This window comes from Protopterus annectens, chromosome 2.part2 (assembly GCF_019279795.1).
Source record: "Protopterus annectens isolate FY-2018-M chromosome 2.part2, PAN1.0, whole genome shotgun sequence".
NCBI lineage: Eukaryota > Metazoa > Chordata > Ceratodontiformes > Protopteridae > Protopterus > Protopterus annectens.
In genome coordinates this window covers 73,204,768-73,348,946 of record NC_056730.1, presented here as the reverse complement: position 1 = coordinate 73,348,946, position 144,179 = coordinate 73,204,768, and positions in this window count along the sequence as shown.

Sequence of the window (144,179 nt, the reverse complement as noted above, 5' to 3'; positions counted from 1 at the left end):
GCAAGCTAAGAACTTGGTTATATTCAACTGGACGTATAAGAGAATTTAAGTACCTTTTATGCACTTTTTTTTTAAAAAATACAGTATTTAAATTGATTTAAACTGTGTATGAAGGAGTGTTGAAGGAATTTTTAACTGGTTATTCTGCTCTTCAGTAACTTGAACTAAAAGCTAGTGTTGGCTGAATTTTGTTATTTGCTAGTAATTAAAGGTGTGGCGTAGCCACATTCATTGATTTCCTGTCCTTGCATATTTAAACTGGTGCATGTGAAATAATTCCTGCTTTAAAACTTCAGCTTGGCAAGCTAAGAACTTGGTTATATTCAACTGGACGTATAAGAGAATTTAAGTACCTTTTTATGCACTTTTTTTTTAAAAATACAGTATTTAAATTGATTTAAACTGTGTATGAAGGAGTGTTGAAGGAATTTTTAACTGGTTATTCTGCTCTTCAGTAACTTGAACTAAAAGCTAGTGTTGGCTGAATTTTGTTATTTGCTAGTAATTACAGGTGTGGGGGTAGCCACATTCATTGATTTCCTGTCCTTGCATATTTAAACTGGTGCATGTGAAATAATTCCTGCTTTAAAACTTCAGCTTGGCAAGCTAAGAACTTGGTTATATTCAACTGGACGTATAAGAGAATTTAAGTACCTTTTATGCACTTTTTTAAAAATACAGTATTTAAATTGATTTAAACTGTGTATGAAGGAGTGTTGAAGGAATTTTTAACTGGTTATTCTGCTCTTCAGTAACTTGAACTAAAAGCTAGTGTTGGCTGAATTTTGTTATTTGCTAGTAATTACAGGTGTGAGGTAGCCACATTCATTGATTTCCTGTCCTTGCATATTTAAACTGGTGCATGTGAAATAATTCCTGCTTTAAAACTTCAGCTTGGCAAGCTAAGAACTTGGTTATATTCAACTGGACGTATAAGAGAATTTAAGTACCTTTTTATGCACTTTTTTTTTAAAAATACAGTATTTAAATTGATTTAAACTGTGTATGAAGGAGTGTTGAAGGAATTTTTAACTGGTTATTCTGCTCTTCAGTAACTTGAACTAAAAGCTAGTGTTGGCTGAATTTTGTTATTTGCTAGTAATTACAGGTGTGGGGGTAGCCACATTCATTGATTTCCTGTCCTTGCATATTTAAACTGGTGCATGTGAAATAATTCCTGCTTTAAAACTTCAGCTTGGCAAGCTAAGAACTTGGTTATATTCAACTGGACGTATAAGAGAATTTAAGTACCTTTTTATGCACTTTTTTTTTTTTTAATACAGTATTTAAATTGATTTAAACTGTGTATGAAGGAGTGTTGAAGGAATTTTTAACTGGTTATTCTGCTCTTCAGTAACTTGAACTAAAAGCTAGTGTTGGCTGAATTTAGTTATTTGCTAGTAATTACAGGTGTGGGGGTAGCCACATTCATTGATTTCCTGTCCTTGCATATTTAAACTGGTGCATGTGAAATAATTCCTGCTTTAAAACTTCAGCTTGGCAAGCTAAGAACTTGGTTATATTCAACTGGACGTATAAGAGAATTTAAGTACCTTTTTTTTTTTTAAAAATACAGTATTTAAATTGATTTAAACTGTGTATGAAGGAGTGTTGAAGGAATTTTTAACTGGTTATTCTGCTCTTCAGTAACTTGAACTAAAAGCTAGTGTTGGCTGAATTTTGTTATTTGCTAGTAATTACAGGTGTGGGGGTAGCCACATTCATTGATTTCCTGTCCTTGCATATTTAAACTGGTGCATGTGAAATAATTCCTGCTTTAAAACTTCAGCTTGGCAAGCTAAGAACTTGGTTATATTCAACTGGACGTATAAGATAATTTAAGTACCTTTTTATGCACTTTTTTTTTAAAATACAGTATTTAAATTGATTTAAACTGTGTATGAAGGAGTGTTGAAGGAATTTTTAACTGGTTATTCTGCTCTTCAGTAACTTGAACTAAAAGCTAGTGTTGGCTGAATTTTGTTATTTGCTAGTAATTACAGGTGTGGGGGTAGCCACATTCATTGATTTCCTGTCCTTGCATATTTAAACTGGTGCATGTGAAATAATTCCTGCTTTAAAACTTCAGCTTGGCAAGCTAAGAACTTGGTTATATTCAACTGGACGTATAAGAGAATTTAAGTACCTTTTTATGCACTTTTTTTTTAAAAATACAGTATTTAAATTGATTTAAACTGTGTATGAAGGAGTGTTGAAGGAATTTTTAACTGGTTATTCTGCTCTTCAGTAACTTGAACTAAAAGCTAGTGTTGGCTGAATTTTGTTATTTGCTAGTAATTACAGGTGTGGGGTAGCCACATTCATTGATTTCCTGTCCTTGCATATTTAAACTGGTGCATGTGAAATAATTCCTGCTTTAAAACTTCAGCTTGGCAAGCTAATAACTTGGTTATATTCAACTGGACGTATAAGAGAATTTAAGTACCTTTTTATGCACCATTTTTTTTAAAATACAGTATTTAAATTGATTTAAACTGTGTATGAAGGAGTGTTGAAGGAATTTTTAACTGGTTATTCTGCTCTTCAGTAACTTGAACTAAAAGCTAGTGTTGGCTGAATTTTGTTATTTGCTAGTAATTACAGGTGTGGGGGTAGCCACATTCATTGATTTCCTGTCCTTGCATATTTAAACTGGTGCATGTGAAATAATTCCTGCTTTAAAACTTCAGCTTGGCAAGCTAAGAACTTGGTTATATTCAACTGGACGTATAAGAGAATTTAAGTACCTTTTTATGCACTTTTTTTTAAAAATACAGTATTTAAATTGATTTAAACTGTGTATGAAGGAGTGTTGAAGGAATTTTTAACTGGTTATTCTGCTCTTCAGTAACTTGAACTAAAAGCTAGTGTTGGCTGAATTTTGTTATTTGCTAGTAATTACAGGTGTGGGGTAGCCACATTCATTGATTTCCTGTCCTTGCATATTTAAACTGGTGCATGTGAAATAATTCCTGCTTTAAAACTTCAGCTTGGCAAGCTAAGAACTTGGTTATATTCAACTGGACGTATAAGAGAATTTAAGTACCTTTTATGCACTTTTTTTAAAAATACAGTATTTAAATTGATTTAAACTGTGTATGAAGGAGTGTTGAAGGAATTTTTAACTGGTTATTCTGCTCTTCAGTAACTTGAACTAAAAGCTAGTGTTGGCTGAATTTTGTTATTTGCTAGTAATTACAGGTGTGGGGGTAGCCACATTCATTGATTTCCTGTCCTTGCATATTTAAACTGGTGCATGTGAAATAATTCCTGCTTTAAAACTTCAGCTTGGCAAGCTAAGAACTTGGTTATATTCAACTGGACGTATAAGAGAATTTAAGTACCTTTTTATGCACTTTTTTTTAAAAAATACAGTATTTAAATTGATTTAAACTGTGTATGAAGGAGTGTTGAAGGAATTTTTAACTGGTTATTCTGCTCTTCAGTAACTTGAACTAAAAGCTAGTGTTGGCTGAATTTTGTTATTTGCTAGTAATTACAGGTGTGGGGTAGCCACATTCATTGATTTCCTGTCCTTGCATATTTAAACTGGTGCATGTGAAATAATTCCTGCTTTAAAACTTCAGCTTGGCAAGCTAAGAACTTGGTTATATTCAACTGGACGTATAAGAGAATTTAAGTACCTTTTATGCACTTTTTTTTTAAAAATACAGTATTTAAATTGATTTAAACTGTGTATGAAGGAGTGTTGAAGGAATTTTTAACTGGTTATTCTGCTCTTCAGTAACTTGAACTAAAAGCTAGTGTTGGCTGAATTTTGTTATTTGCTAGTAATTACAGGTGTGGGGGTAGCCACATTCATTGATTTCCTGTCCTTGCATATTTAAACTGGTGCATGTGAAATAATTCCTGCTTTAAAACTTCAGCTTGGCAAGCTAAGAACTTGGTTATATTCAACTGGACGTATAAGAGAATTTAAGTACCTTTTTTGCACTTTTTTTTTAAAAATACAGTATTTAAATTGATTTAAACTGTGTATGAAGGAGTGTTGAAGGAATTTTTAACTGGTTATTCTGCTCTTCAGTAACTTGAACTAAAAGCTAGTGTTGGCTGAATTTTGTTATTTGCTAGTAATTACAGGTGTGGGGGTAGCCACATTCATTGATTTCCTGTCCTTGCATATTTAAACTGGTGCATGTGAAATAATTCCTGCTTTAAAACTTCAGCTTGGCAAGCTAAGAACTTGGTTATATTCAACTGGACGTATAAGAGAATTTAAGTACCTTTTATGCACTTTTTTAAAAAATACAGTATTTAAATTGATTTAAACTGTGTATGAAGGAGTGTTGAAGGAATTTTTAACTGGTTATTCTGCTCTTCAGTAACTTGAACTAAAAGCTAGTGTTGGCTGAATTTTGTTATTTGCTAGTAATTACAGGTGTGGGGTAGCCACATTCATTGATTTCCTGTCCTTGCATATTTAAACTGGTGCATGTGAAATAATTCCTGCTTTAAAACTTCAGCTTGGCAAGCTAAGAACTTGGTTATATTCAACTGGACGTATAAGAGAATTTAAGTACCTTTTTATGCACTTTTTTTTAAAAAATACAGTATTTAAATTGATTTAAACTGTGTATGAAGGAGTGTTGAAGGAATTTTTAACTGGTTATTCTGCTCTTCAGTAACTTGAACTAAAAGCTAGTGTTGGCTGAATTTTGTTATTTGCTAGTAATTACAGGTGTGGGGGTAGCCACATTCATTGATTTCCTGTCCTTGCATATTTAAACTGGTGCATGTGAAATAATTCCGGCTTTAAAACTTCAGCTTGGCAAGCTAAGAACTTGGTTATATTCAACTGGACGTATAAGAGAATTTAAGTACCTTTTTATGCACTTTTTTTTTTAAAATACAGTATTTAAATTGATTTAAACTGTGTATGAAGGAGTGTTGAAGGAATTTTAACTGGTTATTCTGCTCTTCAGTAACTTGAACTAAAAGCTAGTGTTGGCTGAATTTTGTTATTTGCTAGTAATTACAGGTGTGGGGGTAGCCACATTCATTGATTTCCTGTCCTTGCATATTTAAACTGGTGCATGTGAAATAATTCCTGCTTTAAAACTTCAGCTTGGCAAGCTAAGAACTTGGTTATATTCAACTGGACGTATAAGAGAATTTAAGTACCTTTTATGCACTTTTTTTTTAAAAATACAGTATTTAAATTGATTTAAACTGTGTATGAAGGAGTGTTGAAGGAATTTTAACTGGTTATTCTGCTCTTCAGTAACTTGAACTAAAAGCTAGTGTTGGCTGAATTTTGTTATTTGCTAGTAATTACAGGTGTGGGGGTAGCCACATTCATTGATTTCCTGTCCTTGCATATTTAAACTGGTGCATGTGAAATAATTCCTGCTTTAAAACTTCAGCTTGGCAAGCTAAGAACTTGGTTATATTCAAATGGACGTATAAGAGAATTGAAGTACCTTTTTATGCACTTTTTTTTTTAAAAATACAGTATTTAAATTGATTTAAACTGTGTATGAAGGAGTGTTGAAGGAATTTTTAACTGGTTATTCTGCTCTTCAGTAACTTGAACTAAAAGCTAGTGTTGGCTGAATTTTGTTATTTGCTAGTAATTACAGGTGTGGGGGTAGCCACATTCATTGATTTCCTGTCCTTGCATATTTAAACTGGTGCATGTGAAATAATTCCTGCTTTAAAACTTCAGCTTGGCAAGCTAAGAACTTGGTTATATTCAACTGGACGTATAAGAGAATTTAAGTACCTTTTTATGCACTTTTTTTTTAAAAATACAGTATTTAAATTGATTTAAACTGTGTATGAAGGAGTGTTGAAGGAATTTTTAACTGGTTATTCTGCTCTTCAGTAACTTGAACTAAAAGCTAGTGTTGGCTGAATTTTGTTATTTGCTAGTAATTACAGGTGTGGGGGTAGCCACATTCATTGATTTCCTGTCCTTGCATATTTAAACTGGTGCATGTGAAATAATTCCTGCTTTAAAACTTCAGCTTGGCAAGCTAAGAACTTGGTTATATTCAACTGGACGTATAAGAGAAGTACCTTTTTATGCACTTTTTTTTTTAAAAAAAATACAGTATTTAAATTGATTTAAACTGTGTATGAAGGAGTGTTGAAGGAATTTTTAACTGGTTATTCTGCTCTTCAGTAACTTGAACTAAAAGCTAGTGTTGGCTGAATTTTGTTATTTGCTAGTAATTACAGGTGTGGGGGTAGCCACATTCATTGATTTCCTGTCCTTGCATATTTAAACTGGTGCATGTGAAATAATTCCTGCTTTAAAACTTCAGCTTGGCAAGCTAAGAACTTGGTTATATTCAACTGGACGTATAAGAGAATTTAAGTACCTTTTTATGCACTTTTTTTTTTTAAAAATACAGTATTTAAATTGATTTAAACTGTGTATGAAGGAGTGTTGAAGGAATTTTTAACTGGTTATTCTGCTCTTCAGTTATTCCCACCCACCCTGTTTTTGTTTTGGTGTTAATCTTAGTGGCATTGAAACTGCCCGCCCCTCAGCCTGCCTCTGGGCCCATCTCATTTGCTCACTCAACTGAGTGCAGTGAGATCATATTCTGATTTCAGGCACTCCTACTGTGTACAAAGAGAGCATCTGGGAAATAGAAAAAAAAAATTAAGCTTATTTCCTGCCTTTCTTGTTAAGTGGTACAGACTATTTGTAGGCTTCTGAGCCCGCATGCCCTTCTGTGTTTGAGGGAAGCCTTCTAGCTTGTTTTTTTTTCTTGTAACTAGCCAGTTTTCTAGTTTCAGCACTCAAATCTGTTTCTTTGATCTCAGCACTTGTTCAGAAAAAAAAAAAAAAAAAATTTCATCTGCTTTTACTGTACTTGTGTTTTACCTACTTCTTTTTACTTTTGCATCATCTTAAAATACTCAATTGTATTTATTACTGCTTGGTGTAACTCATTCTAAGCCTTTTGGTTTAAACACTTGGGCTTGGACCAGTTAGTTGTTTTGCACTGAGAGGTTTGTGGTCTGCACTGTTGTGGCAGAACAGGTGGCTTACATCCTTCTAGGTTGAGAACTGCTGATTGAGGGCTCAGTGTCTGTTATTCTAAAAGTGTATTAATTCTGGTTTAAGCACTTGGGCTTTCAAGCCAGTTATTTTACATTAAGAGGGTTCGTGGTCTGCACTCTTGTGGGAGGAGAGGCTGGACTCTGCCCTTCTGAGCTGGGAATTTCTGGTTAAAGGCTTATAGTGCATGCATATCTGAACTGTTTCTTACTGAAGTTGGTGCCTTGTTTGCTGTGGCATAGACTGGATTCGGGCCTGCTGGATCTAGCTTTGTTTGTGTAACTTGAGCACTAATCCAGACATTCTCTAAAGTATTCAATGGTATTTATTACTGCTTGGTTGTAACTTGATTAAAGTGTAGCTATCATTCAAGTCTTTTGGATTAAGCACTTGGGCTTCAGACCAGTTGTTTTACATTAGGAAGGTTTGTGGCAAGCACTGTGGTGGCAGGACAGGTAGCTTTCATCCTTCTAAGTTGGGAACTGCTGATTGAGAGCCCAGTGTCCAAGTGTATTAGTTCTGGTTTAGGCACTTGGGCTTCAGGCCAGTTATTTTACATTAAGAAGGTTCGTGGTCTGCACTCTTGTGGGAGAAGAGGCTGGACTCTGCCCTTCTGAGCTGGGAATTTTCTGGTTAAAGGTTTATAGTGCCTGAATATTTGAACTGTATCTTACTGAAATTGGTTCACCTTGTTTGCTCTAGCATAGACTAGATCCAGGCCTACTGAATCTAGCTTTGTTTATATACTTGTTGTTTGTTTGCTTGTTATTTCCCTGGAAGCTAATTCACCTAATCATAACTTCTCAGCGCTTCTGTGGATCACTAGTGATATCTGCATTGCTTACTGTACTTATTTCCTTGTTTCACTTGAAAGAAAGTTACTGTTTGTCGTTTTGCATTTAGTTACTTGTATCACATTGCACTCAAGTTACCTGGCACTTGCTCACTAAAGCAATTATATAAGTCAGCACTAAAATTAAAAGCACTACACCCTCACTCCCCACTGGCCCTTGTTTTCAATTAAGGATTTCCCAATATTATTCTAGCATGTCCAAAGGTCAGTTGTCAATCTCCTCTCCGGTCCAGCTTGTGAATCTGGGAATCTTGAGGCAATGTTATAACTGTCTCATGTACACAGACAACCCTCTCCTCCTCCCACATAACACAAATACTTGTGAGAGATGCAGCTATTTAGCCAAACTGGAGGCTGAGCTCTCTCAACTCAGGACTGGCAAGACCAGACAGGAGGAGAAGGCAACTACACACACCACAAAACCAGCCTCACATAATGCTACCACTCCACTGAATCTAACACATAAACACACAAAGACATACTCGGGCTCTGAGTAAAAATTTACCCTAAACAGCAGAGGCCTCCAAAGCAGACACCCAAACAACTGCTACCTCAAGACACCCCACAAGCAACACATAAACCACAAAGCAGTGTGCAAAGCAGTCACAGCCCTTAAGGCCAAATACAACACCAAACATACTTGTCATAGGTGACTCCATAGTCAGACACACTGGCGTCCCACTCACCAGGCTGAACAAGGAGAGGGTCACAGTAAGCTGCCTATCGGGCGCTAGAATCCACATAACACAAGCACTCGGGTCACTCCACAGCAAGTACAAATATGAAACAGTGATTGTCCATGCTGGTGTGAGCGACCTGAGACGTACCTCCCTGGACTGCATGAAAAGAGACATAGAGGAGCTCTCTGATTATGTAGCCCAGGCAGGTATGACCCTAACCCTGAGCAGTATCCTTCCTTCACCAAGAATGATGCCACAATATAGAGACAAGATGATCAGCTTTAACAATTGGCTTAATGTCTGGTGTCATTCAAAGGGATCCAGTGTCTGTCTGCCTGGGATGACATGCTTGACAAGCCACGCTGCATGAGGGGACGGCTTGCACCTGTCACCCTGGGATTCGGATATTGGCTAAGGCTCTTGCCACCCCATAGTGCCTTTTTAGGCAAGGCTCAAATTCTAAACCTACCACCCTAGAAAACAAAATGGGAAGAAATTGAGGTAATGCTGCTCAATGCCAGAAGTCTAAATCTCAAAATGCACTTTTCGAGGCCCTTCTCAGTATGGAGAACATCGATGTCTGTGCTGTAACTGAAACCTGGTTCAAGGCTCCTGAGAGCACCCGGCACTATTAGGTTTTACCTCATATCATGCGTTCTGGCCCCAAAACCGGAACACTCCACAAAAGGAGGGTGTATCCATATTCATAAAGGATACTCACACCTCCAGGTTGGTGGCAACGCATGAAGCTTGGAAACCATCCAGGTGCAACTAACAATAGGCAAAACTGCTCTACAAATTGTAGCATGCTACAGGCCACCCTCTCAAACTCAGGAACCCACACAGCCTTCCTGAAGACACTGGAGGGTATAAATGTATCTCAAACACCATCATATTGGGTGACTTCAACTACCCGAATATAGACTGGGAACATTACTCAAGCCCTAACTTTCTAGCCCAACGGTTCCTGGAGTTCATAAATTCAAATGCCATGGAACAGCTAGTCACTGTTCCCACGAGAGGAGAAAATATACTAGATCTCATTGTCACAAACATGGGGACAAAATGCTCCACACGGAAGTATATCCCTCATTGGTGAGATCTGATCATAAACTAATCTCACTGGAAATCCACATCCGCCCCCACCCCAAACAAAAGACCATAGTGAAGAACTTCTCTAAAGCAAACTTCACACTACTCAAGACTGGTGTGGTATCCTTCAAGGCCCCTGAGTCAGAGGAAACCACAACCCAAGCCATGGAAGCCCTTACAAATGCCTTCTATGAACACCTCCAGGACTGCATGGATCAGGCAATCCCAAATAAAACCAAGACTCTTTCCACAAAGGGCAAGCGTCCAGTCTGGTGGACCCCAGCCATTAACAAACTTTACAATAAGAGGAGAAAGCTATTACATGATAGAACAAAATCCATAAAAGGGAAGTCACCCTGATCATTATTAGTAAAAAAATACGAGCACTCATAAAATCAACTAAGGCCAATTTTGAGAGAAAAATTGCCATGGATTCAAAGGACAATCATAAGGCCTTTTTCAGCTATGTTAGGAACCTGGGTGGAAACTCACAGATATGCTCAGAATTAGTCCAAAATGATACAAAATCACTGAACCCACAGACATTGCCAACATACTGGCAGACAGGTTCAGTGCAAACTTCACCCCTCTCCCCTAAAGGAGAGATAACTATCCCAGCCCAGTGTAGCCTCCCGGACATCTCAAATCGCGGGTGAAAGCTGCTCTCTCTAAAGCTAAAAACACAGCATCAATGGGACGGATGGTGTCCCCGGCTGTGTGCTACGAGCTGTGAGGAATTAAACCCGCACATAAGGCAGCTGTTTAATCTCAGCCTTACCACAGGATCGTGCCCAAGGAGTGGCGTCGGCAACTGTGGTCCCACTCCACAAAGGTGGTGCCTCACGGACCCTGGTAATTACCGCCCCATAAGCTTAACAAGTCTAGTCTGCAAAGCTATGGAGAGGATCATAATAGAGCTCATAAACAAAGATATAGGGACTTGCAGACATTGGACCCGACCCAGTTTGGCTTTGTCAAGGGAAGATCATGCCTTTTGAACTTGGTCAACTTCTTGAAATAGTCACCAAGGCCATTGATGAGGGAAAGGCAGTCCATACAGCCTACCTTGACCTTGCAAGGCTTTCGACACAATACCCCACTCGGGTATTGTAGAAAAACTTACCAGCTTAAATGTAAACCCATATGTCACAAGATGGGTTGCAAACTGGCTTAAGGACAGAACCCACAGGGTTAGAGTTGCTGGCGCTGTGTCAGACTCCAAGCCGGTCACAAGTGGTGTCCCACAGGGCTCGGTCCTTGGCCCCTATTGTTTGGCATCTACTTCTCAGAAGTACAGGCCAACATGGGAGGACTTTGGCTGACAAAGTTTGCAGATGACTGCAAACTGGGCGCCATAGTGGAAAGTGCATCGGACACGGATATCCTTCAGAAGGGACTCACGGAAACAGATAGCTGGTGCCAGAGCCATGGCCTGAAGTTAACGCCAAAAATGTATAGTCATACCCTTCGGGAAAAACAAGGTAACCCCAAGCTACCATATAGGTGGCAATCCACTAAGCACAGAAGAGGTTATCAGGGACCTGGGGACCCAGGTTGACAGTGGCCTTTCTTTTGACACTCACATTGCTAAAGTGGTTAGAAAGACCTTCTACATTGCCCACCTGATCATGAAGGATTCACATCCAGATCTAGTGAGGTCATTGTTCCCTGTACTCTTCACTTATCAGACCAATGATCAGTACAATGCCCCATTAGGGATGTATCTCACCCGACATCTGCAGCAATTGGAGAGACCCCAAAGTTCCTCACCAAAAGGATAAAGGGACTCCAAAATCTGTCATATGCTGCCAGATTGAAGAAACTCCAGCTCTATTCAGTCGCATACCGTCTGCTCAGAGGTGACATGTGCCTGACATACAAGGCCATGTCCAACCCGAATTAATGGACATGCTCCACCTCAAAAATCCAAATCCACCAAAACCACTAGAGCAAGCGACTTAAACCTTAGCACGGATATAAATAGGACGTGCTGGAGGGATAGATTTATCACTCAGAGACTCCCTATGCTGTGGAATAAAATCCCGGTCCATGTGAGGCAGAGCACCTCGCTGACTCTGTTCAAGAGAAATCTAGACCTGTGGATGGGAGATCGTAGGTTTACCCCGGGAATCATCTCTGGGTCACTGCTGGACAGAGGCACAACAAACTAATGGGCACAGTATTTTTTCATATAAGGGGTGGCGTAAGCCACAATAATTTGGGCTAGGCTTATAAATGCCTTAGGGCAGATAGCCTAGTATAAACCTATGAACCTATGAACCTATGGCCTACAGATGAGGCTGGTCAGGCTTACGGGTCTGTAATTCCCCAGGTGTCTTGTCAGGCAATCTTTGTGGAGGGGAGTAACTGTTGCTGTTCTCCATTTCACAGGAACAAAGCCTGTAGTTGGTTAAGATTGAAAAGGGTACTTAATGGTGATGCTAGTTCATGTTTTAGCTTGTTTAGAAGATGGCCTGGGATGTCGTCTGGTCTCATAGAGGCTGTGTTTTTTGCCTTGGACAAAGCTTTGAGGACCTGCTCTTCAGATATGTAAGGTGGGGGGGGTTGGAGGAAGGTTTGTGATAAGTTAGGAGGGGATAAGGGAGTGAAATTTTAGTCAAACCTATCCATTAGCAGGTTTGCTATCTCTGTTGGGTCAGTGTGTGTGTGATACCGTTGGTCACTAGTTCTGCACATGCTTGGGTCCTACCCTTTAGGCTACGTACGTAGCTGTGAAAGGCCTTATGATTATCCTTGGCTGTGCTTGCTAAGTTTCTCTCAAAGTAGCCTTTAGAGGATTTGACATGTTGTCTTATTTGTCCATTGAGGCAGAAGAGGATGCTTTCCATTGTTGGGTTCTTGCCTTTGTTTACTTGGAAAGCAACCTTTTTTTGTTTATTGTAAAGCTTTTTGATGCTGGATGTCCACCATGGCAGCTTGTTTTTACTTGGAGCTTTAGCTTTGATTCTTTTAGGTGCAGCCAAGTTTATACTCTTATACAAGTGATTGTACAGGACTTTAGTGTAAGTTTCAGCGTAGCTGCTACTTCCAAATTGGGGTGGAGCTTGGAATGCATTTATACCTTCATCTAGGAGGCATAGATTACCTTGGTGAAGTTTTTTAGTCTGATTTCACCCTTTGTGAGTTCTGGTGTTAGTGCCAGCTTGAAGGTGACTATTTTGTGGTTAGATTTAACTAATGAGTGTCCGACAGTTCCTGCAGTACATCTGTTTGACATGTTAGTAAGGACCAGATCTAGAATATTTGTTCCTCTTGTTGGGGCAAGAACAATTTGTTCCAGGGCATTTGAATTAACAAAGTCAAGGAACTTTTGCCCTAGTGAGATGGTGCTAGTGTAGGTTTCCCAGTTGATGGTGGGATAATTGAAATCCTCCATAACCAGAGAACTCGGTAAAATTTGGATTGTCTCCAGTTTGGTCAAATATGCTTCATGGGCGTTGTGACCCATGGAGGGGGATCTATAACTGGCTATGACTTGAATAGGGGTCTTACCCACTGTAACCTGGGCTTAGAGTAACTCCATGGAGTTGTCCAGTCTAGCTAGATGTGTGGTGTATTTATCTCTAATATAGATAGAAACACAGCCTCCTTTGGTTTTCACACGTTCATTTTGCAGTACAAGGTGTGGAAGACATTGTAGCCTTGCAAGGCCGGTATACTCTCTGAGGCCTTGAACCAGGTTTCTGTAACTGCACAGACATCTACATCTTCTAGTGATATAACTCTTTGGTAGTTGTTTGTTTTTTAATCTGCACTTGGGAGCTGGTTTTACTGTGTTTTTATATTAAGAAAGTCCAGGACCATCCATTTTGTGGCAGAGGGTCTTTACCTGGTCTCTCTGAGTTTGGAACCACTCCAGTGAGCTCAAAGTGTGTTTGTTTATTGACTAGAGGGCATATGAATCGGTTTTTAAGCTTTTTTGTCTACTATAAATCAGGCACATTTACAAGGCTCTGTGTCTACTTACTGAGAACTCTGCAATGCTTTTCAAGGATTTTAAGTGCATCCAGTGCCATCTAAGCTAGGATAGGAATATTTTCTTTATTTACTGCATTTGTACTTGCTTTATAAAGTAATCACTATTTTCTGAGCATTTTAAAAGCGTTGATTTATTTTTGTGGCAAAATGGCAATTTCTCTGTTGGCTTTTCTCATTCTGTTTGCCTCAAAATCACCTTACAGAATGACTTAGACAGGGACATAGGTGTTTGTTGTTTAATCTGCACTTGTGAGTTGCTTTTGCTATGCTTTTACATCAAGAAATTTCAGGATCATCCATCTTGTGGCAGAAGGTGTTTACCTGGCCTCTCTGAGTTGGGAATCACTTCAAGGAGATCAGAGTGTGGTTGTTTATTGTTAAAACCCAATCCTTAATCCTATTACAGGGCTGGACAACAAGGATATGCAATTTTCAAATGCCTCTGTAGCTACCTTAGTAGATTTTGATATCCTAAGGCAATGCAGAAATTGTCTCATGTTTTCAGACAACCAGTTAATTATTAAAGAAAATAACATGGTGTGCGAGAGATGTAAATATAAAACTTCCTTGTAGGTAAAAATCTCACATTCAAAAGAGGTTGTCAGGAAAACCCACACTACATCCTTCATACAAACCACTTACCACACACACAGATTATCTTATGCTGAGGCACTTAAAAAACCTTTCCAAATCTCAAAGACCTCCAAAGTCATCTAACTCCAACACTTCTCCTCAGCAATCACTAAAATACACACCAAACATCTCACATAAGCCTGTACCCAATGGTCTTCCAACAGCAAAGCCCATAAGGCAAGTATATGCTTTACCTAATACTCTTGTCACTGGGGACTCCATTGTGTGACACACAGATGCTCCTCTCACAAGGTTAGTCAAGGAGAAGGTAACCGTTAGTTTCCTATCTGGAGCCAGGATCCACAATGTCACACATGCACTCAAGTCACTGCACCCTAGGTGACGTATGATTCTATGGTAATCCATGTGGGTGTTAATGACTTCAGATGTACCTCAGTGGACTATATGAAAACAGACATAATGGATGTCACAGAGAGGGAGGTATGAGCCTTGCATTGAGCAGCATTTTACCTTTACCAATGATAATGCCACAGTAAGAACATAAATGCTTGATTTTAATAATCCCTTAGTTTCTGGTGCCACTCCAGAGGGATTCAATATCTGTCAGCATGGGAGGACATTGTTATGGTCAAAAGACCATGTTGCTTTGCCAAGGATGGCTGCACCTGTCCCTCCTAGACTTTTAGATATTGGATTAAAGATTTTATCCACCCCCTAGAACATTTTTAAGGCTATGCCAAAATGACAAAGCTACCAACATATTGAAAAAGTCTCCAAGTAACCTTAAGGTGTTTCTGCTCAATGCTAGCACCCTCATCAAAACAACTCCACAACCTTCAAGCCCTCCTCTCTCTGGATAATATATACATCTGCGCTGTGACCAAGAATTAGTTTAAATCCATAGAAATTACTCTGTCAGTGTAAGGCTACATAGCCTTCTACACAATTTGACAAATAACAGCACAGACTGATGCTAAAGTTAGAGGTTTCTTGATCTACCTTAGCAACAAACATACCTTCAGGTTGGTTAAACAGGATGATGCCATGGAGCTCATCCACATTCAAGTCACCATAAATAAGGTCCCTCACCATATCATGGCTAGCTACAGTGCCCCTAGAGTCTCACTACCCTTATTTAAACCTATTTGAGGTGCTCACCATCCAACCAAGCAGCCTATACATGGCTGACTTTAACTACCAATTTATAGACTGGGAAAATTTCACTGTCGCAATCTCACAGGCACAATGCTTCCTGGACTTTTAACACTAACACCCTGGAACAGACAGTGCATGCTCCAGTCAAAGGATCAAACATACTGGATCTAGTATTCACCAACATGCAAGTATGCTGTTGCCCTCCTATCCTGTTACATCCTCACTAGGGAGGTCAGATCACAAAGCTGCCTCCTTTGAAGTAAAAATCAACCTGGAAAACCTAGCTAAACCAGTAGCAGTTAGGAATTATTTTAAGAAAAACTACATCCTGTTAAGTCACAGTTTGTCAAAATTCAAGTCTTCCTCTAACTCTGAGACCACAGCTACCTATGGAGAATTATTCACAGGCTCCCTATACAAATATGTGAATGGCTGCATAGAGGCTGCCCTACCTACCAGAAGTAAACCCAAAACAAAGACTAAAAACAAACCCTGCTGGTGGAATCCTCACCTAAACAGGCTATATAATAAAAGAAGAAGACCCATGGCCAAAATCAGAAAGAGCAGATTCCCTAAAGACAAATACTCTCTTATACAACTAAGCAAGAAACTAAGAGGTTTAAGTCCAACAATGCCAAGTAACGCCACCTCAGTGGGTCCAGACAACATCCCCGATTGCCTACTGAACAGTCAAAAACCCGACCTATGAGGACTACTTGAGGTACTCTTCATCTACAGCATTGAAATGGGTTATGTTCCAAGTGAATGGAGAACCACAACAGTCATTCCCCTACACAAGGGTGGACCATCAACTGACCCAGGGAACTACAGGCCCATCAGTCTAATCCTACCCTTTAGGCTATGTACGTAGCTGTAAAAGGCCCTATGATTATCCTTGGCTGTGCTTGCTAAGTTTCTCTCAAAGTAGCCCTTAGAGGATTTGACATGTTGTCTTATTTGTCCATTGAGGCAGAAGAGGATGCTTTCCATTGTTGGGTTCTTGCCTTTGTTTACTTGGAAAGCAACCTTTTTTTGTTTATTGTAAAGCTTTTTGATGCTGGATGTCCACCATGGCAGCTTGTTTTTACTTGGAGCTTTAGCTTTGATTCTTTTAGGTGCAGCCAAGTTTATACTCTTATACAAGTGATTGTACAGGACTTTAGTGTAAGTTTCAGCGTAGTTGCTACTTCCAAATTGGGGTAGAGCTTGGAATGCATTTATACCTTCATCTAGGAGGCATAGATTACCTTGGTGAAGTTTTTTAGTCTGATTTCACCCTTTGTGAGTTCTGGTGTTAGTGCCAGCTCGAAGGTGACTATTTTGTGGTTAGATTTAACTAATGAGTGTCCGACAGTTGCTGCAGTACATCTGTTTGACATGTTAGTAAGGACCAGATCTAGAATATTTGTTCCTCTTGTTGGGGCAAGAACAATTTGTTCCAGGGCATTTGAATTAACAAAGTCAAGGAACTTTTGCCCTAGTGAGATGGTGCTAGTGTAGGTTTCCCAGTTGATGGTGGGATAATTGAAATCCTCCATAACCAGAGAACTCGGTAAAATTTGGATTGTCTCCAGTTTGGTCAAATATGCTTCATGGGCGTTGTGACCCATGGAGGGGGATCTATAACTGGCTATGACTTGAATAGGGGTCTTACCCACTGTAACCTGGGCTTAGAGTAACTCCATGGAGTTGTCCAGTCTAGCTAGATGTGAGGTGTATTTATCTCTAATATAGATAGAAACACAGCCTCCTTTGGTTTTCACACGTTCATTTTGCAGTACAAGGTGTGGAAGACATTGTAGCCTTGCAAGGCCGGTATACTCTCTGAGGCCTTGAACCAGGTTTCTGTAACTGCACAGACATCTACATCTTCTAGTGATATAACTCTTTGGTAGTTGTTTGTTTTTAATCTGCACTTGGGAGCTGGTTTTACTGTGTTTTTATATTAAGAAAGTCCAGGACCATCCATTTTGTGGCAGAGGGTCTTTACCTGGTCTCTCTGAGTTTGGAACCACTCCAGTGAGCTCAAAGTGTGTTTGTTTATTGACTAGAGGGCATATGAATCGGTTTTCAAGCTTTTTTGTCTACTATAAATCAGGCACATTTACAAGGCTCTGTGTCTACTTACTGAGAACTCTGCAATGCTTTTCAAGGATTTTAAGTGCATCCAGTGCCATCTAAGCTAGGATAGGAATATTTTCTTTATTTACTGCATTTGTACTTGCTTTATAAAGTAATCACTATTTTCTGAGCATTTTAAAAGCGTTGATTTATTTTTGTGGCAAAATGGCAATTTCTCTGTTGGCTTTTCTCATTCTGTTTGCCTCAAAATCACCTTACAGAATGACGACTTAGACAGGGACATAGGTGTTTGTTGTTTAATCTGCACTTGTGAGTTGCTTTTGCTATGCTTTTACATCAAGAAATTTCAGGATCATCCATCTTGTGGCAGAAGGTGTTTACCTGGCCTCTCTGAGTTGGGAATCACTTCAAGGAGATCAGAGTGTGGTTGTTTATTGTTAAAACCCAATCCTTAATCCTATTACAGGGCTGGACAACAAGGATATGCAATTTTCAAATGCCTCTGTAGCTACCTTAGTAGATTTTGATATCCTAAGGCAATGCAGAAATTGTCTCATGTTTTCAGACAACCAGTTAATTATTAAAGAAAATAACATGGTGTGCGAGAGATGTAAATATAAAACTTCCTTGTAGGTAAAAATCTCACATTCAAAAGAGGTTGTCAGGAAAACCCACACTACATCCTTCATACAAACCACTTACCACACACACAGATTGTCTTATGCTGAGGCACTTAAAAAACCTTTCCAAATCTCAAAGACCTCCAAAGTCATCTAACTCCAACACTTCTCCTCAGCAATCACTAAAATACACACCAAACATCTCACATAAGCCTGTACCCAATGGTCTTCCAACAGCAAAGCCCATAAGGCAAGTATATGCTTTACCTAATACTCTTGTCACTGGGGACTCCATTGTGTGACACACAGATGCTCCTCTCACAAGGTTAGTCAAGGAGAAGGTAACCGTTAGTTTCCTATCTGGAGCCAGGATCCACAATGTCACACATGCACTCAAGTCACTGCACCCTAGGTGACGTATGATTCTATGGTAATCCATGTTGGTGTTAATGACTTCAGATGTACCTCAGTGGACTATATGAAAACAGACATAATGGATGTCACAGAGAGGGAGGTATGAGCCTTGCATTGAGCAGCATTTTACCTTTACCAATGATAATGCCACAGTAAGAACATAAATGCTTGATTTTAATAATCCCTTAGTTTCTGGTGCCACTCCAGAGGGATTCAATATCTGTCAGCATGGGAGGACATTGTTATGGTCAAAAGACCATGTTGCTTTGCCAAGGATGGCTGCACCTGTCCCTCCTAGACTTTTAGATATTGGATTAAGATTTTATCCACCCCCTAGAACATTTTTAAGGCTATGCCAAAATGACAAAGCTACCAACATATTGAAAAAGTCTCCAAGTAACCTTAAGGTGTTTCTGCTCAATGCTAGCACCCTCATCAAAACAACTCCACAACCTTCAAGCCCTCCTCTCTCTGGATAATATATACATCTGCGCTGTGACCAAGAATTAGTTTAAATCCATAGAAATTACTCTGTCAGTGTAAGGCTACATAGCCTTCTACACAATTTGGCAAATAACAGCACAGACTGATGCTAAAGTTAGAGGTTTCTTGATCTACCTTAGCAACAAACATACCTTCAGGTTGGTTAAACAGGATGATGCCATGGAGCTCATCCACATTCAAGTCACCATAAATAAGGTCCCTCACCATATCATGGCTAGCTACAGTGCCCCTAGAGTCTCACTACCCTTATTTAAACCTATTTGAGGTGCTCACCATCCAACCAAGCAGCCTATACATGGCTGACTTTAACTACCAATTTATAGACTGGGAAAATTTCACTGTCGCAATCTCACAGGCACAATGCTTCCTGGACTTTTAACACTAACACCCTGGAACAGACAGTGCATGCTCCAGTCAAAGGATCAAACATACTGGATCTAGTATTCACCAACATGCAAGTATGCTGTTGCCCTCCTATCCTGTTACATCCTCACTAGGGAGGTCAGATCACAAAGCTGCCTCCTTTGAAGTAAAAATCAACCTGGAAAACCTAGCTAAACCAGTAGCAGTTAGGAATTATTTTAAGAAAAACTACATCCTGTTAAGTCACAGTTTGTCAAAATTCAAGTCTTCCTCTAACTCTGAGACCACAGAGCTACCTATGGAGAATTATTCACAGGCTCCCTATACAAATATGTGAATGGCTGCATAGAGGCTGCCCTACCTACCAGAAGTAAACCCAAAACAAAGACTAAAAACAAACCCTGCTGGTGGAATCCTCACCTAAACAGGCTATATAATAAAAGAAGAAGACCCATGGCCAAAATCAGAAAGAGCAGATTCCCTAAAGACAAATACTCTCTTATACAACTAAGCAAGAAACTAAGAGGTTTAAGTCCAACAATGCCATGCCACCTCAGTGGGTCCAGACAACATCCCCGATTGCCTACTGAACAGTCAAAAACCCGACCTATGAGGACTACTTGAGGTACTCTTCATCTACAGCATTGAAATGGGTTATGTTCCAAGTGAATGGAGAACCACAACAGTCATTCCCCTACACAAGGGTGGACCATCAACTGACCCAGGGAACTACAGGCCCATCAGTCTAACAAGCTTAATATACAACAGATAGGACTCAAAGTCAGGATCATTGAGACCACCTCAACCAAAAGACTAGCCACCAGCAAAGTACCCCAGGGCTTTGTGTTGGGCACCCTCCTGTTTGGCATCTACTTCTCAGAAGTCAAGACAAATGTTCAATGCCTCTGGCTCACCAAGTCCACAGATGACTGTAAATTGGGAGCTATTATAAATTCCCCCTAAAGTACCACCATCTTTCAAGAGGTTTTAACACAGTAACAAATGACAGGTGACAAAGCCATGGCCTAAAATTCAATGCCAAAAATGCATTATAATGCCCTTTGGAAACTGTCAACTCAAGTTAATTATTCCATTGATAGAACAGATCTACTACTTTACAACAAAATTTCACTTAACTGAAAATGAAAAGTAGAACCCCACTTCAGCGAAAGTGCACTTCAACAAAAGTGCACTTTCACTGAAGTCTAGGTGCCCGATCGCCTCAAAAATAAAAAAAAAACAACAAAAGCATGTTTTTGCAGGGGGCAAGCCCCCCTGCACCCCCCCACATCCCCCTACTTAAATATACCAACTCTGAGATCGCACTACAGCGAGGAAAAGGGAATATTCCCATTCCGCGCTGTATTGTGATCTCTGTAGTCAGTTTTCGAAGTTTCAGTACTTCAAATAAGTGGGTTCGTACAAGTGAAGTTCAAAGTATTGAAACTTCGACCAAACACGGTAGGCCTGATAGAACACCCCTAAGAGTCGACCTAGTAGAGAGGGATCTGGGAACATATATATAGACAGCAATCTGGCCTTTGACCAACATGTAGCTAAGATAGTAAGAAAATCATTCTACGTTGCTCAGCTTATAGGTAAGAGTATGGCATCTAGGTACAAGTTATAGTACCATTCTAAAAAGCAACAAATAGTATGAGAATTGCAAAACAAAAGCTCAAAAACAAGTAGAAACAATTCAAAACATAAAAATCAAAAGTCAGACCTTACGAACATCAGCATAAATTATTTATTCAAACTTTAACAAGCAAAGCTTTTGGGTAAAACACCCTTTCTCAGTGTATACATCATAATTAAATCGCATCAGCCTTAAATACATCAAAGTCACATGATAAACTATGTCCATATTTAAAGATGTACTCTCTTTTTATAAACACTAATAAAACAATTAAAAACTAACTATTAACTAATTATTAATGCAACATAAAATGAACAAAAAGTACAGGAATATAAATATATGGTACAACTAGGTACGCATCTATAAAGTCATTTGTTTCTTTTCTAACAGTGGTTTAATACTAACAGTAGTTTAATACTAACTGCTGAGTTCAATCCAGGTTCTTTATCAGTATTCAAGCCAATAATCCAGTTTAATTCCGCAACTACTGTTTCTAAACCCACCCACCCCCCCCAAATCAGACCTAATATTTTGTATAAAGCTGAATTTGAAAGGATGTTGCACTCCCATATCTGCTATATGCTTAGCCAATGAATGTCAGCACTTTTTTCCTGATGTCACATAGGTGCTCTGAAATTCTGTCTTTTAGTCTCCTATTACTTTTACCTACATAGAATCCAGGGTACACGTCACAAACTGCATGATAAAAATTTTTCCATAATACATGTTGCAAATGAGTCAAACAAATATTCTTTCCCAGTAGCTAGATGAATTAATTTAGTCTGTTGTAATATATGTTTACAAAAAGAAAAAATCTACAGCTAGTGGGGTTTGGCATTATTGGCCTGAAATTGTCCATTGAAATGACTTAAAAAGAAATAAGTCATGGGCATTCAGAATCGCCATATAGCTGAAACACCCGATGCTCATAAGGGTCATTTGCATATATCCCATGTGCCTCTGATACAAGAGGTTTGAGAGGTCACTCAGTGGAAGTTCTAGCTTGTCTGGAGTTTTCATTTAGTTTTTACTGAATATTTACAAAAAGAAGAATTATAACAAGGAAAGGTACCCTTTCTCACAACCATGTGACCATCTCTTCTAGATCTCAAGTCTTTTATAACTAAGATGTTGCTTCAAACTTTTAATTTTTCTATAGGTCAATTCAGGTTTGTCTCCTACGTACTCCTTTAATTCTGGAACAACAGTTAAAATTGGCCAGTCTTGTTTAATAATACTAATAATGCTTTTCATTGCAAGGTCATAGATGGTGAAATAATGTATATTATTTTTTTCTTTTTCTATTTTATGCTTGTTATTAATATATAGACCATTACTATCTTGCTGTTCTATTAATTCATTATAGTATTATCAAGAAAAATCCGGTCTCGCTTGGCCATTTCTTTCTTTAATCACATTATCATACACTTCTGTCAAAAGATCTTTTTCATAATTTCTTTGCTTGAATTCCTTAATAATTTGCTTAATACTCATTTTATAATTCTCTTCATCTGTGATTAACCTACTGGCCCTTAGAAACTGACTTTTCACTATCCCTTTATAAACATGCTTGGGATGCATGCTTTATCTATGCAAGTATCTGTTTGCCTGTACATTTTTCTGTAGATAAAGGTAGATATATCATTCCCCTTTCTACTGACAGTAATATCTAGAAAATTCATTTCTTGTCTAGAATAAGCTGGTTTAAACTTTAAGAAAGTTGTACTACTATCCCGAAGAGACACTAAAACCATTTCTGAGTTATGTTAAAGGTATTAATATGGACACAAATGATTTTTTACAGTAGCAAAGATGAGGAAAACAGCAACAGTAATACGAAGTACGGCACCAAGTCGCATATAACGTAAACAAATAAACTTTTTAATAGTAGGTAAGTGCTTTCACCACTAACTGTGGCTTCATCAGACCATATACAAGTATAAAATCATTTTAAAACCATTTATAAGCACTCATTACTTAACTCATTAATTTCAAATTGTCTCTCAGCAAATCATTATACGGCAGACATGCCCCCATGCTTGTTAATGACATTCTTAATACATTACATTATTCAGTGTGCAAACACATTGCTGTATACTACTAAAACCTTTGAAATTTTAAAACTAAAACATTTACATGATCTGATGAAGCTCAAATGAATGAGTGAAAGCGCTTATCTGACCTGCAGTGGAATTAAAGTTGGATTTTAACCTGAAGATTTTGCCTTTTCATTTATACTTGTGACTCTGCATCAGCCTAGTTGCTCTTTTTGGTTTCATTAACATTATTCAAGTTTATCTGGAGCACTGGGCGTTTATCCTGTTTGTCAGCGAGTGGTTTGTTCCTGTTTTATTAAAATCATTATACGGCAGACATGCCCCCATGCTTGTTAATGACATTCTTAATACATTACATTATTCAGTGTGCAAACACATTGCTGTATACTACTAAAACCTTTGAAATTTTAAAACTAAAACATTTAAATGCCAACCAATACAGATGACATTACAATCTTTGTCTTGTATCATTTAAATCAATTCTAAATAATAATTTAAAACACACAAACAGGTCACACTCACTATGAGTAACAATTTCAATTCACAAATATATGCATATTGCCTTGTTTACATTTTTATGTACTACTCTGCATTAAATAAGGCATTACACACCATCGTAATTTAAGCAAAAAACATTACTTTGAATGTAGCATTATAAAATTAAATATATTCAAATATGTATGGCACGCCAACCATATCTTACTTTTACCAGTGGCGGATTTAGACATGGGCGCAGGGGCCCCTTTTAAAACTATTTTTTTTTTTTAAATAAAAAAAAAAATCAGGTGGGTGCATTTTTTCCACACAATCCCGTGATGTCATCCTGTTACGAAATGTGTCTAACGCACAATGGAAATGCGATTGGAGGTTGCAGTCAGATGATTTGTTTTTATAACGATTCTCCTCCAACTGCATTTCTGTTGTAATTTAGGTGCGTTGATGAGCTGTGTCGTAAACCGATGAGGGTGTCTCATTTCCATGACTTTCAAGTATACCAAAACTTTGAATTTGCTCTGCTAAGGTAATAATTTTATTTTTATTGATGCATTCGGTGGTACACTTACTATTGCAGCTTAACGCTTTGAGCATTCAAATAAATTATCCCATTCTCAGCTGTTACTGGCTATTTGGGGGTTGGGGCAGAATCTTCATCATCATATCTCTTTTCAAGGATGCCCGCCCTGGAATGGGCTGTCCGAGAGATTAAATTTCTTTTAATTACAGTAAAGAAGACATTGTTTTTTGCATTGCGTTCTAACCATCCTGGTGGTCCCGGTCGAGTCTGTACTGTACTAAAGTCTCTCTTTCTGCTTCCAGTCTGCAGCACTTATCATAGTGTGGCAAACCAGCCCAACCTCCAAGCTACCTCTTGATCTGTAGCAGCAGCTCCCAGCCGAATACCAGCAAAGGAGGATGCCAAGACATAGGATGGAAAAAAAACACATAATGCTGCTAGCACTCCCCCCCCCCTAAGCCGCCTCCTCCTCACAAAACACCAGCCAGAAAGCTATCCGACCATTTACTGACTGCCTGTGCTTACCAAGGGGCAGTAGCAGTAACAATCTACTGATGCTCTCTGTCCCTGTCCTGTCAACAGACCCCAACACACCTTTAGTTCGGTCACTGTGTTAGATTTCATACTCCATGCAAGCATGTAGCCTGTCCATCCACCCGTGCTATTTAAAATTGCTTCTTCTTGGAGAAATGTGTTTACATGGATGATTACATTATGAAGTAAGTGTACATAAGGAATATGCTTAGCTGCAAAGCCATTGTGAAGTATGCAAGGGAAGTTAGTATGCTTAGCTGCATATATGTTATGGAGTGTGTGTGTGTGTGTGTGTGTGTGTGTGTGTGTGTGTGTGTGTGTGTGTGTAGGTGTGTTTGTGTGTGTGTGTGTGTGTGTAAGTAGTAGGTAGGTCTGTGTGTGCTGTGTGTGTGTAGGTGTGTTTGTGTGTGTGTGTGTGTGTGTGTGTGTGTGTGTGTGTGTGTGTGTGTGTGTAAGTGGTAGGTGTGTGTGTGTGTGTGTGTGTGTGTGTGTGTGTGTGTGTGTGTGTGTGTGTGTGTGTGTGTGTGTGTGTGTAAGTAGTGTGTGTGTGTGTGTGTGTGTGTGTGTGTGTGTGTGTGTGTGTGTGTGTGTGTGTGTGTGTGTGTAGGTGTGTGTGTGTGTGTGTGTGTAGGTGTGTGTGTGTGTGTGTGTGTGTGTATGTGTGTGTGTGTGTGTGTGTGTGTGTGTGTGTGTGTGTGTGTGTGTGTGTGTGTGTGTGTGTGTATAGGTGTGTGTGTGTGTGTGTGTAGGTGTGTGTGTGTGTGTGTGTAGGTGTGTGTGTGTGTGTGTGTGTGTGTGAGTAGGTGTGTGTGTGTGTGTGTGTGTGTGTGTGTGTGTGTGTGTGTGTGTGTGTGTGTGTGTGTGTGTGTAGGTGTGTGTAGGTGTGTGTGTGTGGTGTGTGTGTTAGGGTGCGAGTGTAAGTGTGGATATTGACGGTCTGTGTGGATAGGGTGTGTTAAGTGAGTTAGGTTAGTGCGATAGGGGTGGGTTAAGTGAGTTAGGGTTAGGGAAGCGATAGGGTGTGGTTAAGTGAGTTAGGGTTAGGTGGGTTAAGTGTGTGTAGGATTAGGTAAGGTTTAGTGTGTGTGTGTAGGTGTGTGTGTTGTGTGTGTGGTTTGTGGAATGGGATGTGTTTTGTTTTAATTGTTGTTATTGTGGTGTGTGCAGTGTATGGGGTTTCGTGTTTGTGTGTCGGTTATTTCGTTGTGTATGTGAGGTTTGTGTTAATGGACTGTCGATGATGTGGTGTCGGTGATGTCGTTGTCGGTGTTGTGTGGTTTCGACTATGTCAGGTAGAACCGTGTGTGTGTGTAGGTGTGTTTGTGTGTGTGTGTGTGTGTAAGAAGTAGGTAGGTGTGTGTGTGTAGGTGTGTGTGTGTGTGTGTGTGTGTGTGTGTGTGTGTGTGTGTGTGTGTGTGTGTAGGTGTGTGTGTGTGTGTGTGTGTGTTTGTGTGTGTGTAGGTGTGTGTGTGTGTGTGTGTGTGTGTAAGAAGTAGGTGTGTGTGTGTGTGTGTGTGTGTGTGTGTGTGTGTGTGTGTGTGTGTGTGTGTGTGTGTGTGTGTGTGTGTGTGTGTGTGTGTGTAAGACGTAGGTGTGTGTGTGTGTGTGTGTGTGTGTGTGTGTGTGTGTGTGTGTAAGAAGTAGGTAGGTCTGTGTGTGTGTAAGAAGTAGGTAGGTGTGTGTGTGTGTGTGTGTGTGTGTGTGTGTTTTCTGTGTGTAAGAAGTAGGTAGGCCTGTGTATAAGCAGTAGGAGTGTGTAAGGGGGGGGTCATACCTTGCAATTCAGATTCTTCCAGTTTTTCATAAAATTATGTTTTTTCTGGCAAATCATTGAGGACTGAAGTCAGAAAATGATGGCAGACATTTGAGTTTTAGATTTCATAGCCTCATAAAATGCATACTAATGCAAACCTTGTTGTTCTATCCACTTTCTAAGGAGGTGGGGGTTGTATGTGTGTGCCATACATTTCAACGCTAAAGACTTTCACATAATGTCAAGATTTTTGCCTTATATTTTAGGTCTGTTCCTCAAAAAATCTGTTTTTGACAAATCACTGGAATGAGGTGAGGATTAAAGTTACTAAATAAATGTATTTGAGTTTCAAACTTCATATCCTTTAGGAAATGCATTCTAACCCAAACTCTGTTATTCTAGCAACTTTCTAAATGTGTCCCTAGTTTTGGGTCTTTGTCCCCATTATAACCGGGTTTGTCCATATTTCTTGTGCTAAGATATTTGAGAGTCATTTTGTCTGTGTGTGTGTGTGTGTGTGTGTGTGTGTGTGTGTGTGTGTGTGTGTGTGTGTGTGTGTGTGTGTGTGTAAGACGGAGGTAGTATATCTCTCAGGTTTTTGCAGAATGTCCAGATTTTCTCCCATATTCCTCCTAAAAAGGATTGAAGTTGATACATAACAGCCATTTGAGTTTTAGATATCATATCCTTTAGAAAATGCTACTAACACAAATCCTGTTGTTCTAGCAATTTTCTAAGTTCACGAGAGCAATATTTCTAAATCTGTTCCTATTTAGTTTAGGCTTTGTCCAGATTTCTTGCACTAAGAGGTTGAGGTGTGTGTGTGTGTGTGTGTGTGTGTGTGTGTGTGTGTGTGTGTGTGTGTGTGTGTGTGTGTGTGTGTGTGTGTGTGTGTGTGTGCGTGAAATGCCCTAGTTAGAGTTAGCAGGTGGAATTTATTTTCAAGTGCATTTTCAAGGAATTGTGAGCTTCAAGGGAAGAGAAGTTTACTGCCGCTCATGGTAAGTCTGCTTAAAATATGCAGTTTTGTTTAGAAAATTGTATCACTATTGTAGTATAGATTTCTAAAGCAGTGTTAGCACAGCAGGTAGCAAACTTGCATCTGGTATTGAGGGCTGTAGATTTGAATTTTAAGTGGGTGGGGTGCTGCAGTCCTGAGGATGTCCTCCTTTGGATGAGATGCCTTGCGTACTCGCATCTAAGCTTCTGTGCACATGATGTCATTCACTAAATATATGTATCCAAAATTCATTATGCACTTTAAATAGAAAAGGGGGTATATACATATCAATTTGTAGACTTAATAACATTCATCTATTAAATAGATGAATGAACAGAGATGTTATACATTACAGATTCATCCTTAAAATATGATAAACTTATCAAAGGTGCTAACTCATAATGCCACTATATCTAAATATTGCACCTAGTATATATATATATATATATATATATATATATATATATATATATATATATATATGCTAATACCAAAAGACCAGCAAAATGTCAAATATTAAATCTAGTTAACCACTTAACTAAACACAAAATATCAATACTGAACACACCAAGCTGTATAAAAATATAATAGTAAAACTGGACAGCATAGCAGTATACTAAATAGGGAACTCACATGAATACTAATAAAAAATATATATTATATTAAATATAATATATATAATTATAACCCAATTTTCCTAGAGCTAATGAGACAGCATAGACTAAAAAATATATATAAAGATGTAGAGCTAGAGAAATACCTCTAGTTAGTAGCCACACAAGGGTAAATAAAAAGAGACATAAGGACCTTTATATATATTTCCCATGGTATATTTAAATTTGAATGCCTCCATGTGTGTTGGATTTTGGATGCATATATTTAGTGAATGACGTCATGGGACATGCACACAGAAGCTTAGATGCGAGTACGCAAGGTTTTTTGTAAATAAAAACATGATATAGCTGGCGTATCATATATATTTGTATGCATTAAATCTTTTGGGATTGTGTTCAAGGGAATGCCTTTTAGTTGAACTATGATGGTATGCACTGCTTTGGAATGATGCGGAGAGGCACATATAAATGTAAAACATAAAAAAAGTAAAAAAAGAAAGGTAACATGCATATATTTTATGCACGGAGGCTTAAATATGAGTACACAGAGTTTCTGTAAGTAAACAGTGGCTTATCAGGGAATTTGCAAAGGGGGGGTAGTTGACTGGGTGAAGGCAGGACAATAGGTTTGGTGGTTGTGAAAAGATTACCTTAAGAAGCTCTGACATCATGTGTGGAAACACATCAATGAAAGATACAGCTGTTACTCAAACAGATAAAACATTATCTTGCAGAAAAAATGCAACATTGAGAAAAAATAGTATACACACTCATTCAAAAGAATTCCCTTTATAAACTTAACACAAAATAGTTTTGTGAAGTGTATTTTCCCCTATTCTAACCAGGGTAACCCCACATGGAGCATATTTACTGTATTCCCAGCTAGATCAATTATTCAAAGCAAATGGTAAGGCTTTGGCTCTCAAAAGTAGAAAACTGACAGTTTAGAAATAATGCTTTTTTTTTTCAAAAGAGGTACCAGAAAAATTATAACAAGAAGAATTACTTCATGTCCAAGGCATAGAACAGGCAGGGGAGTCCGCAGATTTTTTTGCAGGGGGTGCAAACCTAGAGCCCTCCCCATGCAGCCCCCCCACACACACACACAGCCATTCCAGTGTCCCATTACTTGGCTATTTCTCCACACTTGCCATAAACACTGTTCAACACTCTCAGTGTGCATACTGTTTTATGTTTTACTTCTACAATGACCGGATATTTGGATTTAGTTTACAGCTTTTATTTCAAATTTTATAGCACAAATACTGATAGACATTTGCTAAGCAAAGCAATAGTCTTACAATGAAAACAGGCTTCGCATTAAAGATTCTGCACCTTTGAAACATAATTCACTGAAACAGCATTGAAATCCACAAGAAAATGCATCTGTACAGTGGCATGTTAAGTTTACCTTTGGACTGTTTTGAAACCATAGGCCCATTGCACACATTTTAGGGGCATGCAAATTTCTTTCATTTACCTTCCTGATTTTATTAATTATAATATATAATTGAATTATATCACTTGAATAATACAGCACCACTTGTTAAATTGTGTTTTAAATTTATAGTTTTGAACATGTTTCCAGTAAGCACTGAAACAAAACATACAAACCAATAATGACAAACTGCCCAATTCAGAACATTTCAACCATAAAAGGCCACTCAAACTTCTGTCATTACAATCCACCAATATCGGTCAATAAACACAATCTCTGCAGGAGTACAAGTCATCTGAATAACTCCACATTAAAGATATCTGAAACTAATGAAGAGGTTGTTGCTAGAAAACAACTGTACATTTCAGTGTTTCATCTACAAATTTAGTGCCTGCTGCCCTCAAAGAATAAACTGCCTATGTTACATTAAAAAAATGGTAAGCTTGGTATATTGCAATAGAGAATGGGTGGCAAGCTGAAAACAGGTATCTAAAACTAGACATCTCATCCAAAGGAGGACATCCTCAGGACTGCAGCACCCCACCCACTTAAAATTCAAATCTACAGCCATCAATACCAAGATGCAAGTTTGCTACCTGCTGTGCTACTAACACTGCTTTAGAAATCTATACTACAATAGTGATACAATTTGCTAAACAAAACTGCATATTTTATGCAGACTTACCATGAGCGGCAGTAAACTTCTCTTCCCTTGAAGCTCACAATTCCTTGAAAATGCACTTGAAAATAAATTCCACCACCATATGGGGTTGGGAGGGTGGCCTAATGGTTAAGGTGTTTGCCTCACAAACACAAGGTGCAGGGTTTGAGTCTCACAAGGGATAATTGGCTAGGCTTAAAATGGCTTGCAAGGGAAGTTAGCTTAGTACTAACCTATGAACCTATGCTAACTCTAACTAGGGCATTTCATGTATATATACACACACACACACACACACACACACACACACACACACACACACACACACACACACCTCAACCTCTTAGTGCAAGAAATCTGGACAAAGCCTAAACTAAATAGGAACAGATTTAGAAATATTGCTCTCGTGAACTTAGAAAATTGCATACATTAAATTTATGTCTGTGTATATCATTTTGAAAGCCTATACATTGTAAATAGGTTTTAAATAGGCTATACATATATAGTATGACGTGTCACTGTATTTATATATAAAGCAAAATATACATATTATTACTCATCCTAGGAATATAAAACACACATAGGCATTCAAATTTAAATATACCTTGGGAAATATATATAAAGGTCCTTATGTCCCTTTTTATTTACCCTTGTGTGGCTGCTAACTAGAGGTATTTCTCTAGCTCTACATCTTTATATATAGTTTTCAGTCTACGCTAAGTCTCATTAGCTCTAGGAAAATTGGGTTATAATTATATATATTATATTTACTATAATATATATTTTTTATTAGTATTCATGTGAGTTCCCTATTTAGTATACTGCTATGCTGTCCAGTTTTACTATTATGTTTTTATACAGCTTTGTGTGTTTAGTATTGATATTTTGTGTTTAGTTAAGTGGTTAGCTAGATTTAATAATTGACATTTTGCTGGTCTTTTGGTATTAGCATATATATACTAGGTGCAATATTTAGATATAGTGGCATTATGACTGAGAACCTTTGATGAGTTTATCCTATTTTAAGGATGAATCTGTAATGTATAACATCTCTATTCATTCATCTATTTAATAGATGAATGTTATTAAGTCTATAAATTGATATTTATATACCCCCTTTTCTATTTAAAGCGCATAATGAATTCTGGATACATATATTTAGTGAATGACGTCATGGGACATGCACACAGAAGCTTAGATGCGAGTACGCAAGGTTTTTTGTTAATAAAAACATGATATAGCTGGCGTATCATATACATTTGTATGCATTAAATCTTTTGGGATTGTGTTCAAGGGAATGCCTTTTAGTTGAACTATGATGGTATGCACAGCTTTGGGTTGATGCAGAGAGGCACATATAAATGTAAAACATAAAAAAAGAAAGGTAACATGCATATATTTTATGCACGGAGACTTAGATGTGAGTACGCAAAGTTTTTGTAAGTAAAAGGCGTGCCATACATATTTGAACGTACTTAATTTTATGATGCTACATTCAAAGGAATGCTTTTTGGTTAAATTATGATGGTGTGTAATGCTTTATTTAATGCAGAGTAGTATATAAAACGTAAACAAGGCAATATGCATATATTTGCGAATTTAAAATTGTTACTCACAGTGAGTGTGAGCTGTTTGTGTGTTTTAAATTATTATTTAGAATTGAATCCAAAAAACACGCTCACGTGTTATTCCACTTCCCACAAAACGTATTGTTGCTAAGAAGAAAAAAAGAGAATGTGTGGGAAGCAATGTGCAGAGTAAGTTTTATATCCCAAGTAGTTCACTATAAAGTTCCAAATACAATACGAATCAGGTTCAGATGTCTCCTCAATGTAAACAGCCTATGCAGGCAATTGCTGACACCCAAAACCAGCAGGTGTGTTCCTCTTCCTAGTAGTTCAGCCACAAACTCTTGTTAGTGCCACTCCACAAAACTATAGCTTGTCATGCACTTTAGTTGTTATTGGCCTGAAGAAGACCACAAGTTGAAAGCGCTTGCCATTTTTATTTAATAAATATTTATAACCTCCACTTAACGCTTGTATTTACTTGATTGTGCATGACAAGCAATTGCCTGCATAGGCTGTTTGCATTGAGGAGACATCTGAACCTGATTCGTATTGTATTTGGAACTTTATAGTGAACTACTTGGGATATAAAACTTACTCTGCACATTGCTTCCCACACATTCTCTTTTTTATTATTTAGAATTGATTTAAATGATAAGACAAAGATTGTAATGTCATCTGTATTGGTTGGCATTTAAATGTTTTAGTTTTAAAATTTCAAAGGTTTTAGTAGTATACAGCACTGTTTTTGCACACTGAATAATGTAATGTATTAAGAATGCCATTAGCAAGCATGGGGGCATGTCTGCCTTATAATGATTTGCTGAGAGACAATTTGAAATTAATGAGTTAAGTAATGAGTGCTTATAAATGGTTTTAAAATGATTTTATACTTGTATATGGTCTGATGAAGCCACAGTTAGTGGTGAAAGAGCTTACCTACTATTAAAAAGTTTATTTGTTTACGTTATATGCGACTTGGTGCCGTACTTCGTATTACTGTTGCTGTTTTCCTCATCTTTGCTTTTATTCGTTTGGGACAACAGTGTACATTTACTAACTGGCTGTTTGTTGGTTTCCTGATTTTTTACAATACTTATATACCAAAAAGATTTTTTACAAGACTTATACCAATTGTATGTGATGAATAAGGGTGAAATGGACTATTTTTTGTGACTCTTGATATTAACTCTTTATTCACTGTCATTCCAAATTCCTATGGAATAGAATTAATAAGAAGTCATCTGTGTAAGAATAGCAATTTTTCAACAAGGAAGACAAAAACTTTGTGTCTTTTGCTAGAAACTGTCTTGGACAGTAATCTTTTTCTACTCAATGAGCAGTTATACCATCAAACAGCAGGAGTAGCAATGGGCACTCCAATTGCTAATAGATATACAAATATAGTATTAAGTCAATGGGAGGATAAATTTATTTATAATCAGTCTATCATATATGCAAAGAATATTTTATTTTATAAAAGCTTTGTTGATGATATTTTTTGATATGGAAAGGTGATGAGTCAAGTTTGAATGAATTTCTGGTTAAATTAGATATTAATACAACTTTCTTAAAGTTTAAACCAGAATGTTCTCAACAAGAAATAATTTTTCTAGATATTACTGTCATTAGAAAGGGGGATGGGTATATCTATCTTTATCTATAGAAAAAAGTACAAGCAAGCAGATACTTGCATAGAAAAAGCATGCATCCCAGGCATGTTTATAAAGGGATGTATCCTAGGCATGTTTATAAAGGGATAGTGAAAAGTCAATTTCTAAGGGCCAGAAGGTTAACCACAGATGACGAGAATTTTAAAGTGGGTATTGAGCAAATGATTAAGGAATTTGAGCAAAGAAACTGTGAAAAAGACCTTTTGGCAGAAGTGTATGATGATGATGTGATTAAAGAAAGAAATGGCCAAGCGAGACCGTATTTTTCTTGATAATACTATAATGAATAGTAATTCCATAGAACAGCAAGATGGTAATGATTTATATATTAAAAATGGCCAGAATAATAAGCATAAAAAAGAAAAAGAAAAAGTAAGATATGTTATTTCACCTACTATGACCTTACAATGAAAGGTGTTACTAGTATTACTAAACAAAACTAGCCAATTTTAACTACTGTTCCGGAATTCCAGAACTAAAGGCATATATAGGAGAGAGACCTGAATTTGCCTATAGAAAACGTTAAGATTTGAAGCAACATCTTTTCTTATAAAAACTTGAGATCTAGAAAAGATGCTGTTGTGAGAAAGGGCATCTTTCCTTGTTATAATTGTTATTTTTTTTTGTAAACATATATTGCAGCAGACTAAATTCATTGATCCATTTACTAGGAAAGAAGTTTTGTTTGACTCCTTTGCAACATGTATTATGGAAAATATAGTTTATCAGGCAGTTTGTGATGTGTGGCCTGAATTATATGTAGGTAAAAGTAATAGGAGACTAAAAGAGTTTCAGAGCACCGATGTGACATCAGGGAAAAAAAAGTGCTGACTAATCCATTGGCTAAGCATATAGCAGATATGGGAATGCAAAATTCTTTCAAATTCAGAGTTATACAAAATATTAGGTCTGATTTGAGGGGGTAGATCTTGGTTTAGAAACAGAAGTTGTGGAATTAAACTGGATTATTGGCTTGAATGTTGAAAAAAAGAAACAAATTTATAGATGTGTACCTGGCTGTACCATATATTTATAGTCCTGTAGATTTTGTTCATTTTTATGTTGTAGTAATAGTTAAATGTTTTTATTAGACTTTATAAAAAGACAGTACATCTTTAAATAGAGATGTATTTTATCATGTGACTGATGTTATTTAATATTGATGTATGCCATGACAAAGGGTATTTTTATCTGAAAGCTCTGCTTGTTAAAGTTTGAATAAATAATTTATGCCGTTGTTCATAAGCTCCGACTTTTTTTAAATAGTACCACTGTACTCAGCCCTTATCAGACCTATCTTTAAATACAATGATCCCTATGGCATGTATCTAATCAAACATTTGCAACAGTAGGCGTGTGTCTGTATTTGTGTATGTATGTACGGCAGCTTTGCAAGGGATGGTCTGCACCTCTGTCCTTGTAGCTGTTGTAAGTTGGCCAGGACATTTTCCTTATTCATACTGCCTTTTTAGGCAAGGTCAATCTCTTCAAATTGCCTACGTAGCCAATCAAAACAAAAACTATGCCATTTCTCAATGCTAGAAACCTAAATAAGAAGTTGCAAACCTTACAGATATTCCTAACAGTTGAAAATAGATTCATAGTTAGTGAAACATGTTTTCAGAACAGAGGTATCACCCTAACAGTACAGGGCTTCAGTGAATATTACTCTTTTAGATGTTTATGCAGAAAATAGTGATATTATTGGAAAAGGCATGTCTATATTCATAAGAAGCCATCTCTGCTAATTACTTTTAAGACAATTTAATGACCTTGAACTTCTCCATATCTTTTCACATTAAATAAAACTCTGTAGCATATCATAGCCAACTACCATAATACTCCATGTCTCCTGCAGCCCATAAGGTATATCTAATAAGCTGGCATCTCTCCCTATCAAGCCTAACACTATTCCCTTGGGAGACTTCAACAATCCCTTCATTAACTGTGAAACCTACACCACCTCAAATTAATATACACAACGATTCCTGGACTTCATTAATGTTAGCTCCATTAACCAACTGGTTAAATTCCCAAATAGGTGTTCAAAAATATTGGACCTTGTTCTCACCAATATTGCCACCCTATGCTCAACATCTACAGTTACCACATCACTGGTCAAATCTCACCACCGATTAGTAACGCCCACTATGATGATAAAACCTGACTTGCCACAAAGTCTTCCTTCTTTAGAGACTACATATGGCAAACCTAATCCAGCTAACTTATGGCCTGAAGAAATGTAAGCACCATCTTCATCTCAATGACTCCATCTTGCATGCTTACATTTGCAGATAATCTTTATGCCAACCTGAAAACATCCATCAAGGTATCTGTCCCCACAAGACATAAATACAATGCCAAATTGAAGACTAAGCACCTATGGCAGAACAAACAAATAAACAAAAATAAAAATATAATAAGAGTAAGCCCATAAATGCAAGCTTAATATCCCATCATCTGGAGATGAACTCAAAAAGATCAACAAAGCATGCAGAAACAATACCAAATCCTCCAAAGGCAAGTACAAACTGAGAATTACTACCTCTAATAAGGGCAACCAGAAAGCCTTCTTCAGCTATGAAAGAAACCTTTGAGGTAATTCCCAACAACACTCAGAGCTAATGCATAAAAACAACACTTAATCATCCCCTGAGGATATAGACAACATGAGTGGACACATTTAGCTCTAACTTTAATCTCTCATCTCTCCTTAACTTTTCCCAACTTATTAGCACACCCGCACCCAATTCACACCGAGCAAGTCCTGATTGTGCCTTCCAAGGTCAAAAGCACTTGCTTCATGAGTCCTAAAAACATACCAGGCTACCTTCTTCTCAGCACCAGACACTGTGTTGAAGTCCTGCTACTAAGCCTGACCAACCCAGCCTTTCCAAAAGAGTAGCTAACAGTGGTGTCCCCTAGGAATTCATCCTAGGACCACTTCTCTTTGGTATTTACTTCTCTAATGTCAAGGCTGATATCAAAAAAGGCTGTGAATGATCAGTTTTGCAGATGACTGCAAACTTGGAGCTGCCAACTCCCTATCTGACTTCCAAATTTTCCAGGAGGAAGTATTAGCACCAATAAGTGGTACCTGGATCATAGCCTAAAACCAAATGCTGAGAAATGCAGCTTTGTGTTCTTAGGCAAAACTGGCCATCCATGCACCTACCACATAGGTCACATCCCTACCACATAGGTCACATCCCTACCACATAGGTCACATCCCTTTGAAAGTTGAGTCAGCCATTAGGGAACTGGGCACTTTCACTGACAATAAACTATCATTTGATCACCATGTACTCACTGTTGTTAGGACATCCTTTTATCTTGAGACTACTCACCAGGATTATTTCGTCCAGATCTAAGGACGTTATTGTCCCTCTCTACTCTTCCCCTCATTGGGCCTATAAGAGAATATAATGGCCCCTTTGGTATGTACTTGTCTAAGCGTATGACCCAGCTTGAGAGACTGCAGCGTTTCCTCACTAAGCTAATTAATGGTGTGTTCTCCTTGAACTACCAGGACCACCTAAGAGCACTGTCTCTTCTGTTTCCTACAGACTCTTGAGAGGTGAATTCTGTCTAGACTACAGAACCTCAAAGGATCCAGTCCTATGCAACCACCTGCACATCCACAAAATGAATAACACCCCAAATACGCATTCAAAAGGTGTTAATGTTCACCGAAACATAAACAGAACTTGAAATATATATATATATATATATATATATATATATATATATATATATATATGTAGAGAGAGAGAGATACGTGCACACATATATATATATATATATATATATTTAAAATATCTCAGAGAATCCCTCTTTTTTTGGAATTGACTTTCTTTGTATATAATTTAAAGTAGCTATGTGACCCTCTTTAAGCATAACCTGGACAAATGGATGGGTAGTCATCAATACACCTTGGGTCTGTCTGTCTGTCAAGCCCTCATTGAAAGGGGACTAAACTAGGTATAAATTAGTCCATGTACAAGCAAGCTGGGATATTGTGGCTAGGCTAGACCTATGAAGCCTAACACTGACACCAAGTGTAACCATAATCCTAAAACCTGAAGGTGCCTTTAGTGTCTTTCTGTTTTTTCAAGTGCACTTTATCATACTAGAGACATGAACCGAAGGCTTTAAACTGTCAAATCTTTCAATCGGACTGCTAGGGTAGAGTGTCTCCATAGTCACTGCAAGTAACCATTGCTGATGAATTCAATAATACATGGAAGAGGTACAAGATTATCATTAAATACTTGTGGGGAAGGCGTAAGCAGTTTAATAAATAGAACCTGCAGTTTGCCAGTAAGTAATGAGCATAGTAGATGGGCTTCATGGCACTTAGCTTTTCAGAATCTGTGCTTCTGTGTTATGTGCCCCATTTATTGTCCCAAATCTGAGCATTTTAATACATGGAAGGTGCAGAATATTGTAACTGGAGTATCACTTTCCATTTTTTCCAAAATTTCTTCTGGTGCTGAAAAGTATTCCTTTCAAAACACTATACTCTGAAGCAGTAGAAACTTTTAAGATTCTACATAACTGATAATTTTGATTATAAAAATTTATGAAACTAATAAGTCAGGTCAGTATCATATCATAGCAGGCGCAATTCAGCATCACTTACACAGTTACTACTATGTTATCTTACAAAAGTTCTCATGTTAACATAATTTGATTGTGCATTAAATATTATGTAATCATTCTTTCATATCTTTATATTTTTTTCTTTATTTTTATGTCTTACACTTCCTGCACTTAATTTTTTTTCATTTTTTTAATTTTAGGTTCAGTGCCACAGTGTAAAATAACATGCTAGGTCCCGGACTTCATCACTACCAGATGTATCCTTGATGTAGATACTTACCTTTGTCTTCTTCTGTTGCTGTGCTTGTAGTGTATGAGCTTAAATAAATCAAAAGCAACTGGATCTGACTACTGCAAGTTCTTAACTTTATCAGGAAAACATCCAAACAACCCACTAGGACAATATTTCCCAAAATGCATTTAATTATGGATACATCTGCACATAATTTAGAGCAGAAACAACATCTCTGATGCCAACTGGGAGAATTAGTTCCAATTAAATTAATAATTATGAACCTTCCTGCACAAGCTTTCCTCTTGTTTTGCTGTTGTTTTCTGCCTTTATTGTAATAGCATAGGCTAATTAACAACTCATTTGTCAGCAAAAACTTAAGAGGGCATGAATTCACATGTGTTAGACTGCTGTAAATAGTAAAGGGGGGGGTCCTCCAGCATTTAAATGTTTCCATGTTTGTTTAATGTAGATTCTGTTTCCAACATGCTGTTTAATGTCTGTGGAAAATATTATTTACATGATTATTAGTTGCATGTATGTACTTCTGTAACTTTATATTTAATTTTCAGATCCCAGTGATATTATCCTATGAATATATATACAAGTTCCCTTTTCATCTTGGGGTGCCCAAATTACTTAGAGTCAAAGTTCACTGACCAGGGCTGGGAAGAAGTATTTTTTGATACTTTAGAGGTCCTGTTATGTCTTCTAACATTCACCAGGTACTCTTACCTCAGGTTTAGATGCCTTTCATGTGCCAAAGGTGATTTTGTCAGCCTGGGAGAGACCCTGGCTTACTCAAATGGAGGTCAACTCAACATCCAGAAATTAGAAGGGATAGGAGTTTTGATCATTGACTAGTCTCCAAAACTCAACAACAGTGTATCAAACCCTTTTCTTGGAATGTTGGTGTGGCTCGTATCCTATATATATATATATATATATATATATATATATATATATGTAGGGCAAGAATCCAACAAATAATAAAACAGGAGGAAACTCAGATATTGTGGCTCCAAGAAACAAAACTTAAAGTGAGGGGAAGTTAACTAATTCACTTCAGGGTTATTTTATAATGTGTTAAGAAGCCATAAACCTGGGGGAGGTAAGAGGGGGTGTTGTTATGTTTCACAAATCCTTGGATGTTAAAACACATCATGTTACTAGAAGTGGAACTGGTAGATGGATTATTTGGGAAGGGACAGTCAATGAAGAAGAGTGGATCATAGGTAATCTGAGCACACCTAATGAAGATGACACATGTTTTTAGAAGTATCACCTTCCACAGTGGTCAGAGGCTTCTTCCCCATCCAAATTTAGCATACTACCTGGAGATTTTAACATGGTACTCAATAAGGATAAGGAATAGAGTGATAGGAATTGGCATAGACAGCGCCACTATCCTGGATCCATACTTATGAAAGGGTTGATGTGCGGACAGAGCATTCTACTAGCAGGATACTATTCCAGCCTTTTCTAGGAATCTTGCCCAACAGGGCAGTAGGATAGGCATTATTCTTATACAAAAGCACTATTAAGTATAAAGTCCACCTGCTCATAATTCATGAAACAGGATTCTCTGATAATGCCCCATTAATCGTGGTGATACATCCAATGATAGTTTCAGAAAAAATGAATTCTTGGAGATGGGCCCATTCAACTGTAATTCTAGTATAGGTAGAAAGCTTAGAGAAATAGTGTCAAACTAACTAGGAATTCTGAAGACCAGCTATATTTTGAGTAGTATCTGTGCTAGGAGAAACTGTAGTTAGCCTAGTACCAACCTATGAACCTATCGGCCCTAAGGCCTATGCAAGCCTAGCCATAACAATTCCCTGGAAATTTTTTCCCACAATATTTACTTCTCTGGGCCCCTGTCTAGCAGGGCGACTGACATGATGCCCGGGGTGAATTTCCTATCTCCCATCCAATCATCAAGGTTCCTTTTGAAGAGGGCAAATGAGGTGCTCTGCTTGACATGTATGGGCAGTCTATTCCACAGTATGGGGAGTCTCTGGGTTAGGAACTATCCCTCCAGCATGTTTTGTTCATTGAGATGATAAGGTTTAGATCCCTGTAGCGTGTGGCACTGAGGGATTGGGATTTCTTTAAGTGGAGCATGTCCAACAGCTCAGGGTTTGACATGGCCTTGTATGTTAAGCAGAGATCGCCTCTGAGTAGACGATATGCCACAGAGTATAGCTGGAGTTTTTTTAGACGGTCAGCATATGGCATCTGCTTTAGGCCTGTGATTCTTTTAGTGAGGTAATTCTGTGGCCTTTCCAGCTGTTGCAGATGTCTTATGAGGTACATACCAAATGGGGCATTATACTCTATAATGGGTCTAATGAGGGATGAGCACAGTGGGACAATGACCTCCTTTTTTCTGGATGAAAAGACCTTAGTGATGAGGTGTGCCACATAGAATGATTTCCTGACTGTTGTGGTGATGTGGTTATCGAAAGTGAGACAACTGTCCACTTGTATCCCTAAGTCTCTCATCACACTTTCGATGTTTAGTGTCCTGCCACCTATGTGGTAGTTCATGGGTACATGTTTTTTTCCAAAGGGGATGACTATACATTTCTTGGCATTAAGCTTGAGCCCATGGCTCTGGCACCAGGTATCTGTTTCTGTAAGGCCCTTTTGTAGAATATCCCCATCATTTGGGGATTCAATAATGGCTCCCAGTTTGCAGTCATCTGCAAACTTTGTTAGCCAGAGTCCCTTAGTGTTGGCCTGTACTTCAGAGAAGTAGATGCCAAACATGTGTGGTTCCAGGACTGAACCCTGGGTACTCCACTTGTCACTTGTCTGGAGCTGGATTTGGAGATGGCTACTTTTACAGTCTGGGTTCTGTCAGTAAGCCAGTTGGCAACCCATCGAGTGACATAGGGATTTATGCCCAGCTTAGTAAGTTTATCTATGATTCCAGAGTAGGGGATGGTGTCCAAGGCCTTGGCGGGGTCCAAATAGGCTGTGTGGACCTCCTTACCCTCGTCCACAGCTCTGGAGACTGATTCAAAGAAGTCAATCAGATTCAGGAGACAAGATCGGCCCTTCACAAACCCAAACTGGGTGGGGTCCAGTGTCTGGAGGTTGCCAATGTCTTTGTTTGTAAGTTCCATGATAATGTGTTCCATGCCCTTGCAGATCAGGCTTGTCAGACTGATGGGATGGTAATTCCCGGGATCCAAGGTGGATCCTCCCTTGTGGAGCGGGATAACTGTAGCTGTGCGCCACTCAGTGGGCATGAAGCCTGAGGTGAGGCTATGATTAAACATGACACTTAGGTGGGGTGCCAGTTCATTTTGTAGTTCATGTAGTACACAGACTGGGATGTCATCTGGTCCCATGGATGCTGTATTCTTAGCTTTGCAGAGTGCTGTTTATACCTGTGTGGCAGTGATTATCGGAATTTGGCAATCTTTTGGTATTGAGATGGGCCCTTTAGCGGGTGAGAGGGGAGTGAAGTTGGCACTAAATCGATCTGCCAGGATATTGTCAATATCCTTGGGATCAGTATATTTAATGCCATTCTGTTGTAGCTCATTGCAGATCTGAGCATTGCCATTTAGATTCTTGACATAACTATAGAATGCCTTGTGGTTGTCTTTGGAATCTTTGGCAATTTTATTTTCGTATCTAGCTTTGGAGGATTTTATGAGGGATCTCAGCTTCTTACTGAGGCTAGTGAGGGAGTTTTTTGCATCCTGAGATTTTCCTCTTTTCTGCAACAGTTTCTTCCTTCTGTTGTATAGTTTGTTTATAGCAGGGGACCACCAGATTGGCTTCCTTTTTTTGGAGAAGAGCATCTTGGTTCTATTTGGGATGGCACGATTCATGCATGAGTGGATATGCTCGTACAGTGCCTTAGTGTAGGATTCTGCAGTCGAACTTCCAGATCCCGTCTGCGTGGGTGTTGTGAAGTTTGTCACTTCTGACTTCAGCAGCATGAAGTTGGCTTTGGGGAAGGTTTTAAGGAGGTTTCCTTATTGGGGGGTGGGGTGGGATGTGGCTGTCAAGGGTGATTTGCTTATGGTCAGACCTGACCAATGAGGGAGTGACCACTGGTGTGGAGCATCTATCTCCCATGTTGGTAATGACCAGGTCTAGGATATTGGATCGAACAAAATGAAAAAACTGCCAGCACCAGAAAGGACTGATACAAATAGCTTTATTAAGCTGAATACTAGACCGGTTTCAGCACATGGCTTTCGTCAGTAGATAATACACTTTGAAGAAAAAGCCCTACCTTAAATACCTCAACAATAATGACATAATTTCCTGTCATAAGAAATATATATGGTTAATACATAAATACACATATATATATATTTGTACAAAGTTCAAATAGCATGTATATGAGAAAAAATATATATGTATTTTTAAAATAATCAAATAAATTAAACAAATCAGTCATAAACATTTAACCTGAAAAAAAAAACAGTATTTATAATTTATCATTGAGTCCAGGGGAAAACAAACCTCCTAGTTTCACTATCCATTTTCTTTCTTTATTGTTAAGAATTTCTTGCCATCCAGTTTTGAAAGCACGATTACCTGTAATGTTGTCTATGATAGTAAAAGTAAATTTAGCAGTGGGATGATTCAGTGAGTGTCTATATAGGGCATTGGTGATCCTGGCATTCCTGATATCCCCCAGATGTTCAGATATTCTAATTCTGAATTGTCTAGATGTCTGCCCAACATAAAAAGCTTGACAGGTGCATGTTGCAAGATAGACAATCCAGTCTGAGCTACAATTACCAAAACAACCAATATTATATAGATGTCCCGTATTCTTACTAGTGAATGTTTTGGTTTTGAATATGTAGCTACAAAAACTGCAGTGTCCACAGGGGTAAGTTCCAACCAGTTTTTCACCCGTTGGTGTCCTCTGGGATAGAGTGTCATCCCTAGAAGTTGTTTTCTTGTAATGGGAGAAATGTGATGCTAATGTTTTGCCCTTTCTATAAGAGAATGAACATCTGTCCCCCAAATAATCCTCTAAAACAGAGTGAGACTTTAGTACATTCCAATGTTTGTCTATGATGTCCAGAAGGTGCTTGGTATTTCTGCCATAGGTTGTGACAAATCTACAGGTATCATAGTCGGTCTGTCTGTGATGTTCTTTGTATTCCAATAATGTATCCCTGGTATAGTTTTTACTCCATTGCATGGCAGAATGAATAGTATGTCCGGAATAACCTCTAATAAGAAATCTGTTGGCTAAATCATCATGATGTTGTTTCAGATCTTGTTCAGAGGAACATATCCTTTTTATCCGCAAAAACTGGGATTTGGGGATGTTATTAATAGTATGCTTGGGATGTAGACTGTTGGCATGGAGCAAGGTATTATTATTTCTCTTGGGCAACTTATTGTCATGGATCTACAGAAGTTACTTTCTGGCCTATGTGCGGATAAAGATGATATTCAGGTTTTTGGCATTGGTACGAAGTCTGTGGACCTTGCTGTGGGTCCAATATTAGATCCAGTTGATGGTTGCTTCTTCTTGTTCAGTCAGTTGGGCAAGAAAATTAAAACATTGAGGACAAATATTTGGCATTTAAAACTGTTCAGAGCTTACCAAAACCAAAACATATCCCCTAGGGGGCTCAGGTCTAAGATTCAACCATTGGTTGGAACCCCAGATGACATTTTAGTAAAAGATTGGCAGTCAGCGCAGCAACAAGCATCTATGTCATTTGCGAACATATTGGCATCTTTCTATGATAGAATGGTTCAGACCAATATTTCGGAAGTTGAAAAAGTTTGTAATGATTTAAAAGAATTTGAAGACCATACCAACTTCAAAGACAGCCTGAGCAAATTATCTAAGGAACTTTTGACTCTTGAGAATAATCTTAAAGCTAAATAAATTTTCAAGAGACAGGGAGGACTATGATAGAGGAAGACAGTTTGAGTCGCATTAGGGGGTAAGGTTTGCCCAGGGTACCAAGTATCCTACTTATGTTCGTAAAAAGAGACCTAGGTCTATATTAAAAAAGGCTGTTTTCATTAACACAACTTCAGGTGAGGAGTCCTCTACTACAGACACGGAGTCCATTGGTACTGGGGATTCACCAAATTCCAAGAGGGGACATATATCAGATGACCCTTTAGGGGTAGGAAACACAGAGGAGGCAGAAAACACAAGGGTCAAAAGTTTAGAAGATCTATTCTTGTCAGTAGTGAAATAGAATTACACAGTAATAACGTTCTTAACATTTCCAAATATGTTTTAACACCAGATGAATATGCATTGCTTAATAAAGGTCTTGGATTCATCCCTGGCTTCTTTGTTGATGAGAGTTCTTTAGTATCAGATATTATGGCATTTTGTAGAAAAATTAATCTTAACTTGTTTTTCAGACAACAGGATCAATCAGATCCTTCTCAAAGATCTTCTGAATTCTGATTTCATCGGTCAACCTTTAATCCACCTATGGACAAACATGTAGCTATTTTTCAACAGGCAGTCATCAAAGATTTACATTTTCATTTGGGATCAGAGAATACCATCAAACATAACTTATCAAGAGCTGAACAACTAGCCTTAACACACCTTAGAAATAATACTAATATAGTCATTCTTTCTGCTGATAAGGGTGGTGCGGTTGTAGTCATGGATTCCGATTATTATTGGGAGGAGGGAAATAGACAGTTGTCTAACCCTCATCACTACATGAACATGACAACTGACCCAACACCCAATTTCAAAAGGGAAATAGATGACTTTTTACAGGAGGCTGTGGAGGCTGGCATAATTTCCGATAAGATTAAATTACACTTGATGGTTAAAGATCCTGCAAAACAGTATCTATATTTGCTACCCAAAATCCACAAATCTCTCCATCATCCGCCAGGTAGACCCATTGTATCTGGGATTGGATCACTTACTGAACTCCTATCTGCTTTTCTAACTGAAAAACTCAAACCCCTTTTGGCACTCATCAGAGCTAGACTCCAAGACACCACAGAATTTTTGCAAATTGTTTCTGATTCACAATTACAGCCACATTGGCTAATGTGCACTCTAGACGTTAAGTCTCTTTACACCAGTATTCCACACTGGGCTGGATTAGTAGCATTGGATTTTTGGTTAAACAAAGCAAACATTTAGAATTCCACACTGCGCTGGATTAGTAGCATTGGATTTTTGGTTAAACAAAGCAAACATTTATTCCCCTGGATTCAATACATTATTGATTTGTATGGCTGAGTATATCCTCACCAAGAATGTTTTCTATTTCAAACAGGATTGTTATTGGCAAATACAGGGTACGGCAATGGGTGCTTCATTTGTACCTATTTATGCTGACCTGTACATGGGATATGTAGAGGAACATATCATTAATGATGAGTTACACAACATATATATACCTGAAATTGACATCTGGAGAAGGTACTTGGATGACTGTTGGCTGGTTTGGAAAGGTGGTACAGATTATTTACAGGAATTTGTGGAACATCTTAATGGAAATATATGGGGTGTCGAATTTACGGTTGATTACCATCATAATGAAATACACTTTTTGGATGTCTTTTTACAGCGTCTACCTGATAACACCCTCAAAACTTCTGTATTTCGCAAATTTCCAGAAAACAATACCTTGCTCCATGCCAACAGTCTACATCCCAAGCATACTATTAATAACATCCCCAAATCCCAGTTTTTGCGGATAAAAAAGATATGTTCCTCTGAACAAGATCTGAAACAACATCATGATGATTTAGCCAACAGATTTCTTATTAGAGGTTATTCCGGACATACTATTCATTCTGCCATGCAATGGAGTAAAAACTATACCAGGGATACATTATTGGAATACAAAGAACATCACAGACAGACCGACTATGATACCTGTAGATTTGTCACAACCTATGGCAGAAATACCAAGCACCTTCTGGACATCATAGACAACCATTGGAATGTACTAAAGTCTCACTCTGTTTTAGAGGATTATTTGGGGGACAGATGTTCATTCTCTTATAGAAAGGGCAAAACATTAGCATCACATTTCTCCCATTACAAGAAAGCAACTTCTAGGGATGACACTCTATCCCAGAGGACACTAACGGGTGAAAAACTGGTTGGAACTTACCCCTGTGGACACTGCAGTTTTTGTAGCTACATATTCAAAACCAAAACATTCACTAGTAAGAATACGGGACATCTATATAATATTGGTTGTTTTGGTAATTGTAGCTCAGATTGGATTGTCTATCTTGCAACATGCACCTGTCAAGCTTTTTATGTTGGGCAGACATCTAGACAATTCCGAATTAGAATATCTGAACATCTGGGGGATATCAGGAATGCCAGGATCACCAATGCCCTATAAAGACACTCATTGAATCATCCCACTGCTAAATTTACTTTTACTATCATAGACAACATTACAGGTAATCATGCTTTCAAAACTGGATGGCATGAAATTCTTAACAATAAAGAAAGAAAATGGATAGTGAAACTAGGAGGTTTGTTTTCCCCTGGACTCAATGATAAATTATAAATACTGTTTTTTTTTTCAGGTTAAATGTTTATGCCTGATTTGTTTAATTGATTTGATTATTTTAAAAATACATATATATTTTTTCTCATATACATGCTATTTGAACTTTGTACAAATATATATATGTGTGTATTTATGTATTAACCATATATATTTCTTATGACAGGAAATTATGTCATTATTGTTGAGGTATTTAAGGTAGGGCTTTTTCTTCAAAGTGTATTATCTACTGACGAAAGCCATGTGCTGAAACCGGTCTAGTATTCAGCTTAATAAAGCTATTTGTATCAGTCCTTTCTGGTGCTGGCATTTTTTTCATTTTGTTCGGACTAACTTGCTTGCCATGCACCAGCCGTACTTGCTAGCTTTTTTCTCTTTGCCTACTAGGATATTGGATCCCCCGGTGGGACAATGGATTAGTTGATCCAGGGCGTTGGAATTTATGAATTCCAAGAACCGTTGGGAAAAGGAGTTGGTACCCGAGTAGTTTTCCCAATTAATGGCAGGGTAGTTGAAATCATCTAGTATTAAGGTGTTTGGTTGTATCTTAATATTTTCCAGTATGTTTAGGAAGGTGTAGTGAGAATCTTGGGGTATGGTAGGGGGGTCTGTAGCAAGCTACAATTTGGATTGCAGTCTTACCTAGTGTTAGTTGCACCTGGAGAATTTCAAATGCATTGTGTTGGGCAACTAGCCTGGAGGTGTGAATATCCTTGGTGAATATGGACACTCCTCCACCTTTAGTGTTTTGGTCTTGGTTTTGTGGCCGAAAAGCATGGTAAGAATTGTAGCCTGGTATTGCAGGGGTGCTCTCTGGAGCCTTGAACCAGGTCTCAGTCACTGCACAGATATCGATGTTCTCCATTTTCAGGAGTGCCTCGAGAGAGTGCATTTTGAGGTTTAGACTTCTAGCATTGAGTAGCATTACCTTCAGATTTTGCATGCTTGTATCTGTTACAGTGGTGGTTTTATCCTTTGAACCTTGCCTAAAAAAGGCACTATAGGGGTGGCAAGAGCTTTAGCTAGTAACCTGAATACCAGGGGTGACAGGTGCAGACCATCTCTGGCAAAGCATCATGGTTTGTCGATCATGTCTTCCCAGGCAGACAAATATTGGATCCCCTTTGAATGACACCAGAAGCTTAGCCAATTGTTGAAGTCAATCATTTTGTCCTTATACTGTGGTATCATTCTGGGTGAAGGCAGGATGCTACTCAGGGCTAGGGTCATACCTGCCTGGGTCACATGATCCAAGAGCTCTTCCATGTCTCTTTTCATGTAGTCCAGGGAGGTACGTCTCAAGTCATTTACTCCAGCATGGACAATGACAGAGTCGTATTTGTACTTGTGGAGTGACCTGAGTGCATGCTTTATGTGGCGGATCCTGGCACCCGACAGCCAGCTGACTGTAATTTTCTCCTTGTTCACCCTGGTGAGTGGGACATCAGTGTGCCTGACTATAGAGTCACCTATGACTAAAGTGTTGGGTACATTGTCTTGTCTTAGGGGCTGTTGTTGGGTGGCACACTGGTGTTGTGAGCTATGTGTCACTTTGGTTGTGACTGGTGTTTGTTTGCATTTCGGCTTCAGAGGTCCTTGTTGCTTGGGCAGGTTAATGTTAAGGGCCTCCGCATATGTGGGTTTAGTATTGCTATGTGTGGAAGTTGATGGTGTGGGGTTTGAAGGACTATGAGTTGCTAGAGGTGTAATGCAGGTGTTAGCCTTCTCCTCTTGACTGTCTAGCACAGTCTTGACTGGAGAGGGCTGAAAACATAAGGGATGCCTTTCACAGTTTCTATACATCTGTCACTATACAAACCTGCTGAAAGGGACATTGGCCATCAGTGGGACTTACTGGCAACTAAAAAGAACTGAGTAGATAAGGAGGAAAGAGAAAACCTCAGTGAACCTATAACTTGTTATGAGGTCAAAATGGTGACTGGGCAACTTAAAGCCCATAAGGTTTCGGGGATCGATGGTATTCCTGAGGATCTTTACAAACCGGGGAAGCCCACTGGCTGGCCCTGATGAAAGTGTTTAACATTATGGTTCATGTTCCAGATCCCTATCTGGATTTAAATTAAGCTGTTCTAACCTTGATCCCCAAGACTTAGAATGACAGACTTGCAATGAGTAATTTTTAGACCAATTTCCTTGATTATCTTGACCTAAAAATTCTGGCTAAAATCTTGGCCAATAAATTGGACAAAGCGCTGACATGATTAATCCCTCCTGATCAGAATAGCTTTATAAAAGGTAGGGATATTTCTTAAAACTGGTGGGAAGTAGAATCCTTTCTATTTTAGTCAAACAAAAGCATGAATTAGGCATGCATAGTTCTATTTGATATAAAAAAGGCATTTGACATGGTTAGTTGGGAGTTTATGTTTAATGTCTTAGATCAAAAGGGCGTGGGACCTAACTTTTTAGGCTAAGTTAAGGTTGTTTTCAATATCCCCACTTTTTGGGTCTTAGTTAATGGAGGTCAGTCAAAACCAGAAGCAATACCAGACAGGGGTTGCCCCTCTTCCCAGGACTTTTTCTTCTAGTTATGGAGTCACTACATCTAGTTAGATCCACTGTTGACAAATACAGAGTTCAAGGGGGAGCAGACAGCTCATTTTTGCTCTTGGCTGATGACTGCATACTGTTGAGTTCTAATTTGCCTAACATTTTTGAAAAAGTTATAGACTGTTTTCATGCCTTTGGGAGAGTTTTGTGTTTGTCATACACCCTTAAGAAATCTGCAGTGATTAATTGAAGTTGCATCAATTTTGAGATGGACTACAGGAGTATTCCCTGTATTGCATGCTATAGGTATTTGGGCCTAATTGTTAGGATTTCTTTTACTGCAGCTATAAATAAAATGTTAATGAATTAACCTCTTTAATCTCCACTCCTATTCCTAAGATTAGTAACGTTCCAATATTGCTGGAAGATCTTGAGCAGTGCAAACTAATGTCTTCAGCATGTACTTTACTTAGCCAAAACACCCAGAGATATATTTTTTTTACAAAATATTACTAATGATGCAGTACTTGGGAAAGTGGGCAGAAGAGTCTGTCTCTGTCTCAGTGGCCCACACTCTTAAGATATATGATATCTGGGATTTCCCTGCATCTTGCAAGTTATATAGACACCTTTCATCTTAACCAGATTATCAGGGAAAACTCCCAATGAGGTAGGAAACCTATGAGGAAATCTGGGCATCAATCCTAGTCCCATGGGTACAAATACCCCTTTAATTACCAGAACAAATCTACTCTCATAGTGTGGAACATAGTAATGGGGAAAGGGTCTTTCAGACTACATCTGGCACCACCTAGTTATCTAGACATTAGTTATTTAGGGAGTATGCTCCCTCTGGCTGAAAAGGGGAGTCCAAAATTGGTTCTAACTTATGGATGGCCAAGTCACACACAGGTTGAAGAAGCAGTTTAATCTTTTATGTAAAAGTTCTAACCTGCAGGCACGAGGCTGCTTTTGTTTATAATCAGACCAAACATGGAAGTACATATATCTCTCAATAAAATCTGGTAGAATAATGCCTTGGCATAAATGGGGTACTATACTCATGAGCAGATCTAGTACCACCTATAAGTACCTAAGCATCTGATGCGGGATAAGTGGAAATCCTAGGAGAACATCTTTCTGAATGAATGAATGAATGGTTTATGGAGCCAGTCTGCCAGGTAAGTAAATTTAAATGATGGCCCAAGTATCAGAGACAACAAAAGAGAACAGTGTTTAGATTATGGAGGACCAGGCATAACCAAAACAGGCACTGTTGGCAATGTAGGGGAGATGCTGATGTAACACACGTTTTTGGAATGCCATGAGATCCAGCCATATTGGGCTTATCACCTCCAAAGACTGAATGGTATTTCTAAGCTACCAGTGACACTGGGCTGGAGGTTCTGTCCCTTTGAAATCATCCCTTACTCATAATTTAGTATTACCACATTATAGAAATATCCAGGGTATTAGCTGGTGTCACCAAACTTTTTTGAGCTACCCAGTGAAAATCAAAAGCCAGATCTGCAACCTTGTTAGTAGACAATATTTTGCATAAGCATCTAGGATATATTATTTATTTACTTACTTAAAAGGTTTTGGCAGACTAAACAATATACCAGGTCAATGACAGAAGCTGTTAACATCCTTTGATAAATCTAACTGAAACAAGTACTTTGGGACCATTTGATGTTGAATACAATGCACTGACTTTAGATGTTGCATATTTACTGTCTCTCTATATGGATTGTTGAGCTTTGTATATATTGTGCATAGCAGCTTATATAAGTTCTTTAGTCAATGACCTGGAGTTTTTTATAAGACTCAGATGGTTGTACTTCTTTTTTAAGTTGTTTTATTTTAACTGTTTCTTGTTTAGTGTTCTATGTTTGAAAATCATTAAAATTCAGCATAAAAAGTAACTGCCAATAACTCATACTGTAATCTAATGTAATATGCAAATCACTTTTTGTTCATAGGTTCATAGGTTCATACTAGGCTATCTGCCCAAGGGCATTTATAAGCCTAGCCCATAGTTATGTGGCTTTCGTCACCCCTTTAGTTTGAATAAAAACTATGCCTATCATTTTTCTGTGCCTCTGTCAAGCAGTGACACTGAAGTAATCCCTGGGGTATATCTGCGATCTCCCATCCATTGGTCAAGATTCCTCTTGAACAAGGCCAGCAAGGTGCTCTGCCTCACATGTACCGGGATTTTGTTCCACAGCATAGGGAGTCTCTGGGTGATGAATCTGTCCCTCCAGCACGTTCTATTTATAACCGTGTCAAGGTTTAAGTCTCCCGCCCTTGTGGTTCTGAGGGATCTAGATTTTTTGAGGTGAAGCATATTCATCAAATCTGGGTTTGACATGGCCTTATATGTCAGGCACAGGTCACCTCTGAGCAAGCGGTATGAGACTGAATAGAGCTGGAGTTCTTTCAGTCGGGCAGCATAAGACATATTTTTGAGACCCTTTATCCTTTTGGTGAGGAACTTTTGGGGCCTTTCAAGCTGCAGCAGGTGTCTGGTCAGATACATTCCGAACAGGGCATTGTACTCAATCATAGGTCTAATGAGTGATGAGTACAGGGGGACGATGACCTCCCTTGATCTAGATGTGAATCCCTTCATGATCAGGTGGGCGATATAGAAGGTTTTCCTAACTACTTTAGCAACATGAGTGTCAAACGATAGGCTACTGTCAACTTGGGTCCCCAGATCCCTGATGACTTTTTCTGTGCTCAGTGGATTGCCACCTATATGGTAGCTAGGGGTAACCTTGTTTTTCCCGAAGGGTATGACTATGCATTTTTTGGCGTTTAACTTCAGGCCATGGCTCTGGCATCAGTTATCCGTTTCTGTGAGGCCCTTCTGGAGGATATCTGTGTCAGATGTGTTTTCGACTATGGCCCAGTTTGCAGTCATCTGCAAACTTTGTCAGCCATAACCCTCCTGTGTTTGCTTGTACTTCAGAAAAGTAGATGCCGAACAAGAGTGGACCCAGGACTGAGCCCTGTGGGACACCACTTGTGACAGGCTTTGAGTCTGACATGGCTCCAGCAACTCTGACCCTGTGGGTTCTGTCACTTAGCCAGTTTGCAACCCATCTTGTGATGTATGGGTTTACATTCAAGCTGATGAGTTTTTCGATGATACCTGAGTGGGGTATTGTGTCAAGGCCTTTGCCAGGTCGAGGTAGGCTGTATGGACTGCCTTTCCCTCATCAATGGCCTTGGTGACTGTCTCAAAAGTCAACCAAGTTTAAGAGGCAGGATCTGCCTTTGACAAAGCCAAACTGGGTTGGATCCAAAGTCTGCAAGTTCCCTATGTCTTTATTTATGAGTTCCATTATGATCCTCTCCATGGCTTTGCAGATAAGGCTTGTCAAGCTAATGGGCGGTAATTTCCAGGGTCTGTGGAGGCACCGCCTTATGAAGTGGGACCACAGTCGCGTCGCCACTCCTTGGAGTGCGTATCCTGAGGTGAGGCTAAGATTAAACAGCTGTCCTAACTGTGGGTTTAATTCCTCGTTGAGTTCATGAAGCACACAGCCGGGGACACCATCCGTCCCATGGATGCTGTGTTTTTGCCTTAGTGAGGGCAGTTCTCACCTGGGCGTTGGAGATGTTTGGGGGCTACAATCCTCTGGAATAGATATCTCTCCTTTTGGGGAGGGGAGAAGTTTGCACTGAACCTGTCAGCCAGTATGTTAGCAATGTGTGTAGGTTCAGTAATTTTCACATCATTTTGAACTAATTCTGAGCATATCTGGGAGTTTCCTCCTAGGTTTCTAACATAGCTAAAGAAGGCCTTATGATTGTCTTTAGAGTCCTTGGCGATTTTTCTCTCAAAATTTGCCTTGGATGATTTTATGAGAGCTCTTAGTTTTTACTTATAATGATCAAAGGTGTCTTACCTTTCAAGGATTTTGCTCTATCTTGTAGTAGCTTCCTCCTTTTGTTGTAGAGCTTGTTTATGGCTGGGGTCCACCAGACTGGACGCTTGCCTTTGGTACAGAGAGTCTTAGTTTTGTTTGGGATTGCCTGATCCATGCAGTCCTGTAGGTGCTGGTAGAAGGCATTTGTAAGTGATTCAGCGGTTTGAGTAATGTTTACCACTGGCTCAGGGGCCTTAAAGGAGACCACACTAGTTTTTAGAAGTGTGAAATCGGCTTTTGAGAAGTTTTTCACTGTGGTCTTTTTTGTTTCAGGTGGGGCGGGATGAGGACCTCCAGCGAGATTAGTTTATGATCTGATCTCACCAGTGAGGGGTATACTTCGGTGTTGAACATTTTGATCCCATGTTTGTGATGATGAGATCAAGTATGTTTTCTCCTCTTGTGGGGATGGTGACTAGTTGTTCCATGGCATTTGAGTTTATGAACTCCAGGAATCTTTGGGTTAGAGTGTTCGGGCTTGAGTAGTGTTCCCAGTCTATATTAGGGTAGTTGAAGTCACCTAGTATGATGGTGTTTGGAGATACATTTATCCCTCCAATGTTTTCAGGAAGGCCATGTGAGGTTCCTGAGTTTGAGAGGGTGGCCTGTAACATGCTACAAATTGCAGAGCAGTCTTGCCTATGGTTAATTGCACCTGGATGGTCTCCGATGCATCGTGCGTTGCCACCAACCTTGAGGTGTGGGTGTCCTTTATGAATATGGGCACCCCCCCTCCTTTCTTGGTGTTGTCCGGATTTTGGGGCCGGAACGCATGATATGAGGTGAAACCTGTTAGTGCTAGGGTGCTCTCAGGAGCCTTGAACCAGGTTTCTGTCACAGCACAGACATCGATGTTCTCCATATTGAGAAGGGCCTCGAGTGCGTGCATCTTGAGAGTGAAACTTCTGGCATTGAGCAGCATTACCCTTAGTTTTTTTCCTTTTTGGTGTTCTAGGGTGGTAGGTTTAGAATTTGAGCCTTGCCTAAAAAAGGCACTATGGGGTGGCAAGAGCCTTTGCCAATATCCGGAAGCCCAGGGGTGACAGGTGCAAGCCGTCCCTTGTGAAGCAGCGTGGCTTGTCCAGCATGTCATCCCAGGCAGACAGACATTGGATCCCCTTTGAATGACACCAGAATTTAAGCCAATTATTAAAGCTGATCATCTTATCACTGTATTGTGGCATCATTCTAGGTGAAGGTAGGATACTGCTCAAGGTCAGGGTCATACCTGCCTGGGCTACATAATCAGAGAGCTCCTCGATGTCCCTTTTCATGTAGTCCAAGGAGGTACGTCTCAGGTCGTTGACACCAGCGTGGACAATGACTGAGTCGTACTTGTACCTGCTGTTGAAAGACCTGAGTGCTTGCGTTATGTGGCGGATTCTAGCGCCCGACAGGCAGCTTACTGTGACCTTCTCCTTACTCAGTCTGGTGAGCGGGACGTCAGTGTGTCTGACTATGGAATCACCAATGACAAGTGTGTCTGGCATTTTGTTTGGCCTTAAGGGCTGTGACTGTTTGACACTCTGACTGTGTGGTCTATGTGTTGCATGTGTTGGGTCGTGAGGTGGTAGTTGTTTGGGTGTCTGCTTTGGTGGCCTCTGCTGTTTTGGTAAATTTTTGATCAGAGCCTCCGAGTATGTCTTTGTGTGAGTATGTGTATGATTTGAAGTTGTGATGGTACCATGTGTGACTGGGTATGTATTGTGTGTGGTTACCTTCTCCTCCTGTCTGGTCTTGCCAGTCCTTATGTTGAGAGAGCTCAGCCTCCAGTTTGGCCGTATAGTTGCATCTCTCGCATGTATTTGTGTTTTGTGGGAGGAGGAGAGGATTGTCTGTGTACATGAGGCAATTGTAACATTGCCTCAATATTCCCAGGTTCACCAGTTGAGCTGGAGAGGGCACTAGCAACTGATCCCTCGACATACTAGAAGTAGTAGATAAAGAGACTTTCAAAGGACTCGGGAAGTGGGTTTTAGGCTGGTGGGGTACTATCTATAATAAGAGTGCTTTATCAAGGTGCAAGTACTGTAGGAGTAAGTGCTAGGCTTTACAGATAGAGAATAGTCTACTTGGGAATCAAGTAGAGATGAAATTTTCAGTTATAGGATATGCTGGTTAGATCAGCAGTACAGCTCGAGGAAGGTAGTTCTAAGGGAAAATTTGAAGAGTGGAATTTAGATGGCCCGAATAGTTAACCTTGTTTAACCGCCGCTGCTCTTGTGTGCAACAGTGGCAACTCAGCTAAATCAGCTAACGCGTTTAGCGTGTTTTATAGCAGGGGCTGAAGGGAGCTAGGAATTGGCCCAAAACGACCAATGGACTACTAGTTTCTGGCTGAAACTTCACCAAATCGGACAGAAAGGCAGCTCAGTGCCTCCCACTCCCACTGGTAAGCAAAGAAACTTCCCTCCTCCCTAATAAGGCAATGGATCAGTAACAGGAACTATAAACAAAGCCCAGGGATCAGCAACTCTGAAACTGGACTACTCTAGTTCAGTAAGGCGGAAAACAAGAGATTTTTTGTTTTATTACAGAGATAAGGAAAAAACAGACAGTAAATGCTATAAATGCTGTAAATCGGCTAGCACTTTAGTGTGTAGCCTACAGAAACAATTTGCAACAATTAGTAACTTAAAGTGCAATAAACAGTGTAAAATGCAGAAATCACTTAAATTAGCAGTAAAACAGGCGAAATGCAGTTGCTAGCTTAATAACAGTGGGAAAGCCACAAAAATACTTATATCTGGTAGAAAGTCACTCTTTTAGCTCTCTGCTGCTTGGATCACTCTGCAGGCCACCACGATGATCTGTGCTGAGTTGGTACAAGCTGGAAAACGCGTGTTTAGCGTGTTTTATAGCAGGGGGCTGAAAGGAGCTAGGAATTGGCCCAAAACGACCAATGGACTACTAGTTTCTGGCTGAAACTTCACCAATTCGGACAAAAAGGCTGCTCAGTGCTTCCCACTCCCACTGGTAAGCAAAGAAACTTCCCTCCTTCCTAATAAGGCAATGGATCAGTAACAGGAACTAAAAACAAATAGTGGGAAAGCCACAAAAATACTTATATCTGGTAGAAAGTCACTCTTTTAGCTCTCTGCTGCTTGGATCACTCTGCAGGCCACCACGAGGATCTGTGCTGAGTTGGTACAAGCTGGAAAACGCGTGTTTTGCGTGTTTTATAGCAGGGGGCTGAAAGGAGCTAGGAATTGGCCCAAAACGACCAATGGACTACTAGTTTCTGGCTGAAACTTCACCAATTTGGACAAAAAGGCTGCTCAGTGCTTCCCACTCCCACTGGTAAGCAAAGAAACTTCCCTCCTTCCTAATAAGGCAATGGATCAGTAACAGGAACTAAAAACAAAGCCCAGTTAACTTTCTCTTCTTCCAGGTACATGAAAGATGAATTTTGTTGAAACCCTGCCAGGCTAAACTGTGTCCATATAAGGCTTCTTTTTCAGTGCCTAATAATGCTTACATATTTTATGTGCTAGTTTTCTACTGATTTTTATCAAAATACAACGCACAGCAAACAGAGTCTTTGCATGCATATAACAAGATAGTAAAAGTACATATGAAGTTCTCGTGGCCTAAAATGTTTTGCAAGGAAAGATTGTAGTAGGGACTGTGCACTATGAATCTTCACTGGACACAAAGCCACAGGTGTATGTACCAAATGTTTTATTTGACATTATGCTAACTGCCCCAGATGTTTCCTTCACTTCTAACATTTCTTTCAAGTTGACATTTATTTTATTAATAAATAAAGACACTTGTCTGATCAGCTGTTTTCAGTTCTTTGCGAGCTGTTAAAATATTCCATTTATTTTGATAATGTCCAGTAGAGCTCAGTTGTCATCACTGTAAGAGATACTCATAACTGCCCATGTTCTCTGTAGCACTGTCTTGGTTAGTTGTGGATAGTCTATATTTACTCTGATTTGGAATAAAATAGGTGGACCTTTAATTTCTGAGTTCCATCAAAACTTCTTTAATAGGGCCCTTTGGGTAGCTGTTTTATGTCTGATTCTACTTATTCAATCCACTCTCTTACCAAAGTGTACTTCATTAGTGGTGTGTCTGCTAATTCTGACAAAAGGCTTCTTTTGCTATGCTGTTTGTAGTATAGGGTGGATGAAGGCTGATCTAGAATAGCTATGTGTTGCTTGCAGTAGGCCTTCTAAAAGTACACATGGAAAGACTGCTAATAGTGAGATCTTTGAATACTTAAAATCTAAATATCTTATGGCTTAGTTATTGCAGGTGTGAGGTAAAGGCAAAAGTTGCATTTCTAATAAGGTAACTACAAACATCTCCAAGTGTATCATACCACCTGCAGACACAAAGGTATCATCAGTGAAGTAAATAAATTTTCCTATTTTTCCAAAATTCACAGGTGTAAACAGACTGACTTTTCTCCAAGAACTTAGCACTGTATTACAGAAAGTCTGTGTGTGTGTGTGTGTGTGGGGGGCACATTGGTTTCATTGTTACTTCAATACTCTGATAGAATAGTTGATTTAAAAAAGTAGAGAAACTGTACGTTAATACCAGTTCTAAACATGCAGATACAAAAACTTTAGCTGAGTTAAAATATAGGTTCATAGGTAGGTACTAGGCTATCTGCCCGAAGGCATTTATAAGCCTAGCCAGAATGTGTTGGCTTTCGCTGCCCCCTTAGATTAGTTACCTGTGCCTCTGTCCAGCAGAGCCACTGAAGTGATTCCCGGGGTAAACTTTGTTTCCCATCCACTCATCAAGGTTTCTCTTGAAGAGTGTTAACGAGGAGCTCTGCCTAATGTAGATTGAAATCTTGTTCCAAAGCATGGGAAGTCTCTGTGACAGGAATCTATCCCTCCAGCACATCCTACTTATTGTTCTGGTGATGTTTAGATCCCTAGAGCATGTGGCTCAAGGGGATAAGCTTTTCTTTAGGTGGAGCATGTTGACCAGTTCTGGGTTGGACATGGCCTTGTATGTCAGGCAGAGATCACCTCTGAGTAGGCGGTATGCAACCGAGTACAGCTGGAGTTTCTTCAGTCGAGCTGCATAGGGCATCTGTTTGAGGCCAGTGATCCTCTTGGTGAGGTACTTCTGTGGTCTTTCCAGCTGTTGAAGGTGTCTTGTAAGATACATCCCAAATGGGGCATTGTACTCTATGATGGGTCTGATGAGCGATGAGTAGAGGGGCACAATGACCTCTTTTGATCTGGATGCGAACCCTTTTGTGATAAGGTGTGCCACGTAGAAGGATTTTCTAACCACTTTGGCAATGTAATTATCAAAGGAGAGTTTACTATCAACTTGTGTCCCCAGATCCTTTATTACGTCTTCCGTATTTAGGGGACTACCACCTATGTAGTAGTTTGTGGGTACTTTGTTTTTTCCAAAGGGGATGACTATGCACTTTTTGGCATTTAGCTTGAGGCCATGATTTTGACACCAGGAGTCCGTCTCAGTGAGACCCTTTTGGAGGATGTCTGTGTCAGCCGGAGAGTCAATTATAGCCCCTAGTTTGCAGTCATCTGTGAACTTGGTCAGCCATAGTCCTCCTGTGCTTGCCTGTACCTCTGAGAAGTATATGCCGAACAGGAGGGGTCCTAGGACTGAGCCCTGGGGAACGCCACTTGTAACCAGTTTAGAGTCAGACCTAGCTCCCGCAACTCTTACCATGTGGGTTCTGTCCATGAGCCAGTTGGCAACCCATCTTGTGACGTAGGGGTTTATGTTCAGGCTGGTGAGCTTGTCTATAATACCAGAATGAGGAATGGTATCAAAGGCCTTTGTGAGGTCTGGGTAGGCTGTGTGTACCACCTTTCCCTCATCTTTAGACTTAGTAACTGTCTCAAAGAAGTCCACCAGGTTTAGGAGGCATGATCTGCCCTTAACAAAGCCGAACTGGGTAGGGTCCAGTGTTTGGAGGTTCCCAATGTCTCTGTTAATGAGTTCCATGATGATGTGCTCCATAGCCTTGCAGACCAAGCTAGTCAGGCTTATAGGGCGATAGTTCCCGGGGTCTGTTGTGTCTCCACCTTTGTGGAGCAGAATACCCGTTGCTGTGCACCACTCTATGTGTATGCAACCTATGGAGAGGCTGAGTTTGAACAGTGTGTTTAGGTGAGGGGTTAGTTCGTCTTTGAGCTCGTGTAGGAAACAGCCTGGGACACCGTCCAGTCCCATTGATGCTGTGTTTTTGGCTTTGGAGAGGGCTGTTTTAACCTGAGTGTCTGCGATTTCAGGAGCTCTACATTCTTCTGGTAGGCCCTTTTGGGGGTGAAAGGGGGCTGAAGTTTGTGCTGAACCTGTCTGCCAGGATGTTGGCAATATCAGTCGGTTCAGTGTATTTTGCACCATTCTGCACGAACTCTGAGCAGATCTGAGCATTGCCACTTAGATTCTTGACATAGCTAAAGAATGCCTTGTGGTTATCTTTGGAGTCCTTGGCAATTTTTCTTTTGAAACTCGCCTTGGATGATTTTATGAGGGATCGTAGTTTCTTGCTGATACTGATCAGGGATGTCTTCCCTTCTTGGGATTTTACTCTTTTCTGTACTAGTTTCCTCCTTCTATTGTATAGCTTTTTTTATGGCAGGAGTCCACCAGACTGGCTTCCTTTTCTTGGAGGAGTGAGTCTTGGTTTTGCTTGGGATAGCACGATCCATGCATTCTTGTAGGTGCCCGTAGAATGCATTAGTAAAGGATTTTGCAGCTTGGACAATGTTATCCTTTAGCATGGGGGCTTTGAAACTTTCCACCTCGGTCTTAAGTAACGTGAAGTTTGCTTTTGAAAAGTTTTTCATGGTGGTTTCCTTGTCCGGGGGTGGGGGCGGAATGTGGATATCCAAAGTGATTTGTTTATGGTCAGATTTAACCAGTGAGGGGTTGACATCCGGTGTGGAGCACCAGTCGCCCATGTTGGTGATGACCAGGTCCAATATGTTGTCATCTCTGGTGGGAGTGTAGACCAGTTGATCCAGGGCGTTTGAGTTTATAAATTCTAGGAACTGTTGGGCTAGGGAGTTAGTACTTGAGTAGTTCTCCCAATTAATGTTTGGGTAATTGAAATCACCCAATATTAGGGTGTTTGGTAGGACCTTTATATTTCACAGTGTTTCCAGAAATGCAGAATGGGGGTCCTGGGACATGGTGGGTGATCTGTAGAAAGCTACAATTTGAATTGCAGTATTACCTGTTGTTAGTTGCACGTGGATGATCTCTGAAGCATCGTGCTGTGCCACTAACCTGGAGGTGTGGGTATCCTTGATGAATATGGATATGTCCCTGTCTTTTCTACTTTGGTCTGGGTTATGTGGCCGAAATGTATGGTATGAGTTGCAGCCTGGTAGTGCTGGGGTGCTCTCTGGAGCCTTAAACCAGGTTTCTGTTACTGCACATATATCGATTTTCTCCATACTGAGGAGTGCCTCGAGTGTGTGCATTTTGAGGTTTAGACTTCTGGCATTGAGTAGCATTACCCTCAGTTTTTTGTTACTTGTGCTATTTATGGCGGTGGGTTTGTCTTTTGAGCCTTGCCTAAAAAAGGCACTATGGGGGTGGCAAGAGCCTTGGCCAGTATTCGAAAGCCTAAGGATGACAGGTGCAAGCCGTCTCTAGCGAAGCAGCGTGGCTTATCGAGCATGTCATCCCAGGCAGACAGACACTGGATCCCCTTTGAATGACACCAGAAACTTAGCCAATTGTTGAAATTGATAATTGTTTCTTCATACTGTGGTATCATTCTTGGTGAGGGCAGGATGCTACTCAGGGTCAGGGTCATACCGGCCTGGGCTACAAGATCAGAGAGCTCTTCCATGTCTTTTTTCATGTAGTCCATGGAGGTACGGCTCAGGTCATTCACACCAACATGGGCAATGACAGTCGTATTTGTACTTGTTCTGGCATGACCTGAGTGCTTGTGTTATGCGGCGGATCCTGGCAACCGACAGGCAGCTAACAGTAACCTTCTCCTTATTCAGCCTAGTGAGTGGGACGTCAGTGTGCCTGATGCTAGAGTCACCTATTACTAGTATGTTGGGTATGTTATTTTGCCTTAAGGACTGTGATTGCATGGCACACTGGTTTTGAGAACTATGTGTTTCATGATTTGTGTTGGGAGTTGGAGGTTGCTTGGATGTCTGCTTTGGTGGTCTCTGTTGCTTTTGCAGATTTTTATTTAGAGCCTCCGAGTATGTTTTCGTGTATTTATGTGTGTTTTTTGCCGGTGCTGGTTTAATGGGTCTATGTAAGACTGGTGGTGTGAAGCAAATATTTCCCTTCTCCTCTTGACTGTCTGATCCAGCCTTATAGGTTCATACTAGGCTATCTGCCCTAGGGCATTTATAAGCCTAGCCAGAGTGTGCTTGGCTTTCGCCACCCATTTTAAATTAATTTTGCTATGCCCTTTTTCGAGGTTAGTAAACTGTGCCTCTGTCTAACAGTGACACAGAAGTGATACCCGGGGTAAACCTACGATCTCCCATCCACTCATCAAGATTCCTCTTGAAGAGAGTCAATGAGGGACTCTGCCTAACCTGGACTGGGATTTTATTCCAGAGTGAAGGGAGCCTCTGGGTTATGAATCTGTCCCTCCAGCATGTCCTATTTATTTCAGTGCTGAGGTTCGAGTCTCTCAAGCGCGTAGCTCGATGGGATTTGGATTTTCTGAGGTGCAGCATGTCCATTAATTCCGGGTTGGACATGGCTTTATACGTCAGGCACAGATCGCCTCTGAGCAGGTGGTATGCTACTGAGTAGAGCTGGAGTTTCTTTAACTGGGCAGCATATGGCATCTGTTTGAGCCCTTTGATCCTCTTGGTGAGGTACTTTTGGGGTCTTTCCAGTTGCTGCAGGTGTCTGGTAAGGTACATCCCAAAAGGGGCATTGTACTCAATTATGGGCCTGATGAGAGATGAGTAAAGAGGCACGATGACCTCCCCTGATCTAGATGTGAATCCCTTCATAATTAGGTGGGCTATATAAAATGTTTTTCTAAGCACTTTGGCCACGTGGTTGTCAAATGAGAGATTGCTATCAACTTGGGTCCCCAGGTCCCTAATTACTTCTTCTGTACTTAATGGATTACCACCTATGTGGTAATTTGTGGGCACTTTGTTTTTGCCAAAGGGGATGACTATACACTTTTTGGCGTTTAGCTTGAGGCCATGGCTCTAGCACCAGTTGTCTGTTTCTATGAGGCCCTTTCGGAGGCTGCTTGTGCCGGCTGGAGAGTCAATTATGGCACCCAGTTTGCAGTCATCTGCGAACTTGGTCTGCCACAGTCCTTCCATGTTGGCCTGTACCTCTGAGAAATATATACTGAACAAGAGAGGTCCCAGGACTGAGCCTTGTGGGATGCCACTTGTAACTGGTTTGGAGTCTGACATGGCTCCAGCAATTCTAACCATGTGGGTTCTGTCCTTGAGCCAGTTTGCAACCCATCTAGTGACATAGGGGTTTATGTTTAAGCTGGTGAGCTCATCTATAATGCCCGAGTGGGGTATTGTATTGAAGGCTTTTGCGAGGTCCAGGTAGGCTGTGTGGACCACCTTCCCCTCGTCAATGCCCTTGGTGACTGTTTCAAAGAAATCAACCAGGTTTAAGAGGCAGGATCTGCCCTTAACAAAGTCAAACTGGGTAGGATCCAGTGTCTGTAGGTCCCAATATCTTTATTTATGAGGTCCATGATGATCCTTTCCATAGCTTTGCAGACCAAGCTAGTCAGGCTTATGGGGCGATAGTTTCCAGGATCCGTTGAGGCACCACCTTTGTGGAGAGGGACCATTGTTGCTTAATGCCACTCTTTGGGTACATATCCTGTAGTAAGGCTGAGATTGAACAGTAGTTTTATGTTTGGGTTTAGCTCTTCTTGGAGTTCATGTAGGACGCAGCCCGGGACACCATCTGGTCCCATTGATGCTGTGTTTTTTGCTTTGGAGAGGGCAGCACTTACCTGAGCATCTGAGATGTCAGGGGGGCAGCACTCTGCTGGGATAGATATTTGCCCTTTTGGTGGGGGGGAGTTTGCGCTGAACCTGTCAGCTAGGATGTTGGCAATGTCTGTGGGTTTGATGTATTTTTTTTGTCATTTTGGAGTAATTCTGAGCATATCTGAGAATTCCCAACCAGGTTCCTAACATAATTAAAGAAAGCCTTGTGATTATCCTTAGTGTCCTGTGCAATTTTTCTCTCGAAGCTGGCCTTAGACGATTTTATGAGTGCCCGTAGTTTTTTGCTAATACTGATCAGAGATGCCTTCCCTTTTTGGTATTTTGCTCTATCATGTAGTAGCTTCCTCCTTCTATTGTATAGTTTGTTTATGGCTGGGGTCCACCAGACAGGACGTCTGCCTTTGGAGGACTGGGTCTTGGTTTTATTTGGGATTGCATGAGCCATGCATTCCTGAAGGTGTTCATAAAATGCGTTTATAAAGGATTCTGCGGTCTTGGCTGTATTTTCCACAGGCTCAGGGGCTTTGAAGGATTCCACCTTGGTTTTGAGGAGTGTGAAATTTGCTTTAGAGAAGTTTTTCACTGTGGTTTTCTGGGCAGGGGGTGGGGTCGGGATGTAAATATCCAGTGAGATTAGTTTATGGTCTGATCTTACCAGTGAGAGATACACTTCTGGTCTGGAGCATAGAGTCCCCATGTTGGTGATGATCAGGTCCAGTATGTTTTCCTCTCTTGGGGGAGTGGTAACAAGTTGTTCCATAGCATTTGAGTTTATAAATTCTAAGAACCTTTGGGCTAGGGTGTTGGAGCTAGAGTAATGCTCCCAGTCTATGTTTGGGTAGTTGAAGTCACCCAATATAATGGTGTTTGGAGAGACCTTCATATTTTCCAGTGTTCTCAGGAAGGCCGAGTGGGGTTCCTGGGTTTGGGAGGGTGGTCTGTAGCAGGCTATAAACTGGAAGGCAGTTTTACCCACTGTTAGTTGCACATGGGTAGTCTCTGATGCTTCGTGCTGTGCCACCAACCTGGAGGTGTGGGTATCTTTGACGAATATTGATACTCCCCCTCCTTTTGTGGTTCGGTCCATGTTTTGGGACCGAAAAGCATGGTATGAGGTATAACCTGGTAGTGCTGGGGTGCTCTCGGGAGCCTTGAACCAGGTTTCTGTTACTGCACAGATATCAATGTTCTCCATGCTAAGGAGAGTTTCGAGTGCATGCATCTTGAGGTTTAGACTTCTGGCGTTGAGTAGCATTACTCTTGGTTTCTTATCCCTTGTGATACCTATGGAGGTGGGTTTGTCTTTTGAGCCTTGCCTAAAAAAGGCACTATGGGGGAAGCAAGAGCCTTTGCCAATATCCAAAAGCCCAGGGGTGACAGGTGCAAGCCGTCCCTAGTGAAGCATCGTGGCTTGTCGAGCATGTCATCCCAGGCTGACAGGCATTGGATCCCCTTTGAATGACATCAATACTTAAGCCAATTGTTGAAATTGATCATCTTGTCTTCATATTGTGGCATCATTCTTGGTGAGGGTAAGATGGGTTGAGAGATCTTAGCCTCCAGTTTGGCTGTATAATTGCATCTCTCACACGTATTAGTGTTTGGTGGTAGGAGGAGTGGGTTGTCTGTGTACATGAGGCAGTTGTAACATTGCCTCAAAATGCCCAGATTCACCAGTTGGACTGGAGAGTACACCTGAAACTGCCCTTTGGACATGCCTGGATAGGTACAGTAAACTGTTTTTACTGAATGGCTGGTAAGGTTGAATAGAGAGCCTTATCCTTCTGTACAGTATAGGAGGGTCTAGTGCTAGGGTTTATATGTGCTTGCTATGCGTTTTGAGCAAGTGCTGGGCTGAGAAATGAATGGCTTGAGTGCTTAAGTTGAAAGTTTGTCTAGTTCCAAGGGAAAAATTGAAGAGGAGACTTTGTGGAGCCGGGAATAGATATACCCTAGCTAACCGGCGCTGCCTGGCGTGCAAAACCGGGCAAATGCGGTATTTATAGCATGTAAATGAAAGAGATAGAAATGAGCCCAAAACGGACAATAAACTACTAATTTCTGGGCTGAAACCACTACGCCAGGGACAGGCTGCTCAAAGTTCCCCTGTCTCACAGGTGAACAGAGAAACTTCCTTCTATCCAGGTAAGGTATGGGCAAACACAGAGATTGGTAACACACCCCTGAATTCAGCACTTAACCTGAAAACTGGACTATGCTAGCTTAGAAAGGCGGGAAACAAGTATATATATATATATATATATATATATATATATATATATATACATATATTTTTTTTTAGAAAATAAAGCAGATACAATAAAAAAAAATTCTTTAAATGCACAGAAAAGGATGCTTATTGTTATATATCTCAAATCAGAGTTGTAGTCAATGCCACTAGTAATAAAGTAGGAAGAAACACAAATACAGTAAAAGCAGATGAATAGAATGCAATATATATATATATATATATATATATATATATATATATATATATATAAAATAGATATAAAAAAATAGAAAACGAACAACTGATTTAAACAAGTTACCCAATTAACCCGAAAAAAGCTCAAAACTGAGCCCTGCTCCAGCAGTCTTCAATCAGACAAGTTCTAATTGCACACTCCTGCTGCTAGGGTGCAGGGGAACCTTCTCCAAAAAACGATGGCCTGGGTCAGTGCTCAAGTTATACAAACAAAGCTGGATTCAGCAGGCCTGAATCTGGTCTATGCTGCAGCAACAAGGCGCACCATTTTCAGAAAGAAACATTTCAAATAAGCAGGCACAATAAGCCTGCGGCCAGAAATTCCCAGCTCAAAAGGGCAGAATCCAGCCTCCCACAAGAGTGCAGACCACACCTTCTTAATGTAAAACAACTGGCCCAAAGCCCAAGTGCTTAAACCAGAACTAATACACTTTAGAACAGACACTAAGCCTTTAATCAGAAACTCCCAACTCAGAAGGATGTAAGCTTCCTGTCCTGCCACAACAGTGCAACCCACAAACCTTCCTAATGTGAAACAACTGGTCTAAACCCCAAGTGCGTAATCCAAAGGCTTAGAATAACAGTTACAATTTAATTGACTACTAACAAGCAGTAATAAATGCAGCAGAATAAATGCTATTAAGTACTTTTAAGAACAGGCAGCAAGAGCAAAATAAATAATAAAGTAGGAAGAAACACAGTAAGCAGATGAATAAAGTGCAAAAAAATGTTTTTTTCTCTCTCCATATTAGGTGAAATGAGCTAAAGACACTAGACTGGGAGGAGTGTCACAGATCAAATATACAGTAGGGGCGGGCAATTGCAAAGCCACCAAGTATAAAAAGAAAACACCAATAGGGAGGACAGGGTGGGGGGAAAATCAACTCAGAAAAATAACACTTTCAACACAGATCAGAAGCCAGCAAGGGTGTAGCCAGAAATTTACAGTCTGTACTCAAACTTAATGTTGTTGCCCCCACAACCCACCTATCATTTAAAAACTGTAATCAATCCTCAAAATGCTACCCCCCCAATATATAGGAAGAGGACACATTGCTTTCAAACGTTAACCATTTATACCGATAAAAAGTTATTTTACAGGTGCATTCCTTTCCCACAAGGATTCTTTGTATACCTCTATACTGTAAATATTTGTTTATGCAGTTCAAAACATTCTGTACTTTTTGAGTGCTGAAGTTGCCAAGAGATACTCAGAAAAATGTACTCATTTGAGTATACTGAGTACGCCTAGCTACACCCTTGGAAGCCAGCAAATATGATCTAAATCAATCAAGCAAAAGCAATTAGAATACTGTAGAACTTTGGAAAGAAGTGCCAAAAATTATAAGTATCAATTTATACCTTGAGTTGTTTCAGTAGCACTCTCAGTCAGAACTCACTTAGATTCAAGCAATGGATGCAGAGTTATCAAACAGGGAATCTTAATTATACTAGCAAGCCTTGAGACAATCAGATAAAACACACAAGTTATTTGGCCAGTATTTAACAGATCAGGATTAAGGGTGGGGGAAAATAGCACTTTCCACTCAGAAAAATAACACTTTCAACACAGATCAGAAGCCAGCAAATATGATCTAAATCAATCAAGCAAAAGCAACTGGAATACTGTAGAACTTTGGAAAGAAGTGCCAGAAATATACTTATCGATTTATATCTTGAGTTGTTTCAGTAGCACTCTCAGTCAGAACTCAGTTAGATTCAAGCAATGAATGCAGAGGTAACAAACAGGGAATCTTAATTATACTAGCAAGCCTTGAGACATATTATTATTAGTTAAAGCCTTATAAATTAAAAAAAAAATGTTTATGGATGCAAAACACATATCTGTTTAAGTCTTTGGCAATACAAAAACAAAAACAAATCTTTCTCAGTATAAAACAAGTATTTGCCAGTGGTAATCTGGTATTTGTCATTTTTAATCAAAACTTTTCAAAGTATGTCATACCCCTATGAATGTAGAAACTCCTTGCCAAGTTAACCTCATATTTGGGAATGCAAAACAAATTTCAGATGGTACCAGAGAACTTGCTTTTTACTGACAAATCTTTTTCAGTGCAAAATTAGTATTTGACGATGTAACAATTCAGTTTGTATACCAAAATATATTTTAGTGTGAAGCAATCATTTTTCAATGAGAGTTAAGTATTTTCAATGCTCAACAGGTCTCTGTCACCAGTAAAGCAAGACTTTGGGATTCAGAAAAAGTTCTTGCCAGACTAGCCCTTTTCATCATTGGTAGTAGGCTTTAGTAATTCTTAGACAGCCTGACCATAGTGCTTACCTCAAAAAAGTACAAAACCAAAATGGTATGTCTTTCTGACCTACTACAAATGCTAATGAAGCATTTTGAGGGACCACCATATTGTAATTAGACATGATGTTCTCCCTGAAATACCTGTGATAAGTGCCTTACGCAACAACTTAGTAGCATACATCCTTACTGCCAGCATCAGTAATGAACTCTGCCAAAAGCTTGAATTCACCCATTACTTTCAATGGGCGAGATCATGTTAGAGGTTGTGTGCAAGGGCATTTAGCAGACAGGATGTGTGCATGCATGTATGTGTATGCTGATTATGTCAGTGTATGTAGAGGTATGAGTGATGTCAGGTGATTTATGGGTGTATGGGTGGGTGTGTGTTATGAGGAGGAGCCTGTGCTAACATGATGCATTGCAAGGGCAGCTGAAAGGTGTCTGTTAATGCTTGCGATAATCATCAAGCAATTCAGTGACATGCAAATTAGTTGATAATGTGGTTGTTCCTTACTGTGGCTATGTGTCTCTGAATCACTGGTTTCCACAATCATGCTAACAGGCCCATTTTGCAGCAGACTTACCACTCATAGCATGGCCTGATTACAAATCTTGGCCTTTATCAATGTCAAATACATCTTTGTGAATACTAAACATATACTTTCAATGTGAAACAAGTCCTAGTTAATGCTAAACAAAACTTAATATGCCATTAACAAAGACATTTTTACCATTACAAAGACTTGTCTGGTATTGCCAAAGACTTGTTTTTCATAGGCAAATACTTGCTTGTCATGGAGCATGACTAACTTTATATTGGCAAAAACTCATTTTGACATTCATAGGTTCACAGGCTGGTACTAGGCTATTGGCCTAGGGCCTATACAAGCCTAGCCATAACAATTCCCTGGCTATTTCTTCCCACGCTATTTACTTCCCTGGGCCCCTGTCTAGCAGGGTGACTGACGTGATTCCCGAGGTGAATTTCTTTTCTCCTGTTAAATAAAATCAAGAGTTCAATACACAGGAGGTTCAGGTTCAAAAGTTTACTAGTGTACACCAGGAGAAAAAAAACGTACAAATACAGAATTTTGTCTGACATGAAACAGGAAGTATACATTTTTATATAGTCTTTACATTCAAGCTGTGCCCACCTTACTGACGTGGTATGTCACAGGGCATCTACATCACTCTAGCTTACAATGTTCTATTCATTGCTTTATGCTGATGCTGTATATTTTAAAAAAGTTTTCCTCTGGTAACAATACGGCCTTGCTATCCACCTGGTCAGACATAATGTCTTTCTGTAAAGTTACTTCTTCAAGGCTTCAAACTAGTCTGAATACAATAGCAGATTCAGTCTTTTAATACACTTCTTTGTTCCCTGTAACACTTTCCCAACAGCTGCATGCTATCTTAGTAACACATATACAAGGCCAAATCATCCCAGCAGGAAAGAGCAGAAGATTTCATTATTTCACATATTCAATTTCCTGACCCAGCAGATAATCACTTGTGAAAAGCATAAACATTAAAACTTGCTGAGCTGGCAGCTGCCAGGGCCAGAGGTCAGTTTGCTACAAGCCACACTGCAGTTTCAAAACAACTTGCAATTGCACATGAATTCAGCCTTTTTGTTATATCATTAATAGAATAAAATGCATTACATACTACTTTGCTTTTAAACTAGCATTTCACATATATTTAAATGCATATTTTTCTAACATCTCCCATCCAATCGTCAAGGTTCCTTTTGAAGAGGGCCAAAAAGGCGCTCTGCTTGACATGTATGGGCAGTCTATTCCAGAGACTGGGGAGTCTCTGGGCCAAGAACCTATCCCTCCAGCATTTTTTGTTTATTGTGATGACAAGGTTTAGATCCCCGGATCATGTGGCTCTGAGGGATTGGGATTTCTTTAAATGTAGCATGTCCAATAGCTCTGGGTTTGACATGGCCTTGTATATTAAGCAGAGATCACCTCTAAGTAGACGATATGCGACACAGTATAGCTGGAGATTTTTAAGGTGGTCAACGTAGGTCATCTGCTTTAGGCCTGTAATTCTTTTAGTGAGGTATTTCTGTGGCCTTTCCAGTTGTTGCAGATGTTTTGAGAGATACATACCAAATGGGGCATTGTATTCTATAATGGGTCTAATGAGGGATGAGTACAGTGGAACAATGACCTCCTTTTTCCTGGATGAAAAGCCCTTAGTGATGAGATGCCACATAGAAGGATTTCCTAACTGTTGTGGCGATGTGGTTATCGAAGGTGAGACCACTGTCCACCTGTGTGCCTAAGTCTCTTATCACACTTTCGGTGTTTAGTGTACTGCCACCTATGTGGTAATTCATGTGTACATGTTTTTTCCCAAAGGGGATAACTATGCATTTCTTGGCATTGAGCTTGAGCCCATGGCTCTGGCACCAAGCATATGTAAGGCCCTTTTGTAAAGTATCCACATCATTTGGGGATTCAATAATGGCTCCCAGTTTGCAGTCATCTGCGGACTTTGTTTAGCTAGAGTCCCTTAGTGTTGGCCTGTACTTCAGAGAAGTAGATGCCAAACAAGAGCGGTCCCAGGACTGAACCTTGAGGTACTCTACTTGTCACTTGTCTGGAGCTGGATTTGGAGTCGGCTACTTTTACAGTGTGGGTTCTGTCAGTAAGTCAGTTGGCAACCCATCGAGTGATGTCGGGATTAATGCCCAGCTTAGTAAGTCTATCTACGAGTCCAGAGTCGGGGGATGGTGTCAAAGGCCTTAGTGAAATCCAGATAGGCTGTGTGGATCCCCTTACCCTTATCCACAGCTCTGGAGACTGATTCAAAGAAGTCAATCAGGTTCAGGAGACAAGATCGGCACTTCACAAACCCAAATTGGGTGGGGTCCAGTGTTTGGAGGTTGCCAATGTCTTTGTTTATAAGTTCCATGATAATATGCTCCATGGCCTTGCAGATCAGGCTCATCAGACTGATGGGGCGGTAGTTCCCCGGATCCAAGGTGGATCCCCCCTTGCTGAGTGGGATAAGTGTAGCTGTGCGCCACTCAGTGGGCATGAAGCCTGAGGTGAGGCTATGATTAAACATGACACTTAGGTGAGGTGCCATTTAATTTTGTAGTTCATGTAATACACAGCCAGGGATGTCATCTGGTCCCATGGATGCTGTGTTCTTAGATTTGGAGAGTGTGTTTTTTACCTGTGTGGCCATTATTACCGGAATTTGGCAATCTTCCGGTATTGAGATGGGCCGTTTAGGGGGTGAGAGGATGGGGTGAAGTTGGCACTGAATTGATCTGTCAGGATATTGGCAATATCCTTGGGATCAGTATATTTATTGCCATTCTGTTGTAGCTCAGAGCAGATCTGAGCATTGCCATTTAGATTCTTCACACAGTTATAGAATGCCTTGTGGTTCCTTTGGAATCTTTGGCAATTTTATTTTCATAACTAGCTTTGGAGGATTTTATGAGGGATCTCAGCTTCTTACTGAGGCTGGTAAGGGAGTTTTTTGCATCCTGGGATTTTCCTCTTTTCTGCAGCAGTTTCTTCCTTTTGTTGTAAAGTTTGTTTATGGCAGGGGACCACCAGATTGGCTTCTTTTTTTTGGAGGAGAGCATCTTGGTTCTATTTGGGATGGCACGATTCATCCATGAGTGGATGTGCTCGTACAATGCCTTAGTGTGGGATTCAGCAGTCGAACTTTCAGTTCCCGTCTGCATGGGTGTCATGAAGTTTGTCACTTCTGACTTGAGTAGCATGAAGTTGGCTTTGGAGAAGTTTTTTATGGAGGTTTCCTTACTGGGGGTGGGGGTGGGATGTGGATGTTAAGGGTGATTAGCTTATGGTCAGACCTGACCAACGAGGGAGTGACCATAGGTGTGGAGCATTGATTTCCCATGTTGGTAATGACCAGGTCTAGGATATTGGAGCCCCTGGTGGGACTATGGATTAGCTGATCCAGGGCATTGGAATTTATGAATTACAAGAACCGTTGGGCAAAGTTTTTGGTACACGAGTAGTTTTCCTAGTTAATGGCAGGGTAGTTGAAATCACCCAGTATTAGGGTGTTTGGTTGTATCTTAATGTTTTCCAGTATGTTTAGAAAGGTGTAGTGAGAATCTTGGGCCATGGTGGGGTATCTGTAGCAAGCTACAATTTGGATTGCAATCTTACCTAGTGTTAGTTGCACCTCGAGAATTTCTGACGCATTGTATTGGGCAACTAGCCTGGTGGTGTGAATATCCTTGGTGAATATGGACACTCCTCCACCTTTAGTGTTTCGGTCCTGATTTGGTGGCTGAAAAGTATGGTAAGAGTTGTAGCCTGGTATTGGAGGGGTGCTGTCTGGAGCCTTGAACCAGGTGTCAGTTACTGCACAGATATCGATGTTCTCCATTTTTAAGAGTGCTTCGAGAGAGTGCATTTTGAGGTTTAGACTTCTAACATTGAGTGGTATTACTTTCAGAATTTGCATGCTTGTACCTGTTATGGTGGTGGTTTTGTCCTTTGAACTTTGCCTAAAAAAGGTACTATAGGGATAGCAAGAGCCTTAGCCAGTAACTTGAATCCCAGGGGCGACAGGTACAGACCATCTCTGGCAAAGCATTGTTGTCTGTTGATCATGTCGTCCCAGGCAGACAGATACTGGATCCCCTTTGAATGACACCAGAAGCTTAGCTAATTGTTAAAGTCAATCATTTTGGCCTTATATTGTGGTATAATTCTGGGCAAAGGCAGGATGCTACTCAGGGCTAGGGTCATACCTTTCTAGGCCACATGATCCGAGAGCTCTTCCATGTCTCTTTTCATGTAGTCCAGGGAGGTACATCTCAAGTCATTCACTCCAACATGGACAATGACAGAGTCATATTTGTACTTGTTGTGGAGTGACTTGAGTGCATGCATTATGTGGCGGATCCTGGCACCCAACAGGCAGCTCACTGTAATTTTCTCCTTGTTCAGCCTGGTGAGTGGGACATCTGTGCCTGACTTTAGAGTCACCTATGGCTAAAGTGTTAGGTATGTTGTCTTGCCTTAGGGGCTGTTGCTGGGTGGCACACTGGTGGTGTGAGCTATGTGACACTTTGGTTGTGATTGGTGTTTGTTTGCATTTCAGCTTCAGAGGTCCTTGTTGCTTGGGCAGGTTACAGTTAAGGGGCTCCACATATGTGGATTTAATGTTGTTATGTGTGGGTGTTGGTGGTGTGAGTTTTGAAGGGCTATGTGTTGCTTGAGGTGTAGTGCAGGTGTTAACCTTCTCCTCTTGACTGTCTAGCACAATCTTGGGTGGAGAGGTTTGCTTCCAGTTTGGCTATGTAAGTGCATCTCTCACAGGTTGTAGTGTTGGGTGGTAGGAGGAGAGGGTTGTCTGTGTACATGAGGCAGTTGCTGCATTGCCCCAGTATGCCCAGATTCACCAGGTGAACAGGAGAAATCACCGGAAGCTGACCCTTGGGCATGCCTGGTTTGGTGCTTTTTTTGTAAAATACAGGAGCTTTCTTCTCTTGCCTTAGCAAGGTACTTTGCAATTATAGGCTGTTTAGTGCCTATGATTAATTTCTCCTTATTAACAAGGAAAGTTGAGTGCTTATATCAGTTTAAGGCTTCCTAGTGCTTTCCAACAGGTATTAGAGCAATTGCTAGTCACAGGGATGCTTAAAGGTAAGATGAAAAGAAATGGTTTATCTTAAACACTGCAGTGTGCACTAGAAAAGTTAGATGTGAAAGTAGGTAACTTAAGTTTTACCTGTTTAAAAAGTTAAGGTTTAGTGGAGAGTTAATATTTTTAAAACAGCAAGATGGATTGAAAGCGGTGGTCACTTTTGTATTCTGGTACTATGGAATACAGCAGGATGGCCAATAAATTTAAATAGTTGAAGGGTAGTGATTTCACAAAATGATGATTTTGTGCTTACTCACACAAGCCAGTGAAAGCAGAGAGGAAATTAGATATATGGTCAAATTAACATAAGAGGCAGGCAACTAGAAAGACAGTGGTATTTAAGAACACAACAGTAACCGGGTGGGGAAAATATTTCTGCCTGACTCACAAGAGACAGAGCTGTGGTCTCTTTTGAAGTTTTAATATGCAGTTAAAAGCAGAATACAAGTAAAACACAAGGTAAAGAAAACAAATCACAGTATTCAAAATATAAAAAGGCAATAAAGTAATACAAAATACAACAAATAAAAAGCAAACTAACATTTCCTTCACAGCAAAGTGTAACAGAGTCTGGTGAGCTTTTTCTAGTATAGGCTTGTTTTCCCTTGATGGAGACTAATTTTCATTGACAAAGCCTTACTTATCATTTTTTATTGTCAGATACTTGTTTAGCACTAGCAAAAGACTTATGTACTAACAATGACCTATGTAAGATCATTAAGCTGTTAAAACAAAGATGTTTATCAGAGAATAAAAAAATACACATTTTTTGAACTAAATATGCTTGTTATTCTTCCTGAAGGAGGGTTGCTGCAAGACTTCCCATGGAGATTACTTCTTTGTACTGTCTAGTTTTAGGAGTTGACATCTACTTGTGTTATAAAACTACCTATGCAAACAGATCCATGCAAAAATCATAAGCCTTCTAGATTTTGTTGCATACTTGGGAACCATCCAGATATCCTTCCATTGTTCCCTTGTATATAGCATTTACATTCCCATTTTCCAGTCTTTTCTCAGTTCTTCTGACTGAGTCTTACAGTGATCATTCATTATATTTTATTTATCCCAGGAAATTGTTATGGCTAGGCTTGTATAGCCTAGTACCAACCTATGTTCTACTAGTTATCCCTTTTTAATTGCAGCATCTGTTTTAGATGCAACTATAAAGTCAAAAAGAGATTGTCATTCACTTAACATTCACCAGTCCTTTTCTCTTTCTCTATACTCTGCTATCAGTCCTTGGTAGGGAAGACAGTTCAAACTTCTGGGTGGCCTCATCCTACATAATAAATTTTACCTACGTAGTTGTTTGCTTCCATTACCTTGGCTCCTTTGTTAATTTCCAGTTCCCTCGTGCCTATTTTCTAAACCTCTACTTGCTGTAATTCCTATTGGTAAAATTTCCTTTCTCTATTCTCTTCTTGGCTTAGTTCTCAAAATACTTTGTTACTTTATAAATATAAAATTCTGGGTGGTTGCTGTTTTTCTTCTTAAGGGCTTGCATCCAAAATCCTGTTCTCCTTATTTTGTGAACTCCCCTAGTTCCAACATGATTTCTTTCCACTTTGATTTGTAGTTGTCTGGTTGTGTTGTATAATAGATTTTTAACTGTGTAGCTGTAAAATATTCTTTTAAATCTGGTCTCCCTAAACCACCTTCTTTGATGGGGAGAAACAACTTATCCTATTTAACTACTGCCTTCTTTCCCTCCCAAATAAATTCCTTCAGTTCTTTATTAATTGTTGTCCAGAGTTTCTACTATGGTTTATAAAAATATACATGACCTATATATAGTATTAAAGGGACTAGAAACATTTTTACTGCATGTTCTTATTCTTATTATCCATAGTCAAGAGAGTCCAACTTTTCAACTTTTATATTATCTTTTGTTTAGTCTCTGCCAACTTATCCTTAGCTGCCATAATATAATCCTTATTTGTAATCCAAACACCTAAATAATTCATCTTATGTTTCCACAGATATGGGTATTGTTAAATCAATTCATGTGAGGGAATATAGCTTTCCATAACAGCCTTTGTTTTACTTCCATTGATTTTTATATCTTGAAAAAACAAAACTTGGAACTGTCTCAAAATGTTTCACAGCTCTGAAATATCCTTTCTGGATTTATCAATTACAGAATAATATAATTTGCAAATAAGGCTAGTTTTCTTGAATGCAATACCAGTTTTATTTTCTTTGCCAGTAGCTATAACTGTGGTTTAAAACTGAAATTGATATATATAAAGTTGGATTTAAAGGATTTTTACTCTCTGTGGGTAATACAACAACCATAGCTTTCGTTGAAGATGTTGGTGCTGCCCCTCCTTTTAGAATATTGTTAACATAACCTTCCAGATATTTATCACTTTCTTCCCCACTAACATCCAAACTTCCACAGGAATGCCATCTGCTCCAAGTGACTTCACTGGTGATTGATTATACATCACCATTTTTATCTCATCTCCTCCCGCATTAGTTATTAATTATTGAGCCTCTTCCTCCTCTAACATTACCATATTTAAGACGTCCATAAATATTTTTGCTTGTGCTTTTCTAGGTTTCCCTCATTCCTTTGCACTGCACATATTTTCTTAGAATTTCTGAAATATCTCATGATTCCAAAATGGTGGACAGCCTGTAAGCACACTGACAGTGCAACTCCTGCATTCCTATACTATAATCTGACTTCAAACCAGCGCATCACTTGGGAAAAGTATACCAAACATCAATGGATTAAAGCAGAAATATGAGTACTTGTTTCATCTTTATTTTTCAAAAATTCTCTCATTCTGAAGGAAAAATAATTACTTGTTGGAAACAGAGCCCTGAACTGCATGGTATGGATTCTTCAAGACCAACAGGCCTAATAAGGGGAACGTAAGAAGAAAAACAACCTTCATAACAAGACTTATCATTTAAAATTCTGCACTACTACTAGGAATCTAACTATACAAGACTAATGGAGAATCAGTCAGATCGGATGGAAACTGTAATCACAAAAACCAAACTGTCTGCAATTACTACTCCTGAGAAAGAAACCACTTCTAAAAGGCAAAAAATTAACAAGCAAAAACAAGAAGCTGGTAAAATGTGTCAAAGATTAAAACAGGAACAACCTTTAACACTGGAGGATCTAAAACTGCCTTACAACCTTTACAAACAGAAGTGCAGGGTTTCTCTCATAAGCTAACTACATTTGGCTCTACTCTGGACCAAATTGTGCTTAGGCTAGAACAAAATGAAGCTAACGTTATGGACAATGAGCTAAAAATAAATGAACTGCAACAAAAAGCACAAACCAATGACACCATAATTAAAGAATTACAGCAAAAAATACTAGACTTGGAAGCTAGAAGCCGGAGAAATAATTTTATCATAAGAGGTATTCCAGAGAGCTTTGATAATCCACAACTTATTCAAATAATAAAAAAAATACTAAGCTCTCTTCTGACTAATAAAGATCTCCTGGATGACATAGTGATTGAAAGAGCCCACAGAGCTATAAAGAGTACACAAACAAGTGATCTTCCAAGACAAATCTACATCAGACTTCTTAATTCAGCACATGTTCAACAGATACTGTCAGCTTATAAAGTTAAAAAGAATGTTACATGGAGAGCACATAAAATTACGATTACTCAAGATCTTCCTTTAGAAATTAAAATTGACAGAAACTCAGTAAATACTGTACTTACCTCATTGAAAATAAGATTTGTTTCCAAATGAAATATCCTGTGACTTTAAAATTTTATTACAAAGAAAAAAAAACAACCCTGGAAACACCTGACCAGACAAAATCCACCTATGTCTCTTCAAAGTAAATCCTGCCTGAAACGACTCTTTTCATATCTTTTGATTTAAAAACAACATTTGGAAGGCTAAACAAGTGCTACAGCTCCAAAGAACTACAGGACAGAAGAATATACCACTTTTATGGGAAACTTCAAGCAAATGGATGTGGAATGTGTTCTAAATAACTCTGCTTAGATCTCCTGGATCTATACTATAATCTGACTTCAAGGTGCCTGTAAAAAAAATGTTTTTGTTACACTGTAATACTTAAGGTATTGTCTTTTAATAACTGCCTTCTACATTTAAAAGCTGGAAAGATACCTAACACTGACTGCATAGAGAAATTACTTTAAAGTACATTTACAGCTTACAAAAAAGGAGTGTTAAACTACATTTAAATAATGGGATATAACCTTTGATATAATAGTTTAAGTAGTGTAAATACTAGACATTAGTAGTTTCAGTTAAAATGTATAATCATTATTCTACTGGCATAATCATTGAGTTGCTTTTAAGTGTGTCTATGAGCAAGGTACAAAACATTTCTCTTTTTTTCTCTGTTTGTTCAGTAGATGGCACTGGTTAATTATTAATATATGAGTTCACAATGATGTGCTTATATGGCTTTTACCAGTGCAGTGTTAAATGAAGTTTCCAATACATTTTAAAGAACCACAGTTAGTTGCTGTTAGCAAGAATAAGGCAAATGTTATTGATTTTTAAAGTGCTGCCTTCTTTAAATGCTTAAAATGTATAATCATTATTCTACTGGCATAATCATTGAGTTACTTTTAAATGTGTCTATGAGCAAGGTACAAAAACATTTTTCTCTTTTTTTCCCCCTGTTTGTCCAGTAGATGGCACTGATTAATCAATAATATATGAGTTCACAGTGATGTGCTTGTATGGCTTTTGCCAGTGCAGTGTTAAAGTTTCCAATACATTTTTAAAGAACCACAGTTAGTTGCTGTTAGCAAGAATAATGCAAATGTTGTTGAATTTTAAAGTGCTGCCTTCTTTAAATATTCATATATTGTACTTGTTTTTTGAAAATATTGTTTTGTAAACTCTTTAATAACTCTTGAAATGTTAAGAATTGTAATATGTTGCTGTTACTACAAAACATTTTATAAAAGCTACTTTTCTCTTTCTCTCTATATAATATCTAAGGGTACAATTAACATAATATTTTAAGAAGTCTGAAAATGAATATGCAGTACATAAATAACAAAAGGAGTGGGATGGGCACAGTCTATTAGCTGATGACTGTTTGCATTTGGAACAGTATGGGTATTATTGACATCCCTCTGATAAATATTTACTCCTTGTTGCTAAAATAATAGTCTCTAAGTTTCTTAACTCATGCACATTTACTAATACAGAGGGATGGGTGGTTAGGCACCTATTTAGAGCTTAGGAGTATAGACGTCACACCATTTATTCTTAAGATAAATACACTAACAGGTAACGTTTATAACTGCATTTTTGAGTATCAACTAATGAGAAACTTCAACAATATTAATAAAAAATGATAACCATAGACTCTTGGAATGTTAAAGGGATGGTAGATAAAAAGAAAAGAAATTTAATCATGCACCTCACATACCAGACTAAGGCTGATATAACTTTCTTGCAAGAAACTCACTTAGATGACCAACTTTGGGTTAGAGAAAGGAAAAGAAAATGGGTTAAAGCAATAGTTGCTGCAAATTATAGTTCTTTGTCCAGGGGAGTGGCCATTATAGTAAATAAATCCTTCCAAGGAGAGATTACTTCCTATGAAGCTGACTCAAAGGGAAGATGGGTATTATTTACTACTGAATATCATACTTTGAACAAACCATTACTCTTTCTTAATATATATATATATATAGCCCCTGCTCAAATCAACAGCTCTTCATTTATGAAATCTTTAATATATTAGCCAAATACCCAAATCATCTGTTTATTGTAGGTGGGGACTGGAATGCTTTACTAAATCTAGATAAGGATAGATCGCATAATAAAAAAAGACAGTCACAATCTACTACTACAGCACTTGAAGAATTAAAAAGTACTTTTGAACTAGTTGACCCTTATGTTAAATTTCAATATGATAAAACAATATCAAGATTCACTTTCTTTTCAGCCACTCATAAAACTTGGTCCAGGATAGATGCTTTTCTAATTTCCCTTGCTTTCCTTTCTAACAAATTAAATTATGCTGTATCACCTAGAACTCTTTCAGATCATTCCAAAATTAGACTTTTAATAAACTTTCAAGCCCATAAACAAAATATTTCCTATCTCAATACCTGGACATTAAATCCTAAAATTATACAAAACCAAGAAACAACACAAGAAATTCAGAATGCCCTAGCCCAACTCCAAAATGATTTTATATCCATTTAAATTCCATATGACATACAATGGGCGGCTACCAAGGCGGTCATCAGGGGTATTATTCAAAAATCTGCATGGCTCAAAAAAATATAACAATCTTAAGAATGAACTAGAGTATCAAATAAACACTGCTGAACTAGAACTTCAGGAAAAAAATTCTAAAGAACTTGAGGAAAAAATAATTAATTGGCAAAAACAATTACACAAACACTGTTTAGAAAATATCTCCTTCTTAGAATTAAGGCCAATATATCAATATTCAGAATGGGTTCAAACACCATCAAAATTCCTAGCTAGACTAATTAAAATAAAAAGTGGACCTCCTAGGATCAAAGAAATAAAATATGAAGGACAGGTGAAATATAAAGACCAAGATATAGTGGACACTTTTGAAGATATTTATAAGAAATTATAAATATCTTATAAATATTTATAAGAAATTATACAATATACCCTTATCACCATCTGCAGACAGATTTGAGGATTTTATACATAATGTACACTTTCCACAAATTACAGAAGATCAAAGGAAACTCTTAAAATCACCGTTACAATTAAAAGAGATAAAAGCTGCAATAAACAAACTAAAACTAAGTAAATCCCCTGGGCCTGATGGATACACATCTGATTTTTATAAATTATTCATGGAACCTATCTCCAAAGTTTTATTAAAAGTTTTCAACTATATAATGCAATATGGTATAACAGACAAATACTTAAATAACTCCAAGACAGTGTTGATTCCTAAACCACATTCTGACCCAACAGAGCCAGCAAATTATAGACCAATAGCCCTCATAAACACTGATCTTAAGATATTAGCCCATGTTATAGCAAATAGACTTAAGAATATACTCCTCTCTATTATTTCCCAACAACAAATGGACTTTATGACAAACAGACGAACAAGTGACAACACCCTCCTCTTTGATACCATTGTAAGACTACTTGATAGTGATAAATGCCCCAGACATGCCCTTACAGTAGATGCAACCAAAGCTTTTGATAGAGTAAACTTACACTTTCTCTTTAATATACTGCCTTTATATGGTTTTCCTCAAGAATTCATTAAAATGATCCAGGTAATGTATCAGAAAGCTTCTACCACTATACAGGTAAACAAACTTATAACTAACCCTATACTCTTATCCAATGGTACAAGAGAAGGATGCCCTCTTTCACCATACCGATTTAATCTTTATCTAGAACCCCTCCTTGTGTTTATTTCACAAAAAAAACTTTCATCATATTCCCAGAATCCACAAAACAAATCTTATATACTCGGCCTTTGCTGATGGCTTAAATATATACTTCCAACTCCCCACTACTAACCTCCCAAAAATATTTAAAGCTATTGATGAGTTGTCGGTAGCTTCAAACTATAACTTAAATTTAAACAAGTCACACATTTTTCCCCTCAATCCTATAGGTCATAAAGAATTGTACTTTCCCATGAGTGAGATCAAAATAAAATATCTAGGAATACTATTTACTTCGGACTTCAAAGATATTATAAACAATAACCTACTAAGTACATGGACTAGTATTCAAAATGATATTGATAGATGGAAGAACATCAGTATGTCTCTACTGTCAAAAGCTAGTGTTGTCAAGATGAATTTTCTACCAAGAATACTCTTTCAATTAAATGCTACTTTTTCAAATATTCCTCAAAACTTCTTCCTTGCCATGGAAAAAGCTATATCAATATTCTTATGGTATCCCAAATCTACCAGAATTAAATATGGAAAACATGTACTCGCCAAAGATAAGGGGGGTTGGGGTTGCCTGATTTTTAAGCTTTACTATAGTATAATTACTGTCTACAGACTAATACAAATAATAAACTATGACTCATATATAAATACTTGGACACCCCAGTGGACCAAAATCTGGTATGAACAGTTGAAATCCCTTGGCTATAATATCAAATCCCTACCATTCTTGAATTTAAACCAGACTAGCATATACATGAAGAATCTACACCCACTAATTAAAAACATGATTCTTATAACATAGAAACTATTTAAATCATTGCAATTAGCTGACGCTTTTGCCCTTATACAACCATTACACCTAAATCCAAATCTACTAATAAATAATAAACCCATAAATCTAACAAACTACCCCCTGATAAAAGACTACACAATATGGGATATATACCAATGGAAAGACTCTAACACGGGGCAAATGAGACTTGAACTCAAACTTCCTAAGAAATATAGTATCATCCTTAACCAACTTCATCATCTTATAAATGCTAAATTCTCACAAATACACACTGACTTACAGAACATACATTTAGTTAAATTAATACTTGAAAATCTTGCGATTAAAGGAAAAACAATTTCTAGGACTTATAAAATTGTAATGAGCGCAAAACATCAGAATTATTTATTATTTTCAAACTATTGGCAAACAAAAAATCAATCACTGACCGAAGAAAATAAGAAACTAGCCATTAAAAATACAATCAAATTCATTCCTTTCAAGAAGCTGGTATATACACAAAGTATGGTGAATAACAATCTATATTATACCTTATCTAAATTAAATAAATTCAATCCTAACTTTTTGCCTATATGTCCCCATTGTCCGGATCAAACAGCTAATATTTTGCATGTCATGTGGAACTACTGAGATACACAATTTATGGTGTTCCTTGAGAGTAAGATTAGAGAAGATGGGATATGAAAAATCAACCCTTACATGGGAGACAGCTATATTGCACATTAACATCAATCAACTTCCAAAAATATTAAAACATGTCTTTATTACGATGTGTGCCCTTATTAAATTCTTTATTGCAAAGAATTCGAATGTCATGTCACCAATTACATGGGAAAATTTTAGCAATCTTGCTATCAAATATATCTCATCTCACAAATTAATTTATTCAAAAACATAAAACAAATGCTATTACCAAAAATATTGAGGTTACTTACTAGATATAATTCTTGAAAAATAAAATTCGCCCACAAATTGACATGAGAAGCTAACCTTTTAATAAGAAATGAATGTAGTATAACCAGTTTTCTTGCATCTTCCCCCTTCTCTTAGTATATGTGTATCCAGATATTTTCCCTAACCATACAATAAATGGTTGAATTTCTATCTTTACTTTCTATATAGACTATCCCCATTCCACTATCCCTTATGAGACCAAATGAACATAAGAATTCCCATACTCTACTTGACGATGTAGTGACTTCTAGTGTATATATTGTGTGTGTGTGTGTGTGTGTGTGTGTGTGTGTGTGTGTGTGTGTGTGTGTGTGTGTGTGTGTGTATAATTTTCTTGAAATTACATTGTTGTCTGTTTTCTTTAGATATGTATTTGTATTGAGTATTTGTGTTTTTGAGTTATTGTATTGTTGTTATTATTTGAAAAAAAAAAGAAAAGTGAAATAAAGAGATTTTGGAAAAAAAAAAGAATTTCTGAAATATCTCTAATACCTCTGTGGGTCTCTGTTTATTTTTCAAGCCATAGGCTCCCTAGGCTTGGCAACACTCCTTTCTGATGTTCATCGTGTTTCACTGTTGCAGTCATTACGCTTGGGTTATCTTGCTGGCAGGCTACCTGCAGTCGGCCAGAATTCCAAAGTCTAGGTCTGGCGTTGGTTGCTGTCGCCTCTTCCCTGACGTCAGCGCGCCAGGGGTATAAAAGATGCAATCGATGCCATTTTCTTCAGTCTTTCTTGCCACGCGGTGCCCGAAGCAAAAGCAGTTCGCAAGTGCTGGTCGGCTGACTCCTGAGATTTTCAAATCCGAATTTCAGAACTGAAGTCTTCATTAAAGCTAAGTACCCCATTGGGGAAACTTTTTTCTTGCTCCAGACCGATGTCAGAAAAAGTTAACAATTGTATTTCTTGTTGGAAGCAAATACCTCATAAGGATTTTCACTCTTACTGTATTCCTTGCCTAGGCCCTGATCACAACGTTGCTATCTGTCGGTTTTGTGCTAGATTTAACCAACGCACTATTAAGCATCGGTTCGATTTTGCATTTCATTACTTTGGCCGAAGATTTAATTATATAATGCCGTCGGAACAGCCGATGATCGGAGTTTACAAAAAACACAAGGACAAGGAAAAGGATAGGCATCCGAGGTCCAAAACCGACGATGAGGCCTCCGTTAGGCCAGTCGCCGGTTCACAGTTAGGTGCTTTCGCAGCCCCTGTCGCCCGCTACCTCAGAGCCACAGGCCACTTCCGACTCCCACGTGGAGCCGACTAGACCTCTGGAAACTCAAGGTATTGGACACTCGGAAATCATTCCCTCAGATGGGTCCGGAGCCGCTGAGCAGGCATCGGCTTCTGAGGGTGTCTTCAGACCTACACAACTATATGTTAAGCCATCTACAGCTTCAAAGACAAAGACTAAAGCAGCTCTAAAGACAAAGAAATAAGTACAGCATTCTCCTACTCAGACTTCCATGCCTAAAAAACAGATGCTTAAAATGGCCGAAGACCTAATTACTTTGATCAGGGGTTCCCATCCCCCTCCTGTTAAGAGGCCTAGGCAAGAGACAGAATATGATTCTTCTGATCAGGTTTCCATTTCCTCTGATTCCTCTTCTGAACAGGATTATTCCATGCTTCCCTATGAGGACTCTGATGCTGAAGAATCCATTCCTTCAGCCTCTCCTCCTAAGGATTATTCTTTTGGGGAAACCCTGTATACCCTGAAGGAGCATTTCCACTGGGAGAGCCAAGCTTATTCTGAATCTAAGAAAAGGCTCAGAGACTTTCTGCTACTTTCTCAGCACAGACCCCTTGCTATTCCACCTGTTCTAGACATTGTAGATGATGTATTTTCAGAGTCCGGCCTGTCCCCTGACTCTTTACCCCCTGCACCTGCTAAGCCAGACAGATACTACAGGGTCCCCGATTCTCATAAATTCATATACAAAACTCCCGCTGCTGACCCAGAAACTATATCTCAGGGTCCCAAAGGGGTCAAAGCTTCCACTGCAAAAAACCCTGTCCCCTCTGATAGGGATTCTAGGGCTCTGGACAGATGGGGGAAAAAGTTTACACTTCTGCTACCTTGGCTGTAAGGGCTTTAAATTGTCAGTTTCATATGCTTAAATATCAGCAATATTTAATGTCACTGCTTAAACAGAAATTGTTGACAAATACTGAATGTTCAGAGAACAAGGAAATGCAGGATTTATTGCATGCAGCTGAACAAGTGGGAAAGCATACTTTGCAATGTGGTTATGATTCACTGGAGGCCTCTTGCAGGGCCACTGTTGCAGGTTCTGTTATTAGAAGGCATGCTTGGTTAAAGGAACAGAATCTACCTGATCATGTTAAAGCAAAATTATTAGATGCTCCTTTACAGCATGATACTTTGTTTGGTACTAAAGCAGAAGAGGTGTTGAAAAAAATGGAGGATAAAGCAAAATCCATGCAGACAGTTAAGGATTTCTTACAGGTACAGCCACCCAGATTTAGCAGGAACTGGCCTTCTAAAAATTGGTCCTTTCCAGTGTCAGACAGACCGCAAAGAGGCAGATACAGGCATCCCAGAGGCAGATCTCAGCCCCAAGGCTCATACAGGCCTAAACAATGGGGTGCTCCTACCTCCAAAAGTGGAGAAGACTAATCACAACCTTACAGGAAACGGTCCCAATGGCTTTCCTCTGCCAGATCCAAGCACTTTTCTTTTGGCAGCCCCCTTAGGGGGAAAACTAGCACTTTTTTCATCAAATTGGCAGATGGTTACCCAAGACAAATGGGTCTTGAACATAGTGTCCCAAGGCTACAGGTTCCATTTTAACACCCTACCAAGGTCAAAAGGTATGGCAGACCTGCCACACAATCAATAGGCAGAGGCACAAAAGCAAATTACAGCCCTCATGGACATGAGGGCCATTCAACAAGTACCACAACAAGAGCAGGGGCAAGGATTTTACTCCAGACTTTTCTTAGTGCCCAGAAAGGACAAAACCTGGAGACAAATACTGGACCTGTCTATACTAAATAGGTTTCTGGAAGTTCCAAAATTCAAGATGTTGACTCTACAGCAGCTACTGCCCATGCTGGGCAAGAAAGCTTGGCTAGTAACTTTGGACCTAAAAGAGGCATACCTGCATGTCCCTATCAGACAATCTTGCAGAAGATACCTCAGATTCATAGCTGGCTCAATGCACTACCAATTCTCTGCACTGCCCTTTGGCTTATCTACTGCGCCCAGGCTCTTCACAAAATGCCTGGCACCAGTAATCGTGTTTTGCAGACAAAGAGGAATTCAAATATATCCCTACTTGGATGACTGCCTTATTCAAGCAGAGAACAAAGACATTCTTCTAAAGCATCTGGCATTTGTAAAAAGATTACTAATTGGCCTAGGGTACACAGTAAATGAAAAGAAATCAAAACTAGTGCCCTCTCAAGAGATAATATTCCTGGGTGCAAACTTAAATACAACTGCCCAGATGACTTATCTCATGCCAGACAAACAAAAACAACTGACTTCTTACTTCAAAAAATTGGCAACAAAAACCCACTTATTTGCAAGGAAATTCCTGCAGGCCTTGGGTTTCAAGGCATCTTGCATTCTACTAATTCCATATGCCAGACTGCATATGAGGAAACTACAATGGTATCTAAAAAGTGTTTGGACTCAGCATTGCCACAGCCTGAAGACAGTAATTGCACTCATTCCCTGCCTGCAACAGGAGTTTTGATGGTGGGCAGTGGCCTGTCACCACAACAAGGGTCTGCCATTCAGTTTACCCACAGCCAGACAGACACTGACAATGGATGCATCAGATTATACCTGGGGGGGCCCATATTGCAGGAAAATGTATTCAGGGCACATGGCCTGCAAGCCAGATGCATCTTCACATCAATCAAAAAGAGATGCTAGCTGTTCAAAATGCCCTGACAGCTTTCAAGGATCTACTTCAACCAGGACAGCTACTGATAAAGACAGACAATACTACGGTCATGTGGTACATAAACAAGCAGGGAGGTACACATTCCTACCCCCTCTGCAGACAAGCAATGACCTTATGGGACACAGCATTGGCTTATCAAGTTCAACTGCAAGCACAATTCCTGCCAGGAAAAATAAATACACTGGCAGACGAACTAAGCAGAAACCTCATGGATCCCTACGAATGGAAACTGGATCCACAAGTCTTCAGCATGATAATAAGGAAATGGGGATGCCCAGACATAGATCTATTTGCCTCCCCTCACAACTGCCAATTGCAGAGATTTTGCACAAGGATTTATCACAAGCAAACATGGAAAGTGGACGCCCTATCCTTCAGCTGGACAAATCTAATAGTATATGCCTTTCCTCCACTGCCTCTCCTTCCCAGGGTACTCCTAAAGGTCAGACAAGAGAAGCCAAAATGATACTGATTGCACCAGACTGGCCATGCCAGCACTGGTACCCAATCCTAAAGAGCTTGTCTCAAGGTCCAGCATGGATATTGCCTCAAACTTCTCACTTGCTGACTCAACAAAACAATCGGGTCCTGCACAGCCAACTCAGGACCTTAAATCTGGCAGCATGGCAGATAATGTAGCCATTCAGAACACTCCTCTTTCAAAAGCTGTTATGGATGTTATCTTGGAGGCCAGGAGGCCCAGTACCAGAAAATCTTATGCAGAAAAATGGAATAGATTCTGTGCTTGGAACCAGGAACAAGGCATTGACCCGTGTGTACCAAATATCCCTCAGATTTTACAATACCTAACTGAGATGCTGAACAAAGGCCTTTCTTTCTCATCAATTAAGATTCATGCCTCTGCTATTTCAGTCCATTACAATACGGAACCACCTATCTTTTCTCATCCTTTAATAAGGCAGTACCTCAGAGGGGCCAAAAACATCAGGCCTCCAAGGAGAGCACTAATTCCGGCATGGGACCTCAATTATGTTTTGGAAAAACTCACACTGCCTCCTTTTGAGCCAGCCTCAACAGCTGATATAAAATTATTATCCTGGACAACAACTCTGCTCCTAGCAATAACCTCTACAAGACAAGTCTCGGAGTTAGAAGCACTCATGGCTGTGGAACCTTTTATTATTTTTCATCCAGACAGGGTTTCTCTGAGGACAACCCCAACATTTATGCCTAAGGTGGTGTCCAGTGTGGCCCTCAACCAAACCATTCACTTGCCTACCTTTTATCCAAACCCACAGAACAAGGGTGAGAAAATTCTGCATTCTTTGGACATACACAGGCAGTTATGCTTCTACTTGGACAGAACTAAAGCTTTCAGAAAGACTGAGCAACTTTTAGTGTCATATGCTGCAGGATCACAAGGAAAGGCTATCTCAAAACAGACTATTTCTAAATGGATAGGCCATTGCATCCATTTCTGCTATTTTCAACATGGCAAATCAGTGCCTAAGGGCATTAGGCCTCATTCTACCAGAGCAGCAGCCACTTCAGCAGCCTTCCTTAGAGGAGTACCAACCAAAGACATCTTAGAGGCTGCAACTTGGAGTTCAGTGCACACTTTCACAAAGCACTACCACTTACCTCTTTACTCTAAATCCAGCTCAGGCTTTGCCACTGCAGTTCTGCAGGGCCTCATAGCCTCTCCTAATCCTATTTAGCCCAGCCACCCATCCTCAGCTTTGGGATTCAACCCAAGAGTAATGACTGCAACAGTGAAACACGATGAACATAGTACAGTTGTGTACCTACCATAAATGTAGATGTTCAAGTGTATTCACTGTTGCAGTCCAGGTTACCCACCCACCATCCCCCTTCTCTTTGCTGGGACTTATCTGCACTTCTCTATCCTATACAGCCTATGTGGTGTATTTGCTTGTAGATGAAGGAAATGTTATTTTTGTGCATGCATACTTATTGGCATATTTTTTCAGCCTACCAATTTGGGGGCACCTGACATCTGGGGCAAAAAAAACTGAAGAAAATGGCGTCGGCTGCATCTTTTTATACCCCTAGCGCACTGACATCAGGGAAGAGGTGACAGCAACCAACGCCGGACCTAGACTTTGGAATTCCGGCCAACTGTGGGTAGCCTGCCAGCAGGATAACCCAAGAGTAATGACTGCAACAGTGAATACACTCGAACATCTACATTTATGGTAGGTACACAACTGTACATTTTCTGTTGCCCGAGTCATTGTTCTAATAGATTTTTTTGTGCTCTGAGGTTATTATCAAAAGCACTTCTTTACCTCATTCAGTCCTGAGTAGCAGGAAGCTAATTAATCTCATTGCTTCCTGAATCCTTCTGAGCCAGGAATCCACCTGCTTATTGTGTGCTTTTCTCTAAAATCATCTACAGAAAACACACTTCATAAGACTTGCATTTATGACAAATGATGCAGGTTACAAAAATGTAAACCATAAAAACTGTTCAGTAGAGAATGGCCTATGTGATAATAGCAAAGGTGTATCTATTGATGTCAATTTTATGAAGCAGATTTTTGAAGGAAAGGAGTATGTTATCTGTCAAAAATTACTAGTGCTATAGTCAAACAAAGATTTATATTTCTATTAGTGTGCAAGATAGATACAGGACACAAGTGGATGAAATGGTCAGCTGTTTGAGAGCTCTCAAAGTATGGGATAGCATACTGCTGTTTTGTGATCTTATAGAATTTATATAAATTTTATATATATATATATATATATATATATATATATATATATATATATATATATATATATATTTATAATATTTCACAACAACAATATTAATATGAAGAACCATGCATGTTAGATGGCAAGTATTAGACTCAACATTGTGTGTCTTAATGTTTTGTTTAAGATGGCGCTATTTGTTTACTTGCAGGTCACACAGAGTTTACAAAATTAATGAGGTTATAGATGTATAACTAATAATCATAATTGCTTTATCAAAGAACTATTTATATCTCAATCTGCCTTCATATTACACATAATTTAATGGCATTTTTGCTAACACAAACTGCTTACATATACCACCCTCAACATGACAGTACCACACTTTTTTGTATTATTAATATAAACATGAAAAATATCTCACATTTTCTGTACGTTTTTGCAAACACTTTTTAATAAATTTCCTCAATCTCTACAATTTCAACCAGACCATTAATTGCCCTACATGTTTCCACAAACACACCAACAGACAGTCTACATTAGACTGTATTCTAACCAACAATCCCAACCTAAATTACATAGCAGGCTGCCTTCCAGACTCTCTCAGTGATCATGCCCCCACTTTTCTTTACAGAAAATGTGTACACACTGTATCTGACATTTCCTACAAATACATTCTTTGCAAAAAACAGTTTTCACCCTCAATTTTTAATCGGATCCTACAACAATTTGACTGGACCCCCTAAAATATCTCCAACTCGACCTAGGAGTACAATTTTTCAACTCTACCTTCCTTGACATACTCACCAACCTTGCCCCAATTAGAAAAGTGCCTACAAAATTCAAGCCTCTGCCTGGTTAACCAAAGAAACCAAGCTCTTGAATAAAGACAGAGCCTGGTCAGACTACTATACCACCAAAAACATATCTAGCCTACTATAAACAGCTAAGGAATCTAGCAAAAAAACAAATCAAAGTAGACAGGCAAAAGTACTTCCTTTCCTGCCAACAGGAACACCAAAAAAACCCCGGTAAATTCTGGGATAACATAAACTATCTTCTAAGTCCAGGCCACTCCCCTACCCCAACCCCAATAACCACTAGCAACACTGAACCCATAGCAACCCAGATCAACTCCCACTTCATAAATTCCATTACCTCCCTTCTAGGCAACCATCCTACTACACCTATGACACTCCCTACTGTCTTCCCTTAATATCCTAACCCCTTTAGTTTCTCTCATTCAAACAACGCTTCATAAAATCTCTCTTAGTCAAACCTAAACCCTGCTTTTTGGCTGCAGACCAGCTTCCAAATGAATTCTTAAAATGTGCAGCCCCATCCATTGCTTACCCCATATCTATCTTAATCAATCGCTCAGTCTCTGAACATTATGTGCCTACTTTCTGGAAAATATCCCATATCATCCCACTCCACAAAGGAGGTCCCTCCAAAGAACTATGCAACTTTCGTCCCATCACCATTCTATCCCTCATAGCCAAAATCCTAGAAAAATACACACACACACAGCTTCTCTACCATCCATTCTCAAATAATCTCTTATCCCATTCACAACACGGCTTCATACCCAAACACAGTAGTTCCACTGCCCTAATCTCTTCTACAAACACCATTAATCAACTACTAAATGAAGGCCATGCAGTCTCCTCTATCTTTCTGAACATGTCTAAAGCTTTCAACACCATTTCCTACCAACTCCTACTCAATAAACTCTCTATCTACAGCATAAACCCACCCTCTCTATCTTGGTTCCTCAGTTATCTTTCAAATAGGCAGCAGGCCACCAAATGGCAAAATACTCGCTCCCCCCTTCTCTCCATTTCTGTTGGCGTGCCCCAAGGATCTATATAGGCCCTCTCCTCTTGATCCTATTCACAAATGATCTCAGTACAGCAACTAAACTAGCCACGACTGTCCAATACGCAGAAGATGCTACCCTTATATGCTCTGCCCCAACATCCCAAGAACTTGAAATAAAAATGCAATCATCCTTCTTAAGCATAGAAAAATACCACTCAGAACATCAACTAATTCTTAACCCAAACAAAACCAAACATATAATCTTCAAAAACAAGCAATCCAAACCTTGTAATGCCCCTCTATCAATTTACTCCTCAAACTGCACCAATATCGTACCCACAATTCATACCATACTCCTAGGGGTCACTATTGATGAGAATCTAACTTTTGAAAAACATGACTCCTTAATGATCAAAAAAATGCACATCAAGCTTGGCACCTTATATAGGGCCAAACCATAGCTATCCCTCAATGCCAGGCTTGCCACCGCCCGTTTGTACCTACTTTCACCCCTCCTGTAGAGTTCCCTCATACTCGCCAACCTTCGCAAATCGAACCTAAATAATGTAGAATCCTGCTATCAGAAAACTGCAAAGTTTGCTTTGAATGCCCCACACATGACTCACCACTGTACTGTACTCTCTCAACTAAAATGGCTTGAAATAAAAAATAAATAAACAAATAAATAAAATAAAAATAAACTCCCTAACCTTTTAGCTCTCAAACAACTATCAATGGTCCACAAAATAATTGACCTTCCCACTAACTGCTCGGACCTCTCCAATCTTATCCAACCAAATCTTAACCTCAGGACCCTGAGATCCTGCAATAAATTTACACTAAAGGTCACCAAATCTAATAACTATCATGGTGGCTGTCTCTATGCCAGTAGAATTACCAGATTATGGAATACTCTTCCTCCTGCAATTACTAAAAACCCACACCATGACGAGTTCAAACAACTACTTATAAACTACCTAACTAACCACTGGCTTTGCTCCTGCCTTAGTGCAGGCTAATCCTGCTATCCATACTCCCTCCACTGCCTACCCATCCTGGTATTTCTCATCATTATTGCTACAAATTCTCCTTGATCCCACTCCAACTAAATATTCCTTTGTATTAATTCCCTCCTTGCTACCTTGCCAACGCTGCAAATCTCAAGTCAAAAAATGCTATTCTGTGTATCAAATTTTTGCCTAAACTGTCTTATGTTAGTGTAAGTATAAACTGTATATTAATGTCTTAAAATTACTGTACAGTGAACAAATGCTGCGTCTTACAATGTATGTATTGTACTGTTGTGGAGCTTTTCTCCCCGGGCTTCTGCTGAAAATGGAGACTTTCCCGGTTAACAAATGTAGTAAATAATTAAATAAATAAATAAATAAAATAACACCTGCTCAGTACATACCATGCTGACCATTTCACTATGCAAGTGTAGGAAATCATATCAGTTTGACAGATGCCACTTTGCTGACTCAGTCTGTATCAGGACTTCAGAAATTAGGGTCTGAAAACACTAATGAGTAGACTCGTTTTAGAAGTATAAGCAAGTCTCCTGTAAAGATGAGTATACTCTTGAAGGATGCATAGAAAAATTGTTTTCTTTATGATTATATTTTTATTGGAAACAATAGTTACAGCAACATTAATAAACTCATGCATACTATTAAAATACTCAAGGATTTTCCCTTTAATACTCAATGATTTCTCCTCTGTTCTAAAAGATTCACCTTCATCTGCAGTACTTTAACCTTTGATAATCCCTTAAAAATTCCTGTTACTTCTTTTCCATATATCTTTCCCTCTCATTTCTATCATATTTTAAATTCCATTTTGATTTTATCCCACCCCCTCAGCTATCTCTTCTGAAGAAATTAATATCTTCCCTAACAATTCTTGATTCATTTCCACTGATCATTCCTTAAATTTCTGACTTTTTAATAGGTGGTAGGAAAGCGCCAATGTTTGATTTTTACTTGATTACCCTGTACCTTTATCATGATTTGAGATAGTTATTGCTCTTGTGAAATGTATGTACAGTCTAACCCAGTAATAATATATAAATTCTGTCTTGGATCCTGCTAGTAATTTCACATCTTCCATCCCAACTATTGGCATATATTTCTTAAATATGGATCTACTTTATGTGCTCGAAAGCTGAAAAACCCAAATCCAAACAGCGCGACACGTAAAGAGTGAACTGCGAATATGCTGAACGAATGAAACTGCGAAAGTGGAAATATCGAATTTGCATAGTTGGCCTGTCGGCGGTATAGCTCCATAAGGTAAGTGTGCGATAGTTACAGACCTTAGGGTTAGGGAGGGGTTAAGGTAAGTGCATAGGTAGGTAGTGTATGTAAGGTTTTGTGTAGGTAATGTATGTAAGGTTTAGTGTAGGGTTTTGTTAAGTGTATGTGTGTGGAATATTTAGTTTGTTTGGGTATAGCTCCGTAGGGGAAGTATGCGGTAGTTACGGACCTTAGGGTTAGGGAGGGGTTAAGGATAGTGCATAGATAGTTGTGTATGTGTGGTTTAGTCTAGGGTTAGCAGTAAGGTTTTGGTGCTTTAATTTAGGGTTAGAAGTAGGGTTTTGGTTAATTTATGTATGTGTTTTTTTTATTGTGTTTGGGTAGGTAGTGTGTTGCGGGTGGTGGGTTCACCGACTATGACGGTTTGAGGTTTTAAATTTCGCGCTTTAGTACGTTCAACATATTCACGGTTTGCTCTTTATGTGTCGTGCTATTTGGATTTGGGTTTTTTTTGTTTCAAGTGCATAAAGTAGACCCTTTAAATGTTTTACCCTCCTCTGTTATATTTTTCCTTCTAGGTCCCCATGAAACATGTTTAGGATTGCATATCAATTTCCAGTCCCCACCCCTGAATAATATTTCCTGCTGTAAGTTAATTACCTCCCCCATAATACTCTTAAGTTCCTTAACAGTAGTTTTATGTGGAATATAAATGCATGCCAATGTGATCTCCTTCCTTGCCAGTAACCTGCATATTACCACAAATCTACCACTGTTGTCTTTCTTCTAATACTCCATTATTCGAGTCCCTCTTGCAATTAATATTATTACATTCTTTTTCTTTGTCCCTGATACTCTACTAAAGAAAAAAACAAGTTATGAAATCCTTTCTTTGCCAAATTCACATGCCCATTTCCAAGTGTGTCTACTGTAACATTGCTATTTGTAATATCTCAATAATTTACATCTTGCGCATACATACAATGTTATCCACATTCCAGGAAATGATTGATAAGGCAATCATTCTGATAAGCTGCTATTATTTTCATATATTCTCTGTCATATTTTTTAAATATATATGTTTCCAGCTTGCCACCTACATGCACACTTTAATGTTTGCAGGTTGATCTTATATGCAATTGCAGATTTTTGTTTTTGTTTGCACCACTTTCACATTTTTTAGACTTTTAATTTCAGTAAGAAGACTCAAGAAACAAGCAAAAAATGTACATTTTCATGTTTAACCTCCTTACCCATTTTAACATAAAGCAAACAGAAACAACTATATTCTCTTTCCAAAAGAGAAAGCACCCCTCTGCATATGGGCAGATACCCCAAATAGACAGCAATACCCACAGGTTTTAACTATTCTAAAAGTAACATTCAAATGCTACAAGACCACTTAACAGTAAGCTTCCAAAAATAAATGTAATACCAGTCATTCAGGTGAGCACTTCTGTTCTTTAATAATGCTTAAAAGAACTTAATCAGACCAACCTAAGCAAGAAGGACACAGTTCATTTAACAGCTGCATACATCACTTGTGTCTAGCTAACCATTCCAAACATCAAATAAATCAATTCATACATTCCTTTAAAGAAACTAACACATAAAATATAACTTCTTCTTTCAGCTGCTCCCATTAGGGGTCGCCACAGCAGATCAACTGTTTCCATTTCTTCCTGTCCTCTGCATCTTGCTCTGTCACACCAACCACCTGCATGTCCTCTCTCACCACATCCATAAACCTTATCTTAAGCCTCCCTCTTTTCCTGTTACCTGGCAGCTTCATCCTTAGCATCTTTTTCCCAATATACTCTGCATCCCTCCTCAGCACATGTCCAAACCAACATAATCTTGCCTGTTTGGCTTTGTCTCCAAACTTTCCAACCTGGGCTGACCCTCTAATATACTTATTCCTAATCCTGTCCATCCACGTCACACCCAGTGCAAATCTTAACATCTACAACTCTGCCACATCAAGCTCTGACTACTGCCTTTTTCTCAATGTCACTGTCTCCAACCCATATAACATAGCTGGTCTCACTACCCTCTTGTAGACCTTTCCTTTCACTCTTACTGGTACTCGTCTGTCACAAATCACTCCTGACACTCTTCTCCACCCACTCCATCCTGCCTGTACTCTCTTCTTCACCTCTCTTCCACACTCACCATTACTCTGAACTGTTGATCCCAAGTACTTAAACTCATCCACTTTCACCACCTCTACTCCCTGCATCCCATTCCTCTATCCTCCCTCTCATTCACACACATATATCCTGTCTTAGTCCTGCTGACCTTCATTCCTCTTCTCTCTAGAGCATATCTCCACCTCTCCAGGGTCTCCTCCACCTGTTCCCTACTCTCACTACATATCACAATGTCATCTGCAAACATCATAGTCCACGGGGACTCCTGTCTGATCTTGTCTGTCAACCTGTCCATCGTCATTGCAAATAAGAAAGGGCTCAGAGCTGATCCTTGATGTAATCCCACCTCCACCTTAAATGCATCCGTCACTCCCACCACAGACCACACCACTGTCACACTACCCTTGTACATATCCTGCACCACTCTTACATACTTCTCTGACACTCCCGACTTCCTCATACAATACCACATCTTCTCTCTAGGCACCCTGTCATATGCTTTCTCTAAATCCACAAAGACACAATGCAACTCCTTCTGACCTTCTCTGTACTTCTCCATCAACACTCTCAGAGCAAACATCACATTTGTAGTGCTCTTTCCTGGCATGAAACCATACTGCTGATCACTAATCATCACCTCCCTTCTTAACCTAGCTTCCACTACTCTTTCCCATAACTTTATGTTGTGACTGATTAGTTTAATCCCTCTGTAGGTACATAAAATATAACAAATTAAAAAAATAAATGTTAACAAACTATGTTAACAATCCAATAATGATAAAAAATAAATTAGACATAAGAAATAAAAATCATACTACTAAAGTCATTTACTCCAGGAGGTTTATTCGCATCAAGAGCAATTTGCCACTACAAAGATCTCTTTCATGATAAATATCAAATAAAGTATCTAAGTCTCTATTACTTTGAATGATCATCCAATTATTTAAAATGGCATTGATACTATTCATATCATAATTAATAGGTAATGCAAAACATTTATTAAAATTACTAACATCAGATATAATATTCAAACCTCTGTACACTGTAACATACTACAAAGATCTCTTTCATGATAAATATCAAATAAAGTATCTAATTCAAAAAATGAAATTTCTTACAAGATGCACATACCAAGGAATGTTTAGCCAAGGTATTATTCATATTTGTATTTATTTATTTATTGCTAACACATGCTCATAAATCCGCAGTGAAAGCACTCGGTCAGTCTTCCCAACATCAAATGCTTGACAGCTATTACAATAAGCTAAACAAACATGTTGTGACTTACAGGAAAACCTGTTTTGGGCAATAATTAATCTGTCAATATGCCTAAGAACAATGCCTTGGCTATTTGATAGATATCTACATTGTTTACAGGACTGACAACTGTAAGTACCATAAGGTTGACATAATCAACAGGTATAATAATAAGAGATCTATTAAGATTGTTTGTTTGTGTCTTTCGGTTTTTCCTGGTTAGGGGTCGCCACAGCGGAACTCTGGTCCGCTAATGATTGGCAGTAGATTTTTACTTGCTGGCTTGCCGGGCCTAACACACAACCTTCAACGAAGGAATGCCCGTTTACGCATATCGCCATACAGAAGATGCTCTAACTGAGAATCGAACGGGCAACGTCTAACTGTGAGGTGACAATGCTACCACAACACCACTATTAAGATAACTATTTAAATTTACTAAGTTTTTATAAGTAAATATAGGAGAACTACCTATAACTGTAACTAGGTCTCTATTACTTTGAATGATCTTCCAATTATTTAAAATGGCCTTGATACTATTCATATAATAATTAATAGGTAATGCAAAATATTTATTAAAATTACTAACATCAGATGTAATATTCACAGTATAACCACAGCGTAGTATAGGCTGAAACGTAACTAATCTTGCTGACAACTTCATCAGCTATTTTAGTTAATTTTCCCACCAGGTATTCTCTGTCAGAAAATAAACATTTTAAAATGTTTATAAACAATGCATCTTCACTATTCAATCACCTAACTCTATCAAACAGCCTCTTTGTGACATTCCACTTCTTCAGGTGCATACTACTGTAATGAAGATACTTATTAACAAATATAGATTTTATAAATAAATTGCTGTGAAATATATTATTAGACACATCCATATTAATCTTAAAATCCAAAAAGGTAACTGTTTTATCACCAATAGTGAATTGTAAAATATTGGTGCTTTTATTAGGGTCATTGAAAAATCATCCCAAGTACTATTCCAAATAAAAATTAGATCATCAATATATCTTCTATAAAATCATTCAAATTGATATAAAGGATGTTTTACCAATAAATCTTGTTCCCACCATGCCATTACAAGATTTGTGAATACAAGTGCCACCCTAGCACCCATAGCTATGTCCCTTTGCTGGTGATAAATCTTGTCTTGGAACATAAAAAATATTAGTAAGTACTAATTCCAATAATAAACAAATAGTTTTCATTTTAGTATTATTAAAGTTAAGTTTGTAAACTTAGTAAAATACAAATGTACAACCACAATACCATTGTCCTACGTAATAGAAGTGTACAGGAACACTGCATCAATAGCAACTAACATAGTTTCTGTACCTTTAAAACTATAATTTTTGAATAAATCTAAACAGATCCAAGAATCTTGCATACAATAAGTTCAACATTGCACAATAAGACTTAAGTCAAGATCTTAAAAAAGCTGCTATATATGTGGTTTTCCTATTATTTGCAGAAACAATGGATCTAAATGGAGGGTTAGCAGTGTCTTTGTGAATCTTTGTGAATCTTTGGCATACCGAATATCACAACAACCCTAGAATGATCATTTTTCAAAAATTCAAAAATAGAAAACTCAGTAATACCTTAATTAAACAAATCTAATACCATTGACTCAGCTTTGGAAAAATGATATAACATTGTATACCTGGGTACTAATCTGTAACAACTAACAACTAACATCAGTCAACATCCTAATAATACATTCATTGTACTTATCAGTCCATTATAACTACAACATTCCCCTTGTCAGCTTTCATAATTCTCAGATGCATATTAATCTTAAAATATTATAATGCATCTATTTCTTATCTAGTTAAATTCTATGTTTTCCTAAGAGGTTTATTACTAAATACTTTTCTAAAATCACTCTCACAAGCATCTTGGAAAACATTCAAGGTGCTATGTAGTGCGGGATTTTAAGTACTTTTTTATGAATAAGATGGAAATTCCCATTATTTAATCTATTCACATCATTTAAAATATGTTGTAAATTCAGTTTTCTGATATGTAATTTAAAATCTGCTGTCAATTGTACCAAATTAGCCTGCCTTGCAGGGATAAAAGAAAATCCCGTATTCAATAAATGATTATGCTAGTACATAAGTCAAAAGAACTCAAATTAAACACAGGACAAATTACTTCCTTCTACGTCATCCTCTGCTTTTTGTTCTGCTCATGCTCCTGCCCCTTGATGAACAGTGAGTCATTTGATTTGTGTAACACATTCATTGATGAAAAGGAACATAGTTGACACATTCTAACTGATCATTTACATCAATACTGCTATTAGTCTGTCCATTTTTGGAACTGCTGGCTATTCTTTGTAATCATCTTGGTAAGGGTGAAAACTCAGAGGTATGAAAAAGAAGTAAGTACATCTTTTTTTACTCAAAAGATTTTTATTTCAGGAAATGATATATAATTTCATAACATTTTATTAGTGACATTCTAAATAATTATATACAATATACATATCAGCCTGACATCATTAATAGTTACAGGTGAAAACAAATAGTACATAAATATAACAGTCTGCTTATCAGAGGATGACTGTTCACTGGTGTACAGTATCAATCAATGACAAAACCTTTTTCCATGGATTGTTAACCAATGATCTTGGAAAAGTCCTTAGTTCCTTAATTTTCATCTCCATCAAAATTGAGCTCTTCAATAAGGTGTAAAAATCTTCCTAAGTTGGTGTTATGTTTGAGTTCCATCTTCTGGGTATACATTTTTTTGAGATTGCAAGTATTATCCATAAGAGACACATATTTGTTTTATTCAGGTGTGGAACTTCATTCGCATTCAAAAGAATCAGTGTTTTAGATAAAATGAAGGAATCATTAAAAAAAGCCTGCAAGAATTATTAACTCCATCCCAATATGTTTTGATTTTAGTACAATCATAAAAATATGATTCCAATCTGCTCTGTGTGTCTGTTCACATCTCCAACATATTCCATTTGTGGAGGAACTGAACTTGGTAACTTTTATCTGGGGTTAAAAAAGCTCGGTGTATATATTTCCAGTTAAAGATTTTCCAATATTGTGTATGGGAAGTGTATTTAATTGATAACAAAATATTTACTTTAATTTCTTCATTCAGTTGTAGTGAACGACCTTTCAAAATATATTTCCAATAAGAAGCTTTAGGTATAGCTTTATAGTATATTAGTTCTTTATAAAGGAAGGATATACTATTTTCTTTATTATGGTCATTATATATAATTTCATATAAATTATTTATGAATTTCAGCATAGCTTTACAAGAAGAACTATTAATTATTCTACATAAATCTTGGGAATACATTAAAATGTTTTGTAGAGTCAACCAATCCTGTGATTGGATTTCATAAGTTATGTTTATCTCTTGAATATCTAAAACAACTCTTTTATGCATTGTATCCAACAGAAAAATGTCTTTTGTTCCCACAAAGTGATTATTTCTCTATATATTTTGTGAGGATAATCCCTTGTTATGGTGAAAGGTATTAGGAGATCAATCCAAAGTTTCAGGTCCAAATTAGCATGTATAAGTTTCCTAAATGAATGAATGTAGTAATTAATCAGATATGTTTTAAAAGATTTTGCTATATTATATTGCATGCATGTACTTATTAGATACCATGGTTTATTAGCTTTATGTAATATTGGAAACCTACTTAAAAAGTAAACTAATTTATTGATATGACAGTTAGTAGTTCTTTCAATTGGCCAGATGATTGGGATTTATCCAGTTTATAATAGTTTTGGATATGGATGCCTTTATATAGGTTTCTACATCTGGAACGTTTAATCCTTCTAGTTTCCATGGTCTAATATGATGTGCTAAGGCTATTCTAGTTCTCTTAGGGAACCATAAACATTTTAAGAAAGCTGAATTAATTTCTTTGAAAACACGTCTGTCGGGAAGCAATTGAATAGTTGTAGCCACATACAGAATCTTGGGTAGAAAAAAACATTTTTATTAATTGAAGTCTGTCTTCAAAAGTTAAAAATATTGTATTCCATCTATCAATACATATTTTCATTGTGTTAATGATATTGTTACAGTTTTCTCATTTGGATCTCTACATAAGACTATTCCTAAGTACTTTAGAGTGGATTCTTATTTTGCTATAATATGGTTTTCTGTAACCTGTACTTCTTTCTTTTTGTTTAAGAATAAAAATTTAGATTTTGACTTATTGAAGTGAAGACCTGAGATCAAGTAAAATTTCTCAATCGCTACTTCTAATTCCTCCAAGGACTCTTTAGAATTATTTAAGGCTAATAATATGTCATCGGCAAAAAGCATTATTTTAGAATTATATTGATTGTAAACATCCACCCCTTTTATTTTTAGGTTATTGTGTATTGTTTCTGCAAATATTTCAATGGCCAGAGCAAAAAGAATGGGCGACATAGAGCAGCCTTTTTAGTGCCTTTTGTTATATGAATAGTTTCTAATGTGAATGAGCCTAATTTAACATAGGCTAAATTGTTTATATATATGTTTTCCAGTAAGTGAATGAAAGAAGGGAGGAAGTCAAATAGTGATAGTATTCTAAATAGATAATCCCAATTTAGAGAGTCAAAAGCCTTCTCTGTGTCTAAACCTACCATAAGTATCTCTTTATTTTCTTTATTTACATAATCTATAAAAGTATCCTCTTCATATTATCATGTGTGTGTCTATTGAATATAAATCCTGTTTGGTCATTGTTGATTGTTTTAGCTAAGGGTATTTTAAATTTATTAGCTAAAATTGACATGAATATCTTGTAATCATTATTCAGTAGTGATATTTGTCTATATGTGGCACATAGATGTGATGTTTTATCTGCTTTTAGAATCAGTAATTAAAGAGTATTTCCAAGAGGATAGAATTATTGCATTTATTTGAGCTTCTATTAAAGTTTTATGGAGTAGGGAGGTTATCGTTGGGGGAATAAATTTATATAATTCCATAGTGATACCGTCTATTCCTGCTGCTTTGTTAGTCTTGCCCTCTTTAATTTTATCAATACCTTCCCTATTGGATATAGGTATTTGTAAGTCTGATTTTAATTCTTTTGGTATCTTTTTAGTATTAGTAACATTAATAACTGTGTTTAGTTGGTCAATATGGAAATTATCTTTTCTAAAGTGCTCCATGTAGTGATATCTGAATGCATCAAGAACATCTCCTATATCAGATACTTTTTTCCTTTCATTTCATGATAAATGTTGTTAATATTATTGGATTTGGCTTGTATTTTGATTCTTGTGGATAAGTTATGTAGATATTTGGGAGAGGTGGCTAAGGAGTTTACTTTAATTTTTTTTTAATGCTAAACTAGGTTTTATGTGTTGATATTTCCTTATATTTATTATTTAATTCCTGTATTCTCTTTCTGATTTGTGGGGAGTCTTGATTTTTTTCATTTTTAATTGACATGAGTTTGGATTGTGCATCTAATAATTCTTTATCCCATTAATTTATTTTATTTTCGTACCAAGTAATAGTTTTACCAAATATATAGGCTTTTAATTAATCCCATATCATTATTTTATTGATTTCTGTTGCATAATTAGTATCTAGAAAAAATGTAATTCTGATAACAGCCAAGGTTTAAATTATTTAACTTTTGTTATATAGGATGGGATTCTAGATGATAAGACTAAAGGTTTGAAGTCAGTTTGGATTTTTAAAATCAAAGAATCATGGACTGAAAAGAGGCATGGAGTAATTGAGAAGTTAGTGATTTTTAAATGCAGGTATTGGACAATTAATATTTTGTCTATTCTAGTTTGAGTGTTGTATCTGTGGCCTCAATGGGAAAACAATAGAGGTTTTCATCTTTCAAATTAAATGTGTCTAGTAAATGAAATTAATCAATCCATTTTTTTAAGATTTGGAGATGGCAGAAGTCCTAAGGGGTCTCTTATTAGTGGTTTCAGATTCTTAGGTTCATAGGTTCATAGGTTGGTACTAGGCTATCAGCCCTAGGGCCTGTACAAGCCTAGTCATAACACTTCCCTGGATATTTCTTCCCACAATATTTACTTCCCTGGACCCCTGTCTAGCAGGGTGACTGATGTGATCCCTGGGATGAATTTCTTATCTCCCATCCAATTGTCAAGGTTCCTTTTGAAGAGGGCCAATGAGGTCCTCTGCTTGACATGTATGAGCAGTCTGTTCCAGAGTCTGGGGAGTCTCTGGGTCAGGAACCTATCCATCCAGCATGTTTTGTTCATTGTGATGACAAGGTTTAGATCCCTGGAGTGTGTGGCTCTGAGGGATTGGGATTTCTTTAAGTGGAGCATGTCCAACAGCTCAGGGTTTGACATGGCCCTGTATCTTAAGCAGAGATCACCTCTGAGTAGATAATATGCCACAGAGTATAGCTGGATTTTTTTTAGACGGTCAGCATAGGCCATCTGCTTTAGGCCTGTGATTCATTTAGTGAGGTATTTCTGCGGTCTTTCCAGCTGTTGCAGATGTCTTGTGAGGTACATACCAAATGGTGCGTTGTACTCTATAATGGGTCTAATGGGGGAATGAGTACAGTGGGACAATGACCTCCTTTTTTCTGGATGAAAAGCCCTTAGTGATGAGGTGTGCCACATAGAAGGATTTCCTGACTGTTGTGGCGATGTGGTTATCGAAGGTGAGACCACTGTCCACCTGTGTCCCTAAGTCTCTCATCACACTTTCAGTGTTTAGTGTACTGCCACCTATGTGGTAATTCATGGGTACATGGTTTTTCCCAAAGGGGATAACTATACATTTCTTGGCATTAAGCTTGAGCCCATGGCTCTGGCACCAAGCATCTGTTTCTGTAAGGCCTTTTTGTAGAATTTCCACATCATTTGGGGATTCAATAATGACTCCCAGTTTGCAGTCATCTGTGAACTTTGTTACCTGGAGTCCCTTAGTGTTGGCCTGTACTTCAGATAAGTAGATGCCAAACAAGAACGGTCCCAGGACTGAACCCCTGAGGTACTCCATTTGTCACTTGTCTAGAGCTGGATTTGGAGTTGGATACTTTTACAGTCTGGGTTCTGTTAGTAAGCCAGTTGGCAACCCATCGAGTAACTTAGGGATTTATGCCCAGCTTAGTAAGTTTATCTATGATTCCAGAGTGGGGGATGGTGTTGAAGGCCTTGGCAAGGTCTAGATAGGCTGTGTGGACTGCCTTACCCTCGTCCACAGCTCTGGAGACTGATTCGAAGAAGTCAGTCTGGTTCAGGAGACAAGATTGGTCCTTCACCAACCCAAACTGGGTGGGGTCCAGTGTTTGAAGGTTGTCAGTGTCTTTGTTTATAAGTTCCATGATAATGCGTTCCATGCTCTTGCAGATCGAGCTTGTCAGACTGATGGGGCGGTAGTTCCCAGGATCCAAGGTGGATCCCCCCTTGTGGAGTGGGATAACTGTAGCTGTTCACCACTCAGTGGGTACGAAGCCTGAGGTGAGGCTATGATTAAACATGACACTTAGGTGAGGTGCCAGTTCATTTTGTAGTTCATGTAGTACACAGCCCGGGATACCGTCTGGTCCCATGGATGCTGTATTCTTAGCTTTGGAGATTGCGGTTTCTACCTATGTGGCCATGATTACAGGAATTTGGCAATCTTTTGGTATTGAGATGGGCCTTTTAGGGGGCGAGAGGGGGGTGAAGTTTGCAGTAAATCGATCTGCCGGTATATTGGCAATATCCTTGGGATCAGTATATTTAATGCCATTCTGTTGTAGCTCAGAGCAGATCTGAGCATTGCCATTTAGATTCTTGACATAACTATAGAATGACTTGTGGTTGTCTTTGGAATCTTTGGCAATTTTATTTTCATAACTAGCTTTGGAGGTTTTAATGAGGGATCTCAGCTTCTTACTGAGGCTGGTAAGGGAGTTTTTTGCATCCTGGGATTTTCCTCTTTTCTGCAACAGTTTCTTCCTTCTGTTGTATAGTTTGTTTATGGCAGGAGACCACCAGATTGGCTTCCTTTTTTTGGAGGAGAGCATCTTGGTTCTATTTGGGATGGCACGATTCATGAACAAGTGGATGTGCTTGTATAGTGCCTTAGTGTAGGATTCAGCAGTCGAACTTTCAGCTCTCTTCTGCATGGGTGTCATGAAGTTTGTCACTTCTGACTTGAGTAGCATGAAGTTGGCTTTGAAGAAGTTTTTTTACAGAGGTTTCCATACTGGGGGGTGGGGGTGGGATGTGGATGCCAAGTGTGATTTGCTTATGGTCAGATCTGACCAATGAGGGGGTGACCACTGGTGTGGATCATCTATCTCCCATGTTGGTAATGGCCAGGTCTAGGATATTGTAGCCCCTGGTGGGACAATGGATTAGTTGATACAGGGCATTGGAATTTATGAATTCCAAGAACCATTGGGAAAAGGTGTTGGTATCTGAGTAGTTTTCCCAGTTAATGGCAGGGTAGTTAAAATCACCCAGTATTAGGGTGTTTGGTTGTTTCTTAATATTTTCCAGTATGTTTTGAAAGGTGTGGGGCATGGTGGGGGATCTCTAGCAAGCTGCAATTTGGATTGCAGTCTTACCTAGTGTTAGCTGCACCTGGAGAATTTCAGATGCATTCTGTTGGGCAACTAGCCTGGAGGTGTGAATAAAATATTTCAGTCAGGCTTTAAAATAGTCCAGTCAGGCCAAATTAATACAATGCAGAACTCTGAAAGGTTAAAATGCAAAGAAATATACTTATCAATCAGTGATATATTCCCAGATTGTTTAGGGATCACACACCAGCAGTTTCCAACAGTGTATAAAGGAATTTACAACAGAAGCTATTTTTAAATCAGCAAGCCTTGAAGTTCTCAGATAAAACTAAACTGTTAGACCAGTTTTATAAACTCCACCTCAGGAATAGGGGGAGCCAATTTCAGGACAGATGAGAAGCAGAAAATAGTGCCAGAAAATATATAAAATATTTCTGTCAGGCTATAATATACTTCAGTCAGGCCAAATTAATACAATGCAGAACTCTGAAAGGTTAAAAATGCAAAGAAATATACTTATCAATCAGCGATAAATTCCCAGATTGTTTAGGGATCACACACCAGCAGTTTGAATGCAGTTGAAATCTCCGCCTATTATTAGATTACCCTTATGATTATTACAGATAAAATCTAAGTGTTTTTGATTGTTCCTACTCTGATACCAGGGAACCAGTATAGGTTTACCAATGTTCATATTCTGTTTTTGAATTTGACTACTACCATAGCCATTAGACATTCTTTGTCTTCATATTTAAAGATGGTTTCTGGCATTATAATATTCTTTTTCCATAAGATTGTTACACCTTTAGTCTTTGGCTTGTGGGTAGACTGAGCTAATATTAAATAATCTTTAGGATTCCATGAATAACTATCATTTGTTTTGAAATGTCTCTCTTGAAGAAAAAAACACTTGTGCTTTGTTTAATTTTAAGTATTTCAACAAATTAGATCTTTTAGTTGGATTATTTAAACCATTGGTATTCAAGGATGTTGTGTTTTTCGGCTTTTTCCCGGTTAGGGGTCGCATAAGTATTTAAGAGAATTTGTCAGAATTTTCTCTATCATAAATATCAATAAAATACTGTTTTGGTCAGGCTGAAAAAGAAAAGGAGATTTTTTTAGATAATGTCAAGATAAATATAACAACAAATGATGCAACTGAATTCCACTCTAAACATGGAATGAATATCATTCCTAATCTAATAGATAAAAATAAGTCTATTAGATTATCACTCATACTTTTGACAGACATAAAAGCTCTTTGAGCTCCATAAGTTAAACTAATATATGGACAATAGTTTATAAAGAGAATATAAGAACCAAAAATATATATTTCTTTTTTTTTTAATTTTTTAAAAATTTTGACATAGTTTAATAACACTATAATGTCCTACTGTTCATGAATATGATAGTACCATTAGTTGTAACTGTAACTACTTAACAATTATTTATTTATTTTTATTTTTTATTATATTTAAAGGTGAAGTTGATTTGTTCCATAACTTTGTAACTTATATGAATAACACAACTGATTTTTTAGTATTCACAAGTGATTTTCAGAATGATAAGATTCCTTATTTGGATGTTTTATTACAGAAAGATAGGGTTAGACAGCAGTATGTTGCTACTATTTTCAGAAAAGAGACTTATTTGAACTCTTTTCTTCATTATTCCAGTTCCCATCTTGAATACCAGAAAAAATTAGTTGTCAAAGGTCAGTTAGTTAGGGCTGCCAGAATGGTGTCTAATTTTTCTGACTTCGTAGTTGAATGTGACTTCCTTAAGGACCTATTTTTGAAATGAGGTTATCCATTGATTTTAGTTGAACATTTGATTATGGAAGTCACAATGAAAAGATCTTCAGGGTATTTTAAGGCCATTCTGAATAACTCTCATAGGGTGAGCATGAATTTAGATATTTTTCGACCTGACCCTGTTCGCATTCATGATAATATTCTTGTAGATTACTCTCTAACTTTTATTGCACTGTTTAGTAAGGATGCCCTTTTTTGAAAGGAAATCCTGCAGAAGAACTGCAATTTAATTACAGCTGATGAGAACCTTAGCAACAGAGTACCCAATAGACCATTAGTTATCTTTAAAGGGGGACGAAATTTGAAATTTTATTTTGAATACAAAAGGACTGTTAAATCTAGGATCAAGGGCATGTTCAAATGCGAATCTTGCTTATTGTAGGTTTATAGATACAGGCTTAAATTTTTGCATTAATGATATTAGATTTTCCTGTAATGGGAGATACAACTGCAATTCCAAAAGTATTATTTACCTGGCTAAATGTAAATGTTACCCAGTTTTCTATATAGGGAAAACTGACAGGCTATTAAGAGATCATATTTATGAACATCAATACGCGATTAAAAATAAAAAGTTTGAGAATGCATTAGCTAAACACGTGGCTATGAGCTCTGAACATAGTTTTACCTTTCGGGTTATAGACCAAATTGGGTCTGACATTAGAGGGGGGCCTATTTCACTATGGCTAGAGAGATGTGAATTATTATGGCAACTTAAAGTTGTTTTTAGACATGTGGGTATAAATGATGTATGCTCTATAGCTTGCATTTTGAAGCTAAGAAGCTTAAATAGATAATAAGTCACAGTATTTTTCCTGTGATGTTTTTCAAAAAAATATTTTAGGAAGGCTTGTTTTACTGCATTTTGTAATTTTTTATCACTTTATTATCTGTAATAGTACTTAGTATTTTTATAATAATCTATTGTGAATACTTAATATGGTTGATTTAATGTGCTTAGTGTGAATATTTTCATGAATTCTCTGCACTTTTTAATGTTTTTTTTTCTGATTTTTCATTCAACAATTAGTATCATGGGACTAGTTCTGAATGTATTTAACAGCATTAAGTTTCATCTTATAGTAAAGCCTGAAGAAGTACTGATATTAATTTGTATGAAAGCGCTTACTTTATTAAATTTTGTTGGGGAGTTTTATAGAGTGCCACTGTTTCCTGTGCCTTTGTTTTCTGTTTAAACCTGTTCTTGTTACATTTTGGCAATATGATCTATGATGCACTGTTCCACATTAATCTTGACCATCAACAGTTAAATATATATATTACCTTAGGTTACTGACGTCCTACTGCCAGTTAAATCCTACTGCTGATTAGCATTTTATTGTTCAAAGTTCAACAGTGTATGCTCTTTTAATATTTTGCCCACATACTCAGAAAGAGTGACTCATAGGAGGATGAAGAAAGACTGTAACTTACAGAAAAACTGAGACAAAGATAGAGCAGAAGATCACAAATGGAAATCTTTAGTTTCCCCTTGTGGTCTGTGAACAAAAGCTATCACCCCATTAAGACAAAATGTGTCTGAATAACAATAGTGTTGAGGAAAGGGTTTTTGTAAAATAAGATATAGGACTATGTTTATGATCTGAGGAACAATAAAGATTAGAGGTAACACACATTAGTAAGGTGTGAAGAGGGACACTGTAATTTTGCTATGAAGGCATGTGGATATTGCAGTTACAATCAGAACTTGATGTAAGTTAAAAAATAGTTGAAGAGAAATTAATCTGATGCAGGAGGTTATATAAAGGTATAAGCACCACCTAATTAATTAGTCTATTAATCAGTCTACTAACAGAACATAACTAGATTGCCTGCTAATGATAAATCATTTACTAAGTCCAGTCAAAACAACTGCTCTCATTCAATTAATTATGTCAGCATGTTGGTATTATACTGTAATTCTCTTATGTAAGACAAGAAGTTATTAACTATACAGGCAGATATTGGTATACAGTTCAATATAAAAATAAGCAAACTCCTTCATACAGCTAATTCAATGTTTGCAAGAGTGTACCAAAGCTTTGCAGAGTCATTTGGTGATGACGTCAGTGTTTCTTGTTGTCATAGGAACCTAGCTTAAGTGAAAAAACATCTTGGGATACGAGCAAAGCAGAGTTAAGTGCTCGTGAGTTTTAATTATTGTAAAGCTTCACTTCTCCCTGCCAGTTGTGTGAACTTTCCCTCCCTTTTTCCCCCATTCAAATAAATAGGCAGTTAAACAAGGGGAAGTAGTCTGAAATCCAGAGAACCGCAAATTAGAAGGAAAACACTAACAGTCATCTTAGACCACAACTGGCAAATGCATAAACATAACAGCAAAGCCCTCAGCCACCCAACAGCCACAGCACCAATCCTCACCTCACACTGTCTCAAACAAAGCATAAAGTATTATGGAGACCATCTAAACAGGCAAATCTCATAACTGCTTTTATGCATTACTGTCTGTTCCTCTTCCAGAGTTCTCAGCATCTAATTGCAAACTCAGTCAGACTGTTACAAGACACATCTATGATCTCAGCCAATAAACGGGGTATTCAGATGAATCGCCAGATACCCAAACATGGTAAACATTGGTACAGGGTTGCATCTCTAAGCCACAACAAACTTATGCCTACCAGGAAGCTATTTAAGCATAACTCGGGGTAAAGCAGTAATGGCAAAGCAATGTATTGCCATTTTAACTATACAAGTCAGCTGGAATAAGTAAAACAAGCCAGTCAGAACTAACACTTTTCAATATCATAAGGAATGCAATAACTAAGGCCATATAATATGAAGAAAATGTTTCTTTTCATCAGACCAAATTATTTAAGTGAATTTAATAAGTAGAAACAAAAAGCAATCTAGAGGTAAAGATAAACACATTTCATAGCAAAAATATTTTTTTATATTTCTGTTTTATAAAGTTTATGGTAAGTAGAACATAAGAATTTATTCACTAATAATCTGAATTGGGTTATGCTGAACATACCTGTACCTTTGTAGTAACCATTAAAATCCTCAGTTATCCAAAGTTTAAATATCAAACCACATTTGAAATGGTACACCCGATTTGTGGATTTCGTTTTTCTCCTGTGGACAGACACGCTAGATGAGCTCAACATCTTTATTGAGTTTTTGAATACCACAACATTGTTTCTTAGGTTCACTAGTAAAGTGTCTCTAGAAGAAATGGATGTTTTAGATGTTAAACTTAAGAAAAGTGACATCTTAGGTATTCAAACTAGCATATATAGGAAACCTACTAGGAGAAATGCATTGCTGCATAGAAGTAGCATGCACCCTAAATTTTATTTTATTTTATTTATTTATTTAACATTTGTTAACCAGGCTAGTCCAGCTGGATATATTTCCATTTTCAACAGAGGCCTGAGGAGAAAAGCTCCAATTGTAAAACATACCACCACCACACCAAAAGGTTTAAAATAGACAAAAAGGAATTAGCTATAAATTATAGTAAGACAAAAAGACATACTATACTAGATACATCATACATTTACAGAACATTTTACAGCATGTAAGTCTAGGGCAATCCCAAGACACTATTAGAAAAATACCTTTAAAACTTTGGTAAATCTAGTTTATGCAGACAGTTACTTTTCCTAAGGATTATATGCTAGACATATTATTAGAAAAAAAGGAAGGGAGAGAAAAAAAAGGAGGGTATATTAATCAAGAGGCAGGGAATACTACCAACAGGGTACATTGATAGCTCAGCAGACAAGATATCTAATTGTTGTCAAGTAGTAGAGGTTACTTAAGTACCTTCTAATTTAGGGGAGAATATAGGAAAGAGAGTAGGAGAGTGGGAGGCCAAGAGATGACAATGAGAAGTCCAGAGGATCAGTCTGGGTAACAGCAAGGGCATAGCCAGTGATTTTTAAGGTATGCCTTAAGACTTTGCTTGAAGAGAGAGAGGGATGGAAGTGTGGTAAGGTCAGAGGGCAAGAGGTTCCATTGTTTTCCCACGGTATTTGAGAATAGTGAGTCACCAGCTAAGTTGTTTGACTTGGTGGTCCTAGTAAGTAGTTTATTGGAGGAGCGTAAGGACTCAAGATTCCTATAGGGTGATATAAGGTTGTTTAGTATTGGTGTATTATTAGGTTGATAAAAAAAATTCTGAGTGATGGGAAGTTGGGAAAGTATCAGAAGGTTTTTTAGTTCCAGCCAGCCTAGTTGATGAAGGTTATGACAATGGTGAGTTCTATATGAGTTTCCAGTGGCAAATCTAGCAATACTATTATAGGAGTTGGATAGTTTGGTAAGATTACTTTTTTTTAGATTAGTATATATGGGAGCTGCATACAGTAGAGTTGAAATTAGGTGGGAGTGGGCAATAGTCTTTCTGGCAGTTGGAGTCAAGAAAGGTTTTATCCTATATAGGGAGCCCAGTTTTTTATTAACAGATTTAATAGTGTTATTAATGTGAATGTCAAAGGTGAGATTATTATCAATTGTAATTCCTAATAGTTTGGTGGAAAAGTCTGGGGATATAAGGGTACCATTGCTAGATTGAATGGAGAAATCTATGAGGGGGGACTTATTGTTTGGCGTAAACAATAGTAGCTTGGTCTTTTTTGTGTTCAAAAGAAGGCACCGACTAGAGAACCATGATTCTACAGTGTTGAAAGCTGTTTGGGTTAAAGACTGAAGTTCAGATATAGAGCTGGCAGAGCATATGATTGTAGAATCATCAGCATATTGAATACAGGTGGTTAGAGGAATGGCTATTTTGAAGGTCATTGATGAATAATGAGAAAAGGAGAGGACCAAGAATGGATCTTTGAGGGACTCCTAAGGGAAGTGGGAAGGTGAGAAGATAGTTGATTGTCCCAAAAGACTGCTTGCTGTCTATTACTAAGGTAGGACTTAAACCAGAGAATTGCTTTGGTGTCAAGAGAGAAAAATGACAGAGTATTCAAGAGTAGGCGATGGTTAACCATATCAAAGGCTTTAGACAGGTTGAGAAAGAGTGCTGATGAGAGGCTGTTATTATTGCGGTTATTATTGATGGTGTTGGTGAAGGATAGGAGAGCTGAGGTGGTACTATGACAAGGCCTGAAACCATGCTGACAGTTAGCTAGAATGTTATGTTAGGTCAGTAAAAATGTAGTAAGAGGACAGGTACTCAGAACTATGGAACTTCACGACGACGATGTCCAACTTCAGCCAGCACTTGATGATTTGGGGAATGATTTTAATAATAGAGGTTATTCACATAAGATGTTTTGCACACAGACATCTGAACTAATGGTAGAAAGGTCTTCCAGAGGTAAACCTTTGTTTATGGATAAAGTAGATCATAATATAGAATATGACCTTAGTGAACAAAATAAATTTAGATTCCCACTCACATATACTGGGGATATTGGGACATTCTGTGATGTGTTTAAACAGAACTGGAATATTCTAAAGACTATAGGTGAATTAGATGGACTACTATATGATACACCTAGGTTCGCTTTTAAGAATAAGAAAAATCTTAAACGTCAACTATGTTATTTAGATAGACAGAATAGTTATAACAAGATGTCACAAAGGAAAGGTACTTATATATGCAGGAATTGCACAGCTTGTTAATATGTGCATTCCTGCTTTAAATATAATCATATGGTTCCAAACTTTGAGATAGTGGCTACACATTACCCTGATTGTAAAACTAAGAACCTAGTATACTTTGTTTTTTGTACAGCATGCAATGCCTACTATGTAGGCAAGATGAATCGTATGCTTAAGGAGCGCATTCAAGAACATTATAGGGACATTAATAATTGTAAAACTACTAGTGCTCTTTATAAGCACATAGAACAAGAAGGTAGTTCACATATTTTTACATTTTTTGTTTTGGATATTTTGCTAGAAGGGGAGAGAGGTGGTGATATTAAGAATCACACCAAAGTTTTAGAACAAAAGTGGATTCTTAAATTAAATGCATATACACCACCTGGTGTTAATGAAATAGTTTCTTTGAAGCCGTTCCTTAAAGCTAGAAGTTTAAAACACTAATGAGACAGATATATATATATATATATATATATATATATATATATATATATATATATATATATATATAAAATTATGTATATATTCACATTTTATTTATTTATATACATATATATATATATATATATATATTTTTTTTTGCACATATTTATATATAATATGATATATTCTCATTAAGGCAGCCATCAGCTATTTAGTATGTCCTAACATATTGTTATTTAGTATGTCCCAACATATAGTTATTTAGTATGCTCTCTCTCTCTCTCTCTCTCTCTCTCTATATATATATATATATATATATATATATATATATATATATATATTTTTTTTTTTTTTACCATGTTTTTTCACTATATACTGTTTTTAGGTACTGCATTTTTTAATGACTTGATTAATTTCTATGGTGTTATGATATATGCATTTAAGCTGAGAAATTGTTGGTCTTGATGTAGTCTGATGAAGCGACCACAGAGGTCGTGAAAGCGCTTACTTTGAGCTCTTCAATAAAGATTTTTTGTATTTTATTGAAGCACTATTGTGGTTATCCTGTACAGTCGTGGGGGTTTGGCTCTGCTCTTTTGTTGCTTTAAATATCAAAGATTGTAGTTTGATTACTTAACTTTTTGTTTTAAGCATAAATGAGAGATTACATTTTCATTTTGTTAGTTCTGATGGCAGTTCAAGTCATAGTTAAAAGTTTTTTTTTTGGGAAGTTAAAGTAAACAATTATTTTTTTACAACAGATGCTTTGGGCTCAGTCTTTTTTTTTTCCCCCGACGTCAGTCCAAGCACTTGTTTCTTTTATTCTTTTGAAAGTTGGGGATATCAATTCCATATCTTCTGGTAGAGAAATCACATTATTATTTTTGATAAATGATGAAGCTTCTTCTGGATCATTAAAAGTTCTCATCTCATTGGCATATATAATTATTATCTTAGCTGGAAAGGCAAGTTGAGCTTTGATATTGTTTTGCTTTAGTAGTTTTATCATTGGCCATACTTGTTTTTTCTTTGCTCAATTACTCTGGTGGAATAATCATTATGAAATCTTATCAAGTTCTGGTTATGCTTTAAAGGTGCTTTCCTCCAGGCAGATCTTAAAATTAATTCTTTGCCCAAATATGACAGAAATTTTATAACAATTGATCTGGGAGGGGTATTTGTTGATGAGGAAGCAGGTTTCCCCAGAGCTCTGTGGGCTCTCTATACCAAAGGAAAAAAAACTTTTTTTAAGTCTAGGAAATCAGGAAGCCAAGTAGTTACAAATGAAATGATATCCTCACCTTCTGTGTTTTCTGGTAACCTGAAAATTCTAATGTTGTTTCTCCTGTGTCTTTTTCTAAGTCATCTATTTTGTTTAGCAGCCAAGTATTTTGTTTCAGAAGATATTCTTTCTGCGTTTCTTCTTTGAGTCTAAGTTCAATGTAATTTAGAGAGGTTTTAATAGTTACTATTTTTGATTGATGCTGTTGTAACAATTCCTTAAAAGTATCAATCTGTTTCTGGCAGTTTGTTTTAAGATTCTCTAAGTATTCTTTAAAGTCATCCATCTTCAAGGATAGTTCCTGCAGGGTGGTTGTCATTATTTGGATTTCCTTTCTTAAGGCTGCATCAGGATGTGAGTTCCTTGAGTTGCTCATTTTCAGAGACCGAGATTTTATCCAAGTTCTTCTGACAGGAAAATTTTGATGAAAGTTCATCAAAATTGCTATTTATATAGTTTAACTGTTTATAAGTTTTTGTTATTATTTCTCTAAAAAAATTTTTCCTGTTTAATTTAACTGGTTTATGGAGCTCTAAAGTTCTGCTGCTTCCAGTGTACCATTCAGGCTCCACCCCCAAAAAAAGTATGTACATATGAGTTATCTGAAAGAGGACCAACAGCATTATTTATCTCAGCATCACAATTATCAGCCATGACTTGATTATTAAATGTTAAAGGCTAAGCAGAGTTGCTCTTATAACTTTCAGTATCCCTTCCTAACTTTTTTGTTTCCTTGCTATGATCGTAGCAACATGTCTTTCAACTCTAGCAATGATACCATAATAAATGGATGACAAATGATCAAAATACTAATTGTTCCTTATACTGCTGTCCAGGCTTCTAACTTGGTTCTAATGTAATTCAACTTTGGCAGCATTGTGAACAACCAGGGGCCTTAATAAAGTTAGACCTGTGTTATTAAATAAATCCACTAACATTTTCTAGATGTCATACATAATCTTTGGTAATTTCCATTTGAAATTTGAATAACCAAAGACCTTTTGGAACTTGTTTTATAGAAATGCAATGTTCCAAATAAAAATTCTTACATTCTAAACTTTTTAACTTAAAAAGCTTGGATTCTAAATCATAGATATCAGTTTTATAAACAGAGCTTCAGAAGCTCCATTAATGTTAGTAAACTGAGAATTACAAATTTTATGAATATCACGATTAAATGGATTGACAGTATCTGTGGTTAACTGTTCAAGTGATCCAAGCCTGAAAGCATTCTGAGATTGGTCAGCTAACAGTGCCATTTCCAAAATATCAGCAGAACTGGCTACCAAGTCACCATTGATCACATCATTTGCTTGATTAGGAAATCCATGAACAAGCTTACCAAAGACAGCCTGCGTTTTAGTCAGTAACTCGATATTAGAGTGACTTTACCCCGCTAAATCCTCAGGTAATGAATGTGTCAACAATTCCAAATTAGCATCTTCATTAGCGGCAACAGTGTTTAAATTGTCAGCGAATTACATATTCTAGTCAACTGAAATGCTGGTAATATAAAGGAACTAAATAAGCACACGATCCAGAGTTAGCGTAAAGTCCAGCAGTATAACATAACCATTAAAGAGACATCCAAATGCACAAAATCAGTAAACAGGAAGGTGCCAAAAATAATAAATGAAAGAGCTCACCTTTATGATTGGTATTACATTTATTTTTAGCAGCTTCCTGTTTACTGGTTTTGCAGCATTTGGATGTTTCTTTGGTGGTTATTTTACGCAGATGGACTTTACGTTAATGCTAGATTATGTGTCTATTCTAAAAGTAGGTTTAAGCATGCCAGAAATGCATGTTAGAGCTTATGTTCCATTCTGCACCCACACCATCCATTCTTGTCCCATGTCAACTTCCCTTCCAGATGTGAAAAACAACTTGTATACTCTCATTTAACTGATTTTCAGTATTTAGAAAGAGTGCCCTGGCTATCATTAAATGAATAGCTTCTGCACTTCTGTGATTTAAACTGCAGAGATCGATGTTACTTAGAAAACATCTGCTTGTATTCCTTTCAATAATATATCGGACTTCATTTAGTTTCAATAAGCAGCTTGTCACTTCCTCTATAAGTACTACTTTTAGTGTCTCTCCATACAGATGCCTCAAAGTTCACAATTCCGTCATTTCCTGATTAATTGCCTGTGTCTGTAGACAGTTCATCTGTAATTACAAGCTTTACTGGTAGATAAAAAAGACCAGGCAATAGTTCTGCAGTTGCAAACTATAGCTCATCTCAAATGCTAGAAAATTATAATTTTACATGATTTTAATGTACACGTCTACCTGTATGCTTAACATCAGAGGAAATCACTATAATTTAAAATGCACATCTGATCAGTTCAATTCAACCTATTCCCCATAGCAGCCCCAGGTCAAAACATTATACTACTTATATCTAGTATTTATCTTAGAGACGGTATCAATCCAATATATTTATTGCTGTTAAAAAATAGTTTCTTACTTTTACATCACTGCCGTTAACAACTGTCCCTGATAAGACTCCCCACTTCAGATTTAAAGTACTTCTGCATACTTTACAGACTTTCTTTATAGTGCAACAAGCATTTGACTTCAAGAAAGTTATTGTACACATATTACTAAAATAAATTTATCATACATATATTAATAACAATAACTTTTTTTATTGTTTGATTGATATTTGATAACCAACTCAAATTTAACTCTCACCTACAGCTAAATATCAAACAAACCCACCAAAAACTTGGTATGCTGTACCGGCAAAATAAATACCTCACACCTGCTGCCAAAATCACTCTCTCTACTTCATTTCTTATCCCCTCCCTTCTCTACGGCGCCCCACTCCTAACTAATCTACAGTCCTCCCTAAAAACCAACTTTCCTCTTGCTATAACAAAATTGCCAAGTTTGCTACCAACCACAAGTCCTCCTCACACCACTGTACCTCTCTCCATATACTAAAATGGCTAGAGCTTCCTAACTATCTCACATACACTCAACTAACTCTTGCTCACAAACTCATTTTCAACTCCTCTCTCTGTCCCTCCCTTTCATCAGCTTTTAAAATGCACCTTCCTGATAGAATATTGAGGTCCAACAATCAAAATCTATTAGAAATCTATAAACCTACTCGTCCCCTAGGGAAAAATCTTCTATCTTTTGTCCTTGCCCGCCATTGGAACTCTCTACCATCATCCATTCGCACCACCCCCAACCACTTTATTTTTAAAAGATCTCTTCATTCCTACCTAGTATCCAAGTGGGAATGCTCTTGCTCCCACCCCACATAGCTAATTTACTTGCAATTGCCATCTTCCTTCTTTGCCTTGATTCCTCATGCATTCTTCCTGATTATTTACCCATAACTAATATACATTATCATTTCATATTATAGGGAAAACTGCACTAGGCCTCACCTCCTAAGTGCTTCCTTCATAAATTTCTGTTATTTCTCAGAAATTTCATTCAGTATTTCAGAATATGATACAAACTCAAAAATTTTTCATGCAATATTCTTTACTATCTATAATCTATTAATTTTATCTAATGTTCTTTCATAGTTATTTCTTCTGTATTTACTTGAAATTGTTTTCTGTTGTCAAAATATTTTGGATTATTATATAATTTGTAATTTGTTATAGTTTTGTAGAACTGGTATGAATCACTTTTTGTAACATACTTAGTTCTGGAGCTTTTCTCCCCAGGACTCCATTGAAAACGGGTTCTTTGGCCCAATGGACTATCCTGGTAAACCAACTGCAAATAAATAAATAAATAAATAATTTTTTATTTAACATTTACAACTTCAATTACTTCACTGTCATTCTAATTATTAATTCAAAGTGGAATTGTACTATAAAGTTTAACCCAGTCCAACTTCCATTCTTTTTTTTTACTTGCAGGATTACAGTTCTCATATCCAAGCTGCATCTTAAGGAATGACACTTTACAGTTCATCCATTTGTTATTTTACTTCCACATTCTTAATGGGCTTCTTCTTCATCATCTTGACCACCTAACATCGATCTCTATTTCAAGTTCAAGTTTTTTTGTACTCAGCTCCTGAACTTTTTTTCTGCTGCTCAATCATTTGTCTTTGGAGCACTAACTAAGGTTTTACTGGCAAGTTCTGTCTCTGGGCTATGCCATTATCACACCAATGACAGACAGAGTCCCCTTCAACTTGTTGTCTCAGTTTTTGCTGAATAAGCTTGTTTTATTTCCTCTTACACTTGTTTTGCATCCAAAAATACCTTTGGTCCTTTTGAAAAATATATTCTGAAAACTATTGGATATATCAGTTTTCATCTCACACCTGAATCTCGATATTTTTTGATTTTCATGGATAAACTCACTTCTCTTCTGCCTGGTGTACAGTAAATAACTGACAGTACTTTACCCTGCAGCTGCAGTTTTGTCAGGGGCATCTCCATCTGCTGATATGACTGTATCTTTTACTGTCTTGCCTTCTTTCTCATGGCCACATATTAAGCATAGACACAATTTGTCCTTTCAGTTAACAAACCCTGCTGTGGAATACCAGTCCATTTGCTTATTTGTACTTTCATAAATTAATGCAATCAGAAAATCTCAGTTTTTTTCTCTGTGTGCTCTGTCTTCTGGCTCTACTATTTTTTGAAACCATTCTTCTTGAGATATTCAGTCTTTCCTTTATTTCAGCCTCTAGTTTCTGCAGTTTTATCAGCCCATCTGATAGCTACTTAAAGCTTTTTCTATTCTTTCCAGCCTTTTGTTGTTTTGACTGCATTTTTCAGTGTCTCACTTATTTTATTTTAAACACCCCTGAAACCATATGATTTCTTATATCCTCTGAATTACTGGAAGCCATCGCCTGTACTGAGGTTGAAACCTGAACTGCTTTTTACTGAACAGCTGTAAGACTCTTCTCTATCACACTTTTTTTTATTTCTTCTTCTCCATTTCCAGTCGATTTTCTATTACTTTCTCTAGATTTCTTTGTCATTGACATCCAAGCAATGTAGTGACTAACCAGTAACTGAATCTTACTGAACTAAATGATCTTTGCTGGCTGCTTTCCAATGTTTTCATTCTGGAGAGCTCTGATTAACTTATTGATCAGTGTGCAGTCATCTTGGAAGTCCCAAGAGGCTCTTCATTGCAAGTATTAATCAAAGCAGAAATATTTTCATTGGCACGCACATCATTACAAAATGTAAAACAAGCATTTGCTAGTGTAAAAAAGTCTTTGTTAGTGCTAATAGCATATTTTTGAATATCAAGCAAATGTTTATAGGTTCATAGATTAGTACTAGGCAAAATGCCCATGTGTGTCATTTTAAGCCTAGCCAATTATCCCATGTGAGAATCAAACCTTGTACCTTGTGTTTGTACAGTAAACACCTTAATTAACTATTAACCATTATGCCAACCTACCACCTATTATTGTATGAGAAAATCTTTGAGTGTTGCACAAGTACTTATCTATGATAAGTACATGTAACAATGCCAGACAAGTTTATACCAGTACCAAAACAAATCTTGTCACTGCAAAGGCTTTGACAGTGCTGTACATGTTGTTTCCAGATTACAAGTGTTAATCAATATAAACCAGGTGACTTTGTGAGCCCCATATTTTTTCTGTGAAAAAAAGCCTTTTCTAGTGTCAGCCAAGTATAGGTTAATGCCAGGCTAGTCTCCATCCGTGGCAAAAATATCATTGTCAATGCCACATAAGTATCTGTGAATGATAAACACTGTCCTTTTAATAAAATATGTGCCTTCTAAGTGCTAAACAAGGCTTCTTTTGCGACTGGCAGTGATTTAGTCTACATTGACAGGCTTGCCTGACATGGTCAAAAAGTTGTTTTCCACTGGCATATGCTAGTTTACCATTGGAAAGGATTAACTTTGCAATGGTAAGCTAGAATATGCTAGTTTACCATTGAAAAGGCTTAACTTTGCAATGGCAAGGTCTTGATTTGGCATCCACATTTACTTGACTTTAGATTTTTTAATTGTCAAAGACATTAGATAATGATATAGCATTGTCTGGCTTTGACAATGTATGTTAGAATACTGAAGCCCTTTTCTTACATTGACAGAGGCCTGTTTTTAATTTTCATAGCCTAGTTTTGCAGTAACAAAGACCTGTTTGGCATCACCAAAGATTTGATTAACTTTGTCAAAAAATGTTCTGCATTGGGCAGTCCTTGGTTTGGTATTGAAAGAGGTGTGTTTGACATTAATATCTACTCATTTACAATGACATACATTTTTTTGCTAAAATAAGTGTTTGTGAATACAAACCAAATATTTGTGAATGCCAGTCAAGTTTGTGTCAATACCAAAACAAATCTTTGCTAATGAAAAACATGTCTTTGTCAATACCAGTCAAACATTTGTCAGTAGTCAAGCTTCTTCCCGTGGTAAACAAAATGTTTGATGCAGAGCAAGCTTTTTGCTAATGCTAAACACATGTGACAGTACAAACAAGTATGGGGTCAGTGCTAAGATAAGTCTTTGCCAATCTTTTTCAAAGTAAAATTAGAATTTGACCAAGCTAAGCACATTTTTTGAATCACAATGTTTTGTCAGTTTAAAACAAGTCTTTGCTAATGCTAATTGAGAAGTTGTTGACAGCAGGCAAGCCTTTATCAGAGGGACGAGTAGAGTTTATCAGTGACACATTCATCTCTTGAAGAGCAGACATGGCTTTGTCAATACAAGCTGACTGTTTGCAATTGCTAAACAAACAGTTTTTATTGAAATAACAGGTGCTGTACATTGAAAAATTCTGGGCGTTGTCTGTACTTGTACCATGTTGCTAAGCCTGGAACTCCTTACCTGTATCCATCAGGTCAATGCCCTCCCTCCTATCCTTCAAAACCATTCTGAAAGACTTCCTAGCTAAAAGCCGGCTGTGTTCTTGCTCAACACCAAGATAAACTATAGCCCTAAATGAGGACAGATACCTATTCATACCTTACATTTTTTTCCGCTCCCTTCTTCACTTACTTAATTACTTCTATCAGTTTCAATCCTTGGGCTTTCTCTCTAAATATACATAAGCCTGCTTTTCCCTCACTTCATATTGCCCTTCCTGTTTGAATTATACTAACATACCTTTAATTTCTCTATAAATAGATTAAATGTTCTCTTAACTATTAAATTATTATCAAATGACGTATCTATTTGTAACCAATGTTTTCACATTATGTCTATGTCTAATTTGGCATCATTGTTTAAACTGCAGTTATTTTTGTATTATTTTTAAAGACTGTAAAATTATTGTTCTTAAAATGTTTTGTAATACTTTGGAGCTTTTCCCCCAGGCCTCTCCTGAAAATGGGCTCCTACTCAGTTGGACTTTCTTGGTAATCAAATTTTTTTTTTTTTTTTTTACAAATACCTGCTTAGCATTGCAAAACACTTTATCGTGGCTTCCCCATGTAAATACCTTCATTAGATAAATACTTCTTTAGCCGAAAACACTTTATGGAATACGTAGACAAATTAATTTGCAGTGATATAGCCTTGTTTTCTATTCACGAATACTTGTTCATCATTAGCAGAGAGTTTTGTATATGGCAAACACTTTTAGGGATTGCCAAGGATTTCTTTTGACACTGACAGAGATAGTTAAAGTACACTCCTGCATACTTATGTGACACTGGCAATGACTTGTGTTACATTGATAAAGGTTTGTTGTGCTGTAAAAAAAAACTGCTCTATGACTATCAAATAAGTGTTTTGGCACTGACAAATACTTGTTTCACAGTGACAAATATTGAAAATTCACCGATTCAGAGGTACTTATTAGGCTCTTGATCTGTGAGCATCTTAAGAAACCTAGCCTCTTATTTTCATGGTAGTTTTTAGCCTTTATATTTTACATACAAATAAACTAGGGATGGGCCAAACAAGAATATGATAGTGTAAAAACTGAACTAGATTTGTTTATCTTTATAGCCCGGAACTGTGCCACGTCTTCTTGCACCTTTCAGAATAAACGTCTTTCCTACTTAAAGATCTGATAATGGTAGTTTATTATGTAGTAACAGCATACAGTGGAGGTATATATAGTAATCCAACAAGATCCAAACAAGTCTTACATTACTGAAATTGTCTCAAATTAGCGTGCTGATGAATTGAAACAAACAGTAGCCAAAGATTGCAAATCGAATACTCTGACTTCTGTAGCTCTGAAGAATAAATTAGCCTTATCCTTTTTTAATGGCAGAACAAAGACAAACTTTACTGCTTTCTGTAGTTTGTGCACTTCTGAACTAACTTCTGAATATCTGAACTGCTGGACATTTGAAATGACTTCTGTTCTCAGTCTTCTGAGTATCTGAACTGACTTCTGTCTTGCAAAATTTTCTCATAAAACTAAAATCCTGTACATTTCCTAGTAGTTTTACATGCTTCCTTAACCTTAGTTTCTGAACCTTGTACCATCAAGATAAAGATATTATTTCAGGTGCTTTCTCTGATTTGTTTTTGTATCAAATGTTCCACACAGTCTGATAGCATGTTCATAGGATACTAGGCTGTCGGTCTTTAGACTATTACAAGTCTAGCCAATATCCAAAGAGCAGAATCAAACTCTGTACCTTGTATCTGTGAAGTTAAGACCTTAACCATTATGCCAACCCTCCTTGTCTCATCTATATCAGTGCTTTGACCTAAAGGTTATTTCACTGAGCTCATTTGTATCCTTCTCCGAAACATTCCTTTCTATTAAGCTGCACTTACTGAAACTGCATATGAATTGTGAAATATAAAATGAAGATATAGGCCTATACAAAAATAATATTATATTTCTGTAGGATTTATTCTGACAAAACTATATTTATGTGAATCCCTATCTTACAAACCCTCCTACAATCCCATAACTGGCATTTGCTTCTGTAATTACTTTATAAATATATTAATATAGTCCACAAAAGATAATATAATGATCACTACAATTAATATAGCAACTATAAAATAATTAGCTTAGTTTCTGGTGTCATCCCAAGGGGATCTAGTACCTCACAGCCTAGGAAGACATGATCGACAGACCACAATGCTTTGCCAGAGATGGCTTGCATCTGTCTCCCTTGGGCTTCTGGTAAAGGCTCTTGCCTCTCCATAGTGCCTTTTTAGTTAATGCCATGAGGTCAAAACTACCAACATGAAAATGTCATCAAAATGCAAACTAAAGGTCATGCTGCTAAATACTATTAGTCTAAACATGAAACTGCACTCATTGCAAGCATTCTTAACCCTGGAAGATGCCGACATTTATGCAGTCACAGAAACCTGGCTCAAAGCTGTTGAGAGCACCCTAGCCATACCACGTTACTCAAGCTATCATACATTCAGACCCCAAACTGTAGGCAGCAAAGCAAAAGGAGGTGGAGTTGCAATATATATTAAAAACAGACACACCTCCAGGCTGGTCAAACAGTATCATGCACAGGAGACACTCCAGGTACAGTTAACCGTTGATAAGACCCCTATTCAAATCATAGCTAGCTATAGGTCCCCAACTTTGACTCAAGATGTCTACTCCACCTATCTGGACCTCTTCGAATTTATGAAGATTCATCCATTTTTCTTGATTCTGGGTGACTTTAACTATCCAACCTAGACTGGAAAAACTACTCATGCCAAAACACAAATGCTCAGAGATTCATTGATTTCATTAATGGAAATGCCTTGGATCAGCTGGTCAACAACCCCACAAGAGGTGATAATATCTTGGACTTGGTATTAACCAACATGAGTAACCACTGCAGCATCCTTACAGTGTCATCCTCCCTGGTAAGATCCAACCACAATGCGGTCACTTTCAAAGTCGCCTTCTCCCCTGACCCCAACCCCCCCCCACACCTAGGGTCAAACAAAAAACTTCTCCAAAAGTGATTACAACCTCCTGATGGAAGGTAAAAACAGTTTCACAACCCCCTACCACTCCATAGGAATTGGCACATATTTCAAACCTAAACCAAAATACTATAGGAGCATTTATATAACTGCATGGAATCAGGAATACCTGACAGGACAAAATCCTCCTCCTCAAGGAAGAGTAAACCTGTCTGGTGGACATCTGCAATAAATAAACTCTATAATAAAAGGAAAAAAATGCTATCCAGGACCAAGAAGGAGCAGGTGCCTAACTGAAACCAAACTCTCCTTAGCCTGAACAAGTATATAAGATCACTAGTGAAATCCTCCAAAGTAAACTTCAAGTCCAAGCTGGCCACATCTACTAAAGACAATCATAAGGTCTTCTTCACATATGTCCACGGTTTCAAAGGAAGCATTCAGATATGCTTAGAAGTGGTGGTCAAGGATGCCACATAGACAAATGCCGTAAATATAGCCAACCTGCTGGCAGACAGGTTCAGTAAAAACTACACCCCTCTGTACCCCCATCAGTAAATCAGGACACCCCCAGCACCTGCTCCCCTCCCCTTATCTCTAGGATGCAAGTCATCACTGCCCTCTCAAAGACAAAAAATACAGCCTCCATGAGAGCTGATAATGTCCCAGGCTGCATCTTACATGAACTCCGGCAGGAACTTGCAGCACCATTAGGCACCCTATTCAACCAAAGCCTGAGTACTGAATTCATCCCAGCTGAGTGGAGGACAGCCACTGTCATTCATTTGCACAAAGGTGGAGCGTCCACCAGTTCAGGAAATTATAGACCCATCAGCCTAACTAACCTGATCTGTAAGGCCATGGAATAGATTATCATGATCCTCATTAACAAAGACATTGGCAACCTCCAAACACTCTATCCCACACAGTTTGGTTTTGTCAATGGGAGGTCATGCCTATTAAATTTGGTCAACTTCTTTGGGACAGTCACCAAAGTCATGGACGGGGGAAAGACAGTGCACACCACCTACCTTGACCTAGCCAAAGCCTTCAGTACTGTTCCCCACTCGGGTATAACAGATAAACTCTGTCAACTAGGCATCAATCTATATGGGTAGCAAACTGGCTCACTGATAGAATCCACCTAGTCAAAACAGGGGAAGCCACCTCAAGCAGTAGACCTGTAATGAGCGGTGTACCCCAAGGATCAGTCTTGGGGCCTCTGTTGTTTGGCATATACTTTTCTGAGGTGCAGACTAAAACCACTGGGCTATGGCTGACCAAGTTTGCAGATGACTGTAAGCTGGGCAGTGTTATCAATTCCTCTAGTGATGTGAACATCCTCCAAGAGGGTCTCACCCACACAAATGACTGGTGCCAGAAACATGACCTGAAGCTGAATGCCAAAAAATGCATCATCATCATCCCCTTTGGAGAGAGTGACATCCCCACAAATTATCACATTACTAACAGGGTCCTAAGCATGCAGTCAGTTGTGAGGGACTTGGGCACACAGGTTGATAGCAAACTAACTTTTGACCACCATGTTGTCTCCATTGTATGGAAAGCTTTCTACATGGCCCATCTCATTAGTAAGGGTATCTCATCCAGGGACAAGGAGGTCATAACATCCCTGTATTCTTCACTGATAAGACCCATTATTGAGTACAATGCCCCTTTTGGCATGTACCTCACATGCAGCAGCTAGAGACACCACAGAGGCTCCTCGCCAGGAAAATCCAGGGCCTCAAAAATCTACCCTACACAGATAGGCTAAAAGCCCTGTCCCTCTACTCAGTCTCATACAGACTCCTCAGAGGTGACCTCTGTCTGGCATACAAAGCAATCTCAGACCTGGCATTGATGGGACTACTGCATATCTGCAAGTCAAGCTCCACATGTGCAACCTCATCCTGGTCTGTGGCATCAACAGGACTTGTTGGCGGGACAGATTTGTGTCCCAGAGACTCCCACTTCTGTGGACTAGACTCCCTCTCCACGTCAAACAGAGTACCTCATTGACCCTTTTAAAGCACAACCTGGATAACTGGATGGGGAAAAGAAAATACCCCTGGGATTCCACCTGTGTTCCTGCTAGACAAAGACATTGAGTGCTGACTTGTCAGAACATGGGTTAGATTCTTAGCTAGACTTGCAAGAGCCTCAGAGTCAATAGCCTAGTAACTTCCTATGATCCTGTGATACTATTTCTCTTTATTATTATTATTATTATCGGGTAAATAAACTTGCAGGTTTAAGTTTTGCCACTAGGTGTCACTTGAGCATTCATGACCTGCCAATTATTTGAAAATATTTTTGATTGAAGTCTCTTAACTTTATAACTGGACAATTCTTTAACATGTTTTATAACTGTTATTACATATCCTTTGTGACAAGGTCCTTACTAATTTGGTGAAAAACAACTAGAAACTTTCTTTTTGCACCTATAATGTATGTATGTATGTATGTATATATATATATATATATATATATATATATATCTCAAAGCATAATTACCATAGACAGTATTAACTTGTTTCTGTAAGTCTTTAGCTAGATGTGTTAAAAGTCTTAACTAATAATCCTGTATATTTACAGTTTAAATCCCTATGTGCTATAATAGTAGAAGAACCTTTACTAGAACACGTGTTGTCTGCATTCATGAGTTGTGTCTTTGCATACCCTGTCAATGTTCTTTTAATCTTCTGTCTAATGTACAATAATCATATAATGTGCATTTTATTCTGTAATAAATGAAACTTAACTTGTCATGTTTGAATATATGACTTTTCTTGATAAACCTGTTACAAATACTTCTGTCACTTTACCTTTAAAATTAATGACTAAATAATGTGGGATATAATTCTGCAAAGTTTGTTCTGATTGTATATGCATATCATTTATGTATGTTGCAGAAACTGTCTAGTAATGTCATAAGAAATGCATTATACTGAGGATTTAAAATAATTGAGCATGGCTGTTATATTCTGACTGAAACTGACACTAAAAAATGTATGGATGTTATATTCTGTAAACTAACTAAAACTGACACTAAAAGTAATACCTATTGCACTGAAAATCTGAAACAGACATGTATAAATGTTATATTCTGTAAACTAAATGAAAGCAACAGTAAAGAAATATTTTTTTTTCTGCCAGTAATATCTGAACACAGATTAAACCAGAAACTGAAATCTAGTATTATTATGTTTGAAAACATAACTTGAAATTGAAATTCAGCTTAAAATACTTCATGCTGTGACACCACTGTTCTGTATGAATACACTTCTGCAGCTGTATCTTTACTATACTTGATTTAACTTTAAACTCATCTATATAAATGCATGTCCTAACTCTAAAGAATACTTTTCTTTGGATAACTGAAACAAATGTACATAAAATCAATTAGCATACAGTTCATGTACTGAATAATTTAGGTAGTTAACTACAGTTTACCTACATTAAAGAAAGACTGATTCCCATGCCCTTATGGTCTTCACTTCTGACTTTTATATCGATAATCCAGTAGTCCCAATACTTGACTTGTGCACCAGAGCTTTGGCCAAGTTTAAGCCTTACTCTGCATTGTCCCTCTCATTCCAAAGGCACTTGAAAAGCCATCCTACTGCCCTTTATTGTTTATTTTCAGTCCTCTATTACAAAAAAAAATTGGCCTTCAGACATTCAGTGTTCCCTATGGCAAAGCTATGGGCTGAAAATCTTGAACCTTTAATAAACTTGTACATGAAATTCCATATAACGTAAAAAAAATTTCTGTGGCAAACTTGTCCTTTTGGTATATCTTAAAAATAGAAAAAAAAAACAGTTTTAGCAATTAGAAACCAAACTAGATGTTTTTAGCATTACTTGTTGCTGTGACTTTATATACATTTATCCTTATTGAAATGAACCTGTCTTACTAATAAATAAATTCTTGTAGGTTTGTAACTAAACTGATAATGTAGTATAGTGAAACCAAAAGATTGTAACTTCATTACTGAATCAAAAGGAAAACTCAATGGTATTTTTTTCTCTGTCATAAACTTTAATGAAACTAAAGTAATAATTGGACACTGTACTAATTTTTTAGCATTTCTTATATTTCTGCAACTTTATGAAATGAATCTTAACAGTTGAAAATTTTTAATACATCCATTACTTTATCTCTACCTACTGCCCTAAATGTACCCGTTCTTTCAGCTGATGTTATTTAACTCTCTCAGTACTTCTGAGCACTGCAAGGGTTTATTGTCACTGCTGTAATTTCCTTTGTAGTCTAAATCTACAGGTAAATAGTAGGAGCTGTTACTTTATAAAAACATCACTAATAATATCTAACTGTTCTTTGCCATACTGTTTTATAGCATAATGTACCGCCTTCAGTTCAGCTTGATCAGCTGACCTGTAATCTTTTGGTGTTCCCTGGGAAGCTGCAATTTCTGCATAAAATATATAAAATCTTGAGCAATTTACATATAGACATTTACTACTAGAATTGAACGGGTCTGCTTTTGGAGCTTTACTTGTCTGTCCTTTACAAATATGTGAAATTTTTTCATACAGTAAATTACATTGCACTCTTTCCTTACATGAGATCTGAACCTGTGACTGTACTGACAAATAATATTTATACTGTACCCTTTCCTTGCACGACATCTGAACTTTTGACTACACCGTCACTTTTAAAAATGTAACACTGACTTTAAATTTTACACTCTGAAAAAATAATAAAACATCATTAAATATTTGTAAATGCTCTTCTTCTGGATCCAGCTGTATCAATATATTATTTATGCATTGCAACATTTTTAATACCATAATTCAGTGGTATTGACAATATCAGATGAAAGAAAACAATAGCAAAAAATTAATCAGACGTCTGAAACTGTAAAAAAAAATATTTCACAGATTTAACTTTACTGCCATGTCTGATGTACCATACACACGTGCTACCAGAATTATGTACTTATTTACTATTCTCAAATCTGGTACTAGCCTATAACTGTCATCTATGTTTTCTTTACTGGCCATAAAGATGACTTGCATTGACTTGATTATTTTACTATACTGCACTTTCTTTTCCAGACTTTAATACATTTATGAATGTCTTGTATTGCTTCTCTGAGAATAAGATAATGTTTCTGAAAATGTGATACTTTTTCTGCCTGCATTTCAGCTGTGGCAGCTGAACCAGAATTTATTATCTTTAGCTCATTGATCTGTGTATTCCTGTAGTAATTGATTTTTTCATATCATGTGCATCATCTGCACTAGTGTCTTCTGTTTGCAGTACTGTACATTCTGCAGCATTTTATCTCTCTCTATACACTACTGTTACCGAAGTCTAAAATGACATTTTTTAACTCTAACAACATGTTAATTCTTAGTGAGACTGTCACATTAGCCTTTGACTCTTTAAATCCTGACAATATTATAACTGTAGTTGGGCCCTCTGGTAGAGGTCTGTTTGTAACTGAAACCGATGTGTCTGTATCAATCAGTACATTGCTCCATAATTCTTTCCTGTAAACAATGAAATATATGGTCTGTCATTCCTTTCTAAACAATGTCAGATAAATCAACTGGTTTTCTGCAGGACTGCCACAACCTTTATTGATATTTTGAAAATCCTTTTCTTTAGAACTAGTAACAACATTGACTTGAGCTATGGTGTGTATTTATTTCGTTATTTTGCCCTGAATTCTGTATATTATTTACATTGGTGTATACTTTATCAGACTGATCTGTTTCTGCAGGAATACTGTTTTCTATATTAGACTGATCTGTTTCTGCAGGAATGCTATCAATCACTGTACTCTGATTAATCTCAGCACTCTGATCTACCCTCAGTGCTGTATTTACACTGGCTTCTGAAAACAGCAAATTAGAACACATTAGATTCTGAGCATTCTGAGTGTTTTTAATGTTTTGTAATTATTCATACATAACCCAGCTGTTAAATATATACATTTTTTAACAACATAATATTTTATCTCATGTTCTAACTAATGCAAAGCCCCTTTAAGGAATTGAACATTTGATTGACAACACTTGTTTTTAATTAATGTGGTATTCATGGTTATAAAAAGGTTTGGCTTCAGCAAATGCTCTTGTATTCACTTGAAAAAGCTCAGGATTATCCTGAGCGAAAGCGCTTGTGTTTATTTTCTCTTGGACCTACTTGAATAAAGGATTTTCGCATTCTATATTAGCTCTTGGTTTTTTGTTCCTGGTGGCTGTGGAGTCGTGTTACTTAGATTCTGAGCATTATTTGAATTTTAAATAACATTAACTTGAGACACTGGAAATATCATTCTGTGTTCTGTCCCAAAATCTGCATGACAAATACACTGATTGTGTTTATATCAGGCTGATCTGTATTTGTAATACTACAACTTAACTCTGCATTTTGAATTACATGTGCTGTAGCATTTACACTAATTTCTGAAGATTGTAAATTGCAGTTTGTTAGAATTTGCACATTATTTAAATCTGAAGCCATACTGATGTTATGATCCAAATGCACTGTTGTTTCTGTAAACACTGATTCATAGTGACGATCATAAGGAAGTCTTAAGATCATAGGGTCATGGCCCTGGGGCCCTTTCAAGCCTAGCCTAGCCAAGAGTTTATTCCCCCAAAAACCTCAGTCAGTTCCTGTTGCCCCTGTTAATGAGGGACACAGGTGGAAACCCTGGGACAAACTTGTGGTTTCCCATCCACTCATCAAGGTTGCTCTTGAAGAAGGTCAGCGACATACTTTGTTTGACTTATATGGTGAGTCTAGTCCAGAGACGGGGCAGCTTCTGGGAGATAAACCTATCTCTCCAGCAGGTTTTGTTGATGTCGCATATTAGATTTAGGCCTTTCAAGGGCGTAATGTGTGAAGAGTTAGACTTATGGATATGGAGCATCTCTAGTAGGGCAGGGTCCTAAATTGCCTTGTAGGAGAGACACAGATCACCTCTGAGAAATCTGCATGATACCAAGTAGAGTGATAGTGATTTGAGCTTATCCATATAGGATAGGTGTTGGAGGCCATGTATTCTCTTTGTGAGGTATTTCTGTGGCCTTTCCATTTGGTGTAAGTGTTTAGAGAGGTACATACCAAATGGGGTGTTATACTCAATTATTGACCTAATGAGGGAGGTGTACAGAGAGGTAATAACCTCCTTTTTTCTGGATGCAATCCCTTTACTTATGAGATGAGCCAAGTAAAAGGCTTTTCTGACCACTGTTGCCACATAATGGTCGAATGTGAGATTGTTGTCAACCTGTGTACCCAGGTCTCTCAACACAGGTTTTGTGCTTAGGGGGTTGCCATTGATGTGGTAATAGGTAGGGGCTGTGGTTTTGCTGAATGGTGCGATAATACATTTTTTTTGCATTTAACTTAAGGCCATGAGTTTGGCACCAGCCATTTGTTGCTGTGAGACCCTCTTGCAGTATGTTAACATCATTTGAGGAGTCAATGACACCACCCAAGTTACAGTCATCTGCAAACTTGGTCAGCCACAGGCCTTTTGCCTTTGCCTGGACCTTTGAGAAGTAGATGCCAAACAGTAGGGGTCCCAGGACAGATCCCTGGGTGACATCACTAGTGACAGGTCTGCTGTCAGAGGTGGAAGCAACTATTTTGACCTTGTGGGTCCTATTGGTGAGCCAGTTGCCCACCCACCTGATGAGATTGGGATTTACGCCAAGTTGTGTTAGCTTTTCGATGATGCTTGAGTGGGGGATTGTGTCAAAGGTTTTGAACCTGTCGAGGTAAGCTGTATGTACTGACTTTTCCTCATCCAGGACCTTGGTGACCATCTCAAAGAAGTCAACCAGGTTCAACAGGCAAGATCTGCCCTTGACGAATCTGAACCTGGTGGGGTCAAATGCTTGGAGATTGCCTCTGTCCTTGGTTATGAGATCCATAGTAATACACTACATGGCTTTACGGATCAGACTTGTCAAGCTAATGGGGCAATAGTTTCCAGGGTCAGTAGTAGCACCACCTTTGTACAAGGAGATGACAATGGCAGTTCTCCACTCTGCTGGAATGAAGCCTGTACATGGGCTGTGGTTGAATAGGGTGCTCAATGGTGAAGTTAGTTCTTGCTGGCGATGGTGCAGAATACAGCCTGGGATACTATCAGATCCCATTGAAGCTGTGTTCTTTGCCTTGGATAGGCAAATAACACAGCTTCCATGGGACCTGATAGTATCCCAGGCTGTATTCTGGGATACTATCAGGTCCCATGGAAGCTGTGTTTTTTGCCTTGGATAAGGCCTTTAATACTTGATCTACAGAGATGTGAGGTGTGAGGCAAGTATCTGGGATGTCAAATGGGCCTCTGTGGGGACAGGGTTTGAGGTTTGCACTGAACCTATCTGCTAGCAGGTTGGCTAAGTCAACAGGATCAGTCTAAGTGGTACCATTAAGTACTAATTCAGAACAAACCTGGGCTTTGCCATGGAGGTTCCTGAAGTAACTAAAGAAGGCTTTGTGGTTTCCCTTTGTTTCTGAGGCTAGTTTTGATTCATAATTGGCTTTGGAGGTTTTCACTAGTGATCTAATTTTATTGTTGAGGCTCAGGAGGAAGTTTTCCAGTTTGGAATTTGTTCCTTTTTACCCTTGGACAACAGTTTCTTCCTTTTGTTGTAAAGCCTGTTGATAGAGGATGTCCACCAGACAGGTTTGTGTTTCCTTGAGGAGAAAATTTTAGTTCTGTTGGGTATAGCTGAGTCCATGCAGTTGTACAGGTGCTTGTATACTGCACTGGTATATTGCTCAGCATATTTGTCTGCATCTCCTGAGGAGGGCAGTGGTGCAAAGCTACTGATACTCTCCCTTAGAAGGATGTAGTCAGTTTTTCATGAGTTTGTTAGCCTGGTTATGGTGGGGGGATGGGATAGACACTTCGAATGAGACAGACCGATGGTCTGATCTCACCAGGGAAGAACTTACTATGGGGGTGGTGCAGCAGTCACCTGTGTTGGTGAGAACCAAGTCTAGAATGCTATCTCCCCTTGTGGGGGAATGAGACAAGCTGGTCTAGTGTGTTAGAATTGATGAAGTCAAGGAACTGATGGGTGAGTGCATTAGAGCAGGAATAGTTCACCCAGTTTATGGTGGGGTAGTTGAAGTCACTAAGGATCAGGGTGTTAGGGGGTACCTTGATGGACTCAAGTAGGTCCAGGTAGGATGAGTGGGTGTCCTGAGTCATGGAGGGTGGTCTATAGCTGGCTATAGCTTGGATGGATGTCATTCCAATTGTCATTTGCACCTGGAGAAGTTTTAGTGCATCATGCTGGCAAACCAGTCTGGAGGTGTGCTTGTCTTTAATGAAAATAGAAACTCCACCACACTTAGTCTTCCCAATCTCATTTTGGGGTCAGAATGTGTGGCATGAGGTATAGCCTGGTAAGCAGGGGTGCTCTCTGCAGCCTTGAACCAAGTTTCTGTGACTGCACAGATATCAGCATCTTCCAGTGCTAGGACAACCTCCAGTGAGTGCATTTTCAGGTTAAGGCTCCTAGCATCAAGCAGCATGCCCTTCAATTTGCTTTTTTGACAGATATTTTGTGTTGGAAGATTTGTCTGGGGGACATTGCCTAAAAAAGGCACAATGGGGGAGGCAAGAGCCTTGGCCAGAATCTTGAATCCCAGGGGTGACAAGTGGAGGCCATCTCTGACAAAGCATTGAGGCCTGTTAACCATGTCATCCCAGGCAAACAGATGCTGGATCTCCTTGGAATGACACCAGAAACTAAACCAATTGTTGAAGTCAATTATTTTTTGTTGGCATTGTGGTATCATTCATGGTGAAGATAGGATGCTGCTTAGGGCTAGGGTCATACCTGCCTGGGACACATACTCTGAAAGCTCAATCATTTCTTTCTTCGTATAGTCCAGGGAGGTATGTCTCAAGTCATTCACACCATATATTTAAAACCATGAACATTCTTCATTCACATTCAAAGCTACTTATTTAGAAATTTACAGTTACTTGTTTGACATTAATGAAGACTTGCATTAGGTGGACAAAGACTTTTTCAGCTTTACCAAAAATTTGTTTTGCTTGGCTTGACAAAGACATGCTTATTGACTAATAACTACCTGGCTAGGACATACAAGTATTTGGTCAGCATTGCCAAAGATTTATTTAGAATTAACAGGGACTTGTTTTACATTTTCAAATACTTGTTTTAGGTTGATAAAGACATGTTTCACACAGACATTCCATTTTTTGCATTCACATAGTCTTCTTTTGAAATGATAAATTGTTTTTTTAACATGACATGCTTTGCTTTAAAAATGCTTTTTAGTCATTGAAAAAGTTCAGTTGTGTAAGTAATCTTACTATAACAGTAGATGTTCGAATGATCATTACTGCAGTAGCCTAAGCCATATGGGTTATATTCTGCATTAGATATAACAGCCAGCCAGCTTCCAAAGCTTCAGGCCACCATTCACCTGCCCAAACTGTTAGACAGCTCAAGCTGAATCCCTGGAGCAGAATTTTTTGCCAGTTGAATGTTTTAAGAGAAGGCAGAAAGGTGGTCTACTTGAGTAATTCCCCACAGATGGATTGCATTTTGGAAGATCCACTGATCTAGTTTCCATTTGTGAGGGTCTGCCTTTGTCCTGCTCAGCTTATCTGCCATACAGTTTTGCTCTGATGTAATGTAGGATGCCTGTAGAGTGAGTTTGTCCTGTAAAGCTATATACCATACTAGCACTGCTAGTCTGTGTAAGGGGGGGTTATGATCTGGATCCCCTTGGCTTGTTTATATACCACATCACTGTGGTATGGTCAGTTGCTACTTGAAAAGGTTCTGGAAAATAAAGATTATTCAGGGAGTTTCGGACTTTGATAACAGCTAGCATCTCTTTTATGTTTATGTGCTTTGTTCTTTCATTCTTTCTTTCCCAGATACCCTGCACTTTTACCCCCCCCCCTTGATACTGCTCCCCAAGCAAAGTCCAAGGCATCTGATGTGACTGACTGCTTTGGAGCAAGAGGGGAGATGGGAGACCTGGATTCAGGGACATTTAATGTCTTCTCCAAGTGATTTCTGTTCAGACAAATCCCAGAACTGAAATTTGAAAAGATAAAGGATATCGGTGCTGGGACCAACAAGATTTTAGATACCATTGTATCATTCTTATGTGTTGTCTTGTAAGAGGTGTCATAAAAATCATGGATGCTATGAGAACCGGAATCCTGAGATATTCCCTCACAGTGATGAAGTCTGAGTGGAAAATCCATGGAATATATAGCTCTATTATTTTCCTGTGGAAAAAAAAGCTGTTTGTACTGAGGTGCCTAGCAGACACCCTAGAGGCACAATCCTGTGTGATGGACTCAAAGACTTTTTAATGCTCTCCTGGAATCCCAGCCTGTGTAAGAGGTTATTCACCCAAGTGAGAGATTCCTGACACTTTGAAAATGACTCTGCAAAGATAAACAAGTCATCTAAATATGGAAAATGAGGGTACCCTGTAGCCTGCAATGGGCTATAACAGGAGGTGAACACTTTGTAAACACTCTTGGAACCAAGGATAGCCAAGAGAGTAAGGTAGAGAAATGATAATGGGTAATAATGTAACCTTTATAGATACCATCAATAAAGCTAGAGATAACAGCAAACTAGTCTCCTCCTTATTTCTAGACTTGTCTAAAGCCTTCAACACAGTTTGCCACAGCAAAGTTCTTCTTCAAATGTCTTCACTAGGTTCTATCTTAGCCCACCCTTCTATGGTTCAAAAACTACTTGCCCAATAGTTATGTCAGTGAAATGGCACTCCACCCTCTCTCCTACCTCCCAGTCACCAATGCTGTACCACAAGGCTCTAGCCTTGATCCCATCCTCTTTGACAATCTCACCAACACTCCACACAGCCACATGACAGGCCTCCCTAATACAATACACAGATGACTCTACACTCATATGTACATCATGCAACCTGGTACATGTCCAGAAAAGTACTTGGGAAGCTTTAACAACCACCGAAACATGACTTTATAACCCACAACTCATACTCAACCCCCCCCCAAAAAAAAGTACTACTTTCACCCCCCAAATTGTTCTCTCATGAAAAAAAAAATAACATCCTCTCTTAATACTGCAACTGAAGTCACGTCTCATAGCAAATTACTAGGGATAATAGTGGATGATAATCTTAAATTTGACCTACATATACAAAACTGCATTAAAAAAATCATCGAAAATTAGGGATGCTTTACAGAACCAAAAATGTTTTTACCAACACAACTAAAATTACTCTTGCCACTACTTATCCCCCCCCCCACACACACACTTTATAGTGGTCCCATCCTTATTAACCTCCAGGCATCACAAAAATCAAAACTTGGACAATGCCATAATAAAGTGGCTAAATTTGCAGCAAATACCCTTTTCATAATCAACCACTGTATAGCACTAAAAATTCTAAATTGGTTAGAATTACTCCATCAACTAACATATACACAGCTTCTTACAACCTATATTTGGCTCGCAGAAAATAAGTGTAAAGACTTTTTATCTTCTTTTTGTAGATGATTTAAAACTGTATAGTTCATCTGATGAACTGAAAGCACAACTGAAAGTGGTCAAAACTTTCTCAGATAATACAAGAATGTGATTTGGTCTTGATAAATGTGCAAATGTAATCTTTAAAGCAGGAAAGCTGCAGCACCAGGAAAATATCAGTCTGGGACAGGAATGTGATATAAAGGAACTTGACCTAGAGGAAGTGTATAAATCTTTAGGAACTGATGAAGGATTAACAATAAAATATAAACAAATGTGAAAAGAAATCTTTTAGAAGACTGGAATTAATACTGAAAACAGCCCTGACTTCTAGAAGCAATGTCCACGCCATGAATAATTTGCTCTTTGTGTTCTAACATACAGTTTTGGTGCAACTGACTGGCCCCAAAAGGTACTGGATTAGTTGGACAGGAAAACAAGAAAAATGCTTAATGCTTATCAAATGATTTATAAAAATCAGTGTATACCAAGATTGCATGTTCTCCATTCTGAAGGACGTACAGGCCTCCTCAAAATTGATTACATGTATAGATCTGCAATAATTGGACTACATACATATCTGCTGACCTCACAAGATCCAAACATAGCGAAAGTTTTAATACACGAGGAGAACAAGTCTAAGATGACGTCCCTGCTTAGTTTAGCAGAAGTATATCGGTGTCAAGCAGGGATGGAAATCATACCAGAAATAGATAAAATCGGGCAGCAATGGAATGTGCCAAAAAAAAACAAAAGAAAGAATATAAGGTGAAGGATCAGATGATGGGTAGGCAAGAATTGTGGAAAATGCATAAATACAGTTGCAAGTACAGAAAGCTCTTGGAACAACTTCATGTTGATCTGGATCTTACACAAAAATGGTTAAGAAGAGGTGAATTTAAACCAAAAGATGAAAGGTTAATATTGGCAGCCCAGGATAGTGGACTACATGCATGTTGGTTTATAAAGTCCATTGAAGATGTTGGAGAAGCAGACAAATGCAGGTTTTGTAAAACAGAATTGGGAATAGTCGCACATCTTGTTGCTGGGTGTGATACACTAATAGCAGAAGGACTGTATACTGAAAAGGCATAATAATGTGGCAAGAATGTTGCACTGGGGATCTTGCAAACATTATAATACTGAAGTAGCTGAGAAGCATTTGAAACATGAGCCACAAAGCATTATAGAAAATGATGAAGTTTGTATCACGTGGGATCACCCATTACCAACAGTTCAAAAAATAGTTGTGAGATAACCAGATGTAGTAGTCAAAACCAGCATTGATTATTGAAATTGCTACACCTAGTGATTACAGTGTCTTTTGTACAGAGAGACACAAAATCATAAAATACCAGGATTTGCAGGCAGAAATTAGGGCAATGTGGAAGAAAGATACCCAGACAGTTCCAATAGTAGTTGGAGCAATGGGTCTTATAAAAAAGAATTTACAGTCATATTTAAATATGTTAAAAGTTCTGGGTACATTGCAGGTGCTGCAAAGAGCACTTTTGGCTAACATCAAAGATTGAAACAATACTATTTTCATGAACTTTAATCATATTTTGACACAGGAATGGAGTCCATTCCTGTCATTCTATTGGAAACCCAAAAGTCTTGGAGAAATTAAGGAAGTCTTTCAGAAAAACATTCTTACCAGTGCAACTAAAACTACACTTGCCACTATTTATCCCCCCATTACTTTATCGTGGTCCTATCCTTATTAACCTCCAGGCATCACAAAAAGCAAAACTTGAATAATGCTGTAATAAAGTGACTTAATTTGTAGCAAATACCCATGTCAGAACCCACCACTGTGTAACACTAAAAGCCCAAACTGGTTAGAACTACCCCATCAACTAACATATACACAGCTTCTTACCACCTATAAAATTATCCAGTATCCATCTGCTTGTCCAGCACTAAATACCATTCTACACAATTATGTTCCCACTAGGCCATTATGATCCAATAACCAAAAACTCCTCTCTGTCCACAAACCTAACAAATCTGCTGGGCATGGTCTGTACTTGTACCATGTTGCTAAGGGTTGAAACTCCTTTCCTGTGTCCATCAGGTCAGTACCCTCCCTCCAGTTCTTTAAAATCATTTTGAAAAACTTCCTAGCTAAAAACATTGTCTGTTCTTGCTCAGCCCCAGGACAAACTATATGCCTAAATACAAGTACATATTCAGCCCTTACACCTCCTTCCTCTCCCTTCTTCACTTACTTCCTTACTTCAATCAGTTTTTCTCTCCTGCCTCTCTAAGTATGCCATAAACCTGTTTTCCTTTCCTTCTGCTTGCATTTAGTATTTTTAAACTGGCTAATTTTCTCTAAATATTAAATTGTTGTTATTTAAGTTGCATCTATTTTTAACCAATATTTTCACATGTAAACTGTAGATTTTTATTACATTATTTTTGAAGATTGTAAAATTATTGTTCTTAAAATGTTTTTGTAATTCTAAACCTACCACCCTAGAACACCAAAAAGGAAAAAAAACTAAGGGTAATGCTGCTCAATGCCAGAAGTCTCAATCTCAAGATGCACGCACTCGAGGCCCTTCTCAATATGGAGAACATCGATGTCTGTGCTGTGACAGAAACCTGGTTCAAGGCTCCTGAGAGCACCCCAGCACTAACAGGTTTCACCTCATATCATGCGTTCCGGCCCCAAAATCCGGACAACACCAAGAAAGGAGGGGGGGGTGTCCATATTCATAAAGGACACCCACACCTCAAGGCTGGTGGCAACGCACGATGCATCGGAGACCATCCAGGTGCAATTAACCATAGGCAAGACTGCTCTGCAATTTGTAGCATGTTACAGGCCACCCTCTCAAACTCAGGAACCTCACATGGCCTTCCTGAAAACATTGGAGGGATAAATGTATCTCCAAACACCATCATACTAGGTGACTTCAACTACCCTAATATAGACTGGGAACACTACTCAAGCCCGAACACTCTAACCCAAAGATTCCTGGAGTTGATAAACTCAAATGCCATGGAACAACTAGTCACCATCCCCACAAGAGGAGAAAACATACTTGATCTCATCATCACGAACATGGGATCAAAATGTTCAACACCGAAGTATACCCCTCACTGGTGAGATCAGATCATAAACTAATCTCGCTGGAGGTCCTCATCCCGCCCCACCTGAAACAAAAAGACCACAGTGAAAAACTTCTCAAAGCCAATTTCACACTTCTAAAAACTAGTGTGGTCTCCTTTAAGGCCCCTGAGCCAGTGGTAAACATTACTCAAACCACTGAATCACTTACAAATGCCTTCTACCAGCACCTACAGGACTGCATGGATCAGGCAATCCCAAACAAAACTAAGACTCTCTGTACCAAAGGCAAGCGTCCAGTCTGGTGGACCCCAGCCATAAACAAGCTCTACAACAAAAGGAGGAAGCTACTACAAGATAGAGCAAAATCCTTGAAAGGTAAGACATCTTTGATCATTATAAGTAAAAACTAAGAGCTCTCATAAAATCATCCAAGGCAAATTTTGAGAGAAAAATCACCAAGGACTCTAAAGACAATCATAAGGCCTTCTTTAGCTATGTTAGAAACCTAGGAGGAAACTCCCAGATATGCTCAGAATTAGTTCAAAATGATGTGAAAATTACTGAACCTACACACATTGCCAACATACTGGCTGACAGGTTCAGTGCAAACTCCCCGCAAAAGGCGAGATATCTATTCCAGAGGATTGTAGCCCCCCAAACATCTCCAACTCCCAGGTGAGAACTACCCTCACTAAGGCAAAAAACACAGCATCCATGGAACCGGATGGTGTCCCCGGCTGTGTGCTACACGAACTCAATGAGGAATTAAACCCACAGTTAGGACAGCTGTTTAATCTTAGCCTCACCTCAGGATACGTACCCAAGGAGTGGCACACGGCGACTGTGGTCCCACTTCATAAGGGCGGTGCCTCCACAGACCCTGGAAATTACCGCCCCATTAGCTTGACAAGCCTTATCTGCAAAGCCATGGAGAGGATCATAATGGAACTCATAAATAAAGACATAGGGAACTTGCAGACTTTGGATCCAACCCAGTTTGGCTTTGTCAAAGGCAGATCCTGCCTCTTAAACTTGGTTGACTTTTTCGAGACAGTCACCAAGGCCATTGATGAGGAAAGGCAGTCCATACAGCCTACCTCGACCTGGCAAAGGCCTTCGACACAATACCCCACTCAGGTATTATCGAAAAACTCATCAGCTTGAATGTAAACCCATACATCACAAGATGGGTTGCAAACTGGCTAAGTGACAGAACCCACAGGGTCAGAGTTGCTGGAGCCATGTCAGACTCAAAGCCTGTCACAAGTGGTGTCCCACAGGGCTCAGTCCTGGGTCCACTCTTGTTCAGCATCTACTTTTCTGAAGTACAAGCAAACACAGGAGGGTTATGGCTGACAAAGTTTGCAGATGACTGCAAACTGGGCGCCATAGTCGAAAACACATCTGACACAGATATCCTCCAGAAGGGCCTCACAGAAATGGATAATTGGTGCCAGAGACATGGCCTGAAGTTAAACGCCAAAAAATGCATAGTCATACCCTTCGGGAAAAACAAGGTTACCCCTAGCTACCATATAGGTGGCAATCCACTGAGCACAGAAAAAGTCATCAGGGATCTGGGGACCCAGGTTGACAGTAGCCTTTCGTTTGACACTCATGTTGCTAAAGTAGTTAGGAAAAACCTTCTATATCGCCCACCTGATCATGAAGGGATTCACATCTAGATCAAGGGAGGTCATCGTCCCCCTGTACTCATCACTCATTAGACCTATGATTGAGTACAATGCCCCGTTCGGAATGTATCTGACCAGACACCTGCTGCAGCTTGAAAGGCCCCAAAAGTTCCTCACCAAAAGGATAAAGGGTCTCAAAAATATGTCTTATGCTGCCCGACTGAAAGAACTCCAGCTCTATTCAGTCTCATACCGCTTGCTCAGAGGTGACCTGTGCCTGACATATAAGGCCATGTCAAACCCAGATTTGATGAATATGCTTCACCTCAAAAAATCTAGATCCCTCAGAACCACAAGGGCGGGAGACTTAAACCTGGACACGGTTATTAATAGAACGTGCTGGAGGGACAGATTCATCACCCAGAGACTCCCTATGCTGTGGAACAAAATCCCGGTACATGTGAGGCTGAGCACCTCGCTGGCCTTGTTCAAGAGGAATCTTGACCAATGGATGGGAGATCACATATATACCCCAGGGATTACTTCAGTGTCACTGCTTGACAGAGGCACAGCAAAATGATAGGGATAGTTTTTATTCAAACTAAAGGGGTGGCGAAAGCCACATAACTATGGGCTAGGCTTATAAATGCCCTTGGGCAGATAGCCTAGTATGAACCTATGAACCTATGAACCTATGATAATATTTTGTAGCTTTTCTCCCAGGGCTTCTGATGAAAATACGTGCCTACCTAGTCGGACTTTTCCGATAATCAAAATTTAAGTAGATAAATAAGATGTGATCCAGACACACAAAACCTTAAGAAATGATGGAAGTCTGGATTAATAAGAGTATGATGTTATGCATCTTTTAAATATAAGGTTAACTAGAAACTCACATTAAGAATAAGGGGTAACAGGTTGTGAAGTGAAAGCATATTGAACTTGGGCAGTATCACAAATTGATTTAGGAAAGAAAGATCCAGAACTGGTCTCCAGGCATTTTCTTATTTCAGCACTAAAACATTCTTAAATAAAATCTTTTTCTCAACTGGGAAGGAGAAATTGCTTCTATTACTTGGTGAGACAGAATGTGCTGTGAGATAGGAGGGAAGAGAAGGGGTTTGGTCTGGTGTATGAGGAGGAATTTCCTCCCACTGCCATATGTGTCCTTACTGGATCAGCAAAACCAATTTGACTGAAACAATCTGTTGCCAGAGAAATAGAGATTCAGACTTTCTGGAAGGGATTAGAACTGCCAGAGTGTGTGGGTGGACAAGGTCCCCTAAATAATCACTGTGCCTTATATAACTGTCCTTTTTTGAAGGAGGGTTCCAGCTTTCTTTTTGTACTTCCCTACCATTGCTTTTTAAAAGACTGCTGAGACTAGTTATTCTGTTTATGGTTGATTGGGTAGAAATCCCTTGGAGAAAGTACAGAAGAAGGACTGAAAAATCTGTAAGATTATATCAGCTTACCTCCTTCATCACATTTTTGATAACTTCTGCAGCAGAAAGTCCAAAAACTAAATGTCTATCCAAGGGAGAATTTAAAATCTATTGTTTACATTTTCTGGAAGATTCTGAGAATGCTCATAGTATTTTCTGAGGAACTGAGAAACCTCATTGTTCTCTCGCTGAAAACACTGACACATACTTGAAATACTTTAAGAGAAAGAAAATCCCTCACAGGGAGATTTAGATACCATACTCTCCACTGAATATGAATCAGAAATTTTGGGAAAAATCAGCATCTGTCCCACCGCATTCCTCCATAGATTCAATTCCTTGAACCTCTTCAGGAAAAGAAAGATCCCTTTTCTTTAACTAAACACTACCATATAAGAAGGTTCAGTGCCCTGTATGAGACCTTGAGCCAAGCCCGATAAATTACTCCTGTCCAGAGAAACAAGTACAGGATAAGAAGGTGCATATTCCCTAGCCCTTCTCCCAAGACCAACAAGAGTGGCTCTTCCTTGCCCACTGAGTGGACTTCTACAGCTGCAAAGGACATGGCTTTACCTCAGTTCATAGTGGCTATATAGACAAAACCAGCAAGATCAGGGAAATAAATGTAGTGGTCTGAGGAACCAGCATAAGGTCATAGCAGCCACCACCTTCTGCTGAGGCAAATTATTTGTCTGTTGTAACAAAAGCAGGGTAGATTAATGTGTGTGTATGTACCTTTAAGAAGCTATCCAAGGGCTTGCACAGGTGTATAAATAGTGAGCACATACAAATCTGACTGGCATTTTGTAGTAAGTTGTTGAAATGTAAGGAGATGTAAGCATTTATGTATGTAAGGTATGTCTGTTAACCAGTTTATTTATATTTTATGATGCTACTACCCATCCAGATGTGTTTCTATGTATTAAAGCATCTAAACAAAATACCCTGCCTGCTTGTCATTTATGTTAGAGAGGGACGAGCGACTTGGTGTCAGAAGTGGCATGTCTAAAGGACTTGAAGCCAGGATGGAATCCAAATTCTGCAGTTTGAGATCAAGAGGCACTCTGTTGAAACTGAAGGAATATAGAGGAGTGAATCATCCCTACTGCATGCATACATACTTCGCAAAACAGGTCAGAAACAAATTTCAGATGTTACAAGTTGTTCATTACTATTTCTTATTCTCAAAATATGAAATGAGGCATGCAGAACATTCTAAACGGTATTTGCATAAACTGATATGTCTGATATTGATAAA